Here is a 144,179-nt window from a genome sequence, read left to right as displayed (position 1 = left end):
TGTGATTGGTCTACTCTGCTCTGATTGGTCAGATGGTCCAGTCTGTTGTGATTGGTCTACACTGCTCTGATTGGTCAGATGGCCCAGTCTGTTGTGATTGGTCTACTCTGATCTGATTGGTCAGATGGCCCAGTCTGTTGTGATTGGTCTACTCTGCTCTGATTGGTCAGATGGCCCAGTCTGTTGTGATTGGTCTACTCTGCTCTGATTGGTCAGATGGCCCAGTCTGTTGTGATTGGTCTACTCTGCTCTGATTGGTCAGATGGCCCAGTCTCTTGTGATTGGTCTGAAACCAAACGCCCTTTAGCAAATCTGAATTTCAGCTTTTCCTCAGCACTTGATACACAGAAATACAAACAGTAACCCATTCAGGCAGTTCAGAATCTCTTCTTTCTTTTGGGAGACAATAGCTGCATCCCAATTCAGAGGCTGCATCCACAAAGGTTGGACTGAGCGTTTTTAAATGGGACAGTCTAGCACAGTGGTCTCAAACTCGCGGCCCGCGGGCCATTTGCGGCCCGCGGGGTGATATTTTGTGGCCCCCTACTTGACATTAAAGTTTAATGTTAGTGCGGCCCGTCGTTGCGTGTGCCGCGTTAAAAATAAATAAATAAATAATTATCCCTTATGGGCTACCATAGATAGTCTCGTGACAGCTTACGGTGAGTTTGTTGTCAATAGTTGTCAATGACAGCCACGAAGTACAAACATACTGCGCCTGGAAAAAATGAGCGCGTCGCTTCAATAATGAGCGGCGCGCGCTTGCCGCGCGCCTCCATTTGAAATAACGAACTTGAGCGCGCAAAATATGTGAACGCGATATGTGAACGGCCCCTTGTCGAGCTAACAGCAATCAGGCCACGAGCTATTGGTAGCTCGCGAGCGACGTGTTGGAGAGAGACCCTGCTCTAAAACAATGTGAGAATAATCATTTTGAGCTTGTAATATGTGTCCAACAGGTTGATAAGACGGTTTGCTTTGATTTGTGCAAAGTCAGTCATTTGCCTGAGACACTATACATGTGTAGAAAGAATTCAATAAGACGGGCAGACATGACTGCAAATATTTGTATTTCAAAAGCAATAATTGTTTTTCTAAGTATAATAAAAGGAAATGTGCCTTCCAAAAAAAAACATTCAATATCATTAATGTGTTGTGTAAAGAAAATAAAAAGGACATAAGCAAATATAAATATCACAAATATGTGTTATAGACAAAGAAAGTTTGTAAAATGAACTTCAACTGTCAGAAGGACAGCTCATGAAGAACCAATCATGTACAGAAAGGAATGTTCAAATTCAGAGGAACAGTTCAGAAGAAACGTTAATAATAAATATTGAGAAGATTGGATCAGTTGTGCTCCTTTTTTGGAATACTTGAATACTATTTTTTGTGGAATACTTGATGCGGCCCAGCCTGACCCAGACTCTACCTCCAGCGGCCCCCAGTTAAGTTGAGTTTGAGACCCCTGGTCTAGCACTTGTCGCCTAGCAACTGTGACAGCTACCGTTGATGATCCGGGGTAACGTTTTCCCTGGACTTTTTTTTAGTTACAAACAGGGTTCACAATCTGTAAATATGTTCACCATGTTCCATTTATGTACATAATAAAGAGTATAAACTATATACAATCGGATCTTGGTAAGATATGTCAACATTTGAACCGCTCTAAAGGTTGTTTTTTTTGGTACATTTGTATTGATCAATATTCGAGTAAGTTGAAACATTATACCTACATTTAAAAGTGTAATCTGGTGTTTTCTATCAAAAAAATCCTATTGTCACCCACGTGCAATGAATCTTGGGATAGGCTATAGGCTGTGAAGGATCCATGAGTTGTATCCTTCATTGCCCGGAAAACGAAGGCTGGGACGCGGTGACGCAATCAACCTTTGAAGGATGCAGCCTCTGAATTGAGACACAGCTAACTTTTTTTTTTGCACTTTGATCTGTGAAACTTTGCAGACCTTTTACATTCACAAACAGCTGTATTACACACTGCATGACAGGTATATCTGAAAAAGCATAATGGTGGGGTGGGGTGGGGGGGGGCTTTAAAATGATTTGGGATTTACTATTGAATGAGATACACTGTATAGACAATGTGTTTTTTCCAATGACATTCGAATCAGCAAGGAGTGGTGTAATGTATTGTGCATATTCAACATTATTCATGATAATTACAGTATCAAGGGAAATAATCAGCAATGTCATTTTTGACACAATCATGACATGCAGCCCTGGAATCAAAGCTGTCCTAATTGTTCATAAATCTACAAAGCATGATCTCCGGAGTATTAATCAGCCGTGATTGAGCAGACGCGCTAAGGCGAATCAGTGGGATCTCGTCATGCTTCATCACAGACCATCTGTGTGATTGTGATGGTTTCTGATGCTGCTGTGGTTGTGGTGAGATCACTTCAGGTTGCTAAATGTGTTGTTTATCTTGCAGATCTTCTGCAAAGCAGGCAGCGTGCTGAACGGACAAGTACGTGCTCCTCCTTCACTGTCTCTGTGTAGTGTACTTCAACCCCTCACTACCCTACTACTGAGGGCACTAGACGCAGATTCACCCCCACTGTGTTCGTTTTCCATTACTTTAGGGATGCACGATATATGGGTGCGCAAATCAGCATTGTAACTTCTCAGCTGATGTGCTGGAATGGAAGCAGAGAATATTATCAGGGATTGTTTTATTCATTTCAAACTGTGAATTATATTTCTGTGCCAGCTAACAGAAGTACTATAAAAAGCACAACAAACATTCATGTGGAATTATCGATTGTAGTTTCAGTGTAACAGACACTTAGTTTTATCATATCAGTTATGAACAGTCACATACAAATAATTGTAGAATAATTTGATAAAATGAGGGGTTATTCTATCTATTTCAAACCGCAAACTATGACAATTTTGGTTTTTTTATGAATACTGTTTTAAAAAGCTACTGTTCACCACCAGTTTGGGGTCAGCATTGTATTTTTTAAAGAAATTAATACTTTTATTCATCAAGGACACTTAAAAATTGATCAAAATTGACAGTAAATATATTTGTAATGTTACTAAAGATTTCAATATCAAATAAATGCTGTTCTTATCAAAAATTGTATTCATCAAAAAAATCCTGCAAAATAAAATGTATAATGGTTTCCACAAAAATATGAACTGTTTTCAACATTGATCAAATCTAAATGTTTCTTGAGCATTAGATCCTCATTTCTGAAGGATCATGTGACACTGAAGACTGAAGTAATGATGCTGGAAACTCAGCTTTAATCACAGTAATAAATTACACTTTACTGTATATTCACAGATATTTTAAATTGGAATAATATTTCAAAAATGTTCCTGTATTTTTGATCAAATAAATGCTTGAACTACTTGAAGATACATTATAAAACTCACCCACCCCAAACGGTAGTGAACATATCAGTTGAATAATTATTGGTTATTGTATTAGTCAAAATGTCTATATCTGTGCATCCCTACATTGATATTCCTGTTTCTATGAATCTAAAATATCTGAGAAAAAGAGTCATTAGCAGCTGTAACCCTGACCTTGCGTCTGACCGACAGTCACTGAGTAAAGGCCCGTTCACACCAAGGACGATAACGATAAAGATAACGATAAAGATATAGTGCTAAAAATCGTTCTCAATATTAAAGAATAGCAGAGTTCACACCACAGCTGTAACGATAACGATATAGAGAAACGATATCATTGGGTCATCGATATCAACGATATCATCACTTTCAGAGCGATTTTTTCCCAGCTGTTGAACGATAAAACACTAACAGCCAATCAGAATCCATTCTAATTTAAGGGCTCGCGCATTTAAAATGGCAGGCGACATTGTGGAGAAGTTAATCGCAGCGGTCCAGAACAATCCAGCACTGTTAGACAAGTCAAGCCCCTTCTCAAGAAGATGGACATGGAAAACAATCGTTCACACCCTCTGAATTAACAGCAGTTTTACCTCAGGTATCCAGCGCTCGCTTCCACAACATCGTCGTGCTTCCTCCGAAGTGGCGGTGGAAAAGACTAGGTGTGTTTTTATTCCACTATATAGCTGGGTTTCAGTCACGTGATTATGATGACGCGCGAAATTCAGATGGAGAGCAGGGAGTGAAGAGCGCAATGGACGAGATGGAGGAAACTCAGTACTGTACTACTTTACACGCTATACAAGAGAAAGATATAAACAAAAAATCAAACCTATGTTGGACGTGATCCTTACGTTATGAAGAGGAGCGATTTTCAACTGAATTGAAAGATTTTCGTGCCATCGAGGCGGTAGATATCAGCAACTACCTCGTCTTACACACATACTTTGACTTTACAAAGTTCGTAAACGTTACACGTTACACAAACACAGCCACTTAAGTTGTATTAACTCACCTTTGACGAAGTGATCACTGCACACACGGCCATTTTCCCATTCGGCTCCTCCCGACCGCAGACGTAGGTTTGCAAGCCGTTTTTCCAGAGTTTTTCGGTCAGTTTCTTGCATTTTCCCCCTTATGAACAACAACTTTTGGTACACGATAAAAACTCCTCGTGGTTTGATCGATTTAAAGGAGCTGTATGAAATTTATTTGAATTAATCATAAAATGGCCCTGATATGTCACTAGACATTGAGAAATCATGTTCATTTCAAATACTTATATCACTGACAACAGTAGTCCGGCCAGGATATTGTCATTTAAAAAGTGAAGTTGCAGCCCTCAACTGATGTTGATGTTGTCATGTTGTGTTTTGGTCTGATGCTCCTCCCTCCACCTATCTACCAATCACGAAGTCAGTAGTGTTGCGCCATCCGGGTTGCCAGGTCTGCTCTAGTGACCACAGCTGCAGCTACACACGTGTCGGATAAAAAAATGCAGCCGATCTGGCAACCTCGAGTCAGGGGGGAGGGGGAGGGGATACACCGCTCTACAGTAATTTGAAAGTGATTGCAGTACCGGTTTTGGCCACAATCTTACATACAGCTCCTTTAAGTAATCATAAACGACGCAAAACATAGGCATTTTGAGTTTGTTATAGAGCTTTCTAAATACAGCAAATCACTTCCTGCCCTCTATTTGCATTTCGCGCCATGGCAACGCAGTGGCGTGACGTCATATGAAAACAAGCTATTGACTATATATTAGATTATTAGATCGATTACACTAGCTTCACATCATGCTGAGGACATCTGCTGGTTAAAGCCTGTAAACGCAACTAGAACAGCAAAAACATGTTCAATGACGTCGTACACACTTTGAAATCGCAACGAAAAAACAGACGTTATCGTTTGTTGGTGTGGACACTAAATAAAGTTATTGTTATAGTTATGTTTTATAGTTATCGTTCATTGGTGTGAACGCAAATCAAGTTATCGTTATAGTTATATTTTATAGTTATTGTTCGTTGGTGTGTACGAAATATATTTATCGTTCAAATTATCTTTATAGTTATCGCTTGTTGGTGTGGACGCTAATAAAGTTATCGTTATAGTTATTTTTATAGTTATCGTTCGTTGGTGTGGACGCAAATATAGTTATAGTTAAAGTTATTGTTCGCTGGTGTGAACGGGCCTTAAGACTGATCTGTGTGTGTGTGCGCGCGGGTCAGCGTTCACTGACCGCTCTCTCTCTGTGTGTGTGTGTGTAGGTGTTAAGAAGGCGGACGATGAGGAGTTAGTGAGTTTGAGTAAGCGGCTGGTTGAAGACGCCGTCTCGCGAGCTGTGCAACAGTACATGGAGGAAACCCAGCAGAACGGCTCCGCGCCGAAAGACCAGGGTCCGCCAGGGTCCGCCGGCACACTCAACAGCACCAAATGACCCCGCGACCCCTGACCCCTGACCCCTGACCACACCGCCACACGCGGTGTCGAACCGCAGCACACAGGGAGTCTGTAGAGAAGCTGGAGTCAGCAGACAGCGAGTGTGTGAACACTAGTGAAGCGGAGCCGAGTGTCCCGATGCACACCGGACTCAAACACACACTGATTCCCCTGTCTTCCCTCTCCTGTTCACCTCGTCTCTCACGCTTCGTGTGTGTCGGATCCTTCCCAGAGTGCATCAGGAGTCTGAACCAGTGTTGCTTTGACATCTTCACATCGACAATCACAGTGAACTGCTCAGTGTGACCTGCAGACCAGCAGCCCAATCCAAAGCCAGACTCATGACCTGCGTTACCAACATGCCTGTTGATCTGTGTGTGCCACATGATGATGATGTGTGTGTGTGTGTTGTGCCGTAGGGTGTGTGTGCACTCAGCGCAGGATGGATCAGGAAGGAGAGCGTGGGCGGACACAGGTACAGGCCATAAAGACACTGTTAGCACAAGAAAACACTCGAGCGAAGATCCTGCAGGAGCTCAACCTGTCCGGCGGAGGAACCGCACACTGACCTGGGTGACACACAACCATCCCAACGTAAAACACACACACACACGCGCGCAGACACAGACCTTCACTGACGTACAAACCAGCGAAACGTATCGCACACTCTCTGTGAGGTTTAGAAAGACACACACACACTCTCACTCTCTCTCACACAAACACATTCTCACACACACACAAACACACACTGAAGGGACGCCGGCCTGAACTAGTCTTGATTGGAGCGTTTGATGTCAATGATGCGTCAGACGAGCACCCACAGTGGCCTTAGAGACATCACACCTTGTTATGATATTATACTGAAGAACATTTGTTTTGTTTAGTTCACAGATTCATGTTTTCACCAGAACCTTAAAATGTGTCTTTTTACGCTCCTTGTCCTTGAGTTTCCCGTATCGATGAAGTGTTGAAGACGCCATTATTCATGTAAACAGTACTATGATGTCATCATTTAGCTTTTTGTTTCCCATCCGTCACTTTTTTACTCTTAAAAATAAAGGACAAGATGACGGCGACTCTGCGTGATTCATTCTCATTAATGTGATGTTTGTTCTATAACTGAGTTTCTCAGGGTTTATCTGTGAGCGTTTGCAACGCCTCCATCTCTCCTCTGATGAGCATATGGCCTGCCGTCGGCCGAGCGCGAGAGAGACGAGTCTCGAGGTGAATGTGTGTTCTGGAACGCAGGCGCAGAAATAAACCCTTTCTTCAGGCTCACTCGCTCATTATTTGACTGCAGTTCATCTATAAAACAGTGTTTGCGCGGCTCCTACAGGATTAAACTCATGAACTTAGGAGCCACTGGAGCTTTTAAAAACTGAAAACAATCATCTGATCATCCTGGAGGTTCACTTCTCACATGCTCATATTCTACACAACGTGTACTGGATATATGTTTAGTAGCAAAATATTTTAATGTAAATCATAAATTGTCATATTCAAACACCTGGTATTTCAGAGTCACATAAATATACATTACCGTTCAAAAGTTTGACATCAGTAAAAATAATCTTAAAGAAAATAATACTTTTATTCATCGAGGACGCATTAAATTGATCAAAAGTGACAGTAAAGACATTTATAATGTTACTAAAGCTTTATTTTTCAAATAAATGCTGTTCTTTTGAACTTTATTGATCAAAGAATCCTGAAAAATTAAATCTATGAATAAAAATGTTTTCTTCTGTTCATCAATGATAATAATCATAAATGTTTCTTGAGCATCAAATCATCATATTAGAGTGATTTCTGAAGGATCATGTGACACTGAAGACTGGAGTAATGAAGCTGAATTCAGATTTGATCACAGGAATAAATTACACTTTACTATATATTCACATAGAAAACTGATTTTTTTTTTAAACTAATAATACAGTATTTCACATTTTTACTGTATTTTTGATCAAATAAAAGCAGCCTTGAAAAGACTGTTCAAAAACATTAAAAAGTATTTCCAACCCCGAGCGTTAGAAAGATAGAGTATGATGGCAAATGTGCATCGAGTTCAACAGTGGGTTTCAACACAACTCTTTCCTCCTAGTAAAGTCAGGGATGAAATGACCAGCCAACTCTGGAGATTCTCGAGGAAGCATTTGGTAGTCATGGGATGCAAGAATCGAATTACTGTCATAGAGCTACTGTCATAGAGTTACTATCATTGAGTTACTGTCAGAGAGTTACTGTCAGAGAGTTACTGTCAGAGAGTTACTGTCAGAGAGTTACTGTCATAGAGTTACTATCATTGAGTTACTGTCAGAGAGTTACTGTCATAGAGTTACTGTCATAGAGTTACTATCATAGAGTTACTGTCATAGAGTTACTGTCATTGAGTTACTGTCATAGAGTTACTGTCAGAGAGTTACTGTCAGAGAGTTACTGTCATAGAGTTACTATCATAGAGTTACTGTCATAGAGTTACGGTCAGAGAGTTACTGTCAGAGAGTTACTGTCATAGAGTTACTGTCATAGAGTTACTATCATAGAGTTACTGTCATAGAGTTACTGTCATAGAGTTACTGTCAGAGAGTTACTGTCAGAGAGTTACTGTCATAGAGTTACTGTCATAGAGTTACTATCATAGAGTTACTGTCAGAGAGTTACTGTCATAGAGTTACTATCATAGAGTTACTGTCATAGAGTTACTGTCAGAGAGTTACTGTCAGAGAGTTACTGTCATAGAGTTACTGTCATAGAGTTACTGTCAGAGAGTTACTGTCAGAGAGTTACTGTCAGAGAGTTACTGTCAGAGTTGCTGTCATAGAGTTACTGTCATAGAGTTACTGTCAGAGAGTTACTGTCAGAGTTACTGTCAGAGAGTTACTGTCAGAGAGTTACTGTCATAGAGTTACTGTCATAAAGTTACTGTCAGAGAGTTACTGTCATAGAGTTACTGTCAGAGAGTTACTATCATTGAGTTACTGTCATAGAGTTACTGTCATAGAGTTACTGTCATAGAGTTACTGTCATAGAGTTACTGTCATAGAGTTACTGTCAGAGTTACTGTCAGAGTTACTGTCATAGAGTTACTGTCATAGAGTTACTGTCATAGAGTTACTGTCATACAGTCACTGTCATAGAGTTACTGTCATACAGTTACTGTCAGAGAGTTACTGTCATAGAGTTACTGTCATAGAGTTACTGTCATAGAGTTACTGTCAGAGAGTTACTGTCATAGAGTTACTGTCATAGAGTTTATGTCAGAGAGTTACTGTCATAGAGTTACTGTCATAGAGTTACTGTCAGAGTTACTGTCATAGAGTTACTGTCATAGAGTTACTGTCAGAGAGTTACTGTCATAGAGTTACTGTCATAGAGTTACTGTCATAGAGTTACTGTCATAGAGTTACTGTCATAGAGTTACTGTCAGAGAGTTACTGTCATAGAGTTACTGTCATAGAGTTACTGTCATAGAGTTACTGTCAGAGAGTTACTGTCATAGAGTTACTGTCAGAGAGTTACTGTCATAGAGTTACTGTCATAGAGTTACTGTCAGAGAGTTACTGTCATAGAGTTACTGTCATAGAGTTTATGTCAGAGAGTTACTGTCATAGAGTTACTGTCAGAGAGTTACTGTCATAGAGTTACTGTCAGAGAGTTACTGTCAGAGAGTTACTGTCATAGAGTTACTGTCAGAGAGTTACTGTCATAGAGTTACTGTCATAGAGTTACTGTCATAGAGTTACTGTCAGAGTTACTGTCAGAGTTACTGTCATAGAGTTACTGTCATAGAGTTACTGTCATAGAGTTACTGTCATACAGTTACTGTCATAGAGTTACTGTCATAGAGTTACTGTCATAGAGTTACTGTCATACAGTCACTGTCATAGAGTTACTGTCATACAGTTACTGTCATAGAGTTACTGTCAGAGAGTTACTGTCAGAGAGTTACTGTCAGAGTTGCTGTCATAGAGTTACTGTCAGAGAGTTACTGTCAGAGAGTTACTGTCATAAAGTTACTGTCACAGAGTTACTGTCAGAGAGTTACTGTCATTGAGTTACTGTCATAGAGTTACTGTCATAGAGAAACTGTCAGAGAGTAACTGTCATAGAGTTACTGTCATAGTTACTGTCATAGAGTTACTGTCATAGTTACTATCATTGAGTTACTGTCATAGAGTTACTGTCATAGTTACTATCATTGAGTTACTATCATTGAGTTACTGTCATAGAGTTACTGTCATAGAGTTACTATCAGAGTTACTGTCATAGAGTTACTGTCAGAGTTACTGTCATAGAGTTACTGTCAGAGAGTTACTGTCATAGAGTTACTATCAGAGTTACTGTCATAGAGTTACTGTCATAGAGTTACTGTCATAGAGTCACTGTCAGAGAGTCACTGTCATAGAGTTACTGTCATAGAGTCACTGTCAGAGAGTTACTATCATTGAGTTACTGTCATAGAGTTACTGTCATAGAGTTACTGTCATAGAGTTACTGTCATAGAGTTACTGTCATAGAGTTACTGTCAGAGAGTTACTGTCATAGAGTTACTGTCATAAAGTTACTGTCAGAGAGTTACTGTCATAGAGTTACTGTCATAGAGTTACTGTCAGAGAGTTACTGTCATAGAGTTACTGTCATAGAGTTACTGTCAGAGATTTACTGTCATAGAGTTACTGTCATAGAGTTACTGTCAGAGAGTTACTGTCATAGAGTTGCTGTCATAGAGTTACTGTCAGAGTTACTGTCAGAGAGTTACTGTCATAGAGTTACTGTCAGAGAGTTACTGTCATAGAGTTACTCTCATAGAGTTACTGTCAGAGAGTTACTGTCATAGAGTTACTGTCATAGAGTTACTGTCATAGAGTTACTGTCAGAGAGTTACTGTCATAGAGTTACTGTCATAGAGTTACTGTCATAGAGTTACTGTCATAGAGTTACTGTCATAGAGTTACTGTCAGAGAGTTACTGTCATAGAGTTACTGTCATAGAGTTACTGTCAGAGAGTTACTGTCATGGAGTTACTGTCAGAGAGTTACTGTCAGAGAGTTACTGTCATAGAGTTACTGTCAGAGAGTTATTGTCATACAGTTACTGTCATAGAGTTACTGTCAGAGTTACTGTCATAGAGTTACTGTCAGAGAGTTACTGTCAGAGAGTTACTGTCAGAGAGTTGCTGTCATAGAGTTACTGTCAGAGTTACTGTTATAGAGTTACTGTCAGAGAGTTACTGTCATAGAGTTACTGTCATAGAGTTACTGTCATAGAGTTACTGTTATAGAGTTACTGTCATAGAGTTACTGTCATAGAGTTACGTGACTGTCATAGAGTTACTGTCAGAGAGTTACTGTCATACAGTCACTGTCATAGAGTTACTGTCATAAAGTTACTGTCATAGAGTTACTGTCATAGAGTTACTGTCAGAGATTTACTGTCATAGAGTTACTGTCATAGAGTTACTGTCAGAGAGTTACTGTCATAGAGTTTCTGTCATAGAGTTACTGTCAGAGTTACTGTCAGAGAGTTACTGTCATAGAGTTACTGTCATAGAGTTACTGTCAGAGAGTTACTGTCATAGAGTTACTGTCATAGAGTTACTGTCAGAGAGTTACTGTCATAGAGTTACTCTCATAGAGTTACTGTCAGAGAGTTACTGTCATAGAGTTACTGTCATAGAGTTACTGTCATAGAGTTACTGTCAGAGTTACTGTCATAGAGTTACTGTCAGAGAGTTACTGTCATAGAGTTACTGTCATAGAGTTACTGTCAGAGAGTTACTGTCATGGAGTTACTGTCAGAGAGTTACTGTCAGAGAGTTACTGTCATAGAGTTACTGTCATAGAGTGACTGTCAGAGAGTTATTGTCATACAGTTACTTTCATAGAGTTACTGTCAGAGTTACTGTCATAGAGTTACTGTCAGAGAGTTACTGTCAGAGAGTTACTGTCAGAGAGTTACTGTCATAGAGTTACTGTCAGAGTTACTGTTATAGAGCTACTGTCAGAGAGTTACTGTCATAGAGTTACTGTCATAGAGTTACTGTCATAGAGTTACTGTCATAGAGTTACTGTTATAGAGTTACTGTCATAGAGTTACTGTCATAGAGTTACGTGACTGTCATAGAGTTACTGTCAGAGAGTTACTGTCATACAGTCACTGTCATAGAGTTACTGTCATAAAGTTACTGTCATAGAGTTACTGTCAGAGAGTTACTGTCATACAGTTACTGTGATAGAGTTACTGTCATAGAGTTACTGTCATAGAGTTACTGTCATAGAGTTACTGTCAGAGAGTTACTGTCATAGAGTTACTGTCATAGAGTTACTGTCATAGAGTTACTGTCATAGAGTTACTGTCAGAGAGTTACTGTCATACAGTTACTGTCATAGAGTTACTGTCATACAGTTACTGTCAGAGAGTTACTGTCATACAGTTACTGTCATAGAGTTACTGTCATAGAGTTACTGTCATAGAGTTACTGTCATAGAGTTACTGTCATAAAGTTACTGTCAGAGAGTTACTGTCATAGAGTTACTGTCATAGAGTTACTGTCAGAGAGTTACTGTCATAGAGTAACTGTCATAGAGTTACTGTCAGAGAGTTACTGTCATACAGTTACTGTCATAGAGTTACTGTCAGAGAGTTACTGTCAGAGAGTTACTGTCATAGAGTTACTGTCATACAGTTACTGTCATAGAGTTACTGTCATAGAGTTACTGTCATAGAGTTACTGTCAGAGAGTTACTGTCATACAGTCACTGTCATACAGTCACTGTCATAGAGTTACTGTCATAGAGTTACTGTCATACAGTCACTGTCAGAGAGTCACTGTCATAGAGTTACTGTCATAGAGTTACTGTCATAGAGTTACTGTCATAGAGTTACTGTCAGAGAGTTACTGTCATACAGTCACTGTCATAGAGTTACTGTCATAGAGTTACTGTCATAGAGTTACTGTCATAGAGTTACTGTCATACAGTCACTGTCATAGAGTTACTGTCATAGAGTTACTGTCATACAGTCACTGTCATAGAGTTACTGTCAGAGAGTTACTGTCATAGAGTTACTGTCATAGAGTTACTGTCATAGAGTTACTGTCAGAGTTACTGTCAGAGAGTTACTGTCAGAGAGTTACTGTCATAGAGTTACTGTCATAGAGTTACTGTCATTGAGTTACTGTCATAGAGTTACTGTCATACAGTCACTGTCATAGAGTTACTGTCATAGAGTTACTGTCATACAGTCACTGTCAGAGAGTCACTGTCATAGAGTTACTGTCAAAGAGTTACTGTCATAGAGTTACTGTCATAGAGTTACTGTCAGAGAGTTATTGTCATAGAGTTACTGTCATAGAGTTACTGTCATAGAGTTACTGTCAGAGAGTTACTGTCATAGAGTTACTGTCAGAGAGTTACTGTCATAGAGTTACTGTCATAGAGTTACTGTCAGAGAGTTACTGTCATGGAGTTACTGTCAGAGAGTTACTGTCAGAGAGTTACTGTCATAGAGTTACTGTCATAGAGTTACTGTCAGAGAGTTATTGTCATACAGTTACTGTCATAGAGTTACTGTCAGAGTTACTGTCATAGAGTTACTGTCAGAGAGTTACTGTCAGAGAGTTACTGTCAGAGAGTTACTGTCATAGAGTTACTGTCAGAGTTACTGTTATAGAGTTACTGTCAGAGAGTTACTGTCATAGAGTTACTGTCATAGAGTTACTGTCATAGAGTTACTGTTATAGAGTTACTGTCATAGAGTTACTGTCATAGAGTTACGTGACTGTCATAGAGTTACTGTCAGAGAGTTACTGTCATACAGTCACTGTCATAGAGTTACTGTCATAAAGTTACTGTCATAGAGTTACTGTCAGAGAGTTACTGTCATACAGTTACTGTGATAGAGTTACTGTCATAGAGTTACTGTCATAGAGTTACTGTCATAGAGTTACTGTCATAGAGTTACTGTCATAGAGTTACTGTCATAGAGTTACTGTCAGAGAGTTACTGTCATACAGTTACTGTCATAGAGTTACTGTCATAGAGTTACTGTCATACAGTTACTGTCAGAGAGTTACTGTCATACAGTTACTGTCATAGAGTTACTGTCATAGAGTTACTGTCATAGAGTTACTGTCATAGAGTTACTGTCAGAGAGTTACTGTCAGAGAGTTACTGTCATAGAGTTACTGTCAGAGTTACTGTTATAGAGCTACTGTCAGAGAGTTACTGTCATAGAGTTACTGTCATAGAGTTACTGTCATAGAGTTACTGTCATAGAGTTACTGTTATAGAGTTACTGTCATAGAGTTACTGTCATAGAGTTACGTGACTGTCATAGAGTTACTGTCAGAGAGTTACTGTCATACAGTCACTGTCATAGAGTTACTGTCATAAAGTTACTGTCATAGAGTTACTGTCAGAGAGTTACTGTCATACAGTTACTGTGATAGAGTTACTGTCATAGAGTTACTGTCATAGAGTTACTGTCATAGAGTTACTGTCAGAGAGTTACTGTCATAGAGTTACTGTCAGAGAGTTACTGTCATAGAGTTACTGTCATAGAGTTACTGTCATAGAGTTACTGTCATAGAGTTACTGTCATAGAGTTACTGTCAGAGAGTTACTGTCATACAGTTACTGTCATAGAGTTACTGTCATACAGTTACTGTCAGAGAGTTACTGTCATACAGTTACTGTCATAGAGTTACTGTCATAGAGTTACTGTCATAGAGTTACTGTCATAGAGTTACTGTCATAAAGTTACTGTCAGAGAGTTACTGTCATAGAGTTACTGTCATAGAGTTACTGTCAGAGAGTTACTGTCATAGAGTAACTGTCATAGAGTTACTGTCAGAGAGTTACTGTCATACAGTTACTGTCATAGAGTTACTGTTAGAGAGTTACTGTCAGAGAGTTACTGTCATAGAGTTACTGTCATACAGTTACTGTCATAGAGTTACTGTCATAGAGTTACTGTCATAGAGTTACTGTCAGAGAGTTACTGTCATACAGTCACTGTCATACAGTCACTGTCATAGAGTTACTGTCATAGAGTTACTGTCATACAGTCACTGTCAGAGAGTCACTGTCATAGAGTTACTGTCATAGAGTTACTGTCATAGAGTTACTGTCATAGAGTTACTGTCAGAGAGTTACTGTCATACAGTCACTGTCATAGAGTTACTGTCATAGAGTTACTGTCATAGAGTTACTGTCATAGAGTTACTGTCATACAGTCACTGTCATAGAGTTACTGTCATAGAGTTACTGTCATACAGTCACTGTCATAGAGTTACTGTCAGAGAGTTACTGTCATAGAGTTACTGTCATAGAGTTACTGTCATAGAGTTACTGTCAGAGTTACTGTCAGAGAGTTACTGTCAGAGAGTTACTGTCATAGAGTTACTGTCATAGAGTTACTGTCATTGAGTTACTGTCATAGAGTTACTGTCATAGAGTTACTGTCAGAGAGTTACTGTCAGAGAGTTACTGTCATAGAGTTACTGTCAGAGTTACTGTCAGAGAGTTACTGTCATAGAGTTACTGTCAGAGAGTTACTGTCATAGAGTTACTGTCAGAGAGTTACTGTCATAGAGTTACTGTCATAGAGTTACTGTCAGAGAGTTACTGTCATAGAGTTACTGTCAGAGTTACTGTCAGAGAGTTACTGTCATAGAGTTACTGTCAGAGTTACTGTCAGAGAGTTACTGTCATAGAGTTACTGTCAGAGTTACTGTCAGAGAGTTACTGTCATAGAGTTACTGTCATAGAGTTACTGTCATAGAGTTACTGTCATACAGTCACTGTCATAGAGTTACTGTCATAGAGTTACTGTCATAGAGTTACTGTCAGAGAGTTACTGTCATACAGTCACTGTCATACAGTCACTGTCATAGAGTTACTGTCATAGAGTTACTGTCATACAGTCACTGTCAGAGAGTCACTGTCATAGAGTTACTGTCAAAGAGTTACTGTCATAGAGTTACTGTCATAGAGTTACTGTCAGAGAGTTATTGTCATAGAGTTACTGTCATAGAGTTACTGTCATAGAGTTACTGTCAGAGAGTTACTGTCATAGAGTTACTGTCAGAGAGTTACTGTCATAGAGTTACTGTCATAGAGTTACTGTCAGAGAGTTACTGTCATGGAGTTACTGTCAGAGAGTTACTGTCAGAGAGTTACTGTCATAGAGTTACTGTCATAGAGTTACTGTCAGAGAGTTATTGTCATACAGTTACTGTCATAGAGTTACTGTCAGAGTTACTGTCATAGAGTTACTGTCAGAGAGTTACTGTCAGAGAGTTACTGTCAGAGAGTTACTGTCATAGAGTTACTGTCAGAGTTACTGTTATAGAGTTACTGTCAGAGAGTTACTGTCATAGAGTTACTGTCATAGAGTTACTGTCATAGAGTTACTGTTATAGAGTTACTGTCATAGAGTTACTGTCATAGAGTTACGTGACTGTCATAGAGTTACTGTCAGAGAGTTACTGTCATACAGTCACTGTCATAGAGTTACTGTCATAAAGTTACTGTCATAGAGTTACTGTCAGAGAGTTACTGTCATACAGTTACTGTGATAGAGTTACTGTCATAGAGTTACTGTCATAGAGTTACTGTCATAGAGTTACTGTCATAGAGTTACTGTCATAGAGTTACTGTCATAGAGTTACTGTCAGAGAGTTACTGTCATACAGTTACTGTCATAGAGTTACTGTCATAGAGTTACTGTCATACAGTTACTGTCAGAGAGTTACTGTCATACAGTTACTGTCATAGAGTTACTGTCATAGAGTTACTGTCATAGAGTTACTGTCATAGAGTTACTGTCATAAAGTTACTGTCAGAGAGTTACTGTCATAGAGTTACTGTCATAGAGTTACTGTCAGAGAGTTACTGTCATAGAGTTACTGTCATAGAGTTACTGTCAGAGAGTTACTGTCATACAGTTACTGTCATAGAGTTACTGTCAGAGAGTTACTGTCAGAGAGTTACTGTCATAGAGTTACTGTCATACAGTTACTGTCATAGAGTTACTGTCATAGAGTTACTGTCATAGAGTTACTGTCAGAGAGTTACTGTCATACAGTCACTGTCATACAGTCACTGTCATAGAGTTACTGTCATAGAGTTACTGTCATACAGTCACTGTCAGAGAGTCACTGTCATAGAGTTACTGTCATAGAGTTACTGTCATAGAGTTACTGTCATAGAGTTACTGTCAGAGAGTTACTGTCATACAGTCACTGTCATAGAGTTACTGTCATAGAGTTACTGTCATAGAGTTACTGTCATACAGTCACTGTCATAGAGTTACTGTCATAGAGTTACTGTCATACAGTCACTGTCATAGAGTTACTGTCAGAGAGTTACTGTCATAGAGTTACTGTCATAGAGTTACTGTCAGAGTTACTGTCAGAGAGTTACTGTCAGAGAGTTACTGTCATAGAGTTACTGTCATAGAGTTACTGTCATAGAGTTACTGTCATAGAGTTACTGTCATAGAGTTACTGTCAGAGAGTTACTGTCAGAGAGTTACTGTCATAGAGTTACTGTCAGAGTTACTGTCAGAGAGTTACTGTCATAGAGTTACTGTCAGAGAGTTACTGTCATAGAGTTACTGTCAGAGAGTTACTGTCATAGAGTTACTGTCATAGAGTTACTGTCAGAGAGTTACTGTCATAGAGTTACTGTCAGAGTTACTGTCAGAGAGTTACTGTCATAGAGTTACTGTCAGAGTTACTGTCAGAGAGTTACTGTCATAGAGTTACTGTCAGAGTTACTGTCAGAGAGTTACTGTCATAGAGTTACTGTCATAGAGTTACTGTCATAGAGTTACTGTCATACAGTCACTGTCATAGAGTTACTGTCATAGAGTTACTGTCATAGAGTTACTGTCAGAGAGTTACTGTCATACAGTCACTGTCATACAGTCACTGTCATAGAGTTACTGTCATAGAGTTACTGTCATACAGTCACTGTCAGAGAGTCACTGTCATAGAGTCACTGTCATAGAGTCACTGTCATAGAGTCACTGTCATAGAGTTACTGTCAGAGAGTTACTGTCATACAGTCACTGTCATAGAGTTACTGTCATAGAGTTACTGTCATAGAGTTACTGTCATAGAGTTACTGTCATACAGTCACTGTCATAGAGTTACTGTCATAGAGTTACTGTCATACAGTCACTGTCATAGAGTTACTGTCATAGAGTTACTGTCAGAGTTACTGTCAGAGTTACTGTCAGAGTTACTGTCAGAGAGTTACTGTCATAGAGTTACTGTCATAGAGTTACTGTCATAGAGTTACTGTCATAGAGTTACTGTCATAGAGTTACTGTCATAGAGTTACTGTCAGAGAGTTACTGTCAGAGAGTTACTGTCATAGAGTTACTGTCAGAGTTACTGTCAGAGAGTTACTGTCATAGAGTTACTGTCAGAGAGTTACTGTCATAGAGTTACTGTCAGAGAGTTACTGTCATAGAGTTACTGTCATAGAGTTACTGTCAGAGAGTTACTGTCATAGAGTTACTGTCAGAGTTACTGTCAGAGAGTTACTGTCATAGAGTTACTGTCAGAGTTACTGTCAGAGAGTTACTGTCATAGAGTTACTGTCAGAGTTACTGTCATAGAGTTACTGTCATAGAGTTACTGTCATAGAGTTACTGTCATAGAGTTACTGTCATAGAGTTACTGTCATACAGTCACTGTCATAGAGTTACTGTCATACAGTCACTGTCATAGAGTTACTGTCAGAGAGTTACTGTCATAGAGTTACTGTCAGAGTTACTGTCAGAGAGTTACTGTCATAGAGTTACTGTCATAGAGTTACTGTCAGAGTTACTGTCAGAGAGTTACTGTCATAGAGTTACTGGCATAGAGTTACTGTCATAGAGTTACTGTCATAGAGTTACTGTCATAGAGTTACTGTCATACAGTCACTGTCATAGAGTTACTGTCATACAGTCACTGTCATAGAGTTACTGTCAGAGAGTTACTGTCATAGAGTTACTGTCATAGAGTTACTGTCAGAGTTACTGTCAGAGAGTTACTGTCATAGAGTTACTGTCATAGAGTTACTGTCAGAGTTACTGTCAGAGAGTTACTGTCATAGAGTTACTGTCATAGAGTTACTGTCATAGAGTTACTGTCAGAGTTACTGTACAGAGTTACTGTCAGAGAGTTACTGTCAGAGAGTTACTGTCAGAGAGTTACTGTCATAGAGTTACTGTCATAGAGTTACTGTCATAGAGTTACTGTCATAGAGTTACTGTCATAGAGTTACTGTCATAGAGTTACTGTCATAGAGTTACTGTCAGAGTTACTGTCATAGAGTTACTGTCAGAGTTACTGTCATAGAGTTACTGTCATAGAGTTACTGTCATAGAGTTACTGTCATAGAGTTACTGTCATACAGTCACTGTCATAGAGTTACTGTCATACAGTCACTGTCATAGAGTTACTGTCAGAGAGTTACTGTCATAGAGTTACTGTCAGAGAGTTACTGTCATAGAGTTACTGTCATAGAGTTACTGTCATAGAGTTACTGTCATAGAGTTACTGTCATAGAGTTACTGTCATAGAGTTACTGTCAGAGTTACTGTCAGAGAGTTACTGTCATAGAGTTACTGTCAGAGTTACTGTCAGAGAGTTACTGTCAGAGAGTTACTGTCATAGAGTTACTGTCATAGAGTTACTGTCATAGAGTTACTGTCATAGAGTTACTGTCATAGAGTTACTGTCAGAGAGTTACTGTCAGAGAGTTACTGTCATAGAGTTACTGTCAGAGTTACTGTCAGAGAGTTACTGTCATAGAGTTACTGTCAGAGAGTTACTGTCATAGAGTTACTGTCAGAGAGTTACTGTCATAGAGTTACTGTCATAGAGTTACTGTCAGAGAGTTACTGTCATAGAGTTACTGTCAGAGTTACTGTCAGAGAGTTACTGTCATAGAGTTACTGTCAGAGTCAGAGCCGGATTAACGCAAAGGCAAACTAGGCACGTGCCTAGGGCCCGACTGGCGGGATGGGGCCCAGACAGAGGGATAAATTTTTTTTTTTTTTTTTTTTTTTTTACAAATGTCCTATCTACAATTTATTTCAATATTTATTAATTAACTAAAAATAGTGACGATGTTTATCTTAACCATAGACTGTTACATTACGTCACATTAACGCCAGCCCATCAGGTGCTGCGAAGCAAAAGCCTAAATAGGCACGCAAAGAAGCACAGCTCTAATGCAGGTGTGTGCGTTGTCGTCATCTATTTTGGAGTGATTGCAATGTATTCTAAATATAAACTTGTACTGTAGATCAGCGTCATTTCTGGAAAAACCATTCACCGCTTTATTACGAGTTTAAAAGAGCGTGAGCGTCATTAACGTGCCCAGACGCGACGCTTTGAATTTGCGCGTACAATGAATAACATCGCATCGGGAGCTGACTAAAAACGCTACAAAAGTAAAAGACAAGACGTTTGTATTCAAAGTTAAAAAGCCAACACACTACAACATTTTTAAATGCTTTTAAAATAAAGGATCTTGGGTCTATCTTCTAAATTCTGCTGATGATTAGATTATACCCTGTCTAACATCAGCCTACTTACGGCAATAATATCAGTTTAGAATTTTTTTTCTAATCAGTAGCGATCGTGTCTTTCTCTTCCACTTCATTTGTGTATAGCATATTTAAGCTAGCAATGCAATGCATAATATCATATTAGGCCTACTTATATTAATAATATGACAATATCTGCATTCTGCAGTCAATATCTATTAAATGGCAGGGGAAAATCCTGCCCATACCAGCTATGAAAAAAATGATAAAAGCATATATCACTGAAGTGGTATTCTGGAACTGTGAATAAATTGAATAAAACAGGAAAATAACAATAACATCTTCATTAAACAAAAAAGAGATTACCTTAGATGAAGTTTGATTAATATGTACATACAGTAGCCTACTGGTAAAATGTCTGGACCAATTACTATTTTTAATGTTTTTGAAATAAGTTTTTTATTATGCTCTACAAGCCAGCATTTATTTGATCAAAAATACAAAAAAGAAAAAGAAAAACAGGAATATTCAGCAAGGATGTGTTAAATATATAAAAAGTGATAGTGAAGACTTTTTTTAAACAACTTTTTAATAATAATTAAAAAAAAATCCTGAAAAAAGTATCACAAGTTATAAAATAAATATTAAGCACCATTTCTAACATTTGATAATAAATCAGAATATTATAAAGTTTTCTGAAGGATCACATTACACTAAATTCAGCTTTGCATCACATAAATATATTTTAAAGTAGTAAAATAGCAAAACTATTTAACAATATTTCACTATTATTTATCTGTATTTTCGATCAAATAAATCCAGGCTTGATTAGCATAAGAGACTTCTTTCAAAAACATTAAACATAGTAATGTGTCCAAACTTATGTACTGTGTAAGTAAAAACATTTAAAATTAAATGTTGTATAAATTAAAAGGTTAGGAATCATATTTGTTTCAAGAGTTTTTTATTGGGGGTGGGGGGCCTCCAACATGAATATTGCCTAGGGCCTCCAAATGTCTAGAACCGGCCCTGGTCAGAGTTACTGTCAGAGAGTTACTGTCATAGAGTTACTGTCAGAGTTACTGTCATAGAGTTACTGTCATAGAGTTACTGTCATAGAGTTACTGTCATAGAGTTACTGTCATACAGTCACTGTCATAGAGTTACTGTCATACAGTCACTGTCATAGAGTTACTGTCAGAGAGTTACTGTCATAGAGTTACTGTCATAGAGTTACTGTCATAGAGTTACTGTCAGAGAGTTACTGTCATAGAGTTACTGTCATAGAGTTACTGTCATAGAGTTACTGTCATAGAGTTACTGTCATAGAGTTACTGTCAGAGAGTTACTGTCAGAGAGTTACTGTCATAGAGTTACTGTCAGAGAGTTACTGTCATAGAGTTACTGTCATAGAGTTACTGTCATAGAGTTACTGTCATAGAGTTACTGTCAGAGTTACTGTCAGAGAGTTACTGTCATAGAGTTACTGTCATAGAGTCACTGTCATAGAGTTACTGTCAGAGTTACTGTACAGAGTTACTGTCAGAGAGTTACTGTCAGAGAGTTACTGTCAGAGAGTTACTGTCATAGAGTTACTGTCATAGAGTTACTGTCATAGAGTTACTGTCATAGAGTTACTGTCAGAGAGTTACTGTCATAGAGTTACTGTCATAGAGTTACTGTCATAGAGTTACTGTCATAGAGTTACTGTCAGAGTTACTGTCAGAGAGTTACTGTCATAGAGTTACTGTCATAGAGTCACTGTCATAGAGTTACTGTCAGAGTTACTGTACAGAGTTACTGTCAGAGAGTTACTGTCAGAGAGTTACTGTCAGAGAGTTACTGTCATAGAGTTACTGTCATAGAGTTACTGTCATAGAGTTACTGTCATAGAGTTACTGTCATAGAGTTACTGTCATAGAGTTACTGTCATAGAGTTACTGTCAGAGTTACTGTCATAGAGTTACTGTCAGAGTTACTGTCATAGAGTTACTGTCATAGAGTTACTGTCATAGAGTTACTGTCAGAGTTACTGTCAGAGAGTTACTGTCATAGAGTTACTGTCATAGAGTTACTGTCATAGAGTTACTGTCAGAGTTACTGTCATAGAGTTACTGTCATAGAGTTACTGTCATAGAGTTACTGTCAGAGTTACTGTCATAGAGTTACTGTCATAGAGTTACTGTCATAGCTGCTGTTGAAGTCATTGATAGGAAACTCCGCCTGCTTTTATTGTTTCATTGAGACGGTTTCTTCTGAGCTCCCAGTAAATCGCTGACTGAAACTCAAAGCTCAGAGTCCAGCATGTGTTCCTCTCAGAAGGAGAATCTCACAATCTATTTGATGTGCGCAATATGTGAGATGTGACCTTATAATTAATCACACAATACAACTGATAACATATATGAATAATTGTCATTATTAATGTTGTTATTATTAGCATTTCTCTTTCAAAACATGGTTTGTGCAACGATTATTCTAACAGCTTTACAACACAGCACATCCTTACAGTCGATATACAGTAGTCAACATTTGAGGTGGATCAAAAAAGTCCATCAAAGTTGTGCTAAGACAAGAACAGGTATTGTTCAAAATTCATGGATAACTTTGATGAAAGGTTTTGATCCACTTCAAATGTTGACTACTATATGTATCTGGACTTATAACATGGTGAAATTATAGATAAATCCATACACTGTAAACTCTAATTAGTTAGACTTACTTAAAAAAAGCTTGCAAACCGATTGCTTTTTAAAAAAAAACAATTGAAATAGGAATAGTATGTGGTACTGACAAATGCTTAGTTAGTATAGTTCACTTACACAAGAGTTCTAGTAACTAAAAAAGAACTGTAGAGAGAATACTTTAAATAAAATATAATTGTTACCATTGTTGTGTTTTGCATGCTGAATGTTGAAGTCTGTGTGACTCAAGCATGGGCAATTACAAGATTGTCACAAATATAGAAAGATTATTTAACCCAATTAATAATTTCACAAGGTGTTTAGGACATAAGTGTTAGCAATAAAATTATAAAAGATCATATATTGACATGAAATATAGTTTACATACATGCATTCATTCATACATACATACATACATACATACATACAACTTATCTTCCTTTGAAACCAAATAACTGATTTCTTGTTGCATCAATGGGAAGAGAATTGCAATAGTATAAATGAAGTTCCAAGTGCCCAACCAAAGGGATCATCACTAATCGCCATAATGGTGACTAAGAAAATCAACATCAATTTATCAAGTCAGCTTATGTGATGTTCTCTCGATTTTTTTTTCTTTTTAGTTATATTTAAAATTCAACAATCAAGATGATTTTGGGAAATGAGTGAATGCAAACAGAAATGAGTAAAAAGTCTTTTAAGAATTTTCCCGCCTAAAAAACGGCACTCAACCCAATCAATTAATCTTAACTTGGGTTTTCTGAGTAAACAAAGCATAGTATGTGACTAGTACAGATTACTAGATTTTTACAATTAAGTTAAGACATTAGGTAAAGTTAACTAAAAAGTGTTAGTTATAATCACTGATGGATTTTATAGTGTACGGTATGATGTCACAGAGATGAAGTGGCGGTTTTAAAGGGAGAAATGTCATAACAGGGTTGAAGAAGAGAAGAGCAGGAGTGCAGATCATTTCACCAGTTCTGAGGTCAGTAAACGCTTCCACATCATCACACACGCTTTGCATTCCCAGCACAGACTTTGGCCCTTCTGTTCCAACTATCACATATATAATGACATGTGCCATAAACATCAACTGATGAATGTTGTCTTCTGTCAGCACCATAATCTCAGTGTCTGCTTATCTTCAGTTTGACTCATCTCACGTATGAATTATGATACATGCAGCAAAACATTGAAGGAAATATGATTGTTAGGAAATGCACAACGCTCGTCAAAGGCTCTGTTTACAGTAACATCTCATCTCAGGTGATCCGTCAGACACACGTGATGAAGTGAGAGAGCGCTCATTGTTATTTTAGTGGAATGAATGAATTTTAGATGTTCTTCACATTTATTCAAACATGCATACTGTAAAGTCTTTGTCACTGCATGCAGGTGAAGTCTGTGTTCGAGATCTTCCAAACTGTACTTTCTAAATCAAGGTCATTTAAAGCTGCACATAACCAGGAAGAATTCCTGTGGCAGTGTTTGATTGACATGTGAGTGGGCGGAGCAGTGTTTGATTGACAGGGGAGTGGGCGGGGCAGTGTTTGATTGACATGTGAGTGGGCTGGGCAGTGTTTGATTGACAGGGGAGTGGGCGGGGCAGTGTTTGATTGACAGGTGAGTGGACGGGGCAGTTTTTGATTGACAGGTGAGTGGGCGGGGCAGTGTTTGATTGACATGTGAGTGGGCGGGGCAGTGTTTGATTGACAGGGGAGTGGGCGGGGCAGTGTTTGATTGACATGTGAGTGGGCGGAGCAGTGTTTGATTGACAGGTGAGTGGGCGGGGCAGTGTTTGCTTGACATGTGAGTGGGCGGAGCAGTGTTTGATTGACAGGGGAGTGGGCGGGGCAGTGTTTGATTGACAGGTGAGTGGGCGGGGCAGTGTTTGATTGACAGGGGAGTGGGCGGGGCAGTGTTTGATTGACAGGTGAGTGGGCGGGGCAGTGTTTGATTGACATGTGAGTGGGCGGAGCAGTGTTTGATTGACAGGTGAGTGGGCGGGGCAGTGTTTGCTTGACATGTGAGTGGGCGGAGCAGTGTTTGATTGACAGGGGAGTGGGCGGGGCAGTGTTTGATTGACAGGTGAGTGGACGGGGCAGTGTTTGATTGACATGTGAGTGGGCGGAGCAGTGTTTGATTGACAGGTGAGTGGGCGGGGCAGTGTTTGCTTGACAGGTGAGTGGGCGGAGCTTCACTATACATGGGTTCAGTGATCCGATCATGACAGTCTGTAGATAGCCTGTAATCCGATCACAGAAATCACTTAATACCTGGTGGAAACAGAGCCATAAACACATTCACAGACAGAAAACTATTCATTAATTAAGGGGTTATTAATAAATACAGTTTTCTGTAAAAAAAAAAAAAAAACCTTACAGAGAATGTTAATGAATCTTTGGATCTCCCTATCATAATGTTTTTTTCTTGTTCAACGAATGGAGATTAAAGTACCTTCAGTAAATGTCAAGAGGTCAAACTAAATAGTATAAAAGCGGTTTTATTGCCGTTATTTGTTTTATTTGTCTAAGCATATGCAGTTTAAAACCCTGATTTGTGTAATTTTATTTTGTTATAACATAAGAAATAAAAATGAAACCCTAAAAAAAGTCACTTCCTGGTTGTCACAATTTTAAAGAACGTTTTTTTTTTTTCTTAATGGGCAAAATCATACAATAACAAAGTTGAACTCAACATGATAAAGACAGGTAAATGTGCTTTTGGTGATTAAATCAGTTAAATATTTTACAATGGTGGAGCCATTTCAGATACAAATGTCCCTCCATGTTTGCAAGGCATTGTAAACTCAACAAAAACATCCAGCGGTGTAAATATTTTATTATTTTACCTTTCCCAATCTCTAAAGTGTATTTCCCCAGCTTCATGAAAACATAATATGCAGAGTTGAATCTGAAGCCCTCACGACCCCTGATGTGTGTGTGTGTGTGTGTGTGTGTGTTTCACTCATCCCTGATGATGAATGTTTTAAAGCTGTTTTCCTGAGGCAGATCTCAGCAGGTGATGATGTTTGCTTTTACCAAACACACAGGCTACATGTAAAAGAGCTGGACGTCTCTTCCTCACCCATAATGACTGCAAAATCGATCAGCCGTTTACTGCCGTTCCAGGGAAGCTGTGAGGAGATGTGTGAAGCTGCGTGTGTTCGTGTGCTTGTAATTACACAGCTTGACGTCCAAGAGAGAACAATATTACTTCAGTGTGTCCGGCCGGACATTTTCTGACAGTGCGGCTTCAAAACATCCTCTGAAAATCACTCCCACGGATGCCTGAACACACACACAAACACAAGTCATGTTCACAGTACACTGGATGTCTAGGCCAAGTGTACCAGAGGATTTCAAAGCACAAATGCTTCTATTAAAGGACTGAATTGCATTCATGTAAATGTATTTTTGTTTGTTTTTATCAACTCTAGTTCTTCGTGATCATGACTATCAAACTGCAACAAATGAAGTCATTTGATAGTGTTGTGTGAGAAAGAAACAGAAATTGTGGTTTATTGTGAATCTTCCCCCAGAAATCCTCCATCAGTTTCCAAGCTCTTCTCTCTTTTTTTCTTGCTCTTTGCGCTTAAGAACATGCTTTACCCTGGTAAAACCACTGTAACGCACAGCTTGTCTCTGTAATGCCTCCTGGTTCAGTGTGGACTTTACATTACTCCAGAGTAACTCAAGGTATCTGATATACTATCACGTGATCGAGTGTCTGATACTAGACGAGAGCCTGAGAAAACAGCTCATCTGAAGAGAGAGATAGACTTTCCAAAACCCGCTGATGATATTCTTTTGTAATGATACACTGACTAAATATCTTCTTAAGCCTTAAAAGACAACTCCGGCGCAAAATGAACCTTTGGTTTAATAACACATTGGTACCGAGTCGACCGTTCTCTGAGATTTGTTTTCATGATAATTGAATGTAAAGAGTTTTATCTCTAAAAACTGTTTAGCTTATAACGCTAGTATATAGGGCATAGAATAAGTAAAAAGAAATCGCTAGTTAATACCACTAACAAGGCTCAAAATAGCCCCACACTAACACGCTAGCTGCTAGCATAATGAGGGTCCCTACATGCAAACTGAAGCATTGAGAACTTTGTAAGTGTACAGACCGTTTAATAAGAAGATAAAGATAAAGACAGTCCACTTCGTATACAGGCAGGAGCCATCTTGGAAAACAGTCTCGACCAGTCGAACCACGAACGCCGTGATAAGTGAGCTGAACTGTGACCTGGAATCTCATATAAAAGTATGGACCCTTCTTCCGTTGTAGTTAGTCATCCATATATTTTAATAAACAGATATAATTAATGCATTTCCATGTAATTAGATTTCACAAACGTAATTCCGATCGACCAGCTCACTTAGGGCGTACGTGGTTCGACTGGTCGAGACTGTTTTCCAAGATGGCTCCTGTCTGTATACGCGAAGTGGACTGTCTTTATCTTTATCTTCTTATTAAACGGTCTGTACACTTACAAAGTTCTCAATGCTTCGGTTTATTGGTGGTATTAACTAGCGATTTTTATTTTTCATTACTCTATGCCCAATATACAAGTGTTATAAGCTAAACAGTTTTTAGAGATAAAACATTCGATTATAATGAAAACAAATCCCAGAGAACGGTCGACTCGGTACCAATGTGTTATTAGACCAAAGGTTCATTTTACGCCAGAGTTGTCCTTTAAAACTTCCCAAAGATCCTTCAAACCATACGAGTCCAGCTGCTTTCTGAACAAAGCCACGTGTGCACTGGTAAAGCAGTATAAACACCCGTACGATGAAATTACAGTGCATCACTCTTTATTCTCTTGCTCAGGACGTCCATCTGTATCAGACACAAGCACACATTACACTAAAACATTAACTCATAGTTATAGTTCCTGGGTTTTAAGCCGTTGACCTGGAGTCACTGGCCGCATCATCAGAGCGATGTCACTCGAAGCACGAGCAGAATGAGGTGTAACTGCTCGTAAAACCATCCTGCGTTCGGTTGATATTTGGTGTTGGTTCTGTGGAGGATTCACACGATCATCGGCTGGTATTTGATGAATGATCTGTTTAATCTGCTCTCTGTCCTGTGAAGGAGCTCACGACTCCAGAAACAGCTGCTCGTCGTCCCTCATTGAAGAGGATTCGTTTCACATCGGACACGCAGTTTCATCATGCTGTTCCAGATACTCACACACAGAGTGTTTAATAGTGTTTAACATGTACACTGCGCTCAGTATGGGCACTTTCTGTGTGCAATTGAATGCAATGCAATTTTAATGACTCATTATTTGACCAGTCTGACCTTCTTTTTTATTCAAAACTGCAAATTAAAATGTATAAACATATAAAATGGCCTAATGTAGTGAGGTCATGATAGCGTACGACTGCATAAGATCTCAGTGATGATCACAGCATTAAACTTGAAGAAGAGCTCATGCTTTGACATGCCATATCAGCATAACGTTAACATTCTGCTGTCCATTGATTCTGGGTCTGCTGCTGTTCTGATACTTTTAGATTTGAGTGCCGCATTTGACACTATTGATCATAATATTCTTCTGAAATCATTTTGAGTGTGTTGTTGGGGTCCAGGGCTTTACAGTGGTTCATCTCATACTAAAAGGGAGGACCCTCTCTGTAAATTTCAGGTCATTTACTTCCACTCTGCGCTGATCTATTGTGGTGTTCCACAGGGATCTATACTTGGTCCTCTTTTGATTTCCCTCTACATGCTCCCTTTAGTCTCAATATTCCAGAAACATAACATAAATGATCATTGTTAAGCTGACGACCTCTAACTATATCCCCCAACCAAACCAAGAAATTACTTTTCATTAGATTTTCTCTTCTCATGCCTCAGTGAAGTCTAGAACTGGATGACAAATAGCACACTGCAACTGAATTAAAATTTTAAAAAGTTTAAAGACTTATTTTTACTCCTTAGCGTTCGACTGATGGTGTCTATGTATTTTGAATAGATTATGTTCTACATTATGTATGTACTGTATGAATATACACTTTAATTGATTTTGATACTTGATTTTATATCTCCTTTTCTGTCTTTTTTTCTACTCAAGCTGTTTTTGGAAACATGTTATTTCAATTCTAATTTGTCAAAATATTTGTCAGTTTTCATGAAAGAAAACTGCTGTAAATTTGGTAGTATTTAAACTGCAGTAAACTGAATGTCTTACCCTGAAAATACAATTCAAGTGAAATGGACTGCTCTATATGCCCAGCTAACAGAATTTTGTTATAAGAACGTTCTCTAAATATTCAGTGTTGGTTCTGGGAACGTGAAAAATGTCCAGTTTTCTTGACGTTAGAGGAACGTGTTTTAAAAGGTTTATTGTTCCTCAAACGTTCTTTAAACGTAATTTTCGATGAAAAATTCAACATGATAGTAATGTTGATTTCTAACATTCCAAGAATATAAAAATGTCCAGATTCCTGAATGTTACTACACAGCAAAAACTCAAGAGTGTTAAAGACTCAAGAGTGTTAAAGTGTTAAAATTTCAGTGTTAAATTAACACTGAAGAGTGTTAAAGTTAATGTGCTATTTAAGTTATTGATTGAGTGATGATTGAGCATTATTGAAGACACCTGATGATAACAAGCAGAATCACTGAAGAAGAAAAATCTATTTTAGTCACCATTATGGAGATCAGTGTTTAGTTTAGTTTAGTTGGGCAGTTGACCTTTACATGTTTAACTTTAGATTTTGTTTGGCTGCTGTACATGAGTTATGACAGCCAGATGAACAAAGAGAAAATGTGATCTCATGGTGTTGGTTGTGTTTTAACAATCATTATTTCACAATCGTATGACCTCAATCACTGAACTCATTTAGTCCTAATCTCTGACATAGATGTACACTCACCTAAAGAATTATAAGGAACACCTGTTCAATTTCTCCTTAATGCAATTATCTAATCAACCAATCACATGGAAGTTGCTTCAATGCATTTAGGGGTGTGGTCCTGGTCAAGATAATCTCCTGAACTCCAAACTGAATGTCAGAATGGGAAAGAAAGGTGATTTAAGCAATTTTGAGCGTGGCATGGTTGTTGGTGCCAGACGGGCAGGTCTGAGTATTTCACAATCTGCTCAGTTACTGTGATTTTCACACACAACCATTTCTAGGGTTTACAAAGAATGGTGTGAAAAGGGAAAAACATCCAGTATGCGGCAGTCCTGTGGGCGAAAATGCCTTGTTGATGCTAGAGGTCAGAGGAGAATGGGCCAACTGATTCAAGCTGATAGAAGAGCAACTTTGACTGAAATAACCACTCGTTACAACCGAGGTATGCAGCAAAGCATTTGTGAAGCCACAACACGCACAACCTTGAGGCGGATGGGCTACAACAGCAGAAGACCCCACCGGGTACCACTCATCTCCACTACAAATAGGAAAAAGAGGCTACAATTTGCAAGAGCTCACCAAAATTGGACAGTTGAAGACTGGAAAAATGTTGCCTGGTCTGATGAGTCTCGATTTCTGTTGAGACATTCAGATGGTAGAGTCAGAATTTGGCGTAAACAGAATGAGAACATGGATCCATCATGCCTTGTTACCACTGTGCAGGCTGGTGGTGGTGGTGTAATGGTGTGGGGGATGTTTTCTTGGCACACTTTAGGCCCCTTAGTGCCAATTGGGCATCATTTAAATGCCACGGCCTACCTGAGCATTGTTTCTGACCATGTCCATCCCTTTATGGCCACCATGTACCCATCCTCTGATGGCTACTTCCAGCAGGATAATGCACCATGTCACAAAGCTTGAATCATTTCAAATTGGTTTCTTGAACATGACAATGAGTTCACTGTACTAAAATGGCCCCCACAGTCACCAGATCTCAACCCAATAGAGCATCTTTGGCATGTGGTGGAACGGGAGCTTCGTGCCCTGGATGTGCATCCCACAAATCTCCATCAACAGCAAGATGCTATCCTATCAATATGGGCCAACATTTCTAAAGAATGCTTTCACCACCTTGTTGAATCAATGCCACGTAGAATTAAGGCAGTTCTGAAGGCGAAAGGGGGTCAAACACAGTATTAGTATGGTGTTCCTAATAATCCTTTAGGTGAGTGTATATTGGTCATTATCGTATCAAAGTGATTTAACAGCAAAAAATCCAGATTTGTAAGTATAATCCAAAAGATTTCTTAAAAGTTGTTCTGATCAAAAGTCGTTGAAAAAGGACATTTGTTTGGACACACAGATATCAATAATCAGCCTGTGATTCTCAACAATGGTGGCAATAATAAAGCACGTTGCAGTGCATTCTGGGTGCCACCAATCAAAACTCATTCATAGCTCCCATCATACATTGCGGTATGAATAAATTATGATCTGAATTGTCTTAGAAATATTCTTTTTGTCACCATTGTTGAGATTCATACACTGATTCTATATGTCTGTGTGTGCCTGAAAGAGAGATTTTTTTTTTTATCAGAACAACTTTTAAGAAATCATTTAGATTATATTGAACAACCTGGAATTTATACAGTTGAATCTGTAATGAGCAATATACATTCTAATCAGAGATTAGGACTACTTGAGTTTAGTGATTCAGGTCATATGATAGTGAAATAATGATTATGTTATAACATAACCAACACCATCAGATCACCTTTTCTCTTTGTTCATCTGGCTGTCATAACTCATGTACAGCAACCAAACAAAATCTAAAGTTAAACATGTAAAGGTCAACTGCCCAACTAAACCAAACACTGATCTCCACAATGGTGACAAAAATTTGAGTTCTCTTCTTCAGCGATTCTACTTACTTGTTATCATCAGGTGTCTTCAATAATGCTCAATCATCACTCAATCAATAACTTATATAGCACATTAATTTTAACAATCTTCAGTGTTATTTTAACACTCAAATTTTAACACTTTAACACTCTTGAGTCTTTAACACTCTTGAGTTTTTGCTATGTAGTAACATTCAGGAAACTGGACATTTTTATGTTCTTGCAATGTTAGAAATCAACATTACTATCATGTTGAATTTTTAATCGAAAATTACGTTTAACCCTCTGGGGTACTTCGGTCATTTCTGACCGGATTTTGTAAAATAAAAAAAATGTTAAAAATCGTAGCTTCGTCGGAATGGTACGAAACTTGGTGACTTTTATGGTACTTGGTATACGAACACACAAAAAAATTGGGGACAGGATTTGAAAAGTCTAAGTGGTCATAAAAAAAATAGTCACACTCAGGACCTTCGGTCAAAAATGACCGGCCATAGGAAATGAATAGGAAATTGGCAAAAATATGAAAATACAGAGTTTATTTGTGCGTACAATCTACAAATCAGCCACGATGCAGGAAAAAAGCACACAACAGTGAAGGGGGGAATCTCTAAAACATCAAGAGTGCAAAACAGACAAATACACTCACACACACACACACTTATACACACAAAAACACACGCATGTACACAAATGAACGCGTGTCATTGCAAAAGCTAATTTTGGGAAACGTGTGAAATAAAAGCAATTATTCATCAATGTAAGAAATAAAGTGCACAGCAATGAACGCATGAGACTGTGAACAATCAATGTTGCAAAATACACACACCACACACACACACACACACACACACACACACACACACACACACACACACACACACACACACACACACACACACACACACACACACACACACACACACAGGGAAATATGAGACTGGTGAAACTGTAACAGAGAAATGTGAGAATATGTGAAATAAAATCAATGAATCAAATAAAGGGGAGACATTGGGTCCAAAATGCAAAGGTCACACACTATGTCTCTCTGTCTTGAACACACGCACACACACACACACACACACACACACACACAGTGTAAGATCAAACGATGGAATTCTTCCTTAGTAACCTCCAGGCCTATTGCAGCACATATGTGCTCTTTTTATGCGTTTATTAGAGGTTGAATTCAAATCAAATACTGTCAAACCACCCATACTACTTCTGAATAGGATGTCTACTTCATAAATTGTATGAAAATTATGGAAATACATGGTTCAGATCACTCAAAACATATGTGAAAATGGAGGCGCCCTTATATGGTCAGTAAGGAAGCTTGGCTTTCCATCTAGTGAAAAAGTTTGGTATGCGCCAAAATAAAATCTTGACTGAAAGCTTATTTTTTGAGATATCAACCTAAAATTTGGAACACAACTTCTTAAGATTTTTGGCTTTCATTTTCTTGCAGTTTTAGAGTAAAATATATTTTGTAATATATATATTTTATATAAAATATAAATAATTAAATTTTTACACTGTTCATTTTCATTAACTCAAACTTACATAACTTTTTTTTTTCTTTCACTTTCATAATTTATTTCACTTCTACAATAATCTGGCAAATGTCTTCTTTAAAACAAGACCAACCATAGGTCTATATTCCAAAGCATTCTTGACTTACAACCATTTAAGTTTGGATAGTGATTTTCATGTCTGTGCGAAAATAATATAATTTTTATTTTATTTAAAAAATAAATAAATAAAAAAACCAAACAAACAAAAAACTTGACAAAAATAGTCTTTGAGAATCACTTATTATAAATTAAAATCCACAACCTGAAAAAAATAGGCAAATATGTGCAAAAACAACTAGAATTCACAAGCCTTTCTACAGAGGCTGTAAATCCATCTAGTGGTTAAAATATGATATTGCATGATAATTATGCTCACTACATCCACCAGATGGCTCCAATGTGATTAAAAAAAATGTTTTCTATAGGCCAAGGATCCACTTTAACCTGAAATACAGCATTCATTAAAAAATAATAAAAATAATATATATATATGTAAATTTTATATAATATTCAATGGGAAAAAAATGATCATAATTATTGCATAAATATTCATTATTTTCATAAAATTCTCTCAAAACACCAAAAAAGAAAAGAAAAAATATTATTGAACAAAAATAAATTTCATTGATTTTACTGAAAAAAAATAAACATTGATTTCAGGGGTCCGGTCACTTTTGACCGCGAAGGTCCTGAGTGTGACTGGAAAACGAAGAACCCCAGAGGGTTAAAGAACGTTTGAGGAACATTATACCTTTTAAAACACGTTCCTCTAACGTCAAGAAAACTGGACATTTTTCACGTTCCCAGAACCAACACTGAATATTTGGAGAACGTTTTCATAACAAAATTCTGTTAGCTGGGTGTCTACACAGAAATTGTATAAAATGTGTTTTATATCTTTGTTTTTATTTAAGGGGACTGTAGCTGTCACGGGTTGGTTGCAGGAGAGGAGAGTTGAGGCGAGGATCTAGACACAAGTGGTATTTTTATTCAACAGAAACAAAACTCTCTGGGAGCACAGGAGAAACGCAAGATCAGACCAAACCTAACACTGACAAATAACAACTGAATCTGAGGGCTGTATGCACACAGGCTGCATCTGAAACATAGGCAGTGACTTTGCAGGCAGTGTTTGTGCACGGAAGTATGTCTCGAAACTGATATTTCAGACAGACTTCAGACAGAGGCAGTGTAACGGTTTAATGATCTACAGCAAAATAGAGAGCTTTGGTGAAAACTAAGAGAATATTTAATGACTACAATGGTAATTTCTCACTAGAAATGACATCATAAGAGGAAAACGTTGATCAGAAATTTACATTTACACACAAACTGATGACCAGCCGCAACTTTTAGACGCCATATTTATTTTTCTAGCTCAACTGTGACAGAATTGAAAGCACAGGATTGTGGGATATCAAAGGCAGCGAAGGATACATCTATGCTTCCTTTAAAAATCAATCAGATGAAGGTTTCTCAGGAGAGAGGAAGTGAAACTAACATTGCATTCGGACGTGCCTTGATACCTCACGACCTTGAAATGTGTCCTCTGAAGGCAGCATTTATCAGTTTTCAGACGCAGCCACAGACTAAATGAGGAACTCAACAAGACACAGGTGGACATAATCAGCTGCAATAGAAACAAATCAGGTCACATTTAGAAACCAAGGAAACACAGGATCAAAGGAAGAAAAAAATACCAAAATAAGAATCTAAGAGTATAAAGCCAGCAAAAATCTGTCCTACTTTTGTATAGTTGGATCCATACTAAGGACCATCTACACCAAGGATGTCCAATCTTGCTCCCGGAGGGCCAATGTCCTGCAGAGTTTAGCTCTGAAACACCTGCCTGGAGTCTGAAGACCTTGATTAGCTGCTTCAGGTGTGTTCAGGGAATGCTTTAGGGACGATTTCAACCGAGGGGGACGATATAATATCCTGGCTCTTCCCAGCTTTGTAGCATTGAAAAGGGCCCAGCTCTAGCTCCAAGAAGCTCATCCATCCATCATATAAGTGATCCATTCTCGTCTCTCGTCTCCATGGAGACCTGAACAGGCGGTTATCATGCGCAGCTCTTCTGAATGCATTTGATTAGTGCTGGCGGTGCATTTATTTACTCAATAAGGAGGTGACAGAGCCACAGATCTCCTGAGACCTCTCGAGAGCAGCAGCAGGGCTCCACTTGGGTCATGTTGATCATCATTTGAACCTGCGCTGCCTACAGAAATGCCAACTACCATCACAAACTGCCAGTGATGCACTTGATGTGAAAGAAGGCTGGTTGAAAATAAGATTTAAAATCATTATGCTATCTTAAAGTGTCCTAATTTTGTTTTGTTTTCTCCTTCAACAAGTTTACATGCATCCAAGGTCAAAAACCACTTTAATTTCCTCATAATATCCACTGCAGCATCAGCTCTTTTCTCACAGTGTCTGAAACAGTTCAATCAGAGATTCAGTCTCTCTAAACTCCTCCTTTCTGAGAGCCTCTTCTGCTCTGATTGGTCAGACGGCCCAGTCTGTTGTGATTGGTCAGAAACCAAACAGCCGTTAGCATATCTGAATTTCAGCTCTTTCTCAGCTCTTGATACACAGTGATACGAGCAGTAACGATGGCGTGGGTTTTACTGTATCAATCTCATCAAAGTGGATTTGTTATAGCAGCAGAAAACAGCGTCTTCTCAACATGAACAACACGAACCAAACTCTTCCAGTCTCAGATACACTAGTGTTTGAGGGGCAAAGTAGATGCTGTTCTCGTTCAGCCAATGGAGACCAGAGGCTGGCATTATGCAAATTTGATACAAACCCATGCAGGTTCAGCGGGAAGTGAGACTGGAAATACTGATGATTCGGCCATTTACACAGATCTCACAGTCACAAACTGACATTAGATTGTCAGAGGTTATGACTAATAGTATTATTTAAATAGTAGTTTTATATAAGAACTTAACTGAAGTCCAAACAATAATCAGCCTCTTCACCTGAGGCCTGAAGTAGCAACGGTTTCTCCCTCTCTGCACTCTTGCTGTTAATGGCAGTGTTGTGAGTGACTCAGCTGTTCAGCTCTTTAAACATTGCACCATTGTGTTAACAAACGTCCACTTAACAACTCAGCCATAAACCAGCGGCAGAAACGATAAACACTGGAGAAAACATCTCACCAGCCACGCGGGGATGATTATATTCCACAAATCAGTGTTATAGGAGCCGCGGGACCCTCGGTCGGCCCCGTTGAGCTGTGTTTACTGTCCTGCGCCATCTCCTCTTTAGCAAACTGCCAACATGTATGAAGTGCTGCAAAAAACATCGCACTTTCAGTAAGAATGCTAAAAAAAAATGGGGTAACACTTTATTTCGATAGTCAACTTTAGACATTCTACTGACTATAAGTAACTTGGCAACTACAAGTCAACTTATTCTCCTAACCCGAACCCTAACACCTAACCATAACCTACCAGTCTACTGACAGTCTACTAATACTCTAATGAGAGTTAGTTGACATGTAGTTGAAAAGTGTCTTATAGTTAATGTCTAAAGTGGACCAACGAAATAAAGTGTAACCACAACCAGTCCCAGTTTATATTGTGTCTATGTACTAACATTTAAATTAATCATTTACATACATGTTTTTATATTGTACTAAAATTTAAAAATACCTGCATGCAATCTAGTTGAAATAGTTGAGATTAAATAATCTATAATGACCCTTTTGACCTTCCCTTAACACTTAAACCTACCCATCCCACCAAACCTGTCCTAACCTGACTCGTATCCACCTCGATAGCAGCACAAGTGTTTTACAACACAACATCAACACAAGAAGTATATTCTACAATTATTATTTTGATGTAAGTACATAATAATTAAAGGCACCCATTATAAGGTGTGACCTAAAAATCTAAATATAACTGTCCCTGTGACAGATCTGACTTGTGTCACATGACTAGCAAATTTAAGGTCTTTAAGGTCTGAGTCCCCCAGTGGTAAAATCAAGTTTTTAATGTTGTTTATGTGTCTATGTGGTGTTTTTAATATGCTTTAAGACACACCATGTGTAAGTTCATAAGTCGACAGCATTGCTGAGTATTTTCTGCTTAAAACTGCAGTGAACCAAAGACAGTCTCAAAAACACGGTTTGAAATCGCTGGTGTTTCTGACGTCACAAACGACCTTGTAACCAATCAGATCAACGTGTGATCGTCAACCAATGGATCTCTGAGCTGAGTGAGTGAGTGGAGGCGGGGCTCATCTGCATATTCATAGAACCGCGAATACTAAATTAGGCAAGGGTGTCGAGTTACATTCAAGCTATTTTAAGGAATAAAGTTTTTTTTCAAGGAAAAAACGTTTAAATATGCCATTTTGGTGATCAAACATGAGTTTTAAGGGATACAGTGATTGACTACAGAGGGACTTAAGTAAAGTGTGACATCAATTTACAAGTGCACTAAAATACAGAATCTCCTTAGTTTCGTTTGGATAGAAATTGTCACGTGTTGAACTTTAAAGTTCATGTTTATTGGTTCATGCGTCATGTTCTGATTGGTTGATTGTCCTGATATCTTATTAGCAGTCTTGTTGTTTAATTGGTTCATGAGTTCCATCTTGTCATTGGTTGTTTTGGTCATGTGTTCCCCATAGTTTAGTATTTAGCCCTCATGTTAGCCATGATTGTTTGTCGTGCATTGTTCTCCGTAACGATTAAGTCCACTGAGAGGCGAGTTGAACGAACCCAAGTGCAGTTTATTGAATTGACATATTTTGCTGAAGGCTGGGTCAAACAGTCGGTTTGATGATCTATGTGCATGTTTAGCCCCGCTCTCTGACCCACTGGCCTGTCTGTGTACAGAAGAGAACAGTTTGTTTTTATTCCAGACTGAACACTTGCACTCAGTGACCAGCTGTTCCCTGGGGTCCCGATGAGCTCAATTATTCAAGCAAAACTGGCGCAAAACATTAGGTGCGTAACACCCTGGTGAAGAGAAGTCAGGAGTGCAGGAGCAAAGAAGGAGATTTAGAGCGGAGCTGACTGGAAAACTAGACCTGCCTGCAGAAATATGTGTTTGCTAGCTAAAGGTGAGATAAATGGAGGAGATTAACTCTCACCAAGCTGGAGACAAACCACACACACACACACACACACACTCACTCTCTCTCTCTCTCTCCTTGATGTTCTGTGTTGCCATGGATACTCGGAATGACTAGAAAATGGAACATGAATAAAATCGACGGGGTGTTCGTTCTTCAACTCAATCAAAGACAAAGGTGTGGAGGCAGACACGACTCTATTGTGAATCTCATTCTGGGTAAAGACCAGAGTCTTTTAAACAGCAGGAGGATGACGGGCATGAAAGAAACCCCAGCGAATGAAACAAGGAATGCTGGTGCATACTCCTGTCAGCTCGAACAGAGTCTCGAACGCAATGGAAAATAGAGAGGCGGAGAGCTGGAGGATTTAGTGGCACAAGAGTTTACCTTTATGACCCTGTCTGAGTCTTAAATCACAGAGATGGAGGGCGAGCTCTTGAGGGCTAGAGGTTGAATTTACTTTAACTTTGAAAGCAGACATAAATCAGAGGCTTGTGGAGCAGATGGACCTCATAAAAACCCGAGCTCGAGCGTTAAACTCCAAACATGGTAAGCATCCCGGTCGCTCGGATCGCGTCTTGCCCACAGCTCACGTCCTCCTCCATCCAGAAACTGCTCATTACGGGGGGCACTGAGCTGTTTCTGTAAAGCAATAGTCCATCCAAGAGTGGAAAATTATGACAGAATTTCATTTTTGGGTGAACGATTGCTTTAATAACTCTTTCCCCACCATCGATAAGATGTTCCATCATTTATGGTACCATTGACAACATGTAATAGTGAGATATGAATATGCAACACTGGCTTGCTGTCTTGGCTCAGAGTAAAAATGGCACGTCCGATTTTTAAGTAATCCAGAAAAATAAATATTATTATAGACAAAAATGTATAAAACAATGCGGCGTTGGGTCAAAATTCCACTGGAAATTAATATGGGTCAATTTTGAGTCCCTTTATGCATTCTAGGGTTATTCAGCGTATGAATCAAAACTGCCTAATATTACTGAATGAAAGGTTGAATGCAATGTTGAACCCATGAAGTGGAAACTACTGTGAAGTTTTGTGGGTGTTGATGGACTTGATCTACTCGATCGGTGTTTCGATCATCGCTCTGAATCTGATCCGAACGATGTCTTTGACAAACACAAGATTTTCTCAGTTTTTTGTTCGAAATGTTTTTTTTGTGTGTGAAACTTACCCATACTCTTGTGTTTATAAAAACAAAGAATGAATGACTCATTAGAATTTTTTCTATTGTATGTCTTAAAGCAGAGTCGCTATTCTTTCTTTTGATATGTTGACTGTTTACATTATGATCAAAAATGCTGAATAAACTTTTTTTGCAAACACTGCTGGGAAAAGAGTTGGTGATTATTAGAAGTGGTGATTATTACAGTGATTCACACTGCGGGGGAAAAACACTCGACTCAGCATCAAGCTTGTTTGACTTTGGACAGTTCTGGGATCAATAGGAGAGACACTTTCTCTGAGAAAAGGCCTGAAAGCAAATTCATAAATGAAATCCAAATGGGACATTCAACAAAAATCCTCTGCAGACACCGTATGGATGAACTGAGATACTACAGAAACTCAACGAGAGGCCACTCACAGGCCAAGGCACTGCCATTTGTGCAATCAATCAAAACAAAATTGAAAACCAAATGTGTTCTGAAATAGTTCAACTCCTCCAGCTGGATGGACTGAAACTACACCTCAGAGTCAGTGTTCATCTTACACCACACAGACTGGCTCTGACTGTCGACTCGTTCAGACTGTAAGTATTCCAGCCTTTCACAAGTTCACACTTACCGGTATATATAATCAGATATGGTATAAAATGTGTATTTGGCGTCCTGTCTTAGGAAAGGCTCCAAACTCTGAATTTAGCCCAGACCCAGAGTACTCCCCCCAGTAATAATAATGGAGAGTGAGGAGGGATGCTGGGAAACTGTAGAGGAACGGAGGTAAGTCCGCGCTATAGATTGGGTTGGTCATCTGAACGTGCTCCTCCCGAACTTTGTTAATAAAACACCATTAACCCAGACAGCAACATCGGCCCAGTTTTCCACTGTCGGGCCAGTGTGAGCGAGGGCTTTCAACGGGCCGTGCCGGGCTTGTAGAACGAACCCAAAGCCATGCTGTGTTTCCACCGTCCAGCCTGAAGCTCTGCAGCGCTTCACTAAAACACATCTCTGGAACATGAACCCATCAATTCACCAACAAATGGAAGTTTTATCAGAAAACTAATCAGAAATAAATCCCTGGAAACTAGCGAGATCGCAAAACGGACCAGATTAAATCAACCGTTTTTGTTTTGTGTACTTACAGATTTATAACCCAAGTAGGGATCGACCGATATGGATTTTTTAGTGCCGATACCGATACCGATTTTTTTCCCATCAGCCTTAGCCGATGACCGATACGGGCTGCCGATTTTCTTGAGCCGATATTTGGAGCCGATACATTTTGCTCCCTCAATTTACATCATAAAAATGACATGATGTTAACAAATGTTACAGGTCTCAATTTAATAAAAGTAACATTTATTTAACGTAAAAAAATCAATATTTAACAAATAGTAAAAACGTGAGGTAGAACAAGAACAAGTAGATAAACAATATTTAACAAATATTAAAAACATGAGGTAGAACAAAAAAAAGTTCACTGCTGAAAACAAATATTTAAGCATAAATAAAATAATTACACTATTGCACACAGTAGCAACCAGCATAATAAAGTGCACAGTGCAGACTGTACTTCATTTTAAAAGTAACGAACTATTTACTGCCATGGTTTAAAATGTTCTACATAAAATAAAATGAGCATGTCTAGTCTCTAATATCACTGCGATGGCGAGGGAGACACACACCACACGCGTCCAAACCTCAGCCAGGTGGTCACTGAATAAATCTCCCACAAAAAGCACGGAACAACGTTGGTATTACTTAATCCTATGACCAGTGTTCGTAACAGCTACCGTACGCATACTAGGGCTGTCAAAATTGCTCAAATGGCGTTTGTATATTCCCTCTAAAAAACATATTTGAACATATCGTCGTGCATTTGGTCAATGACGCGCACTACGTCAATAACAGGACAAATTAATACAAAGAGACATAACTACTAGTATTAAGTAGCTTATTTGAGTTTAAACATATTTGACAACGTATTGCTATTAGGCTACTACAAAAAAAACGAGTAAATCAACTAATGGCCAAGACTGCAGAGCTCACTCTCTCTCTCTCTCTCTCTCTCTCTCTCTCTCTCTCTCTCTCTCTCTCTCTCTCTCTCGCACTCACCCTCACGCTCTCCGCGCATACCGGTTTAAATGAACAACAACAAACAAATGTTGAGTGCTGATCAAGAGTTTTGTGCAAGCAATTTAAGGTATATAGCAGGCTTCATTCAGTGATTGAAACAAATACATTAATTGAAGTTTCACAGTACATAGAACCGACACTGAGCGCTCCGAGCGAGCTGTGCTGTGGTAACATTAGTCTGCTACCGCGGGCGTGTTTTTCCACATTCGAATATTAATTTTCACCTTCAAAATTCAGTTTTTTAAACTATTCGAATATATATTCGTATTTAGAATATTCATTGACAGCCCTAATGCATACTGAACGGATAGCCTACAGCTATTTGCAGCTCCCTAAATACAATGGCAAGCAAGCAGTTTTATAGACGAGTCATTCGCGTTTTCCATTTGGACCCACAAAACTTGCTTAGCTATATAGTTGCAACCACATAACAGTTATAGAGCAACGTGTTTCCATTTTCAAAGTGTTTGACAATATTTCAGCAGTCAAACAGTTAAAAGATGCTTTGAAAGTTTAAAAGTTACCGTTATCTTGAAGCGCAGGTTGCACTCTGCTAGTGGGGGAGGGGCAGTGCAGGGTCTGCACGTGAACTGCAGCGTCTCCAGCAGCACAGAGCTGCCTGTGGACGCCTGTCTATAAATAATGCCGGGAAAAAACTATCGGCGAACGCAGCAGCCACGTATCGGCCGATTCCGATACACGTAAAAACCGCAAATATCGGCCCGATATATCGGCTGGCCGATATATCGGTCGATCACTAAACCCAAGCAATCAATGTTTTATTATTTCAAACACTCGCTGCTGACTGAAAGTGAGTTTTGAGCTAAAATGATGTTAAAAGTCTTGAATGCTGATGATAGCTGGTATATGGACTTATCCGGCGCTGTGGTCTCCAGACTCAGGTAAACTCCTCCTCTGTTCGTGACTCCTCTAGCCCGAGCTGGCCCGCTTTGGACCAAGGTATTCGGCGGGCCAGAAAGCCCTAGCCATTGGGCCCGAGGAAGGCCAACCGAGGCCCGATCAAGCCCTGGAAGTGACAGTGGGAACACTACTGGCCCTGACACACACTAGCACACTCGCTTTCGGCCGACAGTGGAAACGTGGCTCACTGTAAACCCTAATGCTCAAAATACTTAATTGGTTTGAGTAGGAAAAACTTAAATTAAACTAATTAGTTCAGCCAAATTAACTTTTATGAGTATTTAGCACTTTCTTTTTCTTTCAAGTTCACAGAATGGATATATTTTAAGTAAACTGAACTGTTTCATTGTTTTGAGTTTTATGAAATTATTTCTTTTAATTTAGACGAACTTAAGTTTAACTGAAACGGCTGGGATGTATATTTCCCAGCATGCTTTGCCGATGGCACTCGAAAGGGAGAGTAAATGCTAAAATTAAGTGCAATACAATGTTTTTTTGTGCAAGATTAATGTTAAGCGGGTGATTTAGTAATGATTAATGTTTCGTTATGCTAATTTAGAAGAATTTCTGTTAATGTTGGTTTTAGGATGGTTACCATCATGGTGACAAGTGGTGCATGAGCTTGATTTGAGAGCAAATAAAACCTTTATATTGCTGCAAGTGTTACTGCATAGCATACTATTGTTAAGATGTTAACAAAATAGCATGTTAGCAAACTAGCTTGTTAAAGCTAGCTAAGTTTATACTAATAAAAGTGTTCACATTGAGATTACATGAAATTTTAAGTTAAATGTATGAATTAGTGTACTCAAACATTTCAAGTTAAGAACAATTCAAATGTACAAATACAAAATAAAAATATGTCAGTTCTGCTTACTTACTTACAGTGTAGAGATTCCTCCCGTACCAGATGTGGGCCGACGCTGTGTTGCTGTCTGGGAAGAGTCCAGTCCTGTCTCGTCAGGCATCTTCAGTTCACGCACATGTTGCCAGTTAAAAGGCTCGTTTCAGACAAAGACACGAGAGCACACAAACATGACAAGCCATGTGCTCACACCAGACATGACAGGAGCACGCAGCCAATGAGAGCCCTGCGTTTTCACACAGCACAACATGAACACAACACCACACGGCCTGAGCGAACTGCGCGCTCAAACAACGAGACCAGAGCACACGAGAATGAGCGAAGGCAACAGAAGACAAACACAGGGAGCATGAATGTATCACGATAGAAGATGCGGAAGCAAAAGTGCAAGTAAAACTCGTTTAATGTTCACACAGGAAAAGTCAGAGAACACACACAACAAGCTGGTGACGCAGGGACAAGATGGTCAGTAATCCCGAGTGAAGTGCCGTGGTGCAGAGTGACGATATCCAGACGTGAGACGAACCGTGGAACCAGACTGGAAACAGGACAAGACGATGACGGGAACAGGATCACACACGAGGAACATCAAACAACGATCTGACAATGAGAGGAAAGTTCGGTGAGTATTTAAAGGTGAGAAGATAGGCAGCAGCTGGGGAGATGATTGCGATCAGCTGGATCGCTGATCTTCCTGATCAGAGAGGAGCCGCCCACTCACACACACCCACACATTAAACAACAGAAACACGAGACTAGAAGGAGCCAATGAATTTATAAACCGTGACAGTACCCCCTTCCCTAGGAACGCCTCCTGGCGGTCCCAGGCTCCCCTACCTGTCGATTGTAATCATCAATAAGGGAGTGATCCAGGATGTCTCTAGCAGGTACCCAACTTCTCTCCTCCGGACCGTAACCTTCCCAGTCCACCAAGTACTGGAATCCGCGTCCCCTCCGCCTAGAATCCAGAATACGGTTGACCGAATAAGTGGGTTCCCCTTCTACGAGACGCGGCGGTGGAGGAACCGGGACTGGCGGATTAATGTGAGAGTGAAACACGGGTTTAATTTTAGAAACATGAAAGACGGGATGAATCCTCCTGTACACTGGAGGCAAGTTGAGGCGGACTGCCACCGGACTAATGATTTTGGTGACAGTAAACGGGCCAATAAATTTGGGAGCAAGTTTATTCGAGACGGAGCGGAGAGGAATGTTCTTAGTAGAAAGCCACACTTTTTGACCGACGACGTATACGGGAGGCTTCGACCGGTGGCGATCGGCCTTGGCCTTGGTGCGCGCCCCCACCTGGAGTAGAGTCTCACGGGCTCTAGTCCATGTGCGGTGACACCTCTGGATGAAAGCGTGAGCGGAGGGAACCGCGACCTCGGACTCCAGACTGGGAAAAATTGGTGGCTGGTACCCTAAACTACATTCAAACGGAGATAGACCTTGTGTTGTGGGCGTACTCCACCATAGACAGTTGTTGACTCCATGAGGAAGGGTTCTTGGAAACCAAACATCGCAACACCCTTTCCAAATCCTGGTTGGCTCTCTCGGTTTGGCCATTGCTCTGGGGATGAAACCCTGAGGACAGACTAACAGTCGCTCCCAGTAACCTACAAAACTCTCGCCAAAATTTGGACACAAACTGGGGTCCTCTGTCGGAGACCACGTCTATCGGGAGGCCATGTAAGCGAAAGACGTGATCAACGACTGTCAACGCTGTCTCCTTAGCTGAGGGCAATTTGGGTAAGGGAATAAAGTGTGCCGCCTTCGAGAATCGGTCCACCACAGTTAAAACAACCGTGTTACCCTGGGAGGGTGGGAGGGCGGTGATAAAATCTAGCGCGATATGGGACCAGGGTCTCGAAGGGACAGGCAGCGGTTGAAGTAACCCATCTGGGGGTCGATTGGAAGTCTTACCAGTGGCACAAACCGAGCAAGCCAAAACAAAACTGTGAATGTCACGAGCCATAAGTGGCCACCAGAACCGTTGCTTGACTAAAAAACTAGTGCGATTAACTCCTGGATGACAAGCCACGTTGGAGCAATGACCCCACTGAATAACGTCAGACCGTAATCCCTCTGGCACAAATAAACGATTCGGTGGGCCACCGGGCGGAGGCGTTACCCCTTCTAGGGCCGTTCTGACCCTCGATTCGACCTCCCATACGAGTGTGGAGATGAATAGATTCTCCGGCAAAATGCACTCAGGAGTAGACGGGCGTTCGGAGCGATCAAAAATGCGCGACAAAGAATCGGGTTTGATGTTCTTAGAACCCGGGCGGTACGAGAGAGTAAAGTCAAAACGTCCGAAAAAAAGTGCCCACCGAGCCTGCCTGGAGTTCAATCTTTTAGCAGTTCTGATGTATTCCAAATTCTTATGATCAGTCCAGACGATAAAAGGTACCCCTGACCCTTCTAACCAGTGACGCCATTCCTCCAACGCTAACTTGACTGCCAACAACTCTCGGTTACCAATGTCATAATTACGTTCGGCAGGGGATAATCGATGTGACAAAAACGCGCACGGATGCATCCTGTCATCTGTGGGAGAACGCTGGGAAATCACTGCACCTACCCCCACCTCTGACGTATCGACCTCCACCACGAACTGACGTGATGTATCAGGGGCGATGAGGATGGGAGCCGAAACGAAGCGACTTTTCAGTTTGGCAAACGCTGCCTCAGCAGCGTCTGACCACCTGTACGTAGTTCTGGGGGAGGTCAAGGCGGTCAGAGGAGCGGCTAGTTGGCTGAAATTGCGAATAAACCGCCGGTAAAAATTGGCGAACCCCAGAAACCTCTGTAGGGCCTTACGGGATTCTGGACTTGGCCAATCCACCACAGCCTTAACCTTCTCAGGATCCATGCGAATTCCCTCAGTCGACACAATGAATCCTAAAAACGGAACAGACTGTGCATGAAAAACGCATTTCTCCGCCTTGACAAAAAGCCCATTCTCTAGCAACCTCTGAAGCACTCGTCGGACGTGCTGAACGTGTTCCTGGAGAGAAGATGAAAAAATCAATATGTCATCCAGGTAAACATATATGAACTGGTCAACCATATCTCTCAGCACGTCGTTGACGAGTGCCTGGAAGACTGCTGGGGAGTTGGACAACCCAAACGGCATGACCAAGTATTCAAAGTGCCCCCTAGGGGTGTTAAAAGCAGTCTTCCATTCATCCCCCTCCCTGATGCGAACCAAATGATAAGCGTTTCTTAAGTCCAATTTAGTGAAGATCGATGCTCCCTGCAACCTCTCGAAAGCTGAAGACATCAACGGCAAAGGATAGGTATTCTTTACCGTGATGCTGTTCAACCCTCGGTAATCAATGCAAGGTCGCAGTGATCCATCCTTCTTCCCCACAAAAAAGAACCCCGCCCCCGCTGGAGAAGAGGAAGGGCGGATAAACTTCGTTGCTAGAGAATCAGAAATATATTTCTCCATAGCCTCCCTCTCTGGAACAGAGAGCGAATATAACTTGCCTTTAGGCGGAGACTTACCTGACAATAACTCTATGGCACAGTCATAGGGACGATGCGGAGGGAGAGAAGCAGCGCGAGACTTACTGAACACCTCCTTCAGGTCTAGGTACTCCGCGGGCACGTTAGATAAATCCACTGCCTCCTCCTGAAACGTAGAAACAACAACAGACGAACAAGCAGACACCAGACAGGACTCAGAACATTTACTACTCCACTCCATCACAGATTTCTGCTGCCAGTCAATTCTTGGGTTATGTTTGAGGAGCCAGGGGTGTCCTAAGACAACAGGTGCGAGTGGGGAGTCCAATATGTAGAAGGAAAGTGTCTCGCTGTGGTTGCCTGAAGTGGTAAGTGCGACTGGTCCGGTGATGAGGGAGATGGTGGGAAGGTCTTGACCGTTGAGTGCATGTACAGATATCCTACTGGTGAGAGGGACAAGGGGAATCTGGAATTTACGTGCAAATGAATGGTCCATAAAGTTACCTTCTGCCCCTGAATCCACCAGTGCTTGACAGTCCTGCTTGTGTACTGACCATCTTAGTCTTACCGGGAGGAGCGTAGATGTTGATGAGGTCTTCTCGGCGGAGATTCCACCCGACAGTAGCCTCATGCTTACTGCCGGGCTTGGCCTTTTACCGGACAACTATATGCAAAGTGTCCCGCGGCCCCGCAGTAAAGGCAAAGGCCTTGGGATCTCCGCCTCTCCTTCTCCTCCCGGGAAAGCCGAGCTCGCCCCACCTGCATGGGCTCGTGATCGTAGGTAGGGCTGACCGCGTTCCCGCCGCTGGACCGCTGGCTCTCAGTACCCTCCGGAACCCGGCTGTGTAGAGTCCGACGTTCGCTTCTGGTCAGTCGTGCGTCTACTCGAAGCGCCAGGTCCACAAGTCCATTCAAAGACGGGGGCAGGTCCAGGGCGTAGATCTCCCTTTGAACGCGGTCAGCCAGCCCATGCAGGAACATGTCCCACTGCGCCTCCTCGTTCCACTGACACTCCGCCGCCAGGGTCCTGAACTGAATTGAGTAATCAGATACCGATCTCTCATCCTGTTTCAGCTCAGCGAGCATTCTAGCTGCCTCTCTCCCCGCGACCGCGCGGTCGAATACTCTTCTCATCTCGACGGCGAGTGTCAGGAACGAGGCGCAGCACGGATCCTGGTTCTCCCACACAGCCGTTCCCCAGAGAGCGGCTTTCCCAGTCAGCAGGGTCAGCACGAATGCCACCTTGGCAGGTTCGTGTGAGAAAGTCCGAGGCTGCAACGAGAAGTGCATAGAACAACGGTTCAGAAATGCTCTACAATAGCTGGGCTCACCGTCATAGGGTTGCGGGACTGGTAGTCGAGGCTCTGACTGGGATGCGCTCTCTGATGGTCCGGGGGGAACGGCTGGTGTGGGTGGCGCAGTGGGAGCTTGTAGCAGTTGTATTTGCTGGGTGAGCTCGGACACCTGCGTCACCAACGCCTGCACGGCGCGCGCCGTATCATTCAGGTTCCTCTCTTGATTCTCCATACGCTGAAGACTGGACTGGACGAAATCATCCAACGTCGGCGATTCACCTGCTGCTTCCATCGCTGGTCAGATCGTTCTATCACGATAGAAGATGCGGAAGCAAAAGTGCAAGTAAAACTCGTTTAATGTTCACACAGGAAAAGTCAGAGAACACACACAACAAGCTGGTGACGCAGGGACAAGATGGTCAGTAATCCCGAGTGAAGTGCCGTGGTGCAGAGTGACGATATCCAGACGTGAGACGAACCGTGGAACCAGACTGGAAACAGGACAAGACGATGACGGGAACAGGATCACACACGAGGAACATCAAACAACGATCTGACAATGAGAGGAAAGTTCGGTGAGTATTTAAAGGTGAGAAGATAGGCAGCAGCTGGGGAGATGATTGCGATCAGCTGGATCGCTGATCTTCCTGATCAGAGAGGAGCCGCCCACTCACACACACCCACACATTAAACAACAGAAACACGAGACTAGAAGGAGCCAATGAATTTATAAACCGTGACAGAATGTCCGGATAACGACACAGAACCGAAACCAAGATAGAACTAGTGCCGGGATCCGAACCGCACACTCCCGACGAACAGTCACAAACCGGGAACTAACAGAGCGAAGTGACACAACCCTGATATCCGTTTATTGGTCAGCAAGAGTCCGAGACGTGTGTGTGTCATCTGGAGGACTTTCACAGCTCCAGAGCTTTTGTTAAAACTACAGATCAAACTTTTCAGCTTTATTCATTCACGCCCACTTCCATTTGGATCAAGCACAGTGAGTTATGGGCGTTGAAGCAAAAAGGAACAGTCATTTTTCTCAGTTTCCTTTAGTCATATATGACTATTTAAAAAAAAGATCCCCTCTTCGCCATAGATAGTCAAGTTTTATTAAAAGCCCATCTTGCTAGCGGTGAATCACCTCTTTAAACAGACAACTTGTTTTGAACATTATTTTTATTATCAAAAACAGACAATAACAAAGAGACCCTTGATATAACAGAAATCTGTGCAAAATTAAACAAAAATAAATATATTTTTTAATAAATAAATCATTAGTCCTTGTGGCTCGACGAACTTTACTTTAAAAAAGGAAAAATGCTAAATGACTTAAATGTGGACAGATTGCGTTGCTCAACTGAGCTTGTAGAGTAATGATCAGACCAAAGCCTAAAAACACCAAACCTGTGAATCCTATTGGTTGGCCGGCTTTATTCGCTGTGATGGAAGAGATTAGATCAGCTCTCTGTTGAAATATCTGTTGCATTAATTCTATTGTAGATGTTTGTGTCAGTCTGAACAGACACATTACACGCTGTTCATTCAATATCATACCATTTTTCCTCACCGATCCTCCTGCCTTTCATTGTTTCAAGCACTTGTTTCTGTCCTGAGCTCCTGCGAATCACAGCAAGTCTCTCCACTGGAAATGAGGTCAAAGGTTAGAAGGATTGTCCCTGATCTGCCAGCTCCCAGCATGCATACAGGTCAATGTGTGTGTGTGTGTGAGTGCGTGTGTGTCTGTAAGTGTGTGTGTGTGTGTGTGTGTAAGAGAGTGTGTGTGTGTCTGTGTGAGTGTGAGAGAGACCTTTGGGCCTGTCAGATTGCACACAGGGATTCAGTCGAAGCTCTGGCACTTTCAAAGCCATTAATATAAAAAGAAATCCACTCTAACACTTTTATATAACAGAACAAGGAAGAACATATATTTGATAGTGTCTACAGGGTAATAATGGGGATTAGTTCTTTCATTGTCAGATTCTGTCCTTGGTTGAATGTATTGTTGGTGTTTTCAGTTTTCTAATCCTCGGGCTTGGATTATTGTTCTAGCAATGAAAGCTGCATTTCGATCCTGTGGATTACAGAAACCCTGATCTCATTATGGATCTGGCAGCTGTTCATCTGGATGGAGAACTGAAACGCCAGTCAGCCTCCATGTTGACGGTTAATAAAAGCAAATGTGCAAATAAAAACAGGTGTTAAACAGCAACAAAGGTTATTAATAAAGAACACGGTCTATAACTGTGCTTCCAGGTCGCAGTGTTTACAACATGTTTCTCTCACTCACACTGACACTCCCTCTTACTAATCACACATTTCTCCCGCTCTTGCAAACATATGCATAAACATATGCATAAACATATACATAAACATATACATAAACAAACATAAACATATACATATACATAAACATATACATAAACATACATAAATGTATACACAAACATATACATAAATGAAAACATATTTTAAAGTTTGTTTTTAGTTTGTGTTTTGTATTTTTGATCATCATATTTGATACATCATGCTTCTTAATATCAGTTTAGCAGATACGTACATAATGCATATAAATATCAATATCTTCCAATAATATGTCTTAGTAAGAGGACTTTTAAATGCTTAGTTTTATGATCAAAGCTCTGTAGTTTTAAATCATATAATGCAGTGCAATACAGTGATGATTGACAGATGAACAAATAAACCTTCCTCAAAAGCCTGATGATCATATTTTTCTAATAAATAATGTCTGGATGATCAAGTAAACCTCAGTCGCTTCAGCCCAGGTGAAATATTACTAACAATATCAAAGTTATTCTTGCGTTTCCTTGATAAATCAGGTCAGATTTGACCCAGAAAGACACGAGAAGCTCGAGCTGAAGGAGGACGTTTGTACAGTTACACTGAAACACCTTTACTGGATAAACGAGTCTGAACTATCAGTCAGAGACAGAAGAACTGGAGGAGATCGAGTGACAGCAAAGATTTGATCATGTTCATCATTTATAGGCCTTAGAAATATGCGTATCAATTACGATACAGTAGTTTAATAGGGTAAATGGCCACACCCATTCTGCTAAAACAGTAAATACAAAAGCGAACCAAAGATAAATATCATAAAACAAACAATCCACAACAGTCAGAACACAGTGATGGTGATGACGGCACAGTTTCCCGATCAAAGTCACGACGACAGCAGGTCTTCAGACACAAACACACGTGAAGAGTGAAGGAAGCTCGACCTCTGACCCCTCAGGAGATCCACACACACACACAGCAACATCCACATCCGGGTTTACACATTTATAACTTACATAAATGATATTTCTCACCAATCTCTCAAGAAGAGAAAACACTCTGTCCATTCTCTCCTGTGATCTGCCCATTATCTGGACCAGCTCGTCCTCTCGGTCTCGCTTTCTCTGGGAACGACATTTCAGCACAGATGCGTCAATGAACTTGCTTACTTTTATTTTTAAGCTATCCCATTATTATTATTATTTTTTTTGCCTGTAAGGGAATGATCTTCCCCAACAGGCCCATTTTCTCCAGAATTGTCCTAAAACAAGAGAAAAGGGAAACACTTTATGAAAAATATTAAGACAAGGAAGCAATCTTAACATTAGACAATATGACACAGCAGGACATTAACACAAAATACTCCAGAAATCATATTTTCGGATCCTCAAGTTTGGTTAAAACATTTGTAGACAGAACTAGAAAAAACAACAAAGTGAAAGACTGTTGCCTCTTCTACTGGTTCTCTTATTGTTGTGGTTTTTATAGGGTGAGGGATATTTGTTATAAATAATACACAAGAGAGTCTAGTGGAAATATTACAAATGGGTCGTTGTCTAATACGTAAATACTCATTTTCATATTAATAAACTCAGCTGTCTGCTCCTTGCTCTCTAAAACAAAACAAAATATTAGCACGAGTTTAGCCTCAGATCTCCTAACAAATACAGCTGCGCAGTGGTAACATTTACAGTTTAAGTTCACATTTTTAATAAAGAAAGAGCCGTGGCTTTCACCGCTTGTTTTGCTAGATATTTGAGTAAATTAAAACAATACTTACATGTGTATTCCTCAGCTGCCACAAAATCATCCAACGTTTTCTTTGAATAAAAACCCTGTCGTCACCCAGACAGCAACATAGAGTCGGAATCCATGTGTGCCAGATCCGGGCCACATCTGTGACGTGTGGAATCCATGTGTGCCAGATCCGGGCCACATCTGTGACGTGTGGAATCCATGTGTGCCAGATCCGGGCCACATCTGAGCCGTATGGAATCCATGTGTGCCAGATCCGGGCCACATCTGTGACGTGTGGAATCCATGTGTGCCAGATCCGGGCCACATCTGTGACGTGTGGAATCCATGTGTGCCAGATCCGGGCCACATCTGAGCCGTGTGGAATCCATATGTGCCAGATCCAGGCCACATCTGTGACGTGTGGAATCCATGTGTGCCAGATCCGGGCCACATCTGAGCCGTATGGAATCCATGTGTGCCAGATCCGGGCCACATCTGGGACGTGTGGAATCCATGTGTGCCAGATCCGGGCCACATCTGGGCCGTGTGGAATCCATGTGTGCCAGATCCGGGCCACATCTGGGCCGTGTGCAATCCATGTGTGCCAGATCCGGGCCACATCTGGGACGTGTGGAATCCATGTGTGCCAGATCCGGGCCACATCTGAGCCTTGTGGAATCCATGTGTGCCAGATCCGGGCCACATCTGGGACGTGTGGAATCCATGTGTGCCAGATCCGGGCCACATCTGGGACGTGTGCAATCCATGTGTGCCAGATCCGGGCCACATCTGGGCCGTGTGCAATCCATGCGTGCCAGATCCGGGCGACATCTGGGCCGTGTGCAATCCATGTGTGCCAGATCCGGGCCACATCTGGGACGTGTGGAATCCATGTGTGCCAGATCCGGGCCACATCTGAGCCGTGTGGAATCCATGTGTGCCAGATCCGGGCCACATCTGGGACGTGTGGAATCCATGTGTGCCAGATCCGGGCCACATCTGGGCCGTGTGGAATCCATGTGTGCCAGATCCGGGCCACATCTGGGCCGTGTGCAATCCATGTGTGCCAGATCCGGGCCACATCTGAGCCGTGTGGAATCCATGTGTGCCAGATCCGTGCCACATCTGGGACGTGTGGAATCCATGTGTGCCAGATCCGGGCCACATCTGGGACGTGTGGAATCCATGTGTGCCAGATCCGGGCCACATCTGGGCCGTGTGCAATCCATGTGTGCCAGATCCGGGCCACATCTGGGACGTGTGGAATCCATGTGTGCCAGATCCGGGCCACATCTGAGCCGTGTGGAATCCATGTGTGCCAGATCCGGGCCATATCTGGGACGTGTGGAATCCATGTGTGCCAGATCCGGGCCACATCTGGGACATGTTGAATCCATGTGTGCCAGATCCGGGCCACATCTGGGACGTGTGGAATCCATGTGTGCCGGATCCGGGGCACATCTGGGCCATATGGAATCCATGTGTGCCGGATCCGGGCCACATCTGGGACGTGTGGAATCCATGTGTGCCAGATCCGGGCCACATCTGGGCCGTGTGGAATCCATGTGTGCCAGATCCGGGCCACATCTGGGCCGAGACTATGTTACTGTCTGGGCATCGGCGCGCACTGAATTCTGGGGTAGGGTAAGCCGCAAAACATCATGTTTATCCGGGCCCATGTGTGCCAGATCCGGGCCACATCTGGGCCGTGTGGAATCCATGTGTGCCAGATCCGGGCCGTGTGGAATCCATGTGTGCCAGATCCGGGCCACATCTGGGACGTGTGGAATCCATGTGTGCCAGATCCGGGCCACATCTGGGACGTGTGGAATCCATGTGTGCCAGATCCGGGCCACATCTGGGCCGTGTGCAATCCATGTGTGCCAGATCCGGGCCACATCTGGGCCGTGTGCAATCCATGCGTGCCAGATCCGGGCGACATCTGGGCCGTGTGCAATCCATGTGTGCCAGATCCGGGCCACATCTGGGACGTGTGGAATCCATGTGTGCCAGATCCGGGCCACATCTGAGCCGTGTGGAATCCATGTGTGCCAGATCCGGGCCACATCTGGGACGTGTGGAATCCATGTGTGCCAGATCCGGGCCACATCTGGGCCGTGTGGAATCCATGTGTGCCAGATCCGGGCCACATCTGGGCCGTGTGCAATCCATGTGTGCCGGATCCGGGCCACATCTGGGATGTGTGCAATCCATGTGTGCCAGATCCGGGCCACATCTGGGACGTGTGGAATCCATATGTGCCAGATCCGGGCCACATCTGAGCCGTGTGGAATCCATGTGTGCCAGATCCGGGCCACATCTGGGACGTGTGGAATCCATGTGTGCCAGATCCGGGCCACATCTGGGCCGTGTGCAATCCATGTGTGCCAGATCCGGGCCACATCTGGGCCGTGTGCAATCCATGTGTGCCAGATCCGGGCCACATCTGGGCCGTGTGCAATCCATGTGTGCCAGATCTGGGCCACATCTGGGCCGTGTGCAATCCATGTGTGCCAGATCCGGGCCACATCTGGGACGTGTGGAATCCATGTGTGCCAGATCCGGGCCACATCTGGGACGTGTGGAATCCATGTGTGCCAGATCCGGGCCACATCTGGGCCGTGTGCAATCCATGTGTGCCAGATCCGGGCCACATCTGGGCCGTGTGCAATCCATGTGTGCCAGATCCGGGCCACATCTGGGCCGTGTGGAATCCATGTGTGCCAGATCCGGGCCACATCTGGGCCGTGTGCAATCCATGTGTGCCAGATCCGGGCCACGTCTGGGACGTGTGAAATCCATGTGTGCCAGATCCGGGCCACATCTGAGCCGTGTGGAATCCATGTGTGCCAGATCCGTGCCACATCTGGGACGTGTGGAATCCATGTGTGCCAGATCCGGGCCACATCTGGGACGTGTGGAATCCATGTGTGCCAGATCCGGGCCACATCTGGGCCGTGTGCAATCCATGTGTGCCAGATCCGGGCCACATCTGGGACGTGTGGAATCCATGTGTGCCAGATCCGGGCCACATCTGAGCCGTGTGGAATCCATGTGTGCCAGATCCGGGCCATATCTGGGACGTGTGGAATCCATGTGTGCCAGATCCGGGCCACATCTGGGACATGTTGAATCCATGTGTGCCAGATCCGGGCCACATCTGGGACGTGTGGAATCCATGTGTGCCGGATCCGGGGCACATCTGGGCCATATGGAATCCATGTGTGCCGGATCCGGGCCACATCTGGGACGTGTGGAATCCATGTGTGCCAGATCCGGGCCACATCTGGGCCGTGTGGAATCCATGTGTGCCAGATCCGGGCCACATCTGGGCCGAGACTATGTTACTGTCTGGGCATCGGCGCGCACTGAATTCTGGGGTAGGGTAAGCCGCAAAACATCATGTTTATCCGGGCCCATGTGTGCCAGATCCGGGCCACATCTGGGCCGTGTGGAATCCATGTGTGCCAGATCCGGGCCGTGTGGAATCCATGTGTGCCAGATCCGGGCCACATCTGGGACGTGTGGAATCCATGTGTGCCAGATCCGGGCCACATCTGGGACGTGTGGAATCCATGTGTGCCAGATCCGGGCCACATCTGGGACGTGTGGAATCCATGTGTGCCAGATCCGGGCCACATCTGGGACGTGTGGAATCCATGTGTGCCAGATCCGGGCCACATCTGGGCCGTGTGGAATCCATGTGTCCCAGATCCGGGCCACATATGGGCCGTGTGGAATCCATGTGTGCCAGATCCGGGCCACATCTGGGACGTGTGGAATCCATGTGTGCCGGATCCGGGCCACATCTGGGACGTGTGGAATCCATGTGGCATCGGCGCGCACTGAATTCTGGGGTAGGGTAAGCCGCAAAACATCATGTTTATCCTTCATTGCCCGAGAAACGAAGGGCACATTTGAAAGAAATATGTCTGAATTCACAGTACTCATAAAAGAGTAGACGAAACGTCCCCGGCTGATCTGCTACTTTCGGGGAGATTCTGAAGTGTGCATCTGATGGACACTGGACAGGGTTTGTGAATGGAGGTAAAGCAACGCAACTGACACTGGAAGGTCACATGATTAAAACTTTATTAAAGTCCAGACAAGCCTGAATGAACGTTCTGTTGAAGTTACCGGAAGAACTTTTTTTTTCGTAACTTTGAGAAAACCTTGCCAGAGCGTTAAAGTGTATGATTGCCATGACAATAAATAGGTTTCTGAACATTGAAAAAGCAGTTTTTCCCCAATAATAATATATTTCAATGTCCAAGCTTGAGGATAAATAATTCCAGTGCTGTGTTTGTCGTGAAACGAACAGCTGAGAGCCACTGATAGAGTAAACACGCACATATCTCATCCTCTGTCAACTTCTGAATGATCTCTGAGATTAGCATGGCTCCAGAGGAACAGAGCCCTGAAACACACTCTGTCTAGGTCAGCGGTCACCATGGTAACCGCAGCCGTGATGTCGTTTGATGTGTGACCGAGTGACTCGAGTTTCAGGAACAGAGCCTGATATTTCCTTTGTAAAAGGCTGCTGGGAGATACAATTTAAATATCAATATTAGCCATTATGTGTATATTCATCAGCATTTGTCCTGATATGGTTAAAATGGCCAACAATGCAACCAAACAACCACTAAATTCAAAATGTTGAAAGCAAAAATAATGAGCATAGATTAAAAATGTAGTTACAGTTTTTTTCAATTGCTTACACACTAAAATGAAAACTTTCCCACTATTAGCAAAACCTTACACTCAAGGAGCAAAACACCAGCCTAGATTTGCACAATTGTAAGCACGTTGTCAGCTTCACCCTTTTTGCAAAACATTACACACAGTAATTTGTAAAACTCTACACACATTTTCACACCTTAGACACAGTTAAGGATTGTGAGGTTACTTCCTTGTCATTACAAAGCCCCGGTTTGCCATTGACCACACTAATGAATGAATTGGATATGCACATCCACAAGGTGTGGAAGCACACATGTGCTAATTTGAAAACGCAGCACTCAGGTGTGCTATAAAAGGCAGCAGGTGAGTTCACCTATCTTCAACAAAAATGGAAGGAGCTAGAAGAAGAAGAAGAAGAAGAAGAAGAAGAAGAGTGAGAATAAGAGGGGGAGCTCAAAGAGGAGATGAGGTAGAGGAAGAGGAGAAGGAGGTAGAGGAAGTAGAGGAAGAGGAGAAGGAGGTAGAGGAAGAGGAGGTAGAGGAAGAGGAGAAGGAGGTAGAGGAAGTAGAGGAAGAGGAGAAGGAGGTAGAGGAAGAGGAGGTAGAGGAAGAGGAGAAGGAGGTAGAGGAAGAGGAGAAGGAGGTAGAGGAAGAGGAGAAGGAGGTAGAGGAAGAGGAGAAGGAGGTAGAGGAAGAGGAGGTAGAGGAAGAGGAGAAGGAGGTAGAGGAAGTAGAGGAAGAGGAGAAGGAGGTAGAGGAAGAGGAGGTAGAGGAAGAGGAGAAGGAGGTAGAGGAAGAGGAGAAGGAGGTAGAGGAAGAGGAGAAGGAGGTAGAGGAAGAGGAGGTAGAGGAAGAGGAGAAGGAGGTAGAGGAAGAGGAGAAGGAGGTAGAGGAAGAGGTGAAGGAGGTAGAGGAGGAGGAGAAGGAGGTAGAGGAGGAGGAGAAGGAGGTAGAGGAGGAGAAGAAGGAGATAGAGGAAGAGGCCTAGGTAGAGGAAGAGGTAGATAAGGACTTGAAGAGTTGATAGAACCTGAACAAAGAAGACGAGGACCAAATTTGACTCAAGAAATCCGTGCAACACTTATTGACCATGTTATCAACAATGGACTGACACTGATGGAAGCTGGACAAAGAGATCAACCAAATTGTTCTTGTTGCTTTTACAGTAGTTTTTCTTCAGAGTCAAACTGTATGTACTTCATGCAGTAATTTTGATTTGTCTACAGATTTTATTTTTTTCATTGATTTCTTTGTTGGTTGATTACTGTAACTGATTATGGTAAGAAATACTGTAAATAAATACTTGAAATATGAGTCTGCAGAAATCAGTGTTGTGCAGTGCTTGGCAAGTTTATAGTAGGCCTTTTTGTGTACATTCTCCCTATATCTCAAACTAATCATGAAGAATGTTGTGGGTTTGTCACTATTTTTTTTTTTTCATCTAAATTATCCCTTACATAACAATGTCTGGCCAAAAATCTAGCACATGCTATTTCCTAAAAATAGTTTTTTTACAAATGTGTTTTTTATTTATCACAGCCGTGTGCAACTGGCTGCAATAGTGTCTGATCATTGAGGACTGTGTTGGTTAAATGAAAACTAATAGCATTTTCACAAATATGTGTATATCTTTTGACTGAAGTGTGTATGTTTTGACAGAAGTGTGTCATTTTGCAAACAATCTAGGAATTATGCAAATTGAGTGTGGTGTTTGGATAATTGTGATTATATTTTGAAAAAAAGAACCCTGTTTTCAAAATTGCGTGTAAACAATTGAAAAAAACTGTAAAGATGGTTGAATCTGAATTTTGATGGACTCACTGTAACGGACAGTTTGAAGTGCTCACAGAAATGAGTTGGAAATGACTGCAGGATTCTGCTGAAGTCCACGGGTCGCAGACTCACTGCTCACACTGATCTTGAACCCTGGTAATGCATTAAAAAAAGGCACACTTTTGCGTTCCGGGGTCTGTTTGGACCTGCTGGGGTCTGTTAAAACTCTCATAACCTAATATTTCTCATCTAAAACCATATTTTATCTGATCAATAAATGATGTTTTATAAACAAGGTTCGGGAGGAGCACGTTCAAATAAATCATTCCAATCAACTCGTCACCAAACTATTACATGTCTACCCTATCAGCACGAGAGGAAGCATATATAAATATCCACTGTCAACTCACCTAACATTCCTTGACAGTTTCAGCATTTGGTCCCGCCCTTTTGCCACAATGTCAGAGATCGAACTCTACCCCTCCGATGATGACTCCTTCATCAGCCAGGCTCCATCTCAGCTCCCTATCACCGCTACGAGTTCCCAGGCTCAACAGGATACCGCTCCCGAACCTCCAGCTTCACGGCGCGGCCGCCGGCCTAGCCGAGCCGCCTCTCGTACCCCGAGGCGCCGTGGTTTGCCCTCACCTCCACCATCAAGACCTCCACCATCTCCAGCTTCCTCCTACACCTCAGCACAACCCAATATTCCGGCAATCGAGAAATGGACAGTGCTGGGGCTGAGACAAGCGCTAATTAGCGCTGACGTTCATTTTTCTAGGAGGATGAACAAATCGCAACTGTACAACTTGTATGTTTCTCTCCAGGCAGCTTTCCCTTCTCCGAAATCCACTCCACCTTCAAAAACAGCAAAAAAGGCAAGTAACAAAACATCAAACTCACGTTTTCAGAAAACTCCTTCTCCCGACGCCGCAGGGCCCAGTTCTACGCGAGCGCCAGGCCACAGCAGGCCTTCAGCTAGCCTGGGCCGCGCCCCAGATTCCGCCGCCGCCAGGCCCCACTCCTCTCTCCGCTCTGCTGAGCTACAGACCGTGGCGTTTTCCAGCACCGCACCTCACGCTACTTTGCCAGTTTCATGCGAAACAGGCCGCTCTTTAAACGTAAGTATGCCAACGCTTCAAGCCCAACCACCCCACCATCCTCCCGTAACTTTTTCCAACCCTTTTTCCTGTCCCTGGCCTGCAGTCCCACCGTCAGTCTCTAGCGCGAGGTTGCCTCAGCTAGAGCCGCAGGCCCACTCACACTTCCTACCTCTCCAGCTCTCTTCTCTCCCAACTTTTCCAGCTCCCCCCCAAGCTTTAGGGACCGACCCAAGTGTGAGGTTGCCTCCACAAACGGCTTCGGTCCCGGGCTTTTTCCCTCCTAATACTTTTCCCCAAAACCATTCTTCTTTCACCCTATTTTCCGCAACGCCGATGCCCATCCCGCCGAACGCTACAGCTATGGAACCGCCCCTCGTGACCAACAACATCAGAGCCCAGATACTCACAGGTGCGGATATTGATTTATCCTCTCTTCTATCTATCCTCCCTTCCTCTGTTTCAAATAGGCAAATCGATTGCGGCGATTTTGCAGTCACCTTGAAAAACCCAGTTCACAATTCATCCCGCATCCTGTCATTTTCCGAATTCGCAATTGCTTTCAGCCGGTATAGCGAAATCATTTGCGCCGCACTCCCCCACAGAAGACGAGAACTGAACGACTATCTCGCGATAATTGCAGAGCTCGCGTTGTCATATGGAGGAACACATTTTTACACTTACCACAAATTGTTCTCAGCAAAATGCGCCGTCCGTGTAGCTCAGTGGAACCAGTGCCCTTACTGGGGAGCCCTTGACACAGAGCTACACAACAGAGTGTTCTTAGGCTGCCGCAACATATCCTGCGCAGTTTGCAGATCTGTCTCTCATTCCACCACAGCTTGTCCTTTGATTAACCCCGAAAATCCTCCCCGCCCAGATTCAGCAGCTGGAAAATCAACCAGTTATGTCCCGCGACCAGCAAACTTTAATCCCAACGACTCAGCTACGGATTCCCAAAGAAGAAAAATCTCATTCCCATCCAACAACCAAGCCTGCAATAATTTCAATGCGGGGCGTTGCCTAAGGCAACGCTGCCGTTTTTTACATATTTGCAGCCACTGTGGCGGCGCGCACGCGCGCACTATATGCCCTGTCAAAAGGTCCGTAAATAAAGATTAAAAAAACTACTTATCGACTCCTGTGAATTTTTCCCGTCTGTCTTCTGAATTATCCCACCACCCTAACACTGATTTTAAGGACTATTTACTGTCTGGTCTCGAGCATGGCTTTAATCCGGGCGTCGAAAGCCTCCCCACACAGAGTATCATATGTGATAATCTCCAATCTGCTTTCGCCAAACCTGACACAGTCGACACCCTGATTAAAAAAGAAATCGAATCGGGCTTTATGATTGGTCCTTTTGACATTCCTCCTTTTGAACATTTCCGTATCAGCCCAATTGGAGTGGCCACCAGGAAATTTTCAGGCAAAAAACGCCTTATAATCGATCTTTCAGCCCCTCATAATTCTCCCTTTCCAAGCATTAACAGCCTCATCTCGCTCGAACAATTTTCTCTTCATTTCCACACCATTGATCAAGCCATAACATTGATTAAAGACGCAGGTTACGGCGCTTGGCTTGCTAAAGTTGACATCACCTCTGCCTTTAAAGTGATGCCCATCCACCCGGATTCGTGGCATTTGTTCGGCGTACGATGGCAAGGAAAATTTTATTTTTCTGTCCGTTTAACTTTCGGCTGCAAAAGTAGCCCCAAAATATTCGACATGCTATCAGAGGCTATTTGTTGGATTCTTTCCAATAACTACTCGATACCCTACCTAATCCACTTGCTAGACGATTTCCTGATCATCTCTCCGCCTGAATCCATCCCAGCCGCACATCTTCTCACAGTCCAAAAAGTCTTCAGCGAGCTCGGGATTCCAATCGCCCAAGAAAAAACCATGGGTCCAGCTACATCCATTGAATTCCTGGGCATTAAATTGGACACAATCAACTTCCAGGCCTCACTACCCAAGGAAAAAATCGACAGGATTATTCTGGTCGCATCCACCCTTCTAGAAAATCCAAATTGCTCTAAACGAGAGCTTCTATCTCTGCTCGGCCATTTAAACTTTGCGATGCGCATTATCCCACAAGGTCGCCCTTTCATCTCACATCTCCTCTTCCTTGCATCATCAGTTCACGAGCTAGAGGACCAAATCTCCCTAACTACTTCATGTAGCAATGAGCTCAGTTTATGGATAACATTCCTTAAACAATGGAACGGCCTGTCTTTTTTCTATAATAATCTGATTTCTCTCCCTACGGATATCCAACTGTTCACAGATGCAGCTCCTTCCGTTGGTTTCGGAGGTTTCTACCAAGGTCGTTGGTTCGCGTCTACATGGCCAGCCCAGTTGTTAGATTTACCACAATCACTAACATCCTCAGCATTATTCGAGTTGTATCCTTTAGTGGTAGCAGTCTTCTTGTGGGGCAAAGAATGGTCGACTAACAGCATCATGGTACACTGTGATAATGAAGCAACCGTGCATTGCATCAACAAAGGCCGCTCAAATTCCCCCGCTTTAATGCCTCTCCTAAGACGCCTCATTTGGATCGCAGCTTGCGACCAGTTCATCTTAACTGCAAAACATGTTCCTGGGTCCAAAAATCAAATAGCTGACTCTCTCTCTCGTTTTGCTTTCCAGAAATTCAGGCTGTTGGCACCAGAGGCGGACCCATGCCCAACCCCAGTACCTCACTATTCAGAGTTAATATTCCCTTAAACCATCCATTGAAACCACTTCTAGATGCCTCTCTTAACTCCATTCTGCAAGCCGTTTCACCCAGCACACTCCAATCCTACCTAACCGCATGGAAGTGTTTTAAGTCTTTCCACTTCACATTCAACCAGCCTTTTCCCAGTTTTTCTCTGCTCAACATCACTTCATTTATATCCTATCTGGACAGCACCAAGAACCTCAAAGCCCGCTCCATCAAGGGCTATCTAAGCGGAATCCAATTCTTCCACAAACTCCTTTTTGGTTCACCCTCCGCAGACATAGCAAATTCCCAGACATCAATGCTTATCAAAGGCATCCAAAAAACCCAACCAACCCGTCCAGATGCCAGACAACCAATAACCTTGGACATACTCACCAAATGTATCTCTACCCTCCGCCGAGGCTACCACTCCACCAACACCGCCCGCACACTGGATGCCATGTTCATATTGGCTTTCTTCGGTTTCCTCAGATGCTCATAGCTCACCATCACTTCCAACTTCAACCCTAAAGTCCATCCCACAATCTCAGATCTTTCAGAATTAGACAACGAAACCATCTCTTACTTCATCAAACAAAGCAAGACAGACCAAATGAAAAAAGGCCACTTCATATACATCTTCAATCTCCAATCACCAATCCAACCATACCAAACTCTCTTCGCGTACTCACAATTCAGAAACTCTCAGACCAAGTCCCCCTCCGACCCACTCTTCACCGACGATTTTAATCGCCCCGTTACACGTTTCTGGTTCCAAAAACATCTCAAATCCATCTTACTCCAAGCAAACATCCCAGCAAATAATTTTTCCAGCCATTCATTCCGCATAGGTGCAGCAACCACAGCTGCCCAAAAAGGCCTTTCCCAGCAGCAAATCCAAGAGCTCGGCCGCTGGTCGTCGGAGGCCTTTAAGAGTTACATCCGTTCTAACCACCTCCATACCAAAGAAGCCCAACGATCCCTACTCAGCTAAACGTCCTCTCAACCTACCATAGGATCCCAGGAAGCAAGCCAAAGGCAAGTCCATCTATCGTTGCAGCAGCACCCTCTACTCCGCCCGCAGGAACTCCATTAACTCGACCAAAGTCTGATCCACTGCCGCAGCAGTGTCATCTACCCCGCTCCCGCAGGAGCTCCATTACTCCATCCAACTGGCTCCACTGCCTCAGCAGTGTCATCTACTCCACTCCCGCAGGAGCCCCATTATTTCAAGCAAGTCTGGTCCACTGCCGCAGCAGTGTCGTGCACTCCGCTCCCGCAGGAGCTCTGTTACTCCATCCAGCTTGCTCCACTGCCACAGCAGTACCATCTACTTCGCTCCCGCAGGAGCTCCACCAACCTAAAGCAAGTCTGGTCCACTGCCGCAGCAGTGTCGTACACTCCGCTCCCGCAGGAGCTCCGTTACTCCATCCAACTTGCTTCACTGCCGCAGCAGTGTCATCTACTCCGCTCCCGCAGGAGCTCCAGTTACCTAAAGCAAGGTTGGTCCACTACCGCAGCAGTGTCATGCACCCCGCTCCCGCAGGAGCTCTGTTACTCCATCCAGCTTGCTCCACTGCCGCAGCAGTGTCATCTACTCCGCTACCGCAGGAGCCCCATTATTTCAAGCAAGTCTGGTCCACTGCCGCAGCAGTGTCGTGCACTCCGCTCCCGCAGGAGCTCTGTTACTCCATCCAGCTTTCTCCACTGCCGCAGCAGTGTCATCTACTCCGCTCCCGCAGGAGCTCTGTTACTCCATCCAGCTTTCTCCACTGCCGCAGCAGTGCCATCTACTCCGCTCCCGCAGGAGCTCCATTTACTTAAAGCAAGTCTGGTCCACTGCCGCAGCAGTGTCGTGCACTCCTCTCCCGCAGGAGTTCCGTTTACCAAAGAAGTCCGATCCACTGCCGCAGCGGTGTTTTCTCCTTCTTTTCCATCCACCTTATTTCCACCGTATCAGCCATACCATCCTCCTCCGTCCCTGCACCATTTACAACCTTCCACCCAAGAGGCACACCCATCCAACTCCAAGTCAACCTACTCCCGTCCTACGTTAAAAGAAACCTCCCAGCAACCACCTCTTCCCGCAGCTGATATCTTAAGCTTTACATTTCACAAGTTTTTGGGGGGTCATCAGCATCATTCCGGCGGCTGTCCTGCATTTTATTTCACAGTTTTTGGGGGAGTACTATGGGTTCGGGCCGCATACTGAGCCCGGAGCTCTCTCCTCGGACAGCACGCCAAATATGCATTTATTCTATCTGACTTATTTGTAAGTGTGAACTCGTGAAATGATGTTTTATAAACAAGGTTCGGGAGGAGCACGTTCAAATAAATCATTCCAATCAACTCGTCACCAAACTATTACATGTCTACCCTATCAGCACGAGAGGAAGCATATATAAATATCCACTGTCAACTCACCTAACATTCCTTGACAGTTTCAGCATCCCTCCACCACCCCGACTCCTCACTCCTGGCTCATTCTTCCACAGTCAGGAACGGGGGAGTACTATGGGTTCGGGCCGCATACTGAGCCCGGAGCTCTCTCCTCGGACAGCACGCCAAATATACATTTATTCTATCTGACTTATTTGTAAGTGTGAACTCGTGAACTTCTCATTAATGACTGAATGTGCATCATTTTACCTGTTTTTATGAATCAAGAAATTCTTCAAAATTAAATTTTTTACAAGAACTACAGCAAAAACCAGTGTGATGCAAGAAAAGATAAATTTTAATCAATATTTATGAGAAATTTCATTTGAATATATCATTAGATGAAATTTATAAGAACATATATGATAATTACCAGTTTTAACGCCATTGACTTCAATGGCGTTTGAAATGTTTAACTTGTATAACTAAATTTATAAAACCTACACATTATTTTCTGACAAAACATCATCAATATTACTCTGAAATGTTTTTTAAAAAAAACTATTCTTTTGACTTAGATGATAAACCGCCTGAATCTCTTTCATGCTGCCATGACAGCAGAGTGAAATGTGGACTCTTTCCTTTTAATTTATTCTGTGAACTTTTGATCTACAAACAGACATTAAATGAACTCATGTCAGAATCTGTGTGTGTTTGTGCACAAGCATGTTTTTAAACAAAATGCATTCTCAATGGGAAGAAGAAAAAAATGCCACAATTCACTTTTCGGTCAAAACGGACCCGAATGCAAAAGGTGTAAAGATTCAGTTCAAATGTTATCACTCTTCTTTAAAAAAAAGATATGTATCTTGCCAGATACATTTCTTTGACATGATGAGATGACACATCTCCAAAATTTCATTTTCATACTAAAAACTAGATTTTTTTCAGACATTTTTATGTACCTCTTCTGGGTCAAAACGGACCCAAGTGCAATCTTCTTGGGTTGTCCATCGAAATCCTATGATGACGTCCACGCCTTTAACGGTGAGATCTTTGATGGCTGCATAGGCCTATCCTGGACGCACAAGCTCTATTGCAGGTGGACCATATATATGTGGTGGTGGTAACAGTGGCAGCTATGGCTGTATTTCTCCTGGCTCACTTCTGCTGTCTTCTGGTTGTCCTCTCCATCTCTAGCGTACGAGCCCCATCTCTACACAGCTGTCGGGAGATGGTACGGTCAGCAGCAACATCCTCCAGATCCTCAAGTCTGATCTTACACTTCCTCAAGGCACTCTTCATCTGATCCTTATAGCGCTTCTTCGGCCCCCAGCTGAGCGTCGACCATGATGTAACTGGCCGTATACTCTGCGGGGCAGCCGTATCTTATTACATGCCCCTACCACTGCAGTTGGCCAGAGATGGGACCAAGTCACACATGTGCAAGTCTCAAGTAAGTCTCAAGTCTTAACCTTCAAGTCTCAAGTAAGTCCCAAGTATTTTTTTCCTGGGCAAGTCAAGTCAAGTCAAGTCACAGGCTATGTCAAGTCAATTCAAGTCAAGTCCTATAGTAGGTCAAGTCAAGTCCAAGTCAAGTCACCTTATTATTGTAATTTTACCTGCAGAATTTGATCTATGGGCGTCAGTTTGGTTTGAAATGAACAGAGGCGCATTCGGAAGTGCATTTGGGTACAATGACGCATTCATTCACTTTTCTCTTTCGTGCAGGTCATGTTTTGTAAGACGATGTCCTGTAGCTTACTAATTTAAAGAAATAAAAATGTATATAAAATGTGATGATGTCCGACTTCTTTTATAAAGAAGAAACCCTTAAGTTTTCAAAAAGCATTAGACATATGACCCACTGTTCTGCTTCGTGTATATATCAATGAATTCAAACGTGCTTTCGCGCGTTGGCTGGCGCTGAGCCAGAGACAGACGCTCTCAGTGCTGTCATATCACAACTGTTCATTGTTTTCAACCACATAATTTTTATTTTAGGTTTCAGACATTTAAATACACATTGTAAGAGCCAAATGTGTGTATCTTTTATTTTGGGCCACTAGATGGTGCTGTAGGCTCATGTATATATGTGAGGGGTCAACAGGTAGTAGGGAGGTGTTGACCCGGAAGGGCAAACAAGTTTTTGACCGCTACGGCGGAGTTTGATGAATGCTGTTGTCGTGTGAAGTTCTGGGAATCTTCGTGCTTGTGGACCTTGTGTGCTGTGCAGTTATGTGGAGGACAATAAAGATGGTAATATTGCAACGAAGACGATGCCTATGGAGTTACTTTGCACGTAACAACAAGTTCAACATTAGCTGCCTGGCGTGTCATAACAAGTAGCTACGGGACAACAACTCTAGCACAGTATTAGACTGGCTATTATACTGTCAAAAACTTTGGCCTTTTTTGGACTTTCTTTGAACTTTGATGCCTTGGGAACGGAGCGGCAAAGACGTCGTTGGACACCAGCGGCAGCTGAGGAGCCGACCGGGGCGGTGGAGCACCGCAGCCGGAGGAGCCAAGCTGGAGCACCACGGAGACTCTTCACGTGTCAGGTTGGACGACGGTGAATTACAGTAAAGGCGCCCAACGAGGTATGTGTAGCGCTACACCTTTTGATGGCCAATTGTGTGCACACATTAAATCCAATGCATTGGTATTTGCGGTTTGCGGCGTTTGGAAGGTAAAGTTGAGTGTGGCCCTTTTTTCGTTTGAGGCACATAAGTGACTTTACTTGGCGGTGCGCTGACTTCAAGCGAACTCTTATTGCGACGCGCGTTACTGACTGTTTATGCGTAATGGAATCACGCACTGTGGAAATGGAGAACAATACTGAGACTGAACAGATGGCGAGTGGGGGGGAAACTCAAAAACGCACTGTTAAGTTAACAGAAAAGGCCTTGATCGAAAAAATTGATAAATTGCAAAACGAACGAAGGTTAAAATTAAACAAAATGGGTAACATAAGACGTGAGATTCATGAGTTAATGTCTAAAGGTGATAACTCAAATGTATTAAGTACTGTGGATGTGTTAAAAGGGGCATGTGATGATGCCAAAAATTTACATGAGTCCTTGTTGGAGTTATTGCCATGTGATGAAAAAGAAAAGCATGAGATATGGTTTAAAGCCAAAATGATTCCCAATAATGAGTGTGTTTGTAGTGTGAATAAGTGGCTCTCTCAAACTGAAACCAACAAAAATGATGATCGTTTTGATGATGATATAAGTCCTCATGACAGTGTGTCAAATGTTGGCAGTAGACAGTCACAAAAAAGTGTTAAATCCAGCACCATTTCATCTGCTAAGCTGAAAGCAGCAGTTAAAAGGGCCTCAGTATTGGCACATGTGAAAGCCATGGAAGAAAGACATGCTATAGAAGAAGAGGAGGAGAAGCTGAGAAGAAGGAAGGAGCTGCTTGCATTGAAGACCGAGTTGGTAGAATGTGATTATCAAATGGAAATGTATAACTCTATGCTGGAGTCTTCTTCACAAACAAAGTTAACTGGAACGAGCTCATGTTATAAAAGGAGATCAAAGGGAGTGGTAAAAGAACTGAATCCCGTTGCCAAAGAGTTTATACCTGAAAATGATGTTGAAATTCAAATAATTAAAAATGACAATAAAATGCAATCTCAGCAACGAAATGAACCAAAGGTGGCATTAATTGAAACTAAACTTGTGGATGTCAGACCAAAGAAAACTGTGACAGCAACACCCCTTGTGGTTGAACAACATAAACCCAGTGGAACTAAACTGCAAAGGGAGCGTTATACATACAATGAGAACATAACTCAATCAACAACCAGTCTACAGTTACCTGGAGAATTTCTTACCATCATGAACAGACAAACTGAAATCACAGCAGCCATGGTAAAGCAGCAGCAGTCAATGACTTTACCATCACGTGACATTCCTGTATTTGATGGCGATCCTCTGCAATACAGAGCCTTTATTAAAGCATTTGAACAAGGAGTGGAAATGAAAGCAACTCAAGCTGACAGTTTGTACTACTTGGAACAGTTTACTAGAGGCCAACCTCGTGAGCTGGTGCGCAGTTGCCAACATATGGACCCGGATCATGGCTACACAGTAGCAAAGACTTTGTTACAGGAACATTTTGGAAATCCATACAAAGCTGCAACTGCATATATTAACAAGGCCCTTTCTTGGCCAACGATAAGAACTGAGGACACAAGGGCATTGCAGAGTTATTCCTTATTTCTGCGTGGTTGTTGTAATGTGATGAACGAGCTGGAATATGTGCAAGAGCTCAACATGCCTGTGAATATGAGAGCAATTCTTGCAAAACTTCCATATAAACTACGAGAGCGCTGGAGAGGTAAAGCCTATGATATCATGGAGACAACTGGATATAGGGCTGGATTCAATGATATGGTTGCATTTATAGAGCGTCATGTCAAGATCTTGTTAGACCCATTTTTCGGTGACTTACAAGATTATAGTTTAAGTACAACACTTCTTAGTCAGCAACAGCAAAGGCCACACCTGGGTACCAAGATTAAAAGAAATGTCGTGGCCAGCACTGTAACATCTGTGAGTGTTCCTGAAGAATCCAAACAGACATATGTTACAATAGAAGGAAATGAAGATGAGCCTTGTGTTTGTTGCTCACAAATTCACACATTAGGGGATTGTAAACAATTTGAAAGAAAACTGCACAAAGATAAAATATTTCTGTTAAAGAGAAGAGGAGTGTGTTTTGGCTGTCTGCAACGGGGCCACATCAGCAGGAATTGTGTGGAACGATTAACATGTGAAATTTGCAACAAAACCCATCCAACAGTGTTACACATAAAACAACAAATGGCTCCCTCTGAGCATGAAGCAGAAACATCAGAACCCCTGCCAGTTTCACCCACAATATGTGGCCATACAGGGGCCGGAAAGGATCGTGGCATGCTGTCAGTGCTTCCTGTAAAAATCAAGGCAGTGAAAGGTCAGAGTATTATCCAAGCATATGCGTTCTTGGATCCAGGCAGCACCGGTACGTTTTGTTCTGAACGGCTGATGCATGAACTGAACCTCACTGGAAAACGAACACAAGTCCTGCTTCGAACAATGGGCCAATCTAAAACGTGTTCAGCATTTTCACTGTTTAATCTTGAGGTGGCAGGGCTGGAGAGTAACACATTCTATCCTCTGCCAGAAGTCATCACACAGAAACAAATGCCTGTCACTAGGGACGACATGATAGCATCTGAAGATCTAGTAAAGTGGCCGTATTTAACAGAGGTTTACATGCCATCCATTCACTCTGAGGTTGAACTGTTGATTGGTGTTAATGCCCCCAAGTTATTGGAACCCTGGGAGGTCATCAACAGTCAAGGAAATGGTCCATATGCTGTCAGAACTGTTCTTGGCTGGGTGGTTAACGGTAAATTAGATGGCAATGATGAGCAGGAAGTCTCATCGGTAACAGTAAATAGAATATCAGTGACCAAGTTGGAGGAACTGCTCAAGAACCATTATAACCATGATTTCTGTGAGAACTCAACCAACAAACAGGAAATGTCCAGAGAAGATCTAAAGTTTCTCAGCATTATGGACACATCTGCAGTAATGCAGGAAGGAAGGTATTGCCTGAACCTACCTTTTAAAAGGATGGATGTCGGTTTACCAAATAATCTTGTTGTGGCCAAACAAAGAATACAAGGCCTTAGAAAGCGATTTAAATTCAACCATCACTTTCACCAGGAGTACGTAGAGTACATGAACAACGTCATCTCATGCTGCTATGCAGAGCGTGTACCTGAACATCTGTTGCATTGTAACAATGGAAGAATTTGGTATATCCCTCACCATGGAGTCCATCACCCTAGAAAGGGATCACTACGCGTGGTGTTTGATTGTGCTGCAACATTTAAGGGAGTGTCTCTGAATAGTGAGCTATTGTCAGGGCCCAATCTCACGAGCACACTTCTGGGCGTCCTCATGAGGTTCAGACAGGAACCAATAGCCATCATGGGAGACATTAGAGCCATGTTTTATCAGGTGCGTGTGCCTGAAGAGGACAGAGACTTCCTCCGCTTTCTCTGGTGGCCAGAAGGAGACACTACACAAGAACCAGTGCCTTACAGGATGATGGTGCATTTGTTTGGAGCCGTTTCATCTCCAAGCTGTGCGGCCTATGCCTTAAAGAGAACTGCCAAAGACAATCAGAATGAATTTCCAGCAGAGGTCACAGAAACTGTTAGACACAACTTTTATGTTGATGATTGCCTAAAGAGTTCAGCTACAGACAAGGAAGCAATCAAGATGATAAATGATCTCGTTGCGCTGTGTGAAAGGGGAGGCTTCACGTTGGAAAAATGGATAAGCAATAGTCGCGTTGTTCTGCAAGCCATCTCAGAAGAGCAAAGAGCTAAGGATTTAAAGACGTTAGATCTGGATATTGATAAGCTTCCAATGGAAAGAGTTCTGGGTCTCCAGTGGTGTGTGGAAAGTGATGCTTTCAAGTTTAAGATGGATCTGAAACATCAGGCCCTGACCAGGCGTGGAATGTTGTCCGTCAACAGTTCTGTTTTTGACCCGTTGGGGTTCCTGGCGCCAGTGACATTGCAGGCAAAAATGATGCAGCAGGAACTGTGTAAAAGAGGCTGCAGCTGGGATGATGCATTACCTCAGGACGTTTTACACCAATGGAAAAGGTGGCTGGAGGGGCTGACTCTGCTGGCTGCATTTAGTGTGGACCGGTGCATAAAACCTGTCGGATTTGGAGCTATAAAGCATGCACAATTACACAATTTTTCAGACGCCAGTGAAGCAGGCTATGGCACTGCTACGTACATTCGTATGACAAATCATGAAAACATCATCCATGTTGCCTTTCTCCTTGGCAAGGCCAGAGTAACACCACTGAAGACCATAACCATCCCACGGCTTGAGCTGTCTGCAGCCGTTCTAGCTGTAAAAATCGATGCTATGGTCAAGGCAGAGCTGAACATACGACTGGAAAATTCTGTGTTCTGGACTGATAGCACATCTGTGTTGAAGTATATTAATAATGAGGACAGGCGCTTTCACACATTTGTGGCTAACAGAGTTGCAACCATCAGAGAATTGTCTGAGCCCGCTCAATGGAAACACATCAGCACAAAGGAAAACCCAGCTGATTATGTGTCTAGAGGACTGAAGGTATCAGACTTCCTGAAAACCAGTGCGTGGTTAGAAGGACCAGCATTTTTGCGGAAAGAAGAGGAAAAGTGGCCTGAAATTGTGTTGGAGGTGGCTTTGGATGTTGGAGACAAGGAGGTTAGGAAGGAGGCTGCAGTTTACGCAATCAGCATTGACACTCCTACTCCCTCAGACCAGCTTATTGCGCACTTTTCGGACTGGAGGAGACTTAAAAGGGCAGTGGCCTGGTACTTGAGGTTGAGGAGTGTGTTGAAAGAGAAGTGTAGGTGTAGAAAACAGTTGGACATTCCAGTGAGAAAAAATACAGTGGTGCACAAAATGAACACAAGAGGGCGCCAGAGGACCACTAATGACCCAAAGAGCAGCAGTCTGTCCACGGCAGAGTTACAGAGTGCAGAGTTCTTCATCATTTTGTACTGCCAGCAACAAAGGTTCAAGTTTGAGATTGAAGCTCTATCGCAGAACACCAGAGTGAGCCGTCAGAGTTCCATCTATGTGTTAGATCCTGTTTTGGAGGATGGGCTTTTGAGAGTTGGAGGCAGACTTCACAGAAGTGCAATGCCAGAGGAATCTAAGCATCCAATAATCCTGGCCAAGGAGCAACACATCTCTGAATTAATCATCAAATGCTTTCATCAAACTCTTGGACATTCCGGACGAGCTCACACTCTGTCGGCTGTAAGAAGAAAGTTTTGGATTACAAAGGGAAATTCTGCTGTGAGAAGGATTATTGGACAGTGCAGTATCTGCAGGCGATACAATGGGCGTCTCTTAATGCAGAAAATGGCTGACTTACCTGCTGCAAGGATTCTCCCAGACCTTCCCCCCTTTACCAACACAGGGGTTGATTACTTTGGACCAATTGAGATTAAAAGAGGAAGAACACATTGCAGAAGATATGGTGTTATATTTACCTGCCTGGCGAGTCGAGCCATTCATTTGGAGGTAGCAGCTACTCTTGACACTGATTCCTGCATAAATGCGTTAAGACGATTCATCAGCCGAAGAGGACAAGTGAAACATCTGTGGTCCGACAATGGAACAAACTTTGTTGGAGCTGAGAGAGAACTGAAAGAAGCTCTTGTCAAACTGGACCAGGACACAATAAATTCATTCTTGGCACAGGTAGAAATTAATTGGACTTTTAATACACCTACTGCCTCCCATTTTGGTGGTGTTTGGGAGAGAATGATCCGATTGGTGAGAAGGGTGCTGAACTCAGTACTGCGTCAACAAACCCTGGATGATGATGGGTTAAATACAGTGTTGTGTGAAGCTGAAGCCATTTTGAATGATCGTCCTATTACAAAACTCTCGGACGATCCAAATGACTTGGAGCCTTTAACACCAAACCATCTGCTCCTGCTTAGAGGAAAGCCATCATTTCCTCCTGGGATTTTCAAGCCAGAGGATCAGTATGGAAGGAGGCGATGGAAACAGATTCAATACCTGGCTGACCTTTTCTGGAAGAGATGGGTTCGAGAATATTTACCCTTGCTTCAAGAAAGACAGAAATGGAACGAGAAGATGAAAAATCTTGCTGTTGGAGATGTTGTGGCCATTATGGATCCATCTGCCCCTCGAGGATCTTGGCCTCTTGGAAAAGTTGTGGAAGTTTTTCCAGATAGTCACGGCCTTGTGAGATCTGTGAAGTTGAAAACTAAATCCAATATTATTGAGAGACCAATTTCTAAGCTTTGCATGGTATATGGAGTCTAATTACTGTGTATAAGCCACATGTGAGGAACTCATTTGGTCTCCTTTATGGTTATTGTTTGAGAAAAAATAATAATAATAAATTGTCATGTTTGTTTATCATGTCAATTAGGGGCCGGTGTGTAAGAGCCAAATGTGTGTATCTTTTATTTTGGGCCACTAGATGGTGCTGTAGGCTCATGTATATATGTGAGGGGTCAACAGGTAGTAGGGAGGTGTTGACCCGGAAGGGCAAACAAGTTTTTGACCGCTACGGCGGAGTTTGATGAATGCTGTTGTCGTGTGAAGTTCTGGGAATCTTCGTGCTTGTGGACCTTGTGTGCTGTGCAGTTATGTGGAGGACAATAAAGATGGTAATATTGCAACGAAGACGATGCCTATGGAGTTACTTTGCACGTAACAACAAGTTCAACATTAGCTGCCTGGCGTGTCATAACAAGTAGCTACGGGACAACAACTCTAGCACAGTATTAGACTGGCTATTATACACATTAAGTGCTTTAAGTAGCCTACTAGCAAAAAAAATGTGTAGTTTGTAAAATGCACACTATGGAAGCGTCAGTAATAATCCTTTCCATTATAATAAGACGACACGTTTTATTCATATCAGATACACATTGTGTAAGTAGCTTTACATTTTACCCTATTATACAGCTCAACTAACGCGATCGTTATACAGGTGTTTAAACAACAAAACACATCCACTTGCACATTTGACAATCGGAAAATATCAGTGTTTCATTTTATAGCTAATACATTTGTGAACATTTTGAATAAAACAGGAAAAATAACATAAAAGCAGATCATCATTCATTCAGCGCTGTGTTGTGGTTGCGCTGTGTCACGTGACAAGTAATGACGCGTCACCATGGAAGCATTAAAGTGAGTGACAGGTTCTAAATAACGATCGCCTAGAAAAACTCACGCTGGGGGATCAGTTAGAATAGTTTAAACTTTCTTGTGAAAGGGTTAATGGCTACTTTAGCTATTATTACATTAGCTAACTACCAACTAACCAGATAACATTAACAAATTGACAAGCACTTACTGGGCAGAATGGCTCTTCAAATGACGGACGAAATTGGAGGTTGTGGTCTGGCTGTCCGCAATGTTAATGTTGCATGTCTTGCAAAGCGCTGTTCGTCTTTTGCCATCTTGTGAATAATTCTTGAAGCCGAAAGCGATGACCCTTGGTACCCCTCCGGCCGACATTTTGATGTGATATCTGATCTAAGAGGGCGTGGTGTGCGTAAGGTACGAGAGGGCATGACTGATGATAGTGTCGTGATCCAGTCATGACAACGCTATTCTCAGCCTGCGCTCCAGCTGGATCAACTTTCTTTTTTTAAAATAATTTATATATTTTATATTCAAACTGAAAACATGATGTGATTAACACTCAAGTCATTCAAGTCATCGTGTCTCAAGTCAAGTCAAGTCCCGAGTCTTTAACTTCCAAGTCCGAGTCAAGTCTCAAGTATTTCATTTTATGTCAAGTCAAGTCACAAGTCATAAAAATAGAGACTTGAGTCGACTCGAGTCCAAGTCACCAAGTCACAAGTCCCCATGTCTGCAGTTGGCGCTGGGTGATCATGGCCTCAATACTTCTGCAGTTGGTCTTTAAAGTATTTCAGTGTGAGGCACACGGTTACGCCAGGTGATTCCCAGAATAGGCTGAAGGCAGCTTGTGTGGAAGTGCTGTAAGGACTTGATGTGACGCTGTAGGTTACCCACGCTTCACAGCTATAGAGGAGGGTGGTGACACACACCGCTTGGTATACGGCGACCTTTGTGGAGGGATGAAGGTTCTTATTATGAATGACTACACGGAAGTCTCCCAAAGCCAGCTGATGCCTGTTTAATTCAGCTCTGGATTTCGTTGTCGATGCTGCTATCCTCAGAGAAAATACTCCCCAGTTATTTGAAAAATGTGGGGGGGATATTGGCACTCCATTGGCAGACTACTTTTGTCTTGGTGGTCTTGACAGTCCCCCTCCTGCTGTACGCCCTCACTGCCACAGCAAGGACAGTTTGAAGATGCAGGTTTTGACAGCATTATAAAAATTATGCTTGTCATTTTTATCAGCAAAGGACTGGACTTCATGTGCCTTTTCAGTCCACCACTCATTCTGGCCTGTATTTCCTTTTGCACTTTCCTCTGAGCTTCCTGCCAATGCTGTCTACGTGTCAATGGTATCTATGCTGATACCAGTCTTGGTGGATCTTACTCTTATAGCCGATGGATTTTGCTGCTGCATCGTAGAGCACGGAGCTCATATAGTTACACTGTTGTTCCATGGTGTTTTCTGAGCTCAGACAAGTTTCCAACTCCCTAAGTTTCTCAGCTAGGAAACGTTGACAAGGCTTTTGCAGCCGCAAAGGGGAACACACCTTCATATTCACCCTGCTTTTTTGCCAGGGGTATACAGAGGGTCATTAGCCTTTCACTAATGCCAATGGGTGTTTCTGTGAGACTTGGTAGAAGGGTGTTCTTGATGGCAAGTCCTATTCCATAAAGATGTTTTCCACCTTCCAGAAGAAGGTATAGCCCGTCCCTTCCTCTGTTAGAGAGACAGAAGCCTGGTCTCACTCAGGGCAGCAAGCTGATGTTGTAGCGGCTCAGCTCAGCAGAGATCAGGGCTGTTCTCCTGTGAGGTCCGTCAAAGATGCCACGCGAGTCCTTACATTCCATGTTGCCAGTTTAAGTCAAGTCAAGTCACATTTATTTATATAGCGCTTTTTACAATACAGATTGTATCAAAGCAGCTTCACAGTGATAACATGAAAATAATACAACAAAGTTTGTTTCTAGAAGAAAATTGCGTCAACGTTCACCTTAAGTAAGGCAGATCAATAATATTGTTGAATATTAAATGTCCCCAACTAAGCAAGCCAAAAGCCAAGGCAACAGTGGCAAGGAACCAAAACTCCATCAGGTGACAGAATGGAGGAAAAAACCTTGGGAGAACCCAGACTCAGTCGGGGGCCAGTTCTCCTCTGGCCAATGAAGGAACAGTGTGTGATTCGGGCAGCATTACAAGTCAGATTGGATCGGAACATTTAGAGTATTTATCCATTTCCATCCGGTTGGAAGTGGAAGTAATCACGCTGGTATGGAGACGAGTTGTTGAGGATCAGTGCCGATGGCCGTCGTGTCGATGAGGCCTTCACAGGGCTGATGAGGCTGGCACTTCAGGATGAGTTGGGATGGGTCCAGGCGCAGGTCCACCATAGAGGGTCCCTCGGGATAAACAGAGAGACTAATATTAGCGTAGACGCCATCCTTCTTATGATGTACCAAGTACATCAGGATTTACGGGACGTGTTCCCGGTTCCGGCTGATCTAAACTATGCAGCCTTATTTTGAATTAAGGAAGTCTATAGTGTGTTATGTGTATGCTAGGCCAAAGAGATGTGTTTTTAGTCTAGATTTGAACTGACAGAGTGTGTCTGCTTCCCAGAAAATGTTAGGAAGATTGTTCCAGAGTTTTGGTGCTAAATAGGAAAAGGATCTACCGCCTACAGTCGATTTTGATATTCTAGGTATTATCAACTGGCCGGAATTTCGAGAACGCAATAGACGTGATGGACTATAATGCGTTAAGAGCTCGCTCAAGTACTGGGGAGCTAAACCATTTAGTGCTTTGTAAGTAATCAACAATATTTTAAAATTTATACGATGTATAATAAGCAGCCAATGCAGTGTTGACAGAACCGGGCTAATATGGTCATATTTCCTGGTTCTGGTAAGAACTCGAGCTGCTGCGTTTTGAACCAGCTGTAGTTTGTTTATTAAGCGTGCAGGGCAACCACCCAGTAGAGCATTACAATAATCTAGCCTTGATGTCATGAACTAATTGTTCCGCATTTGTCAATGAGAGCATATGGCGTAATTTAGATATATTTTTAAGATGGAAAAATGCAGTTTTACAGATACTAGACACATGATTTTCAAATGAAAGATTGGTATCTTTCATTTCATTTTCATATATCTTTTTATATTGTATTGTTTCTTATTTTCCTTATTTCGACCGCAGTAGTGGAATATAGGCGCGGTAACCTATCCAGGTAAATGGTTGAATGGGCAATTTTTAGGCCACCTTTTCTAGGCCCTTCCCCAACTGGGGTGAGCAGTGCGGTTCGGTCCCTAAATAGGAGTCGCACAGGGGTCTGCCGAAACAGCTGCCACTCAGTGCCAGTAGATAGCGACTAAATACCCTTAGCCACTGCCGTGCAGGATCCTGACTAGGAGCTCCCAGTCTATTCGTACCTGCTCCCGTTGCCAGATGCCCCATCACCGCCAGACTTTAACCATATGTAAGGTCCATGTATTGTCACTGTGGTCAGAGGTGGAGACCTGCGCAAGGAAGGTTTTAAAGTGCCAAAGGGCGGGCACCAACCCCAGTAGCACTATCTTCACCATGATGAGGTAAATCCCGATGGCAAGGGTGGTCCCAGAACTACCGGTCCCCCATCTTGGCTGCAGGGTCCTTCGTCTGTTAAGGCCCGCCTATCGACCACCTCCAGCGCATTGCTTTTCTGTCAGGGTATGCTCCCTTAGCCTTGTCTCAACAGACTTACCACAAGGCAGTGGGGCCATTTGCCCATAGCTGGGACAGTGGTTGACGGGCGCCAGGGCGTGTCCACACGCAGGAGTCTCTGGGGCCCACTGCTGCTCCGAGATCCCCTGTAGTTTAGCCTGGGGCCGTATGATACCCAGTTTCCGTGTGTGGCCCTGAGGAGACACTACAGGAGTCTGTACTGGCAGGAGGAGGCTTATGCACTCCGCTCCTCTTTTCAACCTCAATCAAGAAGGCTAGCCAGCGGCAACAGCCGTAGGCAGAGAGTAACAAGCAGAGAGCGCAGCGCGGCATGCAGCGTGCACTAACTACCAGCACTACTACACTAGACGCTTCACACACACCCTGTGTGCACAAGTGCAATAGGAGGGTTAAGTTAAACTGTCCCAATCCTTATGCTCACATTAGACAGAGGGATGAAACACTAAAAATGCTGTTCTTAGTTGCTCAAACATGTATGTGTTGAAACTGCCAATAATAAATGTGAGATTCTGCACTATTGGCTTCACGGAGAGCAGTTTTGTCACAGTAAATAGTGTATTGAGGTGTTACTCATGACTGTAAGCGCTCAACACCTCATGCACATGAATTAGCCAGCATGTTCAGCGCTCCATAAACATGAGGCTATAAAGACGTGATCTTAACATCTGATCCTTTTAACACTTCCCGTTGAGTAAGTACAGGTTGCGCTCTCCATTAAGGCTGATGTGAGTTGTGAGCTGTAATTGCTCTCGGCGCTGCAGTGCATTAACAGAGAGTCAGGACACACACGAGCATTACCTTCAGTGGTTTAACAGAGAGTCAGGACACACACGAGCATTACCTTCAGTGGTTTAACAGAGTCAGGACACACACGAGCATTAACTTCAGTCACGCTCCGATTACTCCAGACCACTGGAAATCAACTACTGGCCTTCAAACTGTGCATCTGCATGTTTTATTACATCAAATATATACAGTTCTGAGAAAAGGAGCCGTGACAATGATGCTAAAAATGACATTAGATTCATAATAATAACAGCCTCTTTTTGACAGAACGAGAGAGAGAGACAGACAGAGAGAGAGAGAGAGACAGCCGTTCATAGAGCCGAAGAGGAGCGTCTGGTTTTCCTGGAAGAAATGAATGATTTTTTTTTACCTCTGTGATTATTCACAGAAAAGACAAATGGGCTTTTCCCACGGGACACACGTCTCACATAAGCAGCATCTTGTGAATATGAATGTGAATTTAAAAGCACAGAATCGGTCTCAGATCTCCATCTGAAGCTCGTCTGCTGGTCACGATCACGTCTGTGTGTTTGTCACTCAAACACAGTATATGTTCAGACTTTTTTAAGTCTTTTAACATGTTCAGTTTGGGGTCGGTAAGATGTTTCTGAAAGTCTCTTCTGCTCTCAAGGCTGCATTTATTTTATCAAAAATACCGTAAAATATTATGTCACTATGTTTTCTATGTGAATATATAGTAAAATGTAATTTATTCCTGTGATCAAAGCTGAATGTTCAGCATCATTACTCCAGTCTTCAGTGTCACATGATCCTTCAGAAATCACTCTAATATGAGGATCTGATGCTCAAGAAACATTTCTGATTATTTTCTGAACAGTTATTCTGCTTCAGATTTTTTTTCTTCAGGATTCTTTGATGAATAGAAAGTTCAAAAGAAGTGAATTTACTGCGTCCTTGCTGAAAGCATTAAAAAAGCCCAAGCCTTTAGACAGTAATATATTTGATCATCTATGATTAGTGCGGTAGTTTCTGTGAGTCTGTGACTGTGATTCTAATATACACACAAAAGGACAAAATCACAGGCTCACATTCATTTAACACATGATTTGACTTTATTACAAAAATGAAAATGAAAACGAAAAATGACGTGACAAAGCAAAAAACCAGATGCTGATCTATCAAAATTCAGGCGAAAGGCTTCGGGAAAAAGACAGCTCCTCCTAGATGAAAATAAGGCAGGTGATGTAAGTCTGAGGAGTTAAAAGCCTTAAGGTCACATGATCTTCAGTCACACAGTGTTGAGATGGGCCGCTGAGCGCTGGTCACTGGGACACAGACAGAGGAGCACTGGAGGGTCCGGCTCCGCTCGGGGCCGCGGGGGACGAGACGCTCGGGGTCTGAGAGACGCTGCTCGCTGTCGGCACCGGCTCCATCTTACTGATGTGTGTGATGAAGCGCAGGCGCAGGCGCATCGCCGGCCTCAGAGAGCAGATGATCCTCTCCACCTGCACAGATTTAAAGAGGACCTGTTATACACTTTCTCAGAGTCTCGATGTAGTTTCAGGCTCTACTAGAACAGGTTTTCCTGCTTGAATGTTGATTATTCTCCTCATTGTTGCGGCTCCTCTCTGTCAGTAACGCTCTGTTTACTTCCTGTCTCTATGAAGCCCCTCCTTCTGAAAAGCACACTGTGCTCTGATTGGTCGGCTGGAGCAGTGTGTTGTGATTGGTCGAGCGCTTCGAGTGTGTTTGGTAAATGTCCCGCCTCTTACCATAACCACCAGTTTAACACACTACTAACTAACTCAACCAGGCCCCGCCCCTTTATTCTGCGTATGAATTATTATAATGAGGAATATTGTGACGTGTTTGTTCCCGGAAGAAACTCAAGACTACAATGGAGGCGTTTCAGGAGTTCAGAAACACTGACACTGATATAGAGAAGATCTCTCAATGCCAAACGGCAACATTACACACTAAAGACAGATGAAAATGGAGAAAAGGTGCTGTTTAAGGTCTCAATTCGCATACTTGTGCTGTTTTGTAGACAGACCTTCTTCTTTTTAAAGACCTCTCTGATGATGATGTGAGAGAGAGAAAGCTGAAGTTCAGATGATAAGGCAAAGGCACACTGAAGGATGATCTTTATTTCCAGTGACTGCTGATACTGCGCTGATACACCTGACCTTCCCTGCTTTCCCTGAGGGAGACGCTGACAAACAGCGGCTTCAGAAAGAGACTCGACCTCCTGCCAAACACACTCATCTGAATAACAGCAGCCCATGTGACACACACACACACACACAGGGACACTATCGCATGCTGACTATTTACATTTTGTTGAATTGTTGGCTAATCCATTTGAATTTGTACGATCTGCTCTAAGAGAGACATTATTTTCCTACGTGTGTTCAATAGCACTGCTTATATATACATGATTATTATTGTTAATCTTAAATGAGTTACAGAAATTTCCTTACATAAATTTTACTCATACATTTTGTTTTTGACATATATACATATATATGTGTGTGTGTGTGTGTGTAAATCAATATTTTTGAATTATATGTATTGAAAAACAGACACTATCTTTATTGTTAACTCAATATGATGCTTTTGAGGAGGAGAAACTGCTTCTGGAGAAAGTGAACTGTTGAACGTAAGTGGACGAACTGAAGGTTCAGATTCTGACTGGTAAGTCTGGAAATGTTGTGTGTTATCTGAGGCGCTCACAACTTTCATCACACTCCTGGTAGAACTTAGACTCAGAAATATCACCCATTTGGTTTCCTTTTTTCTCTCTCGTCTCATGTTTCCAGTTTTAATCTGCAAACGCTGCAAGACACAACTTGTGAATAACACTTCTTACTGGAGTCAAGGCCAGTGGGCCTGAGAATAGTCTATTTTACAGAACTATAAAACCGGTTTGCGCTCGACAGGTGGGGCCTATTATGGGATGTTGAGGAAGACCAATGTGGATGAAGATGAACTGGGATGAATATGATACAAGGAGGTGGAAGGCCTTATGATCATGTTCATTTGCTTTTCCAATCAACTTTCAAAGTCTTTGTTCAATGATAAATGAATATGTATGATTTTACTGGATAAATACGGTTTTGCTCAGAGCTTATTTTGTGGCTCTCTGAGATATCTAAGAGAAACTACCCTGATCGCCACTTCAGACAAATACATCTTATTTTCTTTACACCTGACTATCATTTTCTGGGTGGATTTCCACCACACTGCTTACGCCCTTCATGCTTCCTTGTTTCCTAATAATCATACAAACTCATAGGAAACTGCTAGCTCATAACAGTTAGCCCATGGTTAACCCTTTAAATTAGTGACAGCATCTCACCCGCCAACCTCCCAAAAAATCAAACATTTATGTCCGATGTTCAAGAAGTGTTTATGGCCTTGAGGCGAAGAAGAATGTTACTGTGTGTGTGTGTGTGTGTGTGTTACCTGGTCTTTAACGCTGTCCCCGGTGAACATGTATTTGATGTGGTACAGGAAGTCACAGATGGGGTCCATATAGGACAAGTGTTTAATGTGCTGGTCCACAGCCTGGAGCATCTCATAAAACGCCACTCCAATCTGAGAGAGGAAGAAACACAAACTCATCAGCATATACATCACAATACAGGTCACCATTCACCAACCTTTCAATACTTAATTCATTTCTATAGCTTCTTTATTATTAATCAGGGATGTGATTGTGCGAGTGAAAAAAAGCAGGAAATTTTTTTAAGACCCAGCGTAAAGCACTTTTTACTTTTTAAACACTTGAATCAGCCATTTACTGCATGAACTACCAGGAACTGTGATGAGTGACACACATGGAAATATATTTAACAGCTATCATTTATTCCTAGTAATACAAAACAGGACGTCTTTATCTTTGGGGAAATATAAGGGCGATAACTGTTCTGTAGTTCTGTAAAGAAAACAACTGTGTTTCCAATACAGATCAATCTCATTCAGTAAATAAACTTCCACTCAAACTTCTACAATAGAATAGGCAACATAAAATGTTTTCTGTGTTTTGGTAAACTGCACATCATATTCTGGCTACACAGATAAAACAACCTAAGAACCATTTATGAATTATATTAATGCTTTTTACGCATTAGAAAATGAAGACTACACAATCTTATCAGCATGATGAATAAATGATATTAACTGGAATAAACTGTACACAGAAAGGGAGCAGAGAATGTGACCGAAATGAACTTTTACGTGCATCCAATAAGCAATTTAGCGCCGTAGGCTACATGATACGCACTTTTTTGCCAACCAGATGCACGTATTACTTTTGCGTATAAAGAAGAAGGCTAATAAAAGCACTCGTGCTATAGGCCTAGATACGCAGTGCCAGGAACGATCGTGAGGCGATCTAGCGCGAGTTTAAGCACGCACAAAACTCCCGTTAAAAATCACAGAAATGTGCGACATGAATCTCTTACATCGAATCTGCACTTTGTTGTTTATGATGGAAGTCAGAAGAATCCAGTCAGCGCACTGAACAAAACTATTCGTTTCAGCGATGACTAATCTGAGCGCCTCTGATTGGTCGTCACGCTCATAAACTCAACGGAAACGTGTGCGATTGGTTAAAATGCTCAACGCTGCTAAACGAAATCTGATGGAAATGCCGTGTCGGATGGATCGAATGAACGTTAAGTATTGTAGTTTGTTTAACTAATATGATCACTTAAACATATTCTATTATATAAATATTTTGAAACAAATTACAATGACTTTCCCAAAACTTCCAAACACCCCCGATTTGATTTTTATTACTGATCTGAATGATTCACGTGGGTCATGATTTTAGGCTGAAATAACCGGAATTCCGGATTAATCCGGAAGAATCACATCCCTGATTAACAATATTATGAACCATTAGTGGATGTTGGTGTTATGTTGGCATAACTTGATGTTGGCCCGATCTGATCTGCTCCAATGCAGATGCTGTACGTGGAGAAATGACAGTCCTGCTATGAAGGCTTGCCTCATGATTATTAACAAAGTCTCTTAATTAATCTCTTAATATTGTGTGTTTTTGCTCCATTTCAGGAAATAAAGCGTATCCAAACAACGCCACAGCAGAGCCGCTGCTCGTCTCTGAGCAACACACTGGTTATTGAATGCCTCTATAATATCTGAACGATTTGGTTAAGTGAATGATTCAATGACTCAGTGTCATAAGACAGTGACTTGTCACTGTTTTTTTTAAACAATTTTATTTTGTCCATCATTTCATATTATTATATTTAAATGTTTATTCTTTCAAGCGATCTCATAAAATGTGCATTTGTAAAGTGCTTTTATGCCACGTCTGAGCTGCATTAACAGTCTCAATGAGTACCTCCTCTGCAGTGCAAAGATGGATTTTGTTGATACGAACTTCATTTGATTAATAACAGTGTTTTAATATTGTAATTGAATTTGTTGATTAAAATGTAAGATCCTCACCATGCATCTAATAAGGTTAGAAAAAAATAGCAGTTTTACAGGTAAAAATAACCCTGGAAATGAAGAGGGCAAATATGGTTACACTTAATTTTAAGGTGTCATCGTTACAGTGTAATTATATATTTAAGTACTGAGTAATAATAAGCAACTACATGTACTCACTATAGGGTTAGGGTTAGGCATAGGGTTTGGTTGAGGGTTAGTTGCATGTAATTATGCATATTTTACTGTTATTACAATGTACATGTAACAAGGACACTGTAAAATAAAGTGTTACCGCAAATATCACCCCTTAATCTAATGCAGGGGTGCCCAATCCTGCTCCTGGCTATCGACTGTCCTGCACAGTTCATCTCCAACCCTAATCAAACACACCTGAAGCAACCAATTAAGGTCTTCAGAGCACGTCAGGATCACTTGAAAATTAAAGGCAGGTGTGTTTGATTAGGGTTGGAGATGAACTGTACAGGACAGTCGATCGCCAGGAGCAGGATTGGGCACCCCTGATCTAATGGGAAAGAACATGTCTATCACTGCTGTGAACCAATAACTGCACAGAATATGAAGAACATGTAAAGCTTGGTTAAACTGGTCTAAACTAGTCCAGGTCCCAGCACGTTCTGCACTGGTTATGAACCGCAGCTCTAGGTCAGTGGCGGCCGGCGGGTGTGAGGAGCTGAAGGGTTTCTGGGTAATGTGCTGTGGTCTGTGTGTGTGGAGCACTTTCATTAGATGGACTGCTTCACACAGCCCCACAGGAATCACTCCCCTCAAGCGCTCTCTAAGTGTGTGTGTGTGCCGGCCTGTGGCCTAATCAAGTCTCTTCTCTCTCCCATGAGGCTCTGCTTTGAAGAGTGCAGGTGTGTGTGTGTGTGTGTACCTCGAGCATGCATCTGGTCCTCTCCTGCTGGAAGCGCTGCAGAAACGGCCCCACCAGGTGATACACGTACAAGAGCTGGAACTCAGTCTTCACGATGGGTTTCAGCACCTCCGACAGGAACCTGACACACACACACACACACACGTCATAAAATCACTGCAACACACAGTGTCCAGCAGTAACAGACACCAACCATCAATCAATAATTACACGTTGGCTTGACAAACTGTATTGTCACTACATGAGACTGTATTAATGGTAACCAAGAAATGTAGAAACTGTAACACAGAATTAAAGTCACCATGAAATTGGCAAATCCAGTTTTTTATGTAATTTTGCAGTGTTTTTACTAAATGATTTATCGGTGCACATCATTATTGTGTTAAATCCATGTTCCTAAAAATCTTGAATCAGAATAAGTTCCTCTTGCAGCATCTCTTCTCTTCTCTGATGACGAGGGCGGGGCTATAACCCGTCAATCACACCAGATCCACCAATAGCAAACCAAAACCATCCAATCAATAGACCCCTTTTCAGTTAGTAAACATGGTGACGTTTTTTGTGGGCGGAGCTTAGGTGGAGGCAGAAGGATCCCTCTGGCCGCTTCCCTAACGTTAGATTGCAAGTTTTGTTAGCTTGTTTATTAACAATGACTGGAGAAAATCTGATTTTATCTTAATGTGCAAGGTCACTCAGTGTCCAGGACCGCGATTGTTATTTGGAACCAGATTGCCTGACCCGTCGGCCTACTGTACACACTGTCAATGGATGGACGATCTGACAGGATTAACGTTACCTTGGTTGAGTGTCCTGACTTCTACACCTACCGAGCGTAAAGAGAAACGGAGGGCATGTAAATCTTTAGATGCCTATAACTATGTGCTGAATGATCATGTACAAGACTTGTGTGTACGATCCGCAGTTCTGCCTAGCCAGCGCCGAGAAGACGACAATGTAAAGAGTGACATTACGGTGCAATTTTAATGATGTGAATATTTTCTAGAAATAAAAATACAGCATATTAATTTTTCATTGATTCTTGCACCCAACAACACAACAAGATGACATTTAATAATAATAATTTAAGCTCCTTATTATGTAGCCGCCTCCAGTTGTCCGTTTGTTTTGCCTCCAGCTAGCGCCGTGATGTAACTGTGACGTCGGCGTGAAAGGGGTCTATTCCCCACAGACACAATCAAGCCCCGCCCACATTTGTTCTTCACTGTAAAAAAGGCCACATTTTGACAGTAACATACTGTTTTCCATTAAAACAGTAATGTACTGTAGAACACAATGCATGCTGGGTAATATTCTGCACGGTAAGCAACTGCTGTTAATGTACAGCCCATTTTCAACACTGATCTACTGTATTCATGTATTACGGTTTTGTACTGTAGTACGCAATGCATTGTGGGCTGGTGCCAATAGCATCAAAGGCGCTGAACGTGTGTTTCAAAGGAGTTTGAGGTGCTCATGACCTCAGGGTGTGGAAAATCATCAAAGCAGCGAAGAGTGTTCTTCTACAGCTGGACGGGTGACTGTGGCGAGCGGGAAGAACTGAAACATGGCACCTGAAATCAACATGTGGCACTTATGACAGGAATAATTGTGGAAGGAAACTTCTAATCCCTTAAGAGAAAACTGTGAAAGCTTCTTTTAAAACTGGAGGTCTAAATCACTGGAACGGTGACTCGTGAGCTGGAACTGAACAAGCAGGAATGGCTTATAAGTGAGTGATTATAAACGCATTAAACGGAAAGGGTAAAATCCTGTCGATTCACTATAATACATCATTTATTCCCAAAGTTCAGTGTTTATTAAGGCTTTCAGGCTGTGTGTTTCTTGGTGGCACTCAGCCTGATGGTGTCGGCCGTCTAGTGCTCATAAGCAGGAGAAAACGCAATATGGTTTACCTGTGTCTTTTACTGTGCCTACTGTCCTGTTTCTTTAGTCATTTATTGTATAGTACTGTCCCGTACTTTTGCACAGGTTTTGTCTCGTTTCGTAGTGTACTGTACTGTATATGATTGAGCGACAATACAAAGACTCCAGAGTTGGAGTTTGTCTTCTTTTCTGCACTTTTTCTTACATGTGAAACGTGCATGTTGCTTCTACTCTTGCCTGTATTTTTGTCCATTTTGGGTGTTCTTGCTCATAAATAAATGTTCACCTTTTTATTAGCCTATTGCTGTTGTGTTTTTACTGTAGTAATTTCCTGTGTGCTTTTAATTTCAAATCTAATTTGAGCGGTGTTGCCAAAATGACCCAAATTGTTTTCAACCCACCTTTTTTTATGAGTGTATTGTAAATTGAAATAATCACAGAATTGGACTGCATGTACTTTTCACAGCAAATGGCAACAAAGTCATTTCACAGTATTAATACGGTAGAATTACAGTATGTTGCTGGTGTCTCTGCTGCCAGTATTTTACAGAATACAGTTGTTCCAGAAGCCGTTTCACTCGGATATTCGTCCCAATAGTGAAGAAAAAACGAGCGCAACTTCCCTTTCATGTACTATATTCACTATATAACACCTCAAGAGTCTTTTTATATAAAAAAATATATTATGCCAAATTATTGCTTTGGTTTATTGTTGATGAATTATAACAATTATAAAGTGTTTATATCGTAATATGTTGTAGATGGATGGAAGGGTGCATATTTGTGTTTTAATGAGCAGCTGGAAGTAGTAAAGCAAACACATTTCAAAATAAGAGTCCCAGTATATTTCAGGTTTGTTTGCAATTAAAAGTCTTGCATGATGCATTCTTTGTCTGCTTATTATTGCAATTTTGTTTACACAAACTGTATATGGTATTTAACTCAACTCTTGTGTCTTCTCTCCGGCCAGCCTCGTCAAAGGAAGAAAAGACTAAGAGTGTTATTTAACACTTTTAATATATATATATACATTTTTTTTTTTTTTACTACAATCAGCATAATCTGTCATTGTTATTGTGTCAGCAAAATCTAATACCGCTCAGCATCTAGTTTGTAGGAATTTTAAACTTGCAGTTACGTGTTTTGCAGATAAGCAGTATTAAGTCCTCGTCGCATGTGTGCCGCAGCCGGTTTACTTATATTAAAGTTTTTGAGATGCATTTATTGTGAGATTGTATGGGTTGGTTCTGTATATGAATAATATTATACATTTTATTTGTCCAGGTCTTCAAAATTACCATTAAAAAATGTATTTTCTGTCCCACTAGTGTCACCAAATGGATTTGCAAAAATACTATGCAAAAATAATGGTTAAAAAAAATATGTTTCCAGAACAATCTCTAGTCTGCCATTGGTCAGTCCACCCGCCCTAAACGCCCTCTGTTGGTTGAGTCGGTGTTGAAGATTGCCCTGAGAGAAAGTGTTTGACCATGAAGGAGACACTTGAACAGATTCATGAAGCTCATCCTTCTGCTGTAAAATCCAGTCTTGACATGATCAATAACAGAAGGTCATTGTGTTTCAAGTAGAAGAGTTGAAAATGTCATGAAAATGGGTTTAATGTTCTGATTTCATGACCTCCAGACAGATCGATATGAGTCTCCGAGTCACGATGATGTCATCCGCTGAGAACACATCTTCATTAATCAGACTAATTGTGCCTGGATTGGGATGAGCTGTGTTCAGAGCAGTAGTAAAACACTGACACCGCTGTAGGAAGCGGAAGTTAGTCTTTTCTCTTCTGTTGTGTCCTGTATATCTGAGTGAAACGCTTCAGGAACAAGAACTAATGTGGGCGGGGCTTGATTGTGTCTGTGGGGAATTGATTGGATGGTTGTGGTTTGCTATTGGTGGATCTGGTGTGATTGACAGGTTATAGCCCCGCCCTCGTCATCAGAGAAGAGAAGAGATGCTGCAAGAGGAACTTATTCTGATGCAAGATTATTATGAGACGCATGAATTAAACACAATAATGATGTGCACTGATAAATAGTTTCTCTGTACAGGCGGAGGGGAGTGTGTGCTAACGTTCCCCCGTCGCTGCAGACGAGTGTGTGAGACGCTGTTAAGCGCGTCCTATCACTGCTCTGTCTGAGCCACCTGTCACTGAGTTATCTGTGTGTTCATGGACCCGATCCCAGACGTCACACACTGTCAGCACACACAGTTAAACAGACGCTTTTACACTTCAAAACAAACAGAGCATGTGACCGCAGCACGAGGACTGACACACACACAGACTACAGAAAACACACACTACCGTTCAGAAGCTTGGGGTCAGTACGACTGTTTCTTTCTATAGAGAAATTAATACTTTTATTCAGCAAGGACGCATTAAATTTATCAAAAGTGACATCAAAAATGTTTCAAATAAATGCTGTTCTTTTGAACTTTCTATTCATCAAAGAATCCTGAAAAATATAATGCATCACGGTTTCCACAACAATGAAGCAGAATAACTGTGTTCAACACTGATAATAATAATCATAAATGTTTCTTGAGCATCAGATCCTCATATTAGAGTGATTTCTGAAGGATCATGTGACACTGAAGACTGGAGTAATGATGCTGGAAATTCAGCTTTGATCACAGGAATAAATTACACTTTACTGTATATTCACATAGAAAACTGTTTAATATTTCACTGTTTTTAGTGTATTTTTGATCAAATAATTTCAGCCAGGGTGAGCAGAAGAGACTTCTGTCAAAAACATTAAAAAATCTCAGCCCAACTAATAGTGTACACTACATGAACTACCTTTAAAGTAGACAGAACATCTAAATTGACCTTATTTTACAGTATAATGCACTGCTACTAATGCCTTCGATTCATCAGTACGTTATGCAAAGATAAAAAAAAAATTGTCTTCATAATCTTTCATCAAAACCTCTGTCTCTGAAAGAACGTTTCACCATGTTATGAAATCCATTTTTTCAAGTCATCCTGTCCAGCTTCATCCTGGTACAAAATGGATTATCATTTGAAACGACAGCAGATCACTGAAGTAAAATGGGTCTTCTTCTTCACGACCGATGCGTCTCTCTCTGTGTGTGTGTGTGTGTGTGTGTGTGTGTGTGTGATGCTGTGGGATGAGGAGCGTGTGGAGGCAGGAGAACTGAAGCACTGCACTCATCCCCACACACACACACACACACACACACACACACACACACTAGTACTGCATTTCAGAACTACTCAACAAACAACTGACTCACTCACTCACTCACTCAACTACAACACTCAAGGATTTATCATTATCCGCAGTCAAATTTAACTTAAGACATTTTTTAAGGCACAAATAAAAATGAATTCTGTATGTCTATTCAGAACAAGCCCATTCAATCTCAAAATAAATCGTGTATTGCAGAACACATTCAACAAGGACTTAAGGGTTTGACTGCAATTTTATTCAATATGTATTGTAAATGGTTTATGTACCAAAATATCAATACATATGAATAAGACATATTTGAATTTTCTGATTATAAAATAAAGCATTTAAAGAAAGACAGATTATAGATTATTGTATATAATGGTAAAATCTATTTATTAAATATGTTAAATAATGTTCTGTCATGACAACTCTGAGTATTTGGGATGGTAATGTGTATGACAATACTGATATGTTTGGCCTTGGTGGAATAGATCTGCTATTCTACTACCAATACACACACGACACACTCCTGTGAGCATGTAACACATGCTGCTGCTGCACAATAGTGTACATGAATCACCCGTAGCAGGTCTATACAGGTGGAGCTGGGGAAGGGGGAGGGCTTCTGATCAGGATTAGGTTGAGCAGCGAGTTCATTGGCTACTGATACAGAGGAACCAATCAGCTGCGTCCTATAGAGAATGACGTGATTGCAAGCGGATTGAGTTAAGGACCAATCAGGCTGCGTCATCTAGTGTTTCATGACAGAACTCTGTATTTCTTAGTTTTTCCTTCCCGTGTCAAGGTGTGATTACATTTTTATTTGCCTTTTATTTAACCGGATAAAACTTTTAAAATCTCTTTTACAGAAGTAACCAGGCTAAGATGAGCAGCACAACATTATAATTTGTTTTTTAAATAAATAAATCACCATAACATTTAAATATATCATCAAAACAATTAAAAACATTTACAAATTGTTTCTTCCGTTAACAGCTCACTAAGCAAAGATTCTAAAATGTTCATTGTCTGCAGTTTCAGGTAATTGTGTAAAACGTTCCAATCACTGCGTGCCGCATACAGAAAAGCTTGTTTTCCAAATTCAGTTTGTGCGAGTGGAACTGAAAGGGTATACAATGCTAGATACAGTTTACTGGGACTCTTATTTTGAAATGTCTTTGCTTTACTGCTGCTGGCTGCTAATTCACACAGATGAGGTCCATCAAATATGAAAAGCCCATGAGACGTCCATGAAAATCATTTCAGTATAATGTTTGTGTTCCTTCTAGCTCATTGTATTCATAATGCATGACTTCATTTTAAAAGATTGTTAAATTAATTTTATAATTGTTTTTTAAGTTTTATAGGTTGACTATGTAACAACTGTCCAAGGACTATAGATGAAAAATAGTCTCTTGGCTAATTCTGGCGCATTTGCATTTATGCTTATTAATGTGCATTGTCCCTGCTAAATTAAACTGTTTAAATAAAAATAAAAATATGCACCTCGACTGTGCACTATTTCTAACAATGCAACGGACTGGAGTGAATTACTACTCTTATTGTTCCCCAATTACCACGCCTCTAGACATTGCTCAATGTTTTATTTCATTTGTCCTTAAAAAGCTGGTGTTTTGTGTGCAGAACTAATTTCTTACACATCTGACCCCAAGCCCCCGTTGCTCCGTTGTACTGTATGTGTGTGTGTTTCTATGAGAGACAGAGCAGGAGAAAACATGGATATAGTCTGTAATTTTTATCCTATTGCTATATTTATATTTATTTGCTGAGTCAGTGTCGTTGTGGTTTTTGGTTCTTTTGCTGTTGTCGGCTGTAAAGACCTTTGAAATAACTGAAATCATTTGGCGAAGTGATATGGAGCTGTAATGCGGTCGAGACCTGCTGGAACTACTTTACTCGTGCGTTTCCCTGAAAATAACTGCACACATAAGAACGTTCGTCAGCCAATCAGATGCAAGCAATCCACAACCAATCAGATGCAAGCAATCCACAGCCCCGTAGTATAACAGTAAATCATAAGCAATCTATGGGCATAAATGCGCAGTATTCAATGATTGTGAACTGCACTGAAACCGAGTCGAACCAGCAACAGCGCCGCATTTTGACTTTGAACTTGCAGAGCTCATATTTAATAAAACCATAGACTTCAGAAGTTTAATAATCACATTAGATTGTACCAAAATTACTGTTTTTCCATCTCCAAATTTAAGACCTATTAAAATGTTAATTTCGACTTTTTTATACCATTAAGGACAGTTGAGATGTTCTATGACCTTAAGTTTGATTAAACTGAGTATTGGTCAGAATTTGAGTGTCTGTGCATCCGTTTTTTTTTTTTTTTTTTTTTTTAAATCTGCAAAATACAGTGGTAAATGTCTCTCTGCACCATATAGGCAGGTGTGGTGAAATGTGTTGGCCCCTGGGCAGGAGGTGTTGGTGCTGGTTACTCTGAGACGGCTCTGATGTCTTACTTGGGGATGAGGGAGAGCTGGCCGATGCTGGAGTGATGCCAGACGGCGTGTGCGAGCGCCAGAATGTAACTGCAGTGCATCTCTGAGTACGACTGGTGGCACGCGGTGAAGTCCAGCAGCTGGAAGGGGTACCCGACCCACTCCGACTCCGAACTCAGAACCGGACTGCTGATCACACTCACGATGCGGTCGTGGAGGACGATCCAGTACGGCTCCTGAGAAAGAAACAGAACATTACATTAACTTAACCAGAGATATTGAGTCTTAGAAATATGCTTCACGGCAAGGCAAGGTAAGGAAGAGGAGATGTGGGCTCAAATGTAGCATCTAAGTTTCATTTATTTAATAAAATAACCAAGAAAACCAAACCAAGGGCAGTAAATACACAGGATAACGAGAAACTCAAGAAACAGTGTGGCAAGCGAGGCCAGTGTCATGAGAGATAATGAGCTTCACGCGGTCTCGAGCTTTGGAAGCATAAAAGTAGAAGCGTCGACAGTGAAGGATGAGAGAGGACCAGGCCTGGACTATTTATGTTATGTCTCGTTTATGTGTGTGCGGCAGTTGTCCGAATTTCATTCATACTACACATATTATTAATATTACATAGAGAGTACTTTTTTAATGGATCAGAAGTAAATCCAAATGTAGTACCTACTCAGAACAGTTTGCTATTCCGAACTGGTGAATAGAACAAAGGAAACAGGAACCAAACAAAGGAAATACACACTAAAAGTCCTTGGAACAGAAACTGAAATCAAATGTTATAATTTGGAGTCGAAAAGAAGACAATTATGGCTTCAAATCCCATCATTTTTTAAATAGAATAAATGTTAACTGAAATAAATTAGAATACTTAAAAAATTAAACTTACTTTATTTCAGCTAGTTGCCAAGGGTAAGTTTCATTTAGTTTAACTTGATGTATTAAAATAACTAACTAAAATAATAATTAATAAAAACTAAAGACACATTTACAAAAACGAATAAAAATGACAAAAATACAACAAAAAAGCTAACAAAAATCCACTTCATCAATCTGGTGGTGCACTTCGAGAGTTCAAAATGAAGAGCTCCAACCCATACGCATGACACGTGAGCTTTTATTTTGACGGAAATTGCAGTTGAGCTTTTATTTTGGTGGAAAACATGTTTACAAACGCGTCTCATTACAAATCTAGTGAATTGCTGTAATTGTCAACTATGCAGATGTGGAAATAATGCGTAACTGCGTTCTCAAATGCTAAACTCAGCACATGCACAGATGGAGTTCACTGCATTCATCCACTTTGAACTGTGAACGCGTGAGCAAAGCGCACACTTCTCTTTGACCAGCGCAAACAGAGTCTTGCGATTTGGGAGACACAAAGCCTAATCGCGCTTTCGATTTTAGTTTGTTTGACAGCAATGGCGCAAAACACGACATTAAAGGGATACTCCACCCAAAAATGAAAATGATGTCATCATTTACTCACCCTCAAGTTGTTGCAAACCTGTATGAGTTTCTTTCTTCTGCTGAACACAAAGGAAGATATTTTGAAGAAGGATTGGAACTTCCATAGTATTTTTTTTTTTTTCGACTATGGAAGTCAATGGTGCCAAACAACTGTTTGGTTCCAATCGTTCTTCAAAATATCTTCCTTTGTGTTCATCAGAAGAAAGAAACTCAGGTTTGCAACAACTTGAGGGTGAGTAAATGATGACAGAATTTTCATTTTTGGGTGGAGTATCCCTTTAAAGACCTTCTATGTTATTATGAGAAGTTTAAATATATTTTCGGGCCGCCACTGTCTAGTAAATGAATGGGAAACACTGAAATCTATTTGTGGAGGGCCGCCAGAGATAAATCAATACATGGAAAACACTGTAATAGTATCTAAATTATCCTTAAGTAGCACTGCCACGAACAATTATGGTCCCAAACGCTGCGCCTAACCCAAGCGGCCCAATGGCGAGTCTACATCATCATTCAGCAGGAGTTACTGCTCACTAGCTGCTGTATGAGTGAAAGAGTGGCAGAGAGAGGAACATGAACAAAGACCGTGTGCGTACAGGCAGAGCAGTGATGACCAGTCCAATCGCGTTCATCCAGGCCGTGACGTTCTCACGGGGAACCAGCGGCTGGCTGCAAAACACATTTATCACACATCAAACTTCAACACACAGCACTGTATGAACGAATATGTGTCTCATGTGTCATGACCTCTGACCTCTTGAGCACCACATTGAGCAGGGCGTTGCCCACGTCTTTGCCGGGCACAGCCAGAGCCATGAGCTCCACACAGGTGACGTGCAGCGCGTGCGCCGCCGGGTTGGGGAACTCGTTGAAGCGCCAGTCGCAGTTGGGGAACGGCCCCGGGGACTTGCCTGCCATGGGTGCCCTCGGTTAAGGAGACGATATACACTTCATCCTGACTCTTCTGCTAGGCTAACTCACACACTACACACTCTAAAGAGCTTGAATGGGACTCTTTCCTCTGTTGACATATTTCTACTTGAGACGGGAAGTTGGTGTGGGATGGACATCTCAGACCTTTTTATACGAATCGCCAGTAGCCGTTAGTTAGCATCACAGCCGTTGCTAGTCAGAGGCAGCATGTGTATCAGCTTAAAGGCAACATTTAAGAGTTTCAAATGTTAAACCATAGAACATCTGTGACCCGTGCTGACAAAATGAGTGGGAATGCGCACAGGATTATTTCGAACTTCAGGCAAAACAAGTGGAATTTTTTGATTTTGAAGTTTTTGAGTTCATTAAGCCCTCGTCTAGCGATCCCAATGCTCCAAATAGCGATTAAACATCTAAAAGTATCTTTATTTGTAAGTTTTCTGAGAGTACCACCTTTCCTTGCTCCATGAAAAACGGTCTTACTCGCGCTGACTGACAGATCCGATGCGTGTGCACAAAGACGATCCCGATATATACACACATACACAGAATTACAGTATTTCAAAATATCTGTCTTGGCGAGTATTCACGCAAAAATTCTTAACGTTATTAAATAAACGTTTAGTTCACTGTTGGGGAAAATCATCTGATGTGTAACATTATATTAGATCGTGCGTTACAGTAGGTCTGAATATATAGGCTGTTTGTTTCATTAATGTTGTCGCCTTTTTCGCCTTTGTCGCCATTAGCTTTTGGCTTGCTTAGTTGGACATTTCATTTTATATTTAACAATATTATTACAATATTACATTATTTTATTGTTATCTCTGTAAAGCTGCTTTGAAACAATCTTTATTGTAAAAAGCGCTATAGAAATAAAGGTGACTTGACTTAATAAAACAAATGTGGTATCATGGGAAAAAAGTTGAAAATCTATTTTTCCTATAGATATTTGGGTTTGACATGGCGAGTGCCAGATTTGGTGTTATTATCAGGGATGGTTTCAGAAGACTTTAACTAGGTTTTTCTCCAAATTGACTGCTGACTATATCGACTTCAAACAGGTGCAGCTCAGTCTTTCTTGTCCAAATCAAACACAATTTTGATAGAGATAAACTCATTTTTTAATATTTGCTCATTGCGACTCATTTTGCCTGCATGGGTCACATTTATTTTGGCGGACAACCAAAGAGAGACCACACAGCAAAATCCCCAGAGTTAAATTAACTCTGCTCAGAGAACATTTGGTCCCTCTCTACAGAGAGTTAAAATAACTCTGAATCAGAGTTAAAGTTAATGAGATACTTAAGTGATTAATTAAGTGATGATTGGGCATTAATGATGAACACCTGCTGTCAACAAGCAGAATCACTGAAGGAAAGAGAAACAACAAGAACAGAAAAAAAGATAAACACAAGAACTACAACTGACTTCTAGCCACAGCCTTAGATGAAATCAAATGTAGACAAAATACATTAAATCTCTCTAGTTCTCAGCAGAGGAGGATTAAACAACTCCACAAACAGCATTACCAGCTTCACTTATTACTAACCAGACTGACTTTATTTCTGTTAAGTCTACAGAAGGTCTTATTGAGAATTAACAGAAGTTTAGATGTTGATGATTTATTGAAAATGTTTGATCACCATTATGGCGATGAGTGTTTCCTTTAGTTGGTCAGATTTGACTCTTAGCTTTTATTCTGAGTTTGTGGTTTTTGTAACAGGTTTTACCATAACACGTAATTTGTTACAAAGAAAGCCAAAAACAATGATGATCAGTTGATATAGTTTTCAACAACAAAAAATAGAATAATGCACTTATCTCATCACAGTCCACAAGTGGTTATATGATGTTAATACATTATATTCACTAACAATACTCTCTTGCCACAGATCGGACATTCTGATTTTTGACTTTTAAAAAACATTATGGGGATTTTTTTTTCCAAGACACAGACATCAAGAATCAGCATATGAATCTCAACAATGGTAACATGCTTCATGCCGCAATGCATGCTGGGAGCCATACGTTTTATATTATTGTGGCTCCCAGCATGCATTGCGGCATGAAGCATGTTACCACTGTTGAGATTCATATGCTGAATCTTGATGTCTGTGTCTTGAAAAAAAAAATCCCCATAATATATTTTAAAAATAAAAAAATCATAATGTCCGATCTGTGTCAAGAGAGTATTGTTAGTGAATATAATGTATTAACATCATATAACCACTATTGGACAGCGATGAGATAAGTGCATTATTCTATTTTTTGTTGTTGAAAACTATATCACCTGATCATCTTTGTTTTTGACTTTCTTTGTAATAAATTACGTGTATTGGTAAGACCTGTTACAAAAACCACAAACTCGGAATAAAAGCCAAGAGTCAAATCTGACCAACTAAAGGAAACACTCATCGCCATAATGGTGATCAAACATTTTCAATAAATCGTCAACATCTAAACTCCTGTTAATTCTCAGTAAGACCTTCTGTAGACGTGACAGAAATAAAGTCAGTCTGGTTAGTAATAAGTGAAGCTGGTAATGCTGTTTGTGGAGTTGTTTAATCCTCCTCTGCTGAGAACTAGAGAGATTTAATGTCTTTTGTCTACATTTGATTTCATCTAAGGCTGTGGCTAGAAGTCAGTTGTAGTTCTTGTGTTTATCTTTTTTTCTGTTCTTGTTGTTTCTCTTTCCTTCAGTGATTCTGCTTGTTGACAGCAGGTGTTCATCATTAATGCCCAATCATCACTTAATTAATCACTTAAGTATCTCATTAACTTTAACTCTGATTCAGAGTTATTTTAACTCTCTGTAGAGAGGGACCAAATGTTCTCTGAGCAGAGTTAATTTAACTCTGGGGATTTTGCTGTGCATTAAGCTGCTTTTTTTTGGCAACAGATTTATAAGCGATGCTCATGACAAATTTGGGAAGATGGCTAGTTCCAAACATGTTTTATAAGTAAAGCAGACACCAAAAACACCATATCATGACTTGCTTTTTATAAATTACTATCTAGAGTAATTTAATTATGTATATTTATATTAATATTAAATGAGATACTCACACTAGTCCGAATCGTGTTCTCATTACCATACATTGTTAAAATATATAAGGTTACCAGGCAACTGGTGAGTTACGCAGCTTCAGATACTCGTGAACGCTGATTTTTACTCTGATTCAGTGGCTGACGAGTGTAAATGTTGGACCCTGACTGAGATGATAAAGCTTCCCCAAACACAGCAGTTCGAAGCAATCGCTGCATATCAAATTAATGCATGGATTTGAAAACACAGTATTTTGTGGTTTGTTACGTAATCACTTTTGGCCGTTCATGCAGTCACAACCCCCTAACTAATTAATTTGTTCTCAGATTGACACAATTCACATGGGTCATACATCTCAGATTGGAAAAACGGGAAAAAACCCCATCCCTGTATCTCTTAAATGTATTCTTGTGATGGCGCTGGCTGTGATGCGCTCAGGAAAGGATATTATCCACCAGCCGGCCGATGAGTTTGCAGTAGTAGGTGTCGTCAGGGATCCAGATGTTGTCCTCTCGGGGGTTCATCCCACACTTCAGGTAGGTCTCGCTGAGACACCAGCCGGGGGTGCGGTTGTCCTTGAGCGAGCTCATGATGGCGTGGACCAGCTTCCTCTTCAGGTTGGTGCGATCTCGCAGGTGTTTCTCGTAATAATGCAGCGTGTTGTACAGGTACGTCACCGGACGATCTGCATGTCAAAGGTTTTATGGTAAAAGAGTAAAGGCAAAAAAAGTAGTCATTAATTAATCAAATTAATAGATCACGATTCAAAAACTGTGTTCTTCAGTAAGAAAAATAATATATAACTTATTGTGTGTGTGTGTGGGCGAATATGATTACAATTTTAATTTAGAGTTTGATATCTTAAAATCCCCCTGTGTTTTTTTAATGTTGTTTATGTGTCTTGTGCTTAAAACTGCAGTGAACCAAAGACAGTCTCAAAAACACGGTTTGAAATCGCTGGTGTTTCTGACGTCACAAACGACCTTGTAACCAATCAGATCAACGTGTGATCGTCAACCAGTGGATCTCTGAGCTGAGTGAGTGAGTGGAGGCGGGGCTCATCTGCATATTCATAGAACCGCAAATACTAAATGAGGCAAGGGTGTCGAGTTACATTCAAGCTATTTTAAGGCATGGAGATTTTTCTTTTTCAATGAAAAAACATTTAAATATGTCATTTTGGTGATCAAACATGAGTTTTAAGGGATATAATGATTGACTACAGGGGAACTTAAATATATTAAAGGGATACTTCACCTCTGGAAAGATGAATGTGTATTTAAAATGGGTCATTTATGTAGAAGAAATGTGAAATTATTTTTGAATTTGGAGCTTTCTAGACTGAGAAAAGCGAGAAAATGTATTTTTGGCTTATGTGGATGAAAGACAACAACTCCCAGAATGCACTTGCTTCGCTGCCCTAGGAGGCCACGCCTACCGGTAACAGAGCGCAGTAGTTAAACAACAAGTCTAGGCTACTAGAGAGTCTCCGTGATGAGTCTGCCCGGGATTTCAAGATCGCCCAAAATGTAGCGACACACCTGTGAGCGGGAATTTTCTTAGCAATGTTAAAACGCACATCAACCGATCACTTGTTTAGCGTTCATGTAAACACTACATTCAGATTCACCAATCGGAATGAATTCAGTTAGATTGAAACAAAAGGTGTGCATGTAAACAATGAATGGCGACTGCAGAAAGCAAAAGCTGAATCCCGGACATCGACGGCCGGACATGTCCGGGAAAAAGAGGATGGTAACCCCTACTACTCAGCTTTCTCCACAGAACAAGAGCCTGCTAGCTTAGCTTCCAAAAAAGATGTCTGACACTATGTGTACATTCTGTGAGTGAGATCCCACCCTCTATGGGCGGGTTGAGAACATGCGGGACAGCCTCTACTACTGGCTGTAGTCTTTAGCCTCTGGCCAAAAAATCCTCCAATGACGCAAAATGACGATTTTTGCGTCATCGGAGGATTTTTTTCCAGACAAAAAATACATAAATCTCTCGTCTCAGGGGGATATGAGGGTGGAAAGTATGGTAATTCGAAAATACTACAGGTTTTCTACTAATACAAAGCTTAATGCTAAATCCTGAAGTATCCCTTTAAAGACGACCTATTCTGCCCTTTCTCAGAGTCTTGATGTAGTTTCAGGCTCTACTAGAACAGGTTTTCCTGCTTGAATGTTAATTATTTCCCCATATTCTCCATTGTTGCGGCTCCTCTCTTCCCAGTCTGTCAGTAACGCTCTGTTTACTTCCTGTCTCTACGAAGCCCCTCCTTCTGAAAAGCAGACTGTGCTCTGATCGGTCGACTGGAGCAGTGTGTTGTGATTGGTCGAGCACTTTGAGTGTGTTTGGGAAATGTCCGCCTCTTACCATAACCGCCAGTTTAACACACTACTAACTAACTCAACCAGGCCCCGCCCCTTTATTCTGCGCATGAATTATTATAATGAGGAATATTGTGACGTGTTCGTTCCCGGAAGAAACTCAAGACAACAATGGAGGCGTTTCAGGAGTTCAGAAACACTGACACTGATATAGAGAAGAACTCTCTTTTTCATGCTCAAACGGCAACATTACACACTATAGAAAGATGGAAAAAGCAGCATAGGTGCTCCTAAATAATAATTTAAACTCTTTTAATTCCCTGCGTGAGATCCACTAGCCTTCCTGCCTCTCACCGTGAAACTTGTAGAGCCCGCCCAGGTGGTCGAGCAGCGTCTCCAGAGACTTGGACACGGGCAGCAGCTCCAGGAAGCGATGGATGACGATGTCGAACACGGGAAGGAAGCGCAGGCACACGTTCCCGAAGTAGATGGGCAGGTACTGGGACTGCAGCTGAATGGGGGGGTTGACCTGCTCCGCCAGGCCTTCGAAGTACAGCTTCTCGGGATACTTCTGCAGGGACCACAGCAGAGGAGCTCGTCACCAACACAACCCTCAGAGCGACTCAGAGACCGCCGTAATGCCGGCGCTCAATGGGCCGGCGTTTGGCTAAATGATATGCCTGCACTGACACTACTGGGTGAGAACCAAACTTGAGCTGAATTAGGCTGGATGATCACATCACTGTTTTCTGCAGAGCTTCTTCATAGTCGAGTCGACTGCGTTTCATAATTGAAGAACTTTGCCACATCACAGTTATTGAACTGAATTGAATCAATAGTAAACTGACTCAGTGCATAACACTATTGTCTTATGTAGAGCTGCTTATAGATGCATCGAACTCATAATTGATGAACTTTACAGTTACACTGAACTGAATAATGACACTATTGTCTTGTTAGAGCTGCTTTATAGAGTTTGCTTTATGATGATGCATCATTGATTCCTGATTATTACCGTGCAACTTATGTGGAAACAATCTGTATTGTATAAAGCGCTTTAGAAATTAAGGTGACTAGACATTAGCTGGACCAATCATAAAAAAACATTGACTTCAGTTGAGCATTTATGGTAGCATTTCATAGGTTATTATGGCTTACATGTGTATTAAAGTGTTAGTTCACCAAGACTTCAAAATTCAGTCATCATTTACAGGTCTTTACACAAGACTTTCGTTCATCTTTGGAACAGATGAAGATATTTTTAATGAAACCCAAGAGATTTTTGTCCCTCCATTGAAACTGCAGTCAACTTAGACGCTTCAAAACGTTCAGGCATTGTAAATGTAATTAATATGAGACATTGTAAATGTAATCAATATGAATACAGAGGTTTAATCCATGTCTTGTGACGAGACATGACCTATGAGTTTTGTTCTCGTTTGTCAGACGAGCACATTTGAGCTACCATGTTTACCATATTTGATGTGCTCTACATGTATGCATGTTGATCGATGTTAAAATAAAAGCTTAAATTAAACGTGTTCATCATATAAAGCGATCGTGTTTCTTCTGAAGACTTGGATTAAACCGCTCCATTCATATCACTTTTACACACTCTTTAAGAACGTTTCAAAGGTTTGGAAGTGTGGACATTGAATGGAGGGATAGAAATCACTCGGGTTTCATTAAAAATATAATTTCTGTTTTAAGATGAATGAAAGTCATACAAGTTTGAACGACATACGGGTAAATAAAGACAGAATGATCATTTTTGGGTGAACTATCACTTTAAGACTTAACCCCAAGAACAATAGCTATAAAGATAACTATTATCTTCCACACCAGCGGACGATATCCTCCTGTTTCTTATAAACGCGTACATCTGCCACTTTAAATGCTGGAGCTCTTTAAAGCAGGATTCTGATTGGCTGTCAAAGTTTTTATTGTTCATCAGCTGGAAAACTCGTTCTGAAAGTGATTCCAACTACAGGTGAAACTTGAAAAATTAGAATATTGTGCAAAAGTTCATTTATTTTAGTAATTCAACTTAAAAGGTGAAACTAATATATTATAGACTCATTACATGCAAAGTGAGATATTTCAAGCCTTTAGTTGTTATAACTTTGATGATTATGGCTTAAAATTATAACAAATAAAGGCTTGAAATATCTTACTTTGCATGTAATGAGTCTATATAATATATTAGTTTCACCTTTTAAGTTGAATTACTGAAATAAATGAACTTTTGCACGATATTCTAATTTTTCGAGTTTCACCTGTATATTATTTCTCTGTGCCTTTATCGTTAATAGTTGAGCTGTGGACCGATTTTAGAACTATATCTCTATTGTTATCCTTATAGTTATCATTCATTCTTGTGTTGTATATTTCAGTCTTTACCCAGTAGATAACAGCTTTACCGCATGTTAGAAAACAGCAGCCGGGGACGTTACCAAGAATCTCAAGAATATGTCTCTTTCTAAACTCAGAAGTGTTTAGTCTGAACTGTTTCTGAGTGGTCACATGTTGGCTGTAGTCTTATGGTGGGGTTCGGCTCGGGTCAAACTGTGAGCTGAAGTATGCTTTGTTTTCCATTCAGCACAGATACACACAAGATGAAATGTCACGGAAATCTGAGGTCAATCTCTACTTAAAATGCCACAGAGAAATAAAGATGGGCGATAATAACTGTGTTTATGACATTTCAGACACTCATCAAACTTGATATTTTGCTGAATATGCTGAACTAAGATGGTTTTCTGTTTCATCTCTAAAGGTCGACAGAATTATACAGAAATCCATATGTAACGTACATCTGTGAGAGACATACGGCTGCTGAACCGGGGTAGCCAGCGCTCGCTGTGCGTTTCATTATTTAACTTGGCAGGTCACATTAAAACAAATGTTTATTTACACAGATTGAATAAGCAAGCGGTCGTTTGAGCATGAAGGACATTAAAGACAGTAACTCAACCACAGTATAGTCAGATTAAATCAAACTGAATGTAAATGATTGAAAACGTTGCCAGAAATGATGAATGAGGGAGAAACTTCCCTGGATTAGTGAACGTTTGTGAGCTTCATGCCATCAAATCTTTGAAAGATATTCAGAGTTTTGTTAGCGACGCTTAGCAGATACATGTGCTAAGCACAACTTTATACTCCAGTTTGTTTTGTTATGTCTGCTAAATAATCAATCCTGGATGGATGAATGATCTGAGCACAGGCTCTTCACACATTTTTCCAATAATTTGCTAGCTTGTACATCCAATTTGTGTTCTCTAATGCTGAAACAAACATAACCACTAGGGCTGTGCGATATTGACAACAAATATATCTTGATATTTTATGGGATTTTGTTGATAACGATAATTAGACAATTTAGCAGTTTATGTGCATTTCTTGACAGTCTCTTGACTGTTCTGTGTGTTGTCAGTGTGTAACAGGTTGTGTGTTCGTTGAATTTTGTTAACATGTAAAAGGTTGTTTTTGGTGCGTGTTGTTAACAAGTTGCAGGTTTTGTGCTTGTTGTGTTAACGTGTAGCAGGTTATGTGTTCTGTCTGTTAGCGTGTAACATGTAGCAGGTTGGTTTCATTGTGTTTTTAGCATGTAACAGGTTGTTTTTGTTGTACATTGTTAGCATGTAGCAGGCTGTTTTCGGTGTGTTGTTAACATGTAGCAGGTTGTGTTTACAGTGCGTGTTGTTAGCGTCTAGCAGGTCATGTGTTTGGTGCGGTACCTTGTGGTAGGTCATGTGTTTGGTGTGTGTTGTTAGCGTGTGCAGGTTGTGTGTTGCGGTACCTTGTGGTAGGTCATGTGTTTGGTGTGTGTTGTTAGCGTGTGCAGGTTGTGTGTTGCGGTACCTTGTGGTAGGTCATGTGTTTGGTGTGTGTTGTTAGCGTGTGCAGGTTGTGTGTTGCGGTACCTTGTGGTAGGTCATGTGTTTGGCGTGTGTTGTTAGCGTGTGCAGGTTGTGTGTTGCGGTACCTTGTGGTAGATCATGTGTTTGGTGTGTGTTGTTAGCGTGTGCAGGTTGTGTGTTGCGGTACCTTGTGGTAGGTCATGTGTTTGGTGTGTGTTGTTAGCGTGTGCAGGTTGTGTGTTGCGATACCTTGTGGCAGGTCATGTGTTTGGTGTGTGTTGTTAGTGTGTGCAGGTTGTGTGTTGCGGTACCTTGTGGTAGGTCATGTGTTTGGTGTGTGTTGTTAGCGTGTGCAGGTTGTGTGTTGCGGTACCTTGTGGTAGGTCATGTGTTTGGCGTGTGTTGTTAGCGTGTGCAGGTTGTGTGTTGCGGTACCTTGTGGTAGGTCATGTGTTTGGTGTGTGTTGTTAGCGTGTGCAGGTTGTGTGTTGCGGTACCTTGTGGTAGGTCATGTGTTTGGTGTGTGTTGTTAGCGTGTGCAGGTTGTGTGTTGCGGTACCTTGTGGTAGGTCATGTGTTTGGTGTGTGTTGTTAGCATGTGCAGGTTGTGTGTTGCGGTACCTTGTGGTAGGTCATGTGTTTGGTGTGTGTTGTTAGCGTGTGCAGGTTGTGTGTTGCGGTACCTTGTGGTAGGTCATGTGTTTGGTGTGTGTTGTTAGCGTGTGCAGGTTGTGTGTTGCGGTACCTTGTGGTAGGTCATGTGTTTGGCGTCTGTTGTTAGCGTGTGCAGGTTGTGTGTTGCGGTACCTTGTGGTAGGTCATGTGTTTGGTGTGTGTTGTTAGCGTGTGCAGGTTGTGTGTTGCGGTACCTTGTGGTAGGTCATGTGTTTGGTGTGTGTTGTTAGCATGTGCAGGTTGTGTGTTGCGATACCTTGTGGTAGGTCATGTGTTTGGTGTGTGTTGTTAGCGTGTGCAGGTTGTGTGTTGCGGTACCTTGTGGTAGGTCATGTGTTTGGCGTCTGTTGTTAGCGTGTGCAGGTTGTGTGTTGCGGTACCTTGTGGTAGGTCATGTGTTTGGTGTGTGTTGTTAGTGTGTGCAGGTTGTGTGTTGCGATACCTTGTGGTAGGTCATGTGTTTGGCGTGTGTTGTTAGCGTGTGCAGGTTGTGTGTTGCGGTACCTTGTGGTAGGTCATGTGTTTGGTGTGTGTTGTTAGCGTGTGCAGGTTGTGTGTTGCGGTACCTTGTGGTAGGTCATGTGTTTGGTGTGTGTTGTTAGCGTGTGCAGGTTGTGTGTTGCGGTACCTTGTGGTAGGTCATGTGTTTGGTGTGTGTTGTTAGCGTGTGCAGGTTGTGTGTTGCGGTACCTTGTGGTAGGTCATGTGTTTGGTGTGTGTTGTTAGCGTGTGCAGGTTGTGTGTTGCGGTACCTTGTGGTAGGTCATGTGTTTGGTGTGTGTTGTTAGCGTGTGCAGGTTGTGTGTTGCGGTACCTTGTGGTAGGTCATGTGTTTGGTGTGTGTTGTTAGCGTGTGCAGGTTGTGTGTTGCGGTACCTTGTGGTAGGTCATGTGTTTGGTGTGTGTTGTTAGCATGTGCAGGTTGTGTGTTGCGGTACCTTGTGGTAGGTCATGTGTTTGGCGTCTGTTGTTAGCGTGTGCAGGTTGTGTGTTGCGGTACCTTGTGGTAGGTCATGTGTTTGGTGTGTGTTGTTAGCATGTGCAGGTTGTGTGTTGCGATACCTTGTGGTAGGTCATGTGTTTGGCGTGTGTTGTTAGCGTGTGCAGGTTGTGTGTTGCGGTACCTTGTGGTAGGTCATGTGTTTGGTGTGTGTTGTTAGCGTGTGCAGGTTGTGTGTTGCGGTACCTTGTGGTAGGTCATGTGTTTGGTGTGTGTTGTTAGCGTGTGCAGGTTGTGTGTTGCGGTACCTTGTGGTAGGTCATGTGTTTGGTGTGTGTTGTTAGCGTGTGCAGGTTGTGTGTTGCGGTACCTTGTGGTAGGTCATGTGTTTGGCGTGTGTTGTTAGCGTGTGCAGGTTGTGTGTTGCGGTACCTTGTGGTAGGTCATGTGTTTGGTGTGTGTTGTTAGCGTGTGCAGGTTGTGTGTTGCGGTACCTTGTGGTAGGTCATGTGTTTGGCGTGTGTTGTTAGCGTGTGCAGGTTGTGTGTTGCGGTACCTTGTGGTAGGTCATGTGTTTGGTGTGTGTTGTTAGCGTGTGCAGGTTGTGTGTTGCGGTACCTTGTGGTAGGTCATGTGTTTGGCGTGTGTTGTTAGCGTGTGCAGGTTGTGTGTTGCGGTACCTTGTGGTAGGTCATGTGTTTGGTGTGTGTTGTTAGCGTGTGCAGGTTGTGTGTTGCGGTACCTTGTGGTAGGTCATGTGTTTGGCGTCTGTTGTTAGCGTGTGCAGGTTGTGTGTTGCGGTACCTTGTGGTAGGTCATGTGTTTGGTGTGTGTTGTTAGCGTGTGCAGGTTGTGTGTTGCGGTACCTTGTGGTAGGTCATGTGTTTGGTGTGTGTTGTTAGCGTGTGCAGGTTGTGTGTTGCGGTACCTTGTGGTAGGTCATGTGTTTGGTGTGTGTTGTTAGCGTGTGCAGGTTGTGTGTTGCGGTACCTTGTGGTAGGTCATGTGTTTGGTGTGTGTTGTTAGCGTGTGCAGGTTGTGTGTTGCGGTACCTTGTGGTAGGTCATGTGTTTGGTGTGTGTTGTTAGCGTGTGCAGGTTGTGTGTTGCGGTACCTTGTGGTAGGTCATGTGTTTGGCGTGTGTTGTTAGCGTGTGCAGGTTGTGTGTTGCGGTACCTTGTGGTAGATCATGTGTTTGGTGTGTGTTGTTAGCGTGTGCAGGTTGTGTGTTGCGGTACCTTGTGGTAGGTCATGTGTTTGGTGTGTGTTGTTAGCGTGTGCAGGTTGTGTGTTGCGATACCTTGTGGCAGGTCATGTGTTTGGTGTGTGTTGTTAGTGTGTGCAGGTTGTGTGTTGCGGTACCTTGTGGTAGGTCATGTGTTTGGTGTGTGTTGTTAGCGTGTGCAGGTTGTGTGTTGCGGTACCTTGTGGTAGGTCATGTGTTTGGCGTGTGTTGTTAGCGTGTGCAGGTTGTGTGTTGCGGTACCTTGTGGTAGGTCATGTGTTTGGTGTGTGTTGTTAGCGTGTGCAGGTTGTGTGTTGCGGTACCTTGTGGTAGGTCATGTGTTTGGTGTGTGTTGTTAGCGTGTGCAGGTTGTGTGTTGCGGTACCTTGTGGTAGGTCATGTGTTTGGTGTGTGTTGTTAGCATGTGCAGGTTGTGTGTTGCGGTACCTTGTGGTAGGTCATGTGTTTGGCGTCTGTTGTTAGCGTGTGCAGGTTGTGTGTTGCGGTACCTTGTGGTAGGTCATGTGTTTGGTGTGTGTTGTTAGTGTGTGCAGGTTGTGTGTTGCGATACCTTGTGGTAGGTCATGTGTTTGGCGTGTGTTGTTAGCGTGTGCAGGTTGTGTGTTGCGGTACCTTGTGGTAGGTCATGTGTTTGGTGTGTGTTGTTAGCGTGTGCAGGTTGTGTGTTGCGGTACCTTGTGGTAGGTCATGTGTTTGGTGTGTGTTGTTAGCGTGTGCAGGTTGTGTGTTGCGGTACCTTGTGGTAGGTCATGTGTTTGGTGTGTGTTGTTAGCGTGTGCAGGTTGTGTGTTGCGGTACCTTGTGGTAGGTCATGTGTTTGGTGTGTGTTGTTAGCGTGTGCAGGTTGTGTGTTGCGGTACTTTGTGGTAGGTCATGTGTTTGGTGTGTGTTGTTAGCGTGTGCAGGTTGTGTGTTGCGGTACCTTGTGGTAGGTCATGTGTTTGGTGTGTGTTGTTAGCGTGTGCAGGTTGTGTGTTGCGGTACCTTGTGGTAGGTCATGTGTTTGGTGTGTGTTGTTAGCATGTGCAGGTTGTGTGTTGCGGTACCTTGTGGTAGGTCATGTGTTTGGCGTCTGTTGTTAGCGTGTGCAGGTTGTGTGTTGCGGTACCTTGTGGTAGGTCATGTGTTTGGTGTGTGTTGTTAGCATGTGCAGGTTGTGTGTTGCGATACCTTGTGGTAGGTCATGTGTTTGGCGTGTGTTGTTAGCGTGTGCAGGTTGTGTGTTGCGGTACCTTGTGGTAGGTCATGTGTTTGGTGTGTGTTGTTAGCGTGTGCAGGTTGTGTGTTGCGGTACCTTGTGGTAGGTCATGTGTTTGGCGTGTGTTGTTAGCGTGTGCAGGTTGTGTGTTGCGGTACCTTGTGGTAGGTCATGTGTTTGGTGTGTGTTGTTAGCGTGTGCAGGTTGTGTGTTGCGGTACCTTGTGGTAGGTCATGTGTTTGGCGTGTGTTGTTAGCGTGTGCAGGTTGTGTGTTGCGGTACCTTGTGGTAGGTCATGTGTTTGGTGTGTGTTGTTAGCGTGTGCAGGTTGTGTGTTGCGGTACCTTGTGGTAGGTCATGTGTTTGGCGTGTGTTGTTAGCGTGTGCAGGTTGTGTGTTGCGGTACCTTGTGGTAGGTCATGTGTTTGGTGTGTGTTGTTAGCGTGTGCAGGTTGTGTGTTGCGGTACCTTGTGGTAGGTCATGTGTTTGGTGTGTGTTGTTAGCGTGTGCAGGTTGTGTGTTGCGGTACCTTGTGGTAGGTCATGTGTTTGGCGTCTGTTGTTAGCGTGTGCAGGTTGTGTGTTGCGGTACCTTGTGGTAGGTCATGTGTTTGGTGTGTGTTGTTAGCGTGTGCAGGTTGTGTGTTGCGGTACCTTGTGGTAGGTCATGTGTTTGGTGTGTGTTGTTAGCGTGTGCAGGTTGTGTGTTGCGGTACCTTGTGGTAGGTCATGTGTTTGGTGTGTGTTGTTAGCGTGTGCAGGTTGTGTGTTGCGGTACCTTGTGGTAGGTCATGTGTTTGGTGTGTGTTGTTAGCGTGTGCAGGTTGTGTGTTGCGGTACCTTGTGGTAGGTCAAGTGTTTGGTGTGTGTTGTTAGCGTGTGCAGGTTGTGTGTTGCGGTACCTTGTGGTAGGTCATGTGTTTGGTGTGTGTTGTTAGCGTGTGCAGGTTGTGTGTTGCGGTACCTTGTGGTAGGTCATGTGTTTGGTGTGTGTTGTTAGCGTGTGCAGGTTGTGTGTTGCGGTACCTTGTGGTAGGTCATGTGTTTGGTGTGTGTTGTTAGCGTGTGCAGGTTGTGTGTTGCGGTACCTTGTGGTAGGTCATGTGTTTGGTGTGTGTTGTTAGCGTGTGCAGGTTGTGTGTTGCGGTACCTTGTGGTAGGTCATGTGTTTGGTGTGTGTTGTTAGCGTGTGCAGGTTGTGTGTTGCGGTACCTTGTGGTAGGTCATGTGTTTGGTGTGTGTTGTTAGCGTGTGCAGGTTGTGTGTTGCGGTACCTTGTCGTAGGTCATGTGTTTGGTGTGTGTTGTTAGCATGTGCAGGTTGTGTGTTGCGGTACCTTGTGGTAGGTCATGAGTTTGGCGTCTGTTGTTAGCGTGTGCAGGTTGTGTGTTGCGGTACCTTGTGGTAGGTCATGTGTTTGGTGTGTGTTGTTAGTGTGTGCAGGTTGTGTGTTGCGATACCTTGTGGTAGGTCATGTGTTTGGCGTGTGTTGTTAGCGTGTGCAGGTTGTGTGTTGCGGTACCTTGTGGTAGGTCATGTGTTTGGTGTGTGTTGTTAGCGTGTGCAGGTTGTGTGTTGCGGTACCTTGTGGTAGGTCATGTGTTTGGTGTGTGTTGTTAGCGTGTGCAGGTTGTGTGTTGCGGTACCTTGTGGTAGGTCATGTGTTTGGTGTGTGTTGTTAGCGTGTGCAGGTTGTGTGTTGCGGTACCTTGTGGTAGGTCATGTGTTTGGTGTGTGTTGTTAGCGTGTGCAGGTTGTGTGTTGCGGTACCTTGTGGTAGGTCATGTGTTTGGTGTGTGTTGTTAGCGTGTGCAGGTTGTGTGTTGCGGTACCTTGTGGTAGGTCATGTGTTTGGTGTGTGTTGTTAGCGTGTGCAGGTTGTGTGTTGCGGTACCTTGTGGTAGGTCATGTGTTTGGTGTGTGTTGTTAGCATGTGCAGGTTGTGTGTTGCGGTACCTTGTGGTAGGTCATGTGTTTAGCGTCTGTTGTTAGCGTGTGCAGGTTGTGTGTTGCGGTACCTTGTGGTAGGTCATGTGTTTGGTGTGTGTTGTTAGCGTGTGCAGGTTGTGTGTTGCGGTACCTTGTGGTAGGTCATGAGTTTGGTGTGTGTTGTTAGCGTGTGCAGGTTGTGTGTTGCGGTACCTTGTGGTAGATCATGAGTTTGGTGTGTGTTGTTAGCGTGTGCAGGTTGTGTGTTGCGGTACCTTGTGGTAGGTCATGTGTTTGGTGTGTGTTGTTAGCGTGTGCAGGTTGTGTGTTGCGGTACCTTGTGGTAGGTCATGTGTTTGGTGTGTGTTGTTAGCGTGTGCAGGTTGTGTGTTGCGGTACCTTGTGGTAGGTCATGTGTTTGGTGTGTGTTGTTAGCGTGTGCAGGTTGTGTGTTGCGGTACCTTGTGGTAGGTCATGTGTTTGGTGTGTGTTGTTAGCGTGTGCAGGTTGTGTGTTGCGGTACCTTGTGGTAGGTCATGTGTTTGGTGTGTGTTGTTAGCGTGTGCAGGTTGTGTGTTGCGGTACCTTGTGGTAGGTCATGTGTTTGGTGTGTGTTGTTAGCGTGTGCAGGTTGTGTGTTGCGGTACCTTGTGGTAGGTCATGTGTTTGGTGTGTGTTGTTAGCGTGTGCAGGTTGTGTGTTGCGGTACCTTGTGGTAGGTCATGTGTTTGGTGTGTGTTGTTAGCGTGTGCAGGTTGTGTGTTGCGGTACCTTGTGGTAGGTCATGTGTTTGGTGTGTGTTGTTAGCGTGTGCAGGTTGTGTGTTGCGGTACCTTGTGGTAGGTCATGTGTTTGGTGTGTGTTGTTAGCGTGTGCAGGTTGTGTGTTGCGGTACCTTGTGGTAGGTCATGTGTTTGGTGTGTGTTGTTAGCGTGTGCAGGTTGTGTGTTGCGGTACCTTGTGGTAGGTCATGTGTTTGGTGTGTGTTGTTAGCGTGTGCAGGTTGTGTGTTGCGGTACCTTGTGGTAGGTCATGTGTTTGGTGTGTGTTGTTAGCGTGTGCAGGTTGTTTGTTGCGGTACCTTGTGGTAGGTCATGTGTTTGGTGTGTGTTGTTAGCGTGTGCAGGTTGTGTGTTGCGGTACCTTGTGGTAGGTCATGTGTTTGGTGTGTGTTGTTAGCGTGTGCAGGTTGTGTGTTGCGGTACCTTGTGGTAGGTCATGTGCTTGGTGTGCCAGTCGCTCTGCAGCCAGTGTTCTGGAGCGTTCTCCTTCACAAAGTCACTCACGCGGTTGCGGAAGTCGTTGGGTTTGAGGAGGAGCAGTTGGATGATGAAGTAGCAGACCTGAGCCTCGTTCCCCTCGTGACTCCTCATCGCCTGCATGAACACACACACAACATTCAGTGCCACGGCGAGTGCTTAGAAATGTTTGTTTAGTGTAGCATGTTGAGACAGTAGAGCTCTCAGGAAATGCTTTCCAGTGTGTGTGTGTGTATTATATTAAAACGGTTAGTTCCAGTCCTTGATTCTGATTGGTCAATAGCTGTGTTTAAGTCACAATAAAAAATGGCTATTGCCGCTTTACCCAACGGTTCTATGTATTAATACACAACACCCCTAGCAACCGCTCTTAGCAACGTAAACATATATTTGTTGTCACTGATATTGTTCGTTGAAGCTGATAGAGTAGAGTATTGTGGGAGATCCAGTAAGTGTGTGTACCTTCATTTACAGTAGATATAGCATCTTCCTTCAGGTCAGTCCTGTATTCATAATAAAATATCAGTTTGAATGTCCGCTGCGATATCTTGTCCTTTTATCAGTTAAGAGGTTTCCCGTAACCTGACACGCTAGTCATCTGTCAGTTGCGTCTTGTTTCTCCGTGTTCACAAGATTCAGTCCTTTCAATATAAAATTCTTCTCTACTGACTGACTCGCTCATAAAGACAGTCTTTGCCGCATCTAATGGCGTAATAATGTAACTCTGCTGCTGTTCACGGTCAGGGTCTATTTTTTCCAGCGGAAGGAAGGCTTTTAGTGATTTTACTTCAAGAAAGTGGAATTGATACTTTTTTTTTTGGCTATAATATTTGTATTGTGTGGTAACCGTTTTATAAAAGCAATAAGGTACTCGAGGCTAGTGCTGTATCGTGGATAATCCTCATCAGTAAAGGAGCAGGGTGTGTGTGCAGGGTCTTCACAAGGCGCCGCAGGTCTGTGAAGCGCAGGCAGGGTCAGTGTCAGTGAAGGCACCGCTCGATCAGGACTGATACATGGACGTGTTCAGTGCAGCGGGACGCTCATTGATCAGCGGATGAGACGGCAGATCCCCGGGCTGTTTCTGTTTGCTTCTCACACACAGATGATGTTTCACATGTAGCTCTTCTCCCATGTTGCAGTAACACGCCAATAAATCCATGAGTCAAACATTAAATACAATAACGGCTATGTTTACATGCACAACCTTTCTTTCAATCGAACTGAATTAATTCCGATTGATGAATCTGAACGTAGTTTACATGAACGCTAAACATGTGATCGGGTTGATGTACAAGCTTCAAATCGGAAATGATTTTTTGACATGCACGAATATACAGAGTTTCCCGCTGTTTGCGCATTTATAACTATTCTCCTACATTGGTCCTTTATTTGTTTTAAACAGACTTAATATCCGTATCTGGTGATGATTTGGAGACAGTGAGCGTATGAACCGTTGTGACGAGCTGCTTATACTGATCACGCAGTAAAACTGCCCAAAACCAGTCGTCTGTGGGTGAGAGTCTGAAACCAGGACTGGTGCTCCACTTCACAGACGCAGTGAAAGGAGAAGTTTAGTTTAGGATGACGGGACACTCATTTATACGACACTTTATTCAACAGGAAGAACAGCTCGTTCCGCGACTCAAACGTCATTACGCTATTTCTTACATCATTGCACATGCGCAATCCTTTCAGTTTCGGTTTTGAATCCGATCAAGTGTTTACATGTTCTCTCGATCGGATTAGGAAAGGAATAATCTTAGAACCTTTCAATCGGATCGAAATTTCATTGGGATCGAGCTCAATCGGATCGATTAAACATGATGTTCTCATGAAGGCTTTTCGGTCCGATTGAGCCGCCAATTTCGGATTATTTGGTTGCATGTAAACGTAGCCACTGAAGTGCAGCGGATTCACTGGAGATATAAACATATCTATAAACTTTTTTTTTTTTACAATGATTACATGTAATTAAAGCACTTTGGCAGTCTGAAGGCCTGTTCACACCGGGACGAATTTCGCGTGCGATATTCGCCGACGTTTAACGCCTCGTGACTAAACAATGGGCGCCAATGTGAGTGTGCACACCGACGCGAAAAACACCACGCGTAAAAGCGTCATTTTTTAAAAAAAGCTTCTGAAGTTACAGTAAAACACAACTTGGGGGCGCTCAAACACAAAACGGTCTTGCCGAGCACACATACGTAATGGCGAAGAAGATATACAGCGTCTACACTCTGCCGGGAAGAAATAAGACGAGGAAGATGCAAGGTTAGATCAAGCGTGCCGCACAAGCCCTCAAAAGTGAAGCCAAAACGTCTCGATCGCCCCCCAGAGGCCGGTCCTAGTATAGGCCATAAGCCCCGCCTCCCCGTGTTATTCAACGGGACGTGAGACCAACTAAACAATAAATTACACTTCACATATCTTTTTTCTAAAGATAGTTTCTGTCATTTACTGTAGTTTCTATCACGTTGATGTAATTTCAAGTGTTTGTTTTTAAAATAAGTTTGTTTTTAGTTAGTTATTTGATGCTATAAAAACGGTGCTGTGACATCATGATTGACAGCTGTGATTGACAGGTTCTCTGTGTGAAGTAGTCACTGAAGCACCAACTGACTTTTTTTCATAATGTTGACTATGTGGTTAGTAGTTGTATTTACCTTATTTTAATGTGGTTAGTAGTTGTATTTACCTTATTTTAACGAGGTACTGCAATCAGCAGACATCATTGGAGAGGAACAGAGCAGACAAGGCCACTTAAGAAAAGCGCAGGGGCGTGTGCTTACGATTGATTCAACGAGAGTGAGGGCGGGGCTTTGATTTCGCGGCTTTACTTCCTGCTCACGACTGGTCCCGAAAACGCTACTGCGCAAACTTAAATTCCAATATGTCAGCGCCATATCGGGACACTGGCGGCTTCAGTTCTCTCCAATGGAAAAGAGCGAAGGGGCGTCGTCCATCTTTTTTTACAGTCTATGGGCTAGATGAATGTAGAGCTGCTGGTCTTGTTGGTGTCTTTATAAAGAGACACCAACGACAATAAAGAACAAACGCGACAAACTTGCTCTCTCCTTCTAAGTGTCAAGCGGAGTTGCGCAGCGCCACTTTGTGGACCGGGGTATTTCTGTTTTACATTAAGCGGGTGGGTGTGAACACAAAAAAACGCGTTGAAAAACGCTGACGAATAACGCGAGCCGATATTCGTCCCGGTGTGTACGAGGCTTTACAAACCGCCTTCAGAAAAGATTTGAATACCATCTCTGATTTAAATGCAGATGGTTAAATAAATGTCCAATGATTAGGTCTTTCAACCATCTTTCAATGATTAAACAATTGGTTTGCATAATTACTCCCTGAAGTTCCAGTGTCTCGGTGTTTGTTGCGTCTCTGTTTAGCTTTAACGATAGCAGCAGGAACTAAACCTGAGGATCATGATGATCTGCATGACTTCAGATCATCTTTCTTAAGCTTCACTGGAATAACAAAATCTGACCATCTGTATCACAATCAATCACATGATCAATGACGGTCATGCACTGCCTTCAACAGTAACACTGTGGATTCATTGACCTGAAACGTGTAAAACAAGCTCATGTTGCAGATGATTGCAGTGTTGTTTGAGTTATTTGACAGCCGATACTCTCCGGGTCGAGTGAAGAGTGATGCAGTGGGACAGGAGGAGGGCCGGGGCTCACCAGGCAGAGGATGAGTCTGTCCAGGGTCACGATGTTGTACTTCCACACCATGTCGTTGAGAATCTCGATGCACTTGTTCAGCTGCTGCCCCCCCGCTGACGTGGAGAACTCGTACACCAGGAAGTCTGCAAAGGTCCTGACGTGGGCCACCAGCGCCCGCGCCCCGATGCGCTCCAGCACCCTGAGGGGAGGAAGACAGAAACCCTTGACATGCAGCAGAACATGTTCGGCATCATCACGCTAGAGCCCATCTGATGACAGACTCTGGTTTGTTTAGCTGCTAAACTCACTTCAATAGGTAAACGTTTGCCTATTAAAATGAATATGACTTAATTTCCTGTTTGGCGTCCTCGCAGTCAGATTTGCTGGTGTGCTGCACAAAAACTATCTGGTCAAGCAAATATCAAAACAAAGATCTATCTGAGAAAGACTGTAGGAAGAGTCTAATAAATCACATCACAGCTTTATCCAGTAAAGGTGTTTCAGTGTAACTGTACAAACGTCCTCCTTCAGCTCGAGCTTCTCGTGTCTTTCTGGGTCAAATCTGACCTGATTTATCAAGGAAACGCAAGAATAACTTTGATATTGTTAGTAATATTTCACCTGGGCTGAAGCGACTGAGGTTTACTTGATCATCCAGACATTATTTATTAGAAAAATATGATCATCAGGCTTTTGAGGAAGGTTGATTTGTTCATCTGTCAATCATCACTGTATTGCACTGCATTATATGATTTAAAACTACAGAGCTTTGATCATAAAACTAAGCATTTAAAAGTCCTCTTACTAAGACATTATTGGCACATCTTGATATTTATATGCATTTCATGTAAGTATCTGCTAAACTGTTATAATGATCTCATTGATTTACAGTAAAAGTGATCAGTATTTAATTGAGGTATGTTTTCCTACATATCATTATATCATATAGGTTATATATATATATATATATATATATTTAAACTACATTTAATTTAATATTCAACATAATTATTGATCTGCATTGACACCACTATATGAGAACTGAACTGAGCTGGACGATGACATCACGGTTTTATCCAGAGAGGCTATATATAAATAAATGAACTAAATTAACAACTTTTTACAAAAAAAATGAACCATCACTGAACTAAAGCTGGACTCTGACACTATTTTCTTCTGGAAACAAACTTTGTTCCAGTTTTCACTGTAAAGCTGCTTTGAAACAATCTGTATTGTAAAAAGCCCTATAGAAATGAAGCTGACTTGACTTGAGACATAAAAGCCTGATATGTCAAATATGAATGTATCAAATAATATAATTTTTATTTTGTTTATTTTTTATTGTAATATTTTGTCTAACAGTGCAACAAACTCTTCCATAAAAAAAAACAAAAAAAAAACATGCTTTCTCTGACTATTATATCATATGTCAGGCTCTACAGGGTTAATCCACTCAACGACCATGTGACCAAACCTGTGTGAGACAGACAGCGGTTTCAGAAGCGCTGGTTGAGATTCCACATACTGCTAGAGAAGTCTCGATTCTGTTTGTATTAAAGAGCTTTGACAGAAAACAAAAAAAAGTGCGTTTCACATCCCAAAAGCTCAGAGCAAAACACAGGGAATCCTCAGAGAAACCTCTCAGCAAAGCTACTGTCAAGAGCTAGCAGCATCTCCCTCATGAGCTCGAGAGAGAGAGGAACATCAGACAGCAGGAGTCGGGGAACACCGACACCAAGACATGTGAGAGAGAGAGAGAGAGAGAGAGAGAGAGAGAGAGACTTCTGCAGGGCAAGAGCGTTTCAGAGACACTGAAAACACACACGAGCCACAGGAATACACACCACTACAAACACACCAACTCTAGGCCAAACACTACAACAGTGATGATGGAGAGTTAGATGTACACACGGAAACATTCACAACCAGAACATTTGCTCAAACTGTACTGAACTGAACAACTCATTGCTGACACATTCAATAATCACAATGCTTTTGATGGGAAATTAAATCAAGCAACACTGTGAACACTGCAATGACTTCAGTGAGACATTTGTCCATTTAGCAGGCATGTGATCAGCTAGAGACACAAAAGAAGGAAAACCTTACCCAAATTACTACTATTAAAAATATTATTTCATTAAATTGATAAAGAAATATCCTATTTTTGCAGTAATACATACTTTTTTTACTGCGAAATAAAAAAATCGACTAAATAATAATCATTCATATATTATATTATAACACATAATAAAAGTATTAACAGACACTTAAGTAAAAGGGGATTTTGGTATAATTTGAATTGGAAAAGTAAGACTAATTATCCCTTGGTTAACTCCTAGTTGGTCAAACTAGATTTTAAGACACTAAGTTTATACAACTGCTTTTAAGCTGATAGATTGTAGGCCTTAATATTGATCAAAGCTTATGAGTTTTTTTCTTCTTTTTTTAGGTGAATAAGCTTGATGGACTACGATCGATCAGTTCCAATCAAAAACCTGTGCTATTGAAAGAAAACAAGTTGTCAAAAAGATTGAATCCAATATTTTGTGATAATATAGCATAACCAGAGATTTAAAAGGCCAGTCATTTTTGACCTGGAACACCAAATTATGTAAAGGATTTTCAGCACAGCACAAGTGAAACATTGGCTCAAGGGAGAGAACAAACCGGCAGGACAGCAGAAGAGGCAGGGAATAAGAATGAGCGATTACATAAGCGTTTTCTCTGAACTAGCGTTTGAATGTTGAGACTGTGTTTACTGCCACTGACAGTGTTCACATTGATGTCCAGTGGTTTGATATGGTGTGTGTCGTGCAGGCTTTGATTGCTCTGAGAGAGGCAGAGATGTCAGAAAGCTCTTCTCCACATCTGTGCCTCTGCTCTGCTGCTGTAATGAGGGAGAGCTCGTGACTGGAGAATAAAGTGGATCACACAGGGCCGCTGCATTCAGCCCAGCACAAGCAGCCTTTATACGGCCGAGAGCAGCTGCACCACACACACACACACTTCAAATGATGCAAAACAAACTAACAACAACCATTCAAAGAGAGACAGATAGACGCTGTGGACAAAGGACCCTTATTGTGCTTGTAAAGGCTGATCTCAGAACACCGTCTGATGATACGTGAACAAAAACACCAGACAAAGGTCCAGGAACACACACTAAAGTCACACTAAATACATTTAGTTGTATACGTTATGTTTATTGTAGATCAGGTTTAATGCTCCACACTAACTGAAATGCACATGGTTTTGTGACAGATAAACACTGATCTGACTGTACACTAGTAATTCGCTTGAGTTTTGTGTGTGTGTGTGTGTGTGTAACAAACAGCTGTCTGTCATAAGAGCCTTCACGCAACTGTGGTTAAAAGTCACACCTAGAACCGATTCTACAATTCTAAACAATCTATTCAGAATCATTAAAGAAAGAGTCGAGATGAACTGGAGAATCGCTTTTCCCCCCATCACTAGTAGTCAACAGTATGGAAGCTGGTTTCTGCCATAGAATAAAACAATGTAAATAATAATTGCGACATTTTAACTCACAATTGCGAGTTTACATCTCACAATGCTGACTTTCTTTCTCAGAATTGTGTGTTTGTGAATTTATATCACGCAATTACATTTTTATTTATACTGGATACTGGATTCTAAACAACAAAGAAATGCCACAATTGATCAAGAGCTTGAAGCAGATATGAGGGAGAAACACCTCATATGAGCCTCTCACAAACATAAGGGTCTTTCCTTGCCAGTAATCTTGGATAACACGCCTACGTCTCCTTCCATTTAAAATAATGGCTAGTGCGGTGGCTGGGATATACGTAAACCTTCCAATGATTTTTGGAATGACTGATCGCAAGAGGAAAATAACGTTCTAGTGGCATAACATCGGTTAAAGCTGCAGTCCGCAGTTTTTCCTCTTTGTCGCCATCTCTGTTCGAAATCTGCAATTGCAGTTATTTGCAAAATTATCAACTTTACATGAGTTGTACATCAACACCCTCGACACAGCACAGCGCGGATGAACACAATGTTTGAGGAGAGTGTGAGGCTGTCAGTCGCCGCGCCGGTGTGGATACTGGCATTCAGAATCACAGATTATTCTTTTTGGAAGTATGACCATCATAATAATTTTCACCGGAAAATGTAATCTGAACGAGTAAGAAACATCCACTTTTGTTCTGGTTCTGACGTTGCAGTAAATCGCGCTGATTAAATCTAACAATCGCTTATCATATTACGCAAAAAAACGTGCAAATTATACTTTGTTCTCAAATTGTTAATGTTAACAACGTCAGCATTGCGTGACTACATGTAATGTCCTTCCGATATTATCCTTGTTTTCGCATGGGCCGGTTGCAGTCTCTTTTTTTCTGTAGCCGCTCCGAAGTCGTTTGAACCTTTCTGGATCCGCCATCAAATTGATAAGTTTAATTATATCAAATGCTGTGAGAAAAGGCTACAAATCTCCACCTCCAGCATCCTCACTCACAATATAGTCTACTAGCCGAGACTCTTCTTCATGTGTACAGATGTGACGTAATGACTCAATATAGTCTACTAGCCGAGACTCTTCTTTATGTGTCCAGATGTGACGTAATGACTCAATATAGTCTACTAGCCGAGACTCTTCTTTATGTGTACAGATGTGACATAATGACTCAATATAGCCTACTAGCCGAGACTCTTCTTTATGTGTCCAGATGTGACGTAATGACTCAATATAGTCTACTAGCCGAGACTCTTCTTTATGTGTACAGATGTGACGTAATGACTCAATATAGTCTACTAGCCGAGACTCTTCTTTATGTGGACAGATGTGACGTAATGACTCAATATAGTCTACTAGCCGAGACTCTTCTTTATGTGTACAGATGTGACGTAATGACTCAATATAGTCTACTAGCCGAGACTCTTCTTTATGTGTCCAGATGTGACGTAATGACTCAATATAGTCTACTAGCCGAGACTCTTCTTTATGTGTACAGATGTGACGTAATGACTCAATATAGTCTACTAGCCGAGACTCTTCTTTATGTGTACAGATGTGACGTAATGACTCAATATAGCCTACTAGCCGAGACTCTTCTTCATGTGTACAGATGTGACGTAATGACTCAATATAGTCTACTAGCCGAGACTCTTCTTTATGTGTACAGATGTGACGTAATGACTCAATATAGTCTACTAGCCGAGACTCTTCTTTATGTGTACAGATGTGACGTAATGACTCAATATAGTCTACTAGCCGAGACTCTTCTTTATGTGTACAGATGTGACGTAATGACTCAATATAGTCTACTAGCCGAGACTCTTCTTTATGTGTACAGATGTGACGTAATGACTCAATATAGTCTACTAGCCGAGACTCTTCTTTATGTGTCCAGATGTGACGTAATGACTCAATATAGCCTACTAGCCGAGACTCTTCTTTATGTGTACAGATGTGACGTAATGACTCAATATAGTCTACTAGCCGACTCTTCTTCATGTGTACAGATGTGACGTAATGACTCAATATAGTCTACTAGCCGAGACTCTTCTTTATGTGTACAGATGTGACGTAATGACTCAATATAGTCTACTAGCCGAGACTCTTCTTTTTGTGTCCAGATGTGACGTAATGACTCAATATAGTCTACTAGCCGAGACTCTTCTTTATGTGTACAGATGTGACGTAATGACTCAATATAGTCTACTAGCCGAGACTCTTCTTTATGTGTACAGATGTGACGTAATAACTCAATATAGTCTACTAGCCGAGACTCTTCTTTATGTGTCCAGATGTGACGTAATGACTCAATATAGTCTACTAGCCGAGACTCTTCTTTATGTGTCCAGATGTGACGTAATAACTCAATATAGTCTACTAGCCGAGACTCTTCTTTATGTGTACAGATGTGACGTAATAACTCAATATAGTCTACTAGCCGAGACTCTTCTTTATGTGTCCAGATGTGACGTAATGACTCAATATAGTCTACTAGCCGAGACTCTTCTTTATGTGTCCAGATGTGACGTAATGACTCAATATAGTCTACTAGCCGAGACTCTTCTTTATGTGTCCAGATGTGACGTAATGACTCAATATAGTCTACTAGCCGAGACTCTTCTTTATGTGTACAGATGTGACGTAATAACTCAATATAGTCTACTAGCCGAGACTCTTCTTTATGTGTCCAGATGTGACGTAATGACTCAATATAGTCTACTAGCCGAGACTCTTCTTTATGTGTCCAGATGTGACGTAATAACTCAATATAGTCTACTAGCCGAGACTCTTCTTTATGTGTACAGATGTGACGTAATGACTCAATATAGTCTACTAGCCGAGACTCTTCTTTATGTGTCCAGATGTGACGTAATGACTCAATATAGTCTACTAGCCGAGACTCTTCTTTATGTGTCCAGATGTGACGTAATGACTCAATATAGTCTATAGGGCTGCAACAAACGATTATTTTGATAATCGATTAATCTAACGATTATTAGAACGATTAATCGACTAATCGTCGATTATTTCGCAGACTAATCAGTAAGTTTGGAACGATTATTCAGCTTTTCCAATTAGTTAAAACATTGAGTTATACATATTCTAACTATAATATAAAAAAAGAAAATCACTTCAGCTTTTGAAATAGTTGTTTTAATGAACTTTGAGCCAACTAAACAGGTCATTCTCTTTAAGTTTTCAGATTTCGGTCCAACTCAAATCACACACAAATGCTCTCTAAGCATTGTTTAATAGGCCCACTGCTTTTCTTAGAACTGAAACAGAAAAAGGGACATTTACTTCAGGACACAAAGAATGGTAAAATATTAATCTGCAAACAATTATTATAAGAATAAAATTACAATCTTTTTTTACATGACAATTGAGCTGACAGAGATGTTCTCATTCACCTTTTAATTTATAGTATGATAAAGTAACTGCCATGATATTCTTCCTATATCATAGGAAGGATATAACATCTCGTTTTGTAAGTCTTCATGATTATTGAACAAAATACAGGCAAGTGATAAGACTATAATAATACCTAATATACTAATAGTGTTACAATAATAAAAACAGCCCTGACTCCTAAGCTCGATCAAGCTTTATTCTATGCAAAATAAGTCATCGCATTACTGTAATTATATTACTATTGATAATATTATTACTATTATTAGTAGTATTGCATTCTCTAATAAAGAGAGATTTACCGCTGGTTAGTAACGTTAAGCTCCAGCTGGAGAACACTCACTTCTCACCGGCTCCTCTTTTGCCGGGATGTTTCCTCTTGCACTCCAACATGCATGTTGTGCTCCCGTGAAAAGCAAGTTCCGCCTTGCATGTATTGAACACGACAGCATTCTTGATTTGAAGTTTTGTGAAACTTTCCCAAACCTAAACCTTGCTAGTTCGGATTCGTTTGCACTGTCATAATTCGCGCTGTGTTTTCTTCTACCGCAATAGCATTTGTAAGGGCTGCACTACACTCTAGCGCTACAGCGCCGTAGCGGTCAAATCTCGGGATTGCAGGCCCTTACATTAGGTCACGTGAGATCAAACGACTACTCGACAACAAAGATATTTGTCGACAAATATTTATTGTCGACGTTGTCGACAACGTCGACTAATCGTTGCAGCCCTAATAGTCTACTAGCCGAGACTCTTCTTTATGTGTACAGATGTGACGTAATGACTCAATATAGTCTACTAGCCGAGACTCTTCTTTATGTGTACAGATGTGACGTAATGACTCAATATAGTCTACTAGCCGAGACTCTTCTTTATGTGTACAGATGTGACGTAATGACTCAATATAGTCTACTAGCCGAGACTCTTCTTTATGTGTCCAGATGTGACGTAATGACTCAATATAGCCTACTAGCCGAGACTCTTCTTTATGTGTACAGATGTGACGTAATGACTCAATATAGTCTACTAGCCGACTCTTCTTCATGTGTACAGATGTGACGTAATGACTCAATATAGTCTACTAGCCGAGACTCTTCTTTATGTGTACAGATGTGACGTAATGACTCAATATAGTCTACTAGCCGAGACTCTTCTTTTTGTGTCCAGATGTGACGTAATGACTCAATATAGTCTACTAGCCGAGACTCTTCTTTATGTGTACAGATGTGACGTAATGACTCAATATAGTCTACTAGCCGAGACTCTTCTTTATGTGTACAGATGTGACGTAATAACTCAATATAGTCTACTAGCCGAGACTCTTCTTTATGTGTCCAGATGTGACGTAATGACTCAATATAGTCTACTAGCCGAGACTCTTCTTTATGTGTCCAGATGTGACGTAATAACTCAATATAGTCTACTAGCCGAGACTCTTCTTTATGTGTACAGATGTGACGTAATGACTCAATATAGTCTACTAGCCGAGACTCTTCTTTATGTGTCCAGATGTGACGTAATGACTCAATATAGTCTACTAGCCGAGACTCTTCTTTATGTGTCCAGATGTGACGTAATGACTCAATATACCCTACTAGCCGAGACTCCTTCTTTATGTGTAAAGATGTGACGTAATGACTCAATATACCCTACTAGCCGAGACTCCTTCTTTATGTGTACAGATGTGACGTAATGACTCAATATACCCTACTAGCCGAGACTCTTCTTTATGTTTCCAGATGTGACGTAATGACTCAATATAGTCTACTAGCCGAGACTCTTCTTTATGTGTCCAGATGTGACGTAATGACTCAATATAGTCTACTAGCCGAGACTCTTCTTTATGTGTCCAGATGTGACGTAATGACTCAATATAGTCTACTAGCCGAGACTCTTCTTTATGTGTCCAGATGTGACGTAATGACTCAATATAGTCTACTAGCCGAGACTCTTCTTCATGTGTACAGATGTGACGTAATGACTCAATATAGTCTACTAGCCGAGACTCTTCTTTATGTGTCCAGATGTGACGTAATGACTCAATATAGTCTACTAGCCGAGACTCTTCTTCATGTGTACAGATGTGACGTAATGACTCAATATAGTCTACTAGCCGAGACTCTTCTTCATGTGTACAGATGTGACGTAATGACTCAATATAGTCTACTAGCCGAGACTCTTCTTTATGTGTACAGATGTGACGTAATGACTCAATATAGTCTACTAGCCGAGACTCTTCTTTATGTGTACAGATGTGACGTAATGACTCAATATAGTCTACTAGCCGAGACTCTTCTTTATGTGTCCAGATGTGACGTAATGACTCAATATAGTCTACTAGCCGAGACTCTTCTTTATGTGTACAGATGTGACGTAATGACTCAATATAGTCTACTAGCCGAGACTCTTCTTTATGTGGACAGATGTGACGTAATGACTCAATATAGTCTACTAGCCGAGACTCTTCTTTATGTGTACAGATGTGACGTAATGACTCAATATAGTCTACTAGCCGAGACTCTTCTTTATGTGTCCAGATGTGACGTAATGACTCAATATAGTCTACTAGCCGAGACTCTTCTTTATGTGTACAGACGTGACGTAATGACTCAATATAGTCTACTAGCCGAGACTCTTCTTTATGTGTCCAGATGTGACGTAATGACTCAATATAGTCTACTAGCCGAGACTCTTCTTTATGTGTACAGATGTGACGTAATGACTCAATATAGTCTACTAGCCGAGACTCTTCTTTATGTGTCCAGATGTGACGTAATGACTCAATATAGCCGACTAGCCGAGACTCTTCTTCATGTTTCCAGATGTGACGTAATGACTCAATATAGTCTACTAGCCGAGACTCTTCTTCATGTGTCCAGATGTGACGTAATGACTCAATATAGTCTACTAGCCGAGACTCTTCTTTATGTGTCCAGATGTGACGTAATGACTCAATATAGTCTACTAGCCGAGACTCTTCTTTATGTGTCCAGATGTGACGTAATGACTCAATATAGCCGACTAGCCGAGACTCTTCTTTATGTGTACAGACGTGACGTAATGACTCAATATAGCCTACTAGCCGAGACTCTTCTTCATGTGTACGGATGTGACGTAATGACTCAATATAGTCTACTAGCCGAGACTCTTCTTCATGTGTACAGATGTGACGTAATGACTCAATATAGTCTACTAGCCGAGACTCTTCTTCATGTGTACAGATGTGACGTAATGACTCAATATAGTCTACTAGCTGAGACTCTTCTTCATGTGTACAGATGTGACGTAATGACTCAATATAGTCTACTAGCCGAGACTCTTCTTCATGTGTACAGATGTGACGTAATGACTCAATATAGTCTACTAGCCGAGACTCTTCTTCACGTGTACGGATGTGACGTAATGACTCAATATAGTCTACTAGCCGAGACTCTTCTTCATGTGTACGGATGTGACGTAATGACTCAATATAGTCTACTAGCCGAGACTCTTCTTTATGTGTACAGATGTGACGTAATGACTCAATATAGTCTACTAGCCGAGACTCTTCTTTATGTGTACAGATGTGACATAATATCTCAATATAGTCTACTAGCCGAGACTCTTCTTTATGTGTACAGATGTGACGTAATGACTCAATATAGTCTAGTAGCCGAGACTCTTCTTTATGTGTCCAGATGTGACGTAATGACTCAATATAGTCTACTAGCCGAGACTCTTCTTTATGTGTACAGATGTGACGTAATAACTCAATATAGTCTACTAGCCGAGACTCTTCTTTATGTGTACAGATGTGACGTAATGACTCAATATAGTCTACTAGCCGAGACTCTTCTTTATGTGTCCAGATGTGACGTAATGACTCAATATAGCCGACTAGCCGAGACTCTTCTTCATGTTTCCAGATGTGACGTAATGACTCAATATAGTCTACTAGCCGAGACTCTTCTTCATGTGTCCAGATGTGACGTAATGACTCAATATAGTCTACTAGCCGAGACTCTTCTTTATGTGTCCAGATGTGACGTAATGACTCAATATAGTCTACTAGCCGAGACTCTTCTTTATGTGTCCAGATGTGACGTAATGACTCAATATAGCCGACTAGCCGAGACTCTTCTTCATGTGTACAGATGTGACGTAATGACTCAATATAGTCTACTAGCCGAGACTCTTCTTTATGTGTACAGATGTGACGTAATGACTCAATATAGTCTACTAGCCGAGACTCTTCTTTATGTGTACAGATGTGACGTAATGACTCAATATAGTCTACTAGCCGAGACTCTTCTTCATGTGTACAGATGTGACGTAATGACTCAATATAGTCTACTAGCCGAGACTCTTCTTTATGTGTCCAGATGTGACGTAATGACTCAATATAGTCTACTAGCCGAGACTCTTCTTCATGTGTACAGATGTGACGTAATGACTCAATATAGTCTACTAGCCGAGACTCTTCTTTATGTGTCCAGATGTGACGTAATGACTCAATATAGTCTACTAGCCGAGACTCTTCTTTATGTGTCCAGATGTGACGTAATGACTCAATATAGTCTACTAGCCGAGACTCTTCTTTATGTGTCCAGATGTGACGTAATGACTCAATATAGTCTACTAGCCGAGACTCTTCTTCATGTGTACAGATGTGACGTAATGACTCAATATAGTCTACTAGCCGAGACTCTTCTTTATGTGTCCAGATGTGACGTAATGACTCAATATAGTCTACTAGCCGAGACTCTTCTTCATGTGTACAGATGTGACGTAATGACTCAATATAGTCTACTAGCCGAGACTCTTCTTCATGTGTACAGATGTGACGTAATGACTCAATATAGTCTACTAGCCGAGACTCTTCTTTATGTGTACAGATGTGACGTAATGACTCAATATAGTCTACTAGCCGAGACTCTTCTTTATGTGTACAGATGTGACGTAATGACTCAATATAGTCTACTAGCCGAGACTCTTCTTTATGTGTCCAGATGTGACGTAATGACTCAATATAGTCTACTAGCCGAGACTCTTCTTTATGTGTACAGATGTGACGTAATGACTCAATATAGTCTACTAGCCGAGACTCTTCTTTATGTGGACAGATGTGACGTAATGACTCAATATAGTCTACTAGCCGAGACTCTTCTTTATGTGTACAGATGTGACGTAATGACTCAATATAGTCTACTAGCCGAGACTCTTCTTCATGTGTACAGATGTGACGTAATGACTCAATATAGTCTACTAGCCGAGACTCTTCTTTATGTGTCCAGATGTGACGTAATGACTCAATATAGTCTACTAGCCGAGACTCTTCTTTATGTGTACAGATGTGACGTAATGACTCAATATAGTCTACTAGCCGAGACTCTTCTTTATGTGTACAGATGTGACGTAATGACTCAATATAGTCTACTAGCCGAGACTCTTCTTTATGTGTACGGATGTGACGTAATGACTCAATATAGTCTACTAGCCGAGACTCTTCTTTATGTGTCCAGATGTGACGTAATGACTCAATATAGTCTACTAGCCGAGACTCTTCTTTATGTGTACAGATGTGACGTAATGACTCAATATAGTCTACTAGCCGAGACTCTTCTTTATGTGTACAGACGTGACGTAATGACTCAATATAGCCTACTAGCCGAGACTCTTCTTCATGTGTACGGATGTGACGTAATGACTCAATATAGTCTACTAGCCGAGACTCTTCTTCATGTGTACAGATGTGACGTAATGACTCAATATAGTCTACTAGCCGAGACTCTTCTTCATGTGTACAGATGTGACGTAATGACTCAATATAGTCTACTAGCTGAGACTCTTCTTCATGTGTACAGATGTGACGTAATGACTCAATATAGTCTACTAGCCGAGACTCTTCTTCATGTGTACAGATGTGACGTAATGACTCAATATAGTCTACTAGCCGAGACTCTTCTTCACGTGTACGGATGTGACGTAATGACTCAATATAGTCTACTAGCCGAGACTCTTCTTCATGTGTACGGATGTGACGTAATGACTCAATATAGTCTACTAGCCGAGACTCTTCTTTATGTGTACAGATGTGACGTAATGACTCAATATAGTCTACTAGCCGAGACTCTTCTTTATGTGTACAGATGTGACGTAATGACTCAATATAGTCTACTAGCCGAGACTCTTCTTTATGTGTACAGATGTGACGTAATGACTCAATATAGTCTACTAGCCGAGACTCTTCTTTATGTGTACAGATGTGACGTAATGACTCAATATAGTCTACTAGCCGAGACTCTTCTTCATGTGTACGGATGTGACGTAATGACTCAATATAGTCTACTAGCTGAGACTCTTCTTTATGTGTACAGATGTGACGTAATGACTCAATATAGTCTACTAGCCGAGACTCTTCTTTATGTGTCCAGATGTGACGTAATGACTCAATATAGTCTACTAGCCGAGACTCTTCTTTATGTGTACAGATGTGACGTAATGACTCAATATAGTCTACTAGCCGAGACTCTTCTTTATGTGTACGGATGTGACGTAATGACTCAATATAGTCTACTAGCTGAGACTCTTCTTTATGTGTACAGATGTGACGTAATGACTCAATATAGTCTACTAGCCGAGACTCTTCTTTATGTGTCCAGATGTGACGTAATGACTCAATATAGTCTACTAGCCGAGACTCTTCTTCATGTGTACAGATGTGACGTAATGACTCAATATAGTCTACTAGCCGAGACTCTTCTTTATGTGTACAGATGTGACGTAATGACTCAATATAGTCTACTAGCCGAGACTCTTCTTTATGTGTACAGATGTGACGTAATGACTCAATATAGTCTACTAGCCGAGACTCTTCTTTATGTGTACAGATGTGACGTAATGACTCAATATAGCCTACTAGCCGAGACTCTTCTTTATGTGTACGGATGTGACGTAATGACTCAATATAGTCTACTAGCCGAGACTCTTCTTCATGTGTACGGATGTGACGTAATGACTCAATATAGTCTACTAGCCGAGACTCTTCTTCATGTGTACAGATGTGACGTAATGACTCAATATAGTCTACTAGCCGAGACTCTTCTTCATGTGTACAGATGTGACGTAATGACTCAATATAGTCTACTAGCCGAGACTCTTCTTTATGTGTACAGATGTGACGTAATGACTCAATATAGTCTACTAGCCGAGACTCTTCTTTATGTGTCCAGATGTGACGTAATGACTCAATATAGCCTACTAGCCGAGACTCTTCTTTATGTGTTCAGATGTGACGTAATGACTCAATATAGTCTACTAGCCGAGACTCTTCTTTATGTGTACGGATGTGACGTAATGACTCAATATAGTCTACTAGCTGAGACTCTTCTTTATGTGTACAGATGTGACGTAATGACTCAATATAGTCTACTAGCCGAGACTCTTCTTTATGTGTCTAGATGTGACGTAATGACTCAATATAGTCTACTAGCCGAGACTCTTCTTTATGTGTCCAGATGTGACGTAATGACTCAATATAGTCTACTAGCCGAGACTCTTCTTTATGTGTCCAGATGTGACGTAATGACTCAATATAGTCTACTAGCCGAGACTCTTCTTTATGTGTACAGATGTGACGTAATGACTCAATATAGTCTACTAGCCGAGACTCTTCTTTATGTGTCCAGATGTGACGTAATGACTCAATATAGTCTACTAGCCGAGACTCTTCTTTATGTGTCCAGATGTGACGTAATGACTCAATATAGTCTACTAGCCGAGACTCTTCTTTATGTGTACAGATGTGACGTAATGACTCAATATAGTCTACTAGCCGAGACTCTTCTTTATGTGTACGGATGTGACGTAATGACTCAATATAGTCTACTAGCCGAGACTCTTCTTTATGTGTCCAGATGTGACGTAATGACTCAATATAGTCTACTAGCCGAGACTCTTCTTTATGTGTCCAGATGTGACGTAATGACTCAATATAGTCTACTAGCCGAGACTCTTCTTTATGTGTACAGATGTGACGTAATGACTCAATATAGTCTACTAGCCGAGACTCTTCTTCATGTGTACAGATGTGACGTAATGACTCAATATAGTCTACTAGCCGAGACTCTTCTTTATGTGTCCAGATGTGACGTAATGACTCAATATAGTCTACTAGCCGAGACTCTTCTTTATGTGTCCAGATGTGACGTAATGACTCAATATAGTCTACTAGCCGAGACTCTTCTTCATGTGTACAGATGTGACGTAATGACTCAATATAGTCTACTAGCCGAGACTCTTCTTCATGTGTACAGATGTGACGTAATGACTCAATATAGTCTACTAGCCGAGACTCTTCTTTATGTGTACAGATGTGACGTAATGACTCAATATAGTCTACTAGCCGAGACTCTTCTTTATGTGTCCAGATGTGACGTAATGACTCAATATAGTCTACTAGCCGAGACTCTTCTTTATGTGTCCAGATGTGACATAATGACTCAATATAGTCTACTAGCCGAGACTCTTCTTCATGTGTACAGATGTGACGTAATGACTCAATATAGTCTACTAGCCGAGACTCTTCTTTATGTGTCCAGATGTGACGTAATGACTCAATATAGTCTACTAGCCGAGACTCTTCTTTATGTGTCCAGATGTGACGTAATGACTCAATATAGTCTACTAGCCGAGACTCTTCTTTATGTGTACAGATGTGACGTAATGACTCAATATAGTCTACTAGCCGAGACTCTTCTTTATGTGTACAGATGTGACGTAATGACTCAATATAGTCTACTAGCCGAGACTCTTCTTTATGTGTACAGATGTGACGTAATGACTCAATATAGTCTACTAGCCGAGACTCTTCTTTATGTGTCCAGATGTGACTTAATGACTCAATATAGTCTACTAGCCGAGACTCTTCTTTATGTGTCCAGATGTGACGTAATGACTCAATATAGTCTACTAGCCGAGACTCTTCTTTATGTGTACAGATGTGACGTAATGACTCAATATAGTCTACTAGCCGAGACTCTTCTTTATGTGTCCAGATGTGACGTAATGACTCAATATAGTCTACTAGCCGAGACTCTTCTTTATGTGTACAGATGTGACGTAATGACTCAATATAGTCTACTAGCCGAGACTCTTCTTTATGTGTACAGATGTGACGTAATGACTCAATATAGTCTACTAGCCGAGACTCTTCTTTATGTGTCCAGATGTGACTTAATGACTCAATATAGTCTACTAGCCGAGACTCTTCTTTATGTGTCCAGATGTGACGTAATGACTCAATATAGTCTACTAGCCGAGACTCTTCTTCATGTGTCCAGATGTGACGTAATGACTCAATATAGTCTACTAGCCGAGACTCTTCTTCATGTGTCCAGATGTGACGTAATGACTCAATATAGTCTACTAGCCGAGACTCTTCTTCATGTGTACAGATGTGTGTGTACAGATGTGTGTGTGTGCAGATGTGACGCAATGACTCAAAGATATGCTCAAATCTCCCATGGAAATCCACCAGTACCACTGGAATTAAAAACATTATCACAAGCTTACCGCTTTGAATCGAGCTAAGGCAAGCAGAGAGTTTTGAACACTGACTGGTTATGTATTTTCTCAAATATGTATTTTGGATAATTTTTAACCCAAAAAAGTGCTACGGACTGCAGCTTTAATGGAAACAATGTCATTTCGCACTCGTTTTTATCGACATTTAGAAAAAACAAAGCGCAAAAGTTTTGCACATCTGTAATGGAAACACGCCTACTTTCCAGACCCTTCACCCTCTCTCTTCCTCTCTGGTGGAACGAGCTGCACACCTCCACCCGAACTGCTGACACCATCACAGCTTTCAGGAATACACACCTTTTCCACACTCATGCTTGTTCCCCAATCTAGCTCTCTAACAAACATGGCATTGTAGGGTGAATAATATCCTCTTTCAGATGAGGCGTGTGTCTCGCACCTGAAGCCGATCTGGTTGATGTGGTCGGTCTCCAGAAGCATCTTCCACAGCAGACACAGGAACAGCGGCGGAGAGCCCTGCATGGAGAAGTGCGTGATGATGTCGTTCTCGTTGGTCATGGACTTCCACTTGCGGTACTCCTCCTCCACGTTCTTCTTCAGGTTAAAGCGGCTCTCCTGAGGAACATTATTCTGCTTGAAGAACGCCTGGAGGATGAATACAACAGAGAACTCAAGTTATTATTCATCAGATTAAAGGCCCGTTCACTCCAAGAGCTATAACTGTAAAGGGGCTCTTCCCAACTTGTAGTGGTTCATTTGAGCCATTAGTCGACTAGTTGCATGTTTATGATATTAATTAAATTACTTAAATATATATGGTGGGGCATTGAAAAATGGTTTGAGATTGAGTATTATATGTAGCATTGCTAACATTGTTCTACATTACAGAGGAATACTAAACCAGAATAATGATCCCAAAAAACTTGCCGCAGCACACCGGGGAAAAAAATTATTATTAATGTGCCGGAAAAAAACAAAAGTGAAGCGAGTTAGAGTGTGTGTGTGGTGTGTGTGTGTGTGTGTGTGTGTGTATGAATACCTGCAGCGGAGCAGGGAAGCAGCTGAGTGTGTGAGAGGCCCAGTTATGAGGTGTGAAGTTCATGATGGTCTGCAGGATGTCTTTACACCAGGTGCCCTGAATAGAGTCCGAGCCAGTGAAGAAATCTGCACAAAAGAAATGTCAAGCAAACTGAAAAACTGTGCATAAAAAAATTGGTGTCAGATTATACTATGCATTCTCTTACTGGATAAAATATGATATTTCTGAAAAAAAATAGTTAGAAAAAGTTAGATATAATTATCATCACTGGACAAGAAATGCACCCCATATTATAGAATGACCCCTGCACATCAACTGCTAATGTATCATGAGTGAAGTGTGTTGCTGGTGTGAGGACCTGTGACGTGTGTATCATCATGAGTGGAGTGTGTTGCTGGTGTGAGTACCTGTGACGTGTGTATCATCATGAGTGGAGTGTGTTGCTGGTGTGAGTACCTGTGACGTGTGTATCATCATGAGTGGAGTGTGTTGCTGGTGTGAGTACCCGTGACGTGTGTATCATCATGAGTGGAGTGTGTTGCTGGTGTGAGTACCTGTGACGTGTGTATCATCATGAGTGGAGTGTGTTGCTGGTGTGAGTACCTGTGACGTGTGTATCATCATGAGTGGAGTGTGTTGCTGGTGTGAGTACCTGTGACGTGTGTATCATCATGAGTGGAGTGTGTTGGTGGTGTGAGTACCTGTGACGTGTGTATCATCATGGGTGGAGTGTGTTGCTGGTGTGATTACCTGTGACGTGTGTATCATCATGAGTGGAGTGTGTTGCTGGTGTGAGTACCTGTGACGTGTGTATCATCATGAGTGGAGTGTGTTGCTGGTGTGAGTACCTGTGACGTGTGTATCCTCATGAGTGGAGTGTGTTGCTGGTGTGAGTACCTGTGACGTGTGTATCATCATGAGTGGAGTGTGTTGCTGGTGTGAGTACCCGTGACGTGTGTATCATCATGAGTGGAGTGTGTTGGTGGTGTGAGTACCTGTGACGTGTGTATCATCATGAGTGGAGTGTGTTGCTGGTGTGAGTACCTGTAACGTGTGTATCATCATGAGTGGAGTGTGTTGCTGGTGTGAGTACCTGTGACGTGTGTATCATCATGAGTGGAGTGTGTTGCTGGTGTGAGTACCTGTGACGTGTGTATCATCATGAGTGGAGTGTGTTGCTGGTGTGAGTACCTGTGACGTGTGTATCCTCATGAGTGGAGTGTGTTGCTGGTGTGAGTACCTGTGACGTGTGTATCATCATGAGTGGAGTGTGTTGCTGGTGTGAGTACCTGTGACGTGTGTATCATCATGAGTGGAGTGTGTTGCTGGTGTGAGTACCTGTGACGTGTGTATCATCATGAGTGGAGTGTGTTGCTGGTGTGAGTACCCGTGACGTGTGTATCATCATGAGTGGAGTGTGTTGCTGGTGTGAGTACCTGTGACGTGTGTATCCTCATGAGTGGAGTGTGTTGCTGGTGTGAGTACCTGTGACGTGTGTATCCTCATGAGTGGAGTGTGTTGCTGGTGTGAGTACCTGTGACGTGTGTATCATCATGAGTGGAGTGTGTTGCTGGTGTGAGTACCTGTGACGTGTGTATCATCATGAGTGGAGTGTGTTGCTGGTGTGAGTACCTGTGACGTGTGTATCATCATGAGTGGAGTGTGTTGCTGGTGTGAGTACCTGTGACGTGTGTATCATCATGAGTGGAGTGTGTTGCTGGTGTGAGTACCTGTGACGTGTGTATCATCATGAGTGGAGTGTGTTGCTGGTGTGAGTACCTGAGACGTGTGTATCATCAAGAGTGGAGTGTGTTGCTGGTGTGAGTACCCGTGACGTGTGTATCATCGTGAGTGGAGTGTGTTGCTGGTGTGAGTACCCGTGACGTGTGTATCATCATGAGTGGAGTGTGTTGCTGGTGTGAGTACCCGTGACGTGTGTATCATCATGAGTGGAGTGTGTTGCTGGTGTGAGTACCTGTGACGTGTGTATCATCATGAGAGGAGTGTGTTGCTGGTGTGAGTACCTGTGACGTGTGTATCATCATGAGAGGAGTGTGTTGCTGGTGTGAGTACCTGTGACGTGTGTATCATCATGAGTGGAGTGTGTTGCTGGTGTGAGTAACCGTGACGTGTGTATCATCATGAGTGGAGTGTGTTGCTGGTGTGAGTACCTGTGACGTGTGTATCATCATGAGTGGAGTGTGTTGCTGGTGTGAGTACCTGTGACGTGTGTATCATCATGAGTGGAGTGTGTTGCTGGTGTGAGTACCTGTGACGTGTGTATCATCATGAGAGGAGTGTGTTGCTGGTGTGAGTACCCGTGACGTGTGTATCATCATGAGTGGAGTGTGTTGCTGGTGTGAGTACCTGTGACGTGTGTATCATCATGAGAGGAGTGTGTTGCTGGTGTGAGTACCCGTGACGTGTGTATCATCATGAGTGGAGTGTGTTGCTGGTGTGAGTACCCGTGACGTGTGTATCCTCATGAGTGGAGTGTGTTGCTGGTGTGAGTACCCGTGACGTGTGTATCGTCATGAGTGGAGTGTGTTGCTGGTGTGAGTACCTGTGACGTGTGTATCATCATGAGAGGAGTGTGTTGCTGGTGTGAGTACCTGTGACGTGTGTATCATCATGAGAGGAGTGTGTTGCTGGTGTGAGTACCTGTGACGTGTGTATCATTATGAGTGGAGTGTGTTGCTGGTGTGAGTACCCGTGACGTGTGTATCATCATGAGTGGAGTGTGTTGCTGGTGTGAGTACCCGTGACGTGTGTATCATCATGAGAGGAGTGTGTTGCTGGTGTGAGTACCTGTGACGTGTGTATCATCATGAGTGGAGTGTGTTGCTGGTGTGAGTACCTGTGACGTGTGTATCATCATGAGTGGAGTGTGTTGCTGGTGTGAGTACCTGTGACGTGTGTATCATCATGAGTGGAGTGTGTTGCTGGTGTGAGTACCTGTGACGTGTGTATCATCATGAGTGGAGTGTGTTGCTGGTGTGAGTACCTGTGACGTGTGTATCATCATGAGTGGAGTGTGTTGCTGGTGTGAGTACCTGTGACGTGTGTATCATCATGAGCTGAGTGTGTTGCTGGTGTGAGTACCTGTGACGTGTGTATCATCATGAGTGGAGTGTGTTGCTGGTGTGAGTACCTGTGACGTGTGTATCCTCATGAGTGGAGTGTGTTGCTGGTGTGAGTACCTGTGACGTGTGTATCATCATGAGTGGAGTGTGTTGCTGGTGTGAGTACCTGTGACGTGTGTATCATCATGAGTGGAGTGTGTTGCTGGTGTGAGTACCCGTGACGTGTGTATCATCATGAGTGGAGTGTGTTGCTGGTGTGAGTACCTGTGACGTGTGTATCATCATGAGAGGAGTGTGTTGCTGGTGTGAGTACCTGTGACGTGTGTATCATCATGAGAGGAGTGTGTTGCTGGTGTGAGTACCTGTGACGTGTGTATCATCATGAGTGGAGTGTGTTGCTGGTGTGAGTACCCGTGACGTGTGTATCATCATGAGTGGAGTGTGTTGCTGGTGTGAGTACCTGTGACGTGTGTATCATCATGAGTGGAGTGTGTTGCTGGTGTGAGTACCCGTGACGTGTGTATCATCATGAGTGGAGTGTGTTGCTGGTGTGAGTACCTGTGACGTGTGTATCATCATGAGAGGAGTGTGTTGCTGGTGTGAGTACCTGTGACGTGTGTATCATCATGAGAGGAGTGTGTTGCTGGTGTGAGTACCTGTGACGTGTGTATCATCATGAGTGGAGTGTGTTGCTGGTGTGAGTACCCGTGACGTGTGTATCATCATGAGTGGAGTGTGTTGCTGGTGTGAGTACCCGTAACGTGTGTATCATCATGAGAGGAGTGTGTTGCTGGTGTGAGTACCTGTGACGTGTGTATCATCATGAGTGGAGTGTGTTGCTGGTGTGAGTACCTGTGACGTGTGTATCATCATGAGTGGAGTGTGTTGCTGGTGTGAGTACCTGTGACGTGTGTATCATCATGAGTGGAGTGTGTTGCTGGTGTGAGTACCTGTGACGTGTGTATCATCATGAGTGGAGTGTGTTGCTGGTTTGAGTACCTGTGACGTGTGTATCATCATGAGTGGAGTGTGTTGCTGGTGTGAGAACCTGTGACGTGTGTATCCTCATGAGTGGAGTGTGTTGCTGGTGTGAGTACCTGTGACGTGTGTATCATCATGAGTGGAGTGTGTTGCTGGTGTGATTACCTGTGACGTGTGTATCATCATGAGTGGAGTGTGTAGCTGGTGTGAGTACCTGTGACGTGTGTATCATCATGAGTGGAGTGTGTTGCTGGTGTGAGTACCTGTGACGTGTGTATCATCATGAGTGGAGTGTGTTGCTGGTGTGAGTACCTGTGACGTGTGTATCATCATGAGTGGAGTGTGTTGCTGTTGTGAGTACCTGTGACGTGATTATCCTCATGAGTGGAGTGTGTTGCTGGTGTGAGTACCTGTGACGTGTGTATCCTCATGAGTGGAGTGTGTTGCTGGTGTGAGTACCCGTGACGTGTGTATCATCATGAGTGGAGTGTGTTGCTGGTGTGAGTACCTGTGACGTGTGTATCATCATGAGTGGAGTGTGTTGCTGGTGTGAGTACCTGTGACGTGTGTATCATCATGAGTGGAGTGTGTTGCTGGTGTGAGTACCTGTGACGTGTGTATCATCATGAGTGGAGTGTGTTGCTGGTTTGAGTACCTGTGACGTGTGTATCATCATGAGTGGAGTGTGTTGCTGGTGTGAGTACCTGTGACGTGTGTATCCTCATGAGTAAAGTGTGTTGCTGGTGTGAGTACCTGTGACGTGTGTATCATCATGAGTGGAGTGTGTTGCTGGTGTGATTACCTGTGACGTGTGTATCATCATGAGTGGAGTGTGTAGCTGGTGTGAGTACCTGTGACGTGTGTATCATCATGAGTGGAGTGTGTTGCTGGTGTGAGTACCTGTGACGTGTGTATCATCATGAGTGGAGTGTGTTGCTGTTGTGAGTACCTGTGACGTGTGTATCATCATGAGTGGAGTGTGTTGCTGTTGTGAGTACCTGTGACGTGTGTATCATCATGAGTGGAGTGTGTTGCTGGTGTGAGTACCTGTGACGTGTGTATCATCATGAGTGGAGTGTGTTGCTGGTGTGAGTACCTGTGACGTGTGTATCCTCATGAGTGGAGTGTGTTGCTGGTGTGAGTACCCGTGACGTGTGTATCATCATGAGTGGAGTGTGTTGCTGGTGTGAGTACCCGTGACGTGTGTATCATCATGAGAGGAGTGTGTTGCTGGTGTGAGTACCTGTGACGTGTGTATCATCATGAGTGGAGTGTGTTGCTGGTGTGAGTACCTGTGACGTGTGTATCATCATGAGTGGAGTGTGTTGCTGGTGTGAGTACCTGTGACGTGTGTATCATCATGAGTGGAGTGTGTTGCTGGTGTGAGTACCTGTGACGTGTGTATCATCATGAGTGGAGTGTGTTGCTGGTGTGAGTACCTGTGACGTGTGTATCCTCATGAGTGGAGTGTGTTGCTGGTGTGAGTACCTGTGACGTGTGTATCATCATGAGCTGAGTGTGTTGCTGGTGTGAGTACCTGTGACGTGTGTATCATCATGAGTGGAGTGTGTTGCTGGTGTGAGTACCTGTGACGTGTGTATCCTCATGAGTGGAGTGTGTTGCTGGTGTGAGTACCTGTGACGTGTGTATCATCATGAGTGGAGTGTGTTGCTGGTGTGAGTACCTGTGACGTGTGTATCATCATGAGTGGAGTGTGTTGCTGGTGTGAGTACCCGTGACGTGTGTATCATCATGAGTGGAGTGTGTTGCTGGTGTGAGTACCCGTGACGTGTGTATCATCATGAGAGGAGTGTGTTGCTGGTGTGAGTACCCGTGACGTGTGTATCATCATGAGTGGAGTGTGTTGCTGGTGTGAGTACCCGTGACGTGTGTATCATCATGAGAGGAGTGTGTTGCTGGTGTGAGTACCTGTGACGTGTGTATCATCATGAGTGGAGTGTGTTGCTGGTGTGAGTACCTGTGACGTGTGTATCATCATGAGTGGAGTGTGTTGCTGGTGTGAGTACCTGTGACGTGTGTATCATCATGAGTGGAGTGTGTTGCTGGTGTGAGTACCTGTGACGTGTGTATCATCATGAGTGGAGTGTGTTGCTGGTTTGAGTACCTGTGACGTGTGTATCATCATGAGTGGAGTGTGTTGCTGGTGTGAGTACCTGTGACGTGTGTATCCTCATGAGTGGAGTGTGTTGCTGGTGTGAGTACCTGTGACGTGTGTATCATCATGAGTGGAGTGTGTTGCTGGTGTGATTACCTGTGACGTGTGTATCATCATGAGTGGAGTGTGTAGCTGGTGTGAGTACCTGTGACGTGTGTATCATCATGAGTGGAGTGTGTTGCTGGTGTGAGTACCTGTGACGTGTGTATCATCATAAGTGGAGTGTGTTGCTGGTGTGAGTACCTGTGACGTGTGTATCATCATGAGTGGAGTGTGTTGCTGGTGTGAGTACCTGTGACGTGTGTATCATCATGAGTGGAGTGTGTTGCTGGTGTGAGTACCTGTGACGTGTGTATCATCATGAGTGGAGTGTGTTGCTGGTGTGAGTACCTGTGACGTGTGTATCATCATGAGTGGAGTGTGTTGCTGGTGTGAGTACCTGTGACGTGTGTATCCTCATGAGTGGAGTGTGTTGCTGGTGTGAGTACCTGTGACGTGTGTATCATAAGTGGAGTGCGTTGCTGGTGTGATTACCTGTGACGTGTGTATCCTCATGAGTGGAGTGTGTTGGTGGTGTGAGTACCTGTGACGTGTGTATCATCATGAGTGGAGTGTGTAGCTGGTGTGAGTACCTGTGACGTGTGTATCATCATGAGTGGAGTGTGTTGCTGGTGTGAGTACCTGTGACGTGTGTATCATCATGAGTGGAGTGTGTTGCTGGTGTGAGTACCTGTGACGTGTGTATCATCATGAGTGGAGTGTGTTGCTGGTTTGAGTACCTGTGACGTGTGTATCATCATGAGTGGAGTGTGTTGCTGGTGTGAGTACCTGTGACGTGTGTATCCTCATGAGTGGAGTGTGTTGCTGGTGTGAGTACCCGTGACGTGTGTATCATCATGAGAGGAGTGTGTTGCTGGTGTGAGTACCCGTGACGTGTGTATCATCATGAGAGGAGTGTGTTGCTGGTGTGAGTACCCGTGACGTGTGTATCATCATGAGAGGAGTGTGTTGCTGGTGTGAGTACCTGTGACGTGTGTATCATCATGAGTGGAGTGTGTTGCTGGTGTGAGTACCTGTGACGTGTGTATCATCATGAGTGGAGTGTGTTGCTGGTGTGAGTACCTGTGACGTGTGTATCATCATGAGTGGAGTGTGTTGCTGGTGTGATTACCTGTGACGTGTGTATCATCATGAGTGGAGTGTGTAGCTGGTGTGAGTACCTGTGACGTGTGTATCATCATGAGTGGAGTGTGTTGCTGGTGTGAGTACCTGTGACGTGTGTATCATCATGAGTGGAGTGTGTTGCTGGTGTGAGTACCTGTGACGTGTGTATCATCATGAGTGGAGTGTGTTGCTGGTGTGAGTACCTGTGACGTGTGTATCATCATGAGTGGAGTGTGTTGCTGGTGTGAGTACCTGTGACGTGTGTATCATCATGAGTAAAGTGTGTTGCTGGTGTGAGTACCTGTGACGTGTGTATCATCATGAGTGGAGTGTGTTGCTGGTGTGAGTACCTGTGACGTGTGTATCATCATGAGTGGAGTGTGTTGCTGGTGTGATTACCCGTGACGTGTGTATCATCATGAGTGGAGTGTGTTGCTGGTGTGAGTACCTGTGACGTGTGTATCATCATGAGTGGAGTGTGTTGCTGGTGTGATTACCCGTGACGTGTGTATCATCATGAGTGGAGTGTGTTGCTGGTGTGAGTACCTGTGACGTGTGTATCATAAGTGGAGTGCGTTGCTGGTGTGATTACCTGTGACGTGTGTATCCTCATGAGTGGAGTGTGTTGGTGGTGTGAGTACCTGTGACGTGTGTATCATCATGAGTGGAGTGTGTAGCTGGTGTGAGTACCTGTGACGTGTGTATCATCATGAGTGGAGTGTGTTGCTGGTGTGAGTACCTGTGACGTGTGTATCATCATGAGTGGAGTGTGTTGCTGGTGTGAGTACCTGTGACGTGTGTATCATCATGAGTGGAGTGTGTTGCTGGTTTGAGTACCTGTGACGTGTGTATCATCATGAGTGGAGTGTGTTGCTGGTGTGAGTACCTGTGACGTGTGTATCCTCATGAGTGGAGTGTGTTGCTGGTGTGAGTACCCGTGACGTGTGTATCATCATGAGAGGAGTGTGTTGCTGGTGTGAGTACCCGTGACGTGTGTATCATCATGAGAGGAGTGTGTTGCTGGTGTGAGTACCCGTGACGTGTGTATCATCATGAGAGGAGTGTGTTGCTGGTGTGAGTACCTGTGACGTGTGTATCATCATGAGTGGAGTGTGTTGCTGGTGTGAGTACCTGTGACGTGTGTATCATCATGAGTGGAGTGTGTTGCTGGTGTGAGTACCTGTGACGTGTGTATCATCATGAGTGGAGTGTGTTGCTGGTGTGATTACCTGTGACGTGTGTATCATCATGAGTGGAGTGTGTAGCTGGTGTGAGTACCTGTGACGTGTGTATCATCATGAGTGGAGTGTGTTGCTGGTGTGAGTACCTGTGACGTGTGTATCATCATGAGTGGAGTGTGTTGCTGGTGTGAGTACCTGTGACGTGTGTATCATCATGAGTGGAGTGTGTTGCTGGTGTGAGTACCTGTGACGTGTGTATCATCATGAGTGGAGTGTGTTGCTGGTGTGAGTACCTGTGACGTGTGTATCATCATGAGTAAAGTGTGTTGCTGGTGTGAGTACCTGTGACGTGTGTATCATCATGAGTGGAGTGTGTTGCTGGTGTGAGTACCTGTGACGTGTGTATCATCATGAGTGGAGTGTGTTGCTGGTGTGATTACCCGTGACGTGTGTATCATCATGAGTGGAGTGTGTTGCTGGTGTGAGTACCTGTGACGTGTGTATCATCATGAGTGGAGTGTGTTGCTGGTGTGAGTACCTGTGACGTGTGTAGCTCGAGCCAGCGTGAGGATGAGCGCTCGGTTCAGCTCCTCGGACTCCGCCGACAGCACAGTTTTAGGGTCGTTGAGGAAGCGTGTGAACTGAGGCTGAACCTCTGAACTGCCCAGAGCCGTGATGAGCCTCAGAGCCGTGCTCTCCACACTGCACACACACACACACACACACACACAGTGAGACGACACCACCTACCACAGCTGTATACACAGAGCATGCTGTATCCCATAATGCAATGTGCTTGACTCTACATTTCCAGTGAAAGGTGCAAGTAATATCATCGGTGACTTATATTTCTTAACTCGTTGTTTGATTGGACTTTTTCACAAAAAACTGAATTAAACATTTTAAAGACATAGTGTGAGTGTAATAGTACACTAAAAAGGATGGTAAGTTTCGCAGTTTAGAACGGTTGGATGTGTTTTCAGTACAACACAGGGAGAAAACTAAATGGTAACACTTCAAAACAAAACAAGGTTCCTTTGTTAACATGAGTTTACCACATTTAACATTTAATATGTCAAATACTTCTAACACATTTATTAATGTTAATTCCAACATTTACTAATACATTATTAAAATCAAAAGTTGTATCTGTTCATATTTAATGAACCTGAATGAACGTGAACTAACAGTGAAGTTATATTTTGCATTGTTTGTATGATGTATTGCTCATTGTTAAGCATTAATTAACGTTAACTAACGAAATCTTATTGTAAAGTGTTACCAACAAAACAATTTTTTTTTCTTTTTTGAAGAAACTATGTCTGTCTTTAAAATAAAAACTCTGTCAGTACAGGTGGAAAACACTCTTTGTGTTGCTGTTTATCTGTTGTAAATAAGGGAAGAGATTTGAAGTGCTTCTACTTTTGGATGAAAAATATTTAGCAAAATGTATATTTTAGTAAGTAAGAATAGTTTAGTTTATTTTATTTTAGTAAGAACTATTGCACCCCGTCTGTTTGACGTGCATGTGCTCGCCGGCGCTTATTCAGTGTAGACTGAAGTTTTAACAGAGACACGTGTGGCTTTTTTTTGCCATCATTACAGATGATACAGCCATAAGATTTATGCGAAATACTCCTCTCAAATGCAATGGGAAACTCAGTGTTTCAGATTACGTTCAGCACACACAGAACTGCAGGCATGTAGAGTTGAACATTAGTTTGGTACACATGCATGCCGAACCGAAAGACTCGTAATGAAAACTTTGGGTATGAGTACGTCTACTGTTACACCCCTACAAAGATGATAACTGGCAGACTCTTGCTGAATGAAGAGTATTGAGGTGAAGTCATGACCTGCACTCCCGCGCAGGTCTCTAGCTTAAAGCATGAAGTAGTGTTGGTGTGAGTGTGTGGGCGGAGTCTAATCAGTGTTGGTGTGAGTGTGTGGGCGGAGTCTAACCAGTGTTGGTGTGAGTGTGTGGGCGGAGTCTAATCAGTGTTGGTGTGAGTGTGTGGGCGGAGTCTAACCAGTGTTGGTGTGAGTGTGTGGGCGGAGTCTAATCAGTGTTGGTGTGAGTGTGTGGGCGGAGTCTAATCAGTGTTGGTGTGAGTGTGTGGGCGGAGTCTAACCAGTGTTGGTGTGAGTGTGTGGGCGGAGTCTAATCAGTGTTGGTGTGAGTGTGTGGGCGGAGTCTAACCAGTGTTGGTGTGAGTGTGTGGGCGGAGTCTAATCAGTGTTGGTGTGAGTGTGTGGGCGGAGTCTAACCAGTGTTGGTGTGAGTGTGTGGGCGGAGTCTAATCAGTGTTGGTGTGAGTGTGTGGGCGGAGTCTAATCAGTGTTGGTGTGAGTGTG

The 144,179-nt window shown here is 42.2% G+C and overlaps 2 protein-coding genes across 4 annotated transcripts in view; one reads left to right on the top strand and one right to left on the bottom strand.

Annotated features, from left to right (window-relative positions):
- The window catches only part of LOC130068901 (A-kinase anchor protein 7-like), a 56,281-nt gene extending 49,734 nt beyond the window's left edge, over positions 1–6,547 (top strand). Inside the window, exons 8-9 of one of the 3 annotated variants that reach the window (XM_056246884.1) lie at positions 2,453–2,488; positions 5,655–5,829. In XM_056246884.1, coding sequence (XP_056102859.1) covers positions 2,453–2,488; positions 5,655–5,824 — 206 coding nt within the window. In that variant the 3' untranslated portion in view covers positions 5,825–5,829. Of the gene's footprint in view, positions 1–2,452; positions 2,489–5,654; positions 5,830–6,245 lie in introns of those variants that run through there. The other 2 variants (XM_056260582.1, XM_056254038.1) reach the window with 2 other exon arrangements.
- Positions 6,548–80,572: 74,025 nt separating this feature from the next.
- On the bottom strand, positions 80,573–142,570 carry med23 (mediator complex subunit 23; the record flags this gene model as incomplete). Its single annotated transcript, XM_056258498.1, has 13 exons — positions 80,573–80,764; positions 82,725–82,856; positions 85,618–85,738; positions 93,209–93,423; positions 95,260–95,332; positions 95,418–95,583; positions 99,094–99,330; positions 101,333–101,549; positions 112,035–112,205; positions 115,787–115,967; positions 132,640–132,845; positions 133,240–133,364; positions 142,363–142,570. Coding segments are annotated over 13 exons (2,235 nt in total), but the record flags the coding sequence as incomplete, so codon positions are not given.
- Between the last annotated feature and the right edge of the window lie 1,609 nt (positions 142,571–144,179).

The sequence above is a fragment of the Rhinichthys klamathensis genome, unplaced genomic scaffold (genome assembly GCF_029890125.1).
Source record: "Rhinichthys klamathensis goyatoka isolate OS25496 unplaced genomic scaffold, OSU_Roscu_1.1 h1tg000001l_1, whole genome shotgun sequence".
NCBI classification, from domain to species: Eukaryota; Metazoa; Chordata; class Actinopteri; order Cypriniformes; family Leuciscidae; genus Rhinichthys; species Rhinichthys klamathensis.
The sequence above is the reverse complement of the archived record's forward strand: the minus strand, read 5'-3'. Positions and strand labels throughout refer to the sequence as shown.